The sequence below is a fragment of the Staurois parvus genome, unplaced genomic scaffold (assembly GCF_062004578.1).
Source record: "Staurois parvus isolate SC_StPar_1 unplaced genomic scaffold, SC_StPar_1.0 ptg001327l, whole genome shotgun sequence".
NCBI lineage: Eukaryota > Metazoa > Chordata > Amphibia > Anura > Ranidae > Staurois > Staurois parvus.
In genome coordinates, this window is record NW_028319123.1 from 1 (window position 1) to 144,179 (window position 144,179).

Here is a 144,179-nt window from a genome sequence, read left to right on the forward strand (position 1 = left end):
GGAGCGCACACCGCCGAGACGGGGGAGAAGGGAACAGAGAATGGTGTATGGAGCGCACACCGCCGAGACGGGGGAGAAGGAAACAGAGATGGTGTATGGAGCGCACACCGCCGAGACGGGGGAGAAGGAAACAGAGGATGGTGTATGGAGCGCACACCGCCGAGACGGGGGAGAAGGAAACAGAGGATGGTGTATGGAGCGCACACCGCCGAGACGGGGGAGAAGGAAACAGAGGATGGTGTATGGAGCGCACACCGCCGAGACGGGGGAGAAGGAAACAGAGGATGGTGTATGGAGCGCACACCGCCGAGACGGGGGAGAAGGAAACAGAGGATGGTGTATGGAGCGCACACCGCCGAGACGGGGGAGAAGGAAACAGAGGATGGTGTATGGAGCGCACACCGCCGAGACGGGGGAGAAGGAAACAGAGGATGGTGTATGGAGCGCACACCGCCGAGACGGGGGAGAAGGAAACAGAGGATGGTGTATGGAGCGCACACCGCCGAGACGGGGGAGAAGGAAACAGAGGATGGTGTATGGAGCGCACACTGCCGAGACGGGGGGCTATGGCACAAAGTGTGGGGGGGAGAAGGGGGGCTACGGCACAAAGTGTGGGGGGGGGAGAAGGGGGGCTACGGCACAAAGTGTGGGGGGGGAGAAGGGGGGCTACGGCACAAAGTGTGGGGGGGGGAGAAGGGGGGCTACGGCACAAAGTGTGGGGGGAGAAGGGGGGGCTACGGCACAAAGTGTTGGGGGGAGAAGGGGGCTACGGCACAAAGTGTGGGGGGGGAGAAGGGGGGCTTCGGCACAAAGTGTGGGGGGGGGGGGTTAAAGGAGGATTCTGACCCCGAGCCGAAACACAGACCTTAGCCGGATTGAAGTTGACATTCTTGGCACTGCCGTGTTCATCTCCGGAGACGGCCGGCTGGTTGTTGAATCCTTGCTTCACATTCAGAGCCGTCAGCTCGTCCTGACAACACACATGTCACCGTTACACAGAATGACACCCCAATCAAGGGTCACCCCAATACCTGCACCCCCCACCGCCCATCAACCCAATACCTGCACCCCCCACCGCCCATCACCCCAATACCTGCACCCCCCACCGCCCATCACCCAATACCTGCACCCCCCACCGCCCATCACCCCAATACCTGCACCCCCCACCGCCCATCAACCCAATACCTGCACCCCCCCACCGCCCATCACCCCAATACCTTCACCCCCCACCGCCCATCACCCCAATACCTGCACCCCCCACCCGCCCATCAACCCAATACCTGTACCCCCCACCCCCCCAGCACCCAAATACCTGCACACCCCCACCTCAGATCACCCCAATACCTGCACACCCCCACCTCAGATCACCCCAATACCTGCACACCCACCGCCCATCAACCCCAAAAGCCTGCACCCCCCCATCACCCCATTACCTGCACCCCCCCATCACCCCAATACCTGCACCCCCCCACCTCAGATCACCCCAATACCTGCACACCCCACCGCCCATCACCCCAAAAGCTGCACCCCCCATCACCCCAATACCTGCACCCCCCCATCACCCCAATACCTGCACCCCCCCCACCTCAGATCACCCCAATACCTGCACCCCCCCCACCTCAGATCACCCCAATACCTGCACCCCCCCACCTCAGATCACCCCAATACCTGCACCCCCCACCGCCCATCACCCCAATACCTGCACCCCCCCACCTCAGATCACCCCAATACCTGCACCCCCCCCCACCGCCCCATCACCCCAATACCTGCACCCCCCCCATCACCCCAATACCTGCACCCCCCACCTCAGATCACCCCAATACCTGCACCCCCCACCGCCCATCACCCCAATACCTGCACCCCCCCATCAACCCAATACCTGCACCCTCTACCCCCCATTACCTGCAAACCCCCCTCATCACCCCAATACCTGCACCCCCCCACCGCCCATCACCCCAATACCTGCACCCCCCATCACCCCAATACCTGCACCCCCCCATCACCCCCATACCTGCACCCCCCAGTGCCCATCAACCCAATACCTGCACCCTCTACCCCCCATTACCTGCACCCCCCCATCACCCCAATACCAGCACACCCCCACCTCAGATCACCCCAATACCTGCAACCCCCACCCCCCATTACCTGCACCCCCCAATGTCTGCACCCCCCCACCCCTGAACTCAGATCACCCTAATACCTGCACCCCCCATAAACCCAATACCTGCAACCCCCACCCCCCCATTACCTGCACCCCCCAATGTCTGCACCCCCCCCCACCCCTGAACTCAGATCAACCCTAATACCTGCACCCCCCATAAACCCATACCTGCAAACACCACCCCCCATTACATGCACCCCCCATCACACCAATGCCTGCACCCCCCCCCCCCAACCCCAGATAACCCCAATACCACCACCTCCAATACCACCACCTCCACCCCAAAAGTTACAATGTACAGTCTGATCACTGGGGGAGGAGACTGAGGAAATGACTCCTCCTCCTTCTACAAAGTTACAATGTACAGTCTGATCACAGGGGGAGGGGAGACTGAGGAAAATGACTCCTCCTCCTTCTACAAAGTTACAATGTACAGTCTGATCACTGGGGGAGGAGACTGAGGAAATGACTCCTCCTCCTCCTACAAAGTTACAATGTACAGTCTGATCACTGGGGGAGGGGAGACTGAGGAAAATGACTCCTCCTCCTCCTCCTACAAAGTTACAATGTACAGTCTGATCACTGGGGGAGGGGAGACTGAGGAAATGACTCCTCCTCCTTCTACAAAGTTACAATGGTACAGTCTGATCACTGGGGGAGGGGAGACTGAGGAAATGCCTCCTCCTGCCTGCAAGCAGCAGCAGCCTGATGACGTCACCTGAGCCTAGGCACAGCCAATGATTGGCTCCCAGGGAGGGGTGACCCCCTGTATATGGTATATATGGGGACACTGCAGTCCTTGGCTCCTCCCCTCTGATGACAGTTTGTCTTTCTGTGGCCCCCAGCCCCCCTTCCTGTAGTATAATGTGGGGGGGCCATCCTGGGACCCCCCTGCCCTCCCTCCTCCGGGGACCCTCACTCGCCTCCTTCTGTTTGGCGTCCTGCGGGTAGACATCGGGGGGCCCCAGCCGGGGTTTCTTCAGGGGCCTCTGCTCGTAGCTCAGGACACCGAAGGCCGCCATCTTTCCTGCTCCTCCGGGGGGCGCGCACCCGATGACGTCTGAGGAGAAGTCAAGAGCGCGCTATTGACGTCACGGGGTGGGCGGAGAGGCCGCCGGCGCCATGTTGGGTGCGGGCAGAGTTCTGTGGTGGGGACTTCCTATAGAATCTTTATAAATGATAAAGAGGACCTGTCACCTGTGAGAGACAAGAGCCTACCGTCCTAATAACACGGGCCAGTGCCCTCCATGGATCCTGGGAACGGGAATCTGACAACCGGATGGTGGGCTCTTCATGTATGGGGGGCAAAGAGACCCCCACAATGTTCCCCTGTACACCACATTTCCCCTCAATGCCTGTCCATGTGACCCCATTACTGAGATTTCTCCCCACTTCATGTCCTTGTGACCCCATTACTGACATTTCCCCTCATTTCCTGTCCTTGTGACCCCCATTACGGAGATTTCTCCTCACTTCCTGTCCCTGTGACCCCATGACCCCATTACTGAGATTTCCCCTCACTTCCTGTCCCTGTGACCCCCATTACTGAGATTTCTCCTCACTTCCTGTCCCTGTGACCCCATTACTGAGATTTCCCCTCACATCCTGTCTCTGTGACCCCCATTACTGAGATTTCTCCTCACTTCCTGTCCTTGTGATCCCCCATTACTGAGATTCCTCGCTTCCTGTCCCTGTGACCCCCATTACTGAGATTTTTCCCTCACTTCCTTTCCTTCTGACCCCATTACTGACATTTCCCCTCACTTCCTGTCCCTGTGACCCCTATTATTGAGATTTCCCCTCATTTCCTGTCCATGTGAAACCCAATACTGAGATTTCCTCTCACTTCCTGCCTCTGTGACCCCATTACTGAGATTTCCCCTCATTTCCTGTCCCTGTGACCCCCATTACTGAGATTTCCCCTCACTTCCTGTCCCTGTGACCCCCATTACTGAGATTTCCCCTGAGAGTTCTGTGGTGGGGACTTCCTATAGAACCTTTATAAATGATAAAGAGGACCTGTCACCTGTGAGAGACAACAGCCTACCGTCCTAATAACACGGGCCAGTGCCCTCCATGGATCCTCGAACGGGAATCTGACAACCAGATGGTGGGCTCTTCATGTATGGGGGGCAAAGAGACCCCCACAATGTTCTCCTGTACACCACATTTCCCCTCAATGCCTATCCCTGTGACCCCATTACTGAGATTTCTCCCCACTTCATGTCCTTGTGACCCTATTACTGACATTTCCCCTCATTTCCTTTCCTTGTGACCCCCATGACTGAGATTTCTCCTCATTTCCTGTCCCTGTGACCCCATTACTGAGATTTCCCCTCACTTCCTGTCCCTGTGACCCCAATTACTGACATTTCTCCTCACTTCCTGTCCCTGTGACCCCATTACTGAGATTTCCCCTCACTTCCTGTCCCTGTGACCCCCATTACTGACATTTCCCCTCATTTCCTGTCCTTGTGACCCCCATTACTGAGATTTCTCCTCACTTCCTGTCCCTGTGACCCCCATTACTGAGATTTCTCCTCACTTCCTGTCCCTGTGACCCCATTACTGAGATTTCCCCTCACATCCTGTCCCTGTGACCCCCATTACTGAGATTTCTCCTCACTTCCTGTCCTTGTGACCCCCCATTACTGAGATTTCTCCTCACTTCCTGTCCTTGTGACCCCATTACTGAGATTTCCCCTCACTTCCTGCCCCTGTGACCCCATTATTGAGATTTCCCCTCACATCCTGTTTCTGTGACCCCCATTACTGAGATTTCTCCTCACTTCCTGTCCTTGTGATCCCCCATTACTGAGATTTCTCCTCGCTTCCTGTCCCTGTGACCCCCATTACTGAGATTTTCCCTCACTTCCTGTCCTTCTGACCCCATTACTGACATCTCCCCTCACATCCTGTCCCTGTGACCCCTATTATTGAGATTTCCCCTCATTTCCTGTCCATGTGAAACCCAATACTGAGATTTCCCCTCACTTCCTGCCTCTGTGACCCCATTACTGAGATTTCCCCTCATTTCCTGTCCCTGTGACCCCCATTACTGAGATTTCCCCTCACTTCCTGTCCCTGTGACCCCCATTACTGAGATTTCCCCTCACGTCCTGTCCCTGTAAACCCCATTATTGAGATTTCCCCTCACTTCCTTTTCCTATGACCCCATTACTGAGATTTCCCCTAATTTCCTGTCCCTGTGACCCCCACTACTGAGATTTCCCCTCACTTCCTGTCCCTGTGACCCCCATTACTTAGATATCTCTCCACTTCCTGTCCTTGTGACCCTCATTACTGAGATTTCCCCTCACGTCCTGTCCTTCTGACCCCACTACTGACGTTTCCCCTCACTTCCTGTTCCTGTGACCCCCTTTACTGAGATTTCCCCTCACTTCCTGTCCCTGTAACCCCCATTACTGAGATTTCCCCTCACTTCCTCTCCCTGTGACCCCATAACTGAGATTTCCCCTCACTTCCTGTCCTTTTGACCCCATTACTGACATTTCCCCTCACTTCCTGTCCCTGTGACCCCCAATTACTGATATTTTTCCTCACTTCCTGTCCCTGTGACCCCATTACGGAGATTTCCCCTCACTTCCTGTCCCTGTGACCCCCATTACTGAGATTTCCCTTCACTTCCTGTCCCTGTGACCCCCATTACTGCGATTTTTCCTTAGATCCTGTCCTTCTGACCCCCATTACTGAGATTTTTCCTCAGATCCTGTCCCTGTGACCCCCATTACTGAGATTTTTCCTTAGATCCTGTTCCTGTGACCCCTATTACTGAGATTTCCCCTAAACTTCCTGTCCCTTTGACCCCCATTACTGAGATTTTTCCTCACTACCTGTCCCTGTGACCCCCCCCCCCGCATTACTGAGATTTTTCCTCATTTCCTTTCCCTGTGACCCCCATTAATGAGATTTCTCCTCACATCTTGTCTCTGTGACCCCATTACTGAGATTTCCCCTCACTTCCTGTCCCTGTGACACCCCATTACTTAGATTTCCCCTCACTTCCTGTCCCTGTGACCCCCATTACTGAGATTTCTCCTCACTTCCTGTCTTTGTGACCCCCCATTACTGAGATTTCTCCTCACTTCCTGTCCTTGTGACCCCATTACTGAGATTTCCCCTCACTTCCTGCCCCTGTGACCCCATTATTGAGATTTCCCCTCACATCCTGTTTCTGTGACCCCCATTACTGAGATTTCTCCTCACTTCCTGTCCTTGTGATCCCCCATTACTGAGATTTCTCCTCGCTTCCTGTCCCTGTGACCCCCATTACTGAGATTTTCCCTCACTTCCTGTCCTTCTGACCCCATTACTGACATCTCCCCTCACTTCCTGTCCCTGTGACCCCTATTATTGAGATTTCCCCTCATTTCCTGTCCATGTGAAACCCAATACTGAGATTTCCCCTCACTTCCTGCCTCTGTGACCCCATTACTGAGATTTCCCCTCATTTCCTGTCCCTGTGACCCCCATTACTGAGATTTCCCCTCACTTCCTGTCCCTGTGACCCCCATTACTGAGATTTCCCCTCACGTCCTGTCCCTGTAAACCCCATTATTGAGATTTCCCCTCACTTCCTTTTCCTGTGACCCCATTACTGAGATTTCCCCTAATTTCCTGTCCCTGTGACCCCCACTACTGAGATTTCCCCTCACTTCCTGTCCCTGTGACCCCCATTACTTAGATATCTCTCCACTTCCTGTCCTTGTGACCCTCATTACTGAGATTTCCCCTCACGTCCTGTCCTTCTGACCCCACTACTGACGTTTCCCCTCACTTCCTGTTCCTGTGACCCCCTTTACTGAGATTTCCCCTCACTTCCTGTCCCTGTAACCCCCATTACTGAGATTTCCCCTCACTTCCTCTCCCTGTGACCCCATAACTGAGATTTCCCCTCACTTCCTGTCCTTTTGACCCCATTACTGACATTTCCCCTCACTTCCTGTCCCTGTGACCCCCAATTACTGATATTTTTCCTCACTTCCTGTCCCTGTGACCCCATTACTGAGATATCCCCTCACTTCCTGTCCCTGTGACCCCTATAACTGAGATTTCCCCTCACTTCCTGTCCCTGTGACCCCCAATTACTGATATTTTTCCTCACTTCCTGTCCCTGTGACCCCATTACGGAGATTTCCCCTCACTTCCTGTCCCTGTGACCCCCATTACTGAGATTTCCCTTCACTTCCTGTCCCTGTGACCCCCATTACTGCGATTTTTCCTTAGATCCTGTCCTTCTGACCCCCATTACTGAGATTTTTCCTCAGATCCTGTCCCTGTGACCCCCATTACTGAGATTTTTCCTTAGATCCTGTTCCTGTGACCCCTATTACTGAGATTTCCCCTAAACTTCCTGTCCCTTTGACCCCCATTACTGAGATTTTTCCTCACTGCCTGTCCCTGTGACACCCCCCCCCCCCCCCGCATTACTGAGATTTTTCCTCATTTCCTTTCCCTGTGACCCCCATTAATGAGATTTCTCCTCACATCTTGTCTCTGTGACCCCATTACTGAGATTTCCCCTCACTTCCTGTCCCTGTGACACCCCATTACTTAGATTTCCCCTCACTTCCTTTCCCTGTGACCCCCCATTACTGAGATTTTCCCTCACTTCCTTTCCCTGTGACCCCCATTACTGAGATTTTCCCTCACTTCCTTTCCCTGTGACCCCTATTACTGAGATTTCACCTTGTTTCCTGTCCCTGTAACCCCCATTACTGAGATTTACCCTCACTTCCTTTCCCTGTGACCCCTATTACTGAGATTTCCCCTCACTTCCTGTCCCCGTGACCCCCATTACTGAGATTTCCCCTCACTTCCTGTCCCTGTGACCTCATTACTGAGATTTCCCCTCACTTCCTGTCCCTGTGACCTCATTACTAAGATTTCTCATAACTTCCAGCCCCTGTGACCTCATTACTGAGATTTCCCCTCACTTCCTGTCCCTGTGACATCATTACTGAGATTTATTATCACTTCCGGCTTCCTGTGACACCCCCCCACAGAATTGTTGTGAGATAATTCAATGAGTACAATTGTACCCCTCCAGATCCTCCATAATTCCATATGTGGTCTTCCTGGATCCTCTGTGCCATGGTCCTCCCGGATCCTCCATTCCATGGTCCTCCCTGATCCTCCATTCCATGGTCCTCCCTGATCCTCCATTCCATGGTCCTCCCTGATCCTCCATTCCATGGTCCTCCCTGATCCTCCATTCCATGGTCCTCCCGGATCCTCCATTCCATGGTCCTCCCTGATCCTCCATTCCATGGTCCTCCCTGATCCTCCATTCCATGGTCCTCCCTGATCCTCCATTCCATGGTCCTCCCCGATCCTCCATTCCATAGTCCTCCCCGATCCTCCATTCCATGGTTCTCCCTGATCCTCCGTGCCATGGTCCTCCCCGATCCTCCATTCCATGGTCCTCCCCGATCCTCCATTCCATGGTCCTCACTGTTCCTCCATTCCATGGTCCTCCCTGATCCTCCATTCCATGGTCCTCCCTGATCCTCCATTCCATGGTCCTCCCTGATCCTCCATTTCATGGTCCTCCCTGATCCTCCATTTCATGGTCCTCCCTGATCCTCCATTCCATGGTCCTCCCTGATCCTCCATTCCATGGTCCTCCCTGATCCTCCATTCCATAGTCCTCCCCGATCCTCCATTCCATGGTTCTCCCTGATCCTCCGTGCCATGGTCCTCCCTGATCCTCCATTCCATAGTCCTCCCCGATCCTCCATTCCATAGTCCTCCCCGATCCTTCATTCCATGGTCCTCCCCGATCCTCCATTCCATGGTCCTCCCCGATCCTCCATTCCATGGTCCTCACTGTTCCTCCATTCCATGGTCCTCCCTGATCCTCCATTCCATGGTCCTCCCTGATCCTCCATTTCATGGTCCTCCCTGATCCTCCATTTCATGGTCCTCCCTGATCCTCCATTCCATGGTCCTCCCGGATCCTCCATTCCATGGTCCTCCCGGATCCTCCATTCCATGGTCCTCACTGATCCTCCATTCCATGGTCCTCCCTGATCCTCCGTTCCATGGTCCTCCCGGATCCTCTATTCCATGGTCCTCCTGGATCCTCCATTCCATGGTCCTCACTGATCCTCCATTCCATGGTCCTCCCTGATCCTTTATTCCATGGTCCTCCTGGATCCTCCATGCCATGGTCCTCCATGATCCTCCATTCCATAGTCCTCCCCGATCCTCCATTCCATAGTCCTCCCCGATCCTCCATTCCATAGTCCTCCATGATCCTCCATTCCATAGTCCTCCCCGATCCTCCATTCCATAGTCCTCCCGGATCCTCCATTCCATGGTCCTCCCTGATCCTCCATTCCATAGTCCTCCCCGATCCTCCATTCCATAGTCCTCCCCGATCCTTCATTCCATGGTCCTCCCCGATCCTCCATTCCATGGTCCTCACTGTTCCTCCATTCCATGGTCCTCCCTGATCCTCCATTCCATGGTCCTCCCTGATCCTCCATTTCATGGTCCTCCCTGATCCTCCATTTCATGGTCCTCCCTGATCCTCCATTCCATGGTCCTCCCCGGATCCTCCATTCCATGGTCCTCCCGGATCCTCCATTCCATGGTCCTCACTGATCCTCCATTCCATGGTCCTCCCTGATCCTCCGTTCCATGGTCCTCCCGGATCCTCCATTCCATGGTCCTCCTGGATCCTCCATTCCATGGTCCTCACTGATCCTCCATTCCATGGTCCTCCCTGATCCTTTATTCCATGGTCCTCCTGGATCCTCCATGCCATGGTCCTCCATGATCCTCCATTCCATGGTCCTCCCGGATCCTCCATTCCATGGTCCTCGCTGATCCTCCATTCCATGGTCCTCGCTGATCCTCTATTCCATGGTCCTCCCGGCTCCTCCGTGCCATGGTCCTCCCGGCTCCTCCTTTCCATGGTCCTCCCGGATCCTCTATTCCATGGTCCTCACTGATCCTCCATGCCATGGTCCTCCCTGATCCTCCATTCCATGGTCCTTCCTGATCCTCTATTTCATGGTCCTCCTGGATCCTCCATTCCATGGTCTTCCCGGATCCTCCATTCCATGGTCCTCCCGGATCCTCCATTCCATGGTCCTCCTGGATCCTCCGTGCCATGGTCCTCCCTGATCCTCCATTCCATGGTCCTCCCGGATCCTCCATTCCATGGTCCTCCCTGATCCTCCATTTCATGGTCCTCCCTGATCCTCCATTCCATGGTTCTCCCTGATCCTCCATTCCATGGTCCTCCCGGATCCTCTATTCCATGGTCCTTCTGGATCCTCCATTCCATGGTCCTCCCTGATCCTCTATTCCATGGTCCTCACTGTTCCTCCATTCCATGGTCCTCCTGGATCCTCAATTCCATGGTCCTTCTGGATCCTCCATTCCATGGTCCTCCCTGATCCTCTATTCCATGGTCCTCACTGATCCTCCATGCCATGGTCCTCCCTGATCCTCGGTTCCATGGTCCTCCTGGATCCTCTATTCCATGGTCCTCCTGGATCCTCCATTCCATGGTCCTCACTGATCCTCCATTCCATGGTCCTCCCTGATCCTTTATTCCATGGTCCTCCCGGATCCTCCATGCCATGGTCCTCCCTGATCCTCCATTCCATGGTCCTCCCAGATCCTCCATTCCATGGTCCTCCCAGATCCTCCATTCCATGGTCCTCCCTGATCTTCTATTCCATGGTCCTCCCGGCTCCTCCGTGCCATGGTCCTCCCTGATCCTCCATTCCATGGTCCTCCCTGATCCTCTATTCCATGGTCCTCCCTGATCCTCTATTCCATGGTCCTCCATGATCCTCCATTCCATGATCCTTCCTGATCCTCCATTCCATGGTCCTCCTGGATCCTCCATTCCATGGTCCTCACTGTTCCTCCTTTTCATGGTCCTCACTGATCCTCCATTCCATGGTCCTCTCTGATCCTCCATTCCATGGTCCTCCTGGATCCTCCATTCCATGGTCCTCACTGTTCCTCCAGTTCATGGTCCTCACTGATCCTCCATTCCATAGTCCCCCCTGATCCTCTATTTCATGGTCCTCCTGGATCCTCCGTTCCATGGTCCTCCTGGATCCTCCATTCCATGGTCATCCTGGATCCTCCATTCCATGGTCCTCCCTGATCTTCCATTCTATGGTCCTCCCTGATCCTTTGTTCCATGGTCCTCACTGTTCCTCCATTCCATGGTCCTCCTGGATCCTCCATTCCATGGTCCTCACTGATCCTCCATTCCATGGTCTTCCCAGATCCTTTATTCCATGGTCCTCCTGGATCCTCCATGCCATGGTCCTCCCTGATCCTCCATTCCATGGTCCTCTCGGATCCTCCATTCCATGGTCCTCACTGATCCTCCATTCCATGGTCCTCCCTGATCCTCCATTCCATGGTCCTCCTGGATCCTCCATGCCATGGTCCTCCCTGATCCTCCATTCCATGGACCTCCTGGATCCTCCATTCCATGGTCCTCCCTGATCCTCCATTCCATGGTCCTCCATGATTCTCCATTCCATGGTCCTTCCTGATCCTCCATTCCATGGTCCTCCTGGATCCTCCATTCCATGGTCCTCCTGGATGCTCCATTCCATGGTCCTCACTGATCCTCCATTCCATGGTCCTCCCTGAACCTCCATTCCATGGTCCTCCTTGATCCTCCATTCCATGGTCCTCCTGGATCCTCCATTCCATGGTCCTCCCTGATCCTCTATTTCACGGTCCTCCTGGATCCTCCATTCCATGGTCCTCCTGGATCCTCCATTCCATGGTCATCCTGGATCCTCCATTCCATGGTCCTCCCTGATCCTCCATTCCATGATCCTTCTGGATCCTTCATGCCATGGTTCTTCCAGATCCTTTATTCCATGGTCCTCACAAGTCCTTTGTGCCATGGTCTTCTTGGATCCTCCTTTTCATGGTCCTCCTGGATTTTCCATTCCATGGTCTTCCCGGATCCTCCATTCCATGGTCTTCCCCTGTCCTCCATTCCATGGTCTTCCAGGATCATTCGTTCCATGGTTTACCTGGATCCTCCATTGTCTGATTCCTCCAGATCCTCCACCATTCCATGCGTTGTCTTCCCAGATTCTCTGTTCCGTTGTCTTCCTGGATCCTCCTTCATCTGATCCCTCCAGGTCCTCCACTATTCCATGCGTGGTCTTCCTGGATCCTCCTTCATCTGATCCCTCCAGGTCCTCCACTATTCCATGCGTGGTCTTCCCAGATCCTCCATTGTCTGATAATTCCAGGTCCTCCACCATTCCATGCGTGGTCTTCCCGGATCCTCCATTGTCTGATCCCTCCAGGTCCTCCACCATTCCATGCGTGGTCTTCCCGGATCCTCCATTGTCTGATCCCTCCAGGTCCTCCACCATTCCATGCGTGGTCTTCCCGGATCCTCCATTGTCTGATCCCTCCAGGTCCTCCACCATTTCATGCGTGGTCTTCCCGGATCCTCCATTGTCTGATCCCTCCAGGTCCTCCACCATTCCATGCGTGGTCTTCCTGGATCCTCCTTCATCTGATCCCTCCAGGTCCTCCACTATTCCATGCGTGGTCTTCCCAGATCCTCCATTGTCTGATCCCTCCAGGTCCTCCACCATTCCATGCGTGGTCTTCCCGGATCCTCCATTGTCTGATCCCTCCAGGTCCTCCACCATTCCATGCGTGGTCTTCCCGGATCCTCCATTGTCTGATCCCTCCAGGTCCTCCACCATTTCATGCGTGGTCTTCCCGGATCCTCCATTGTCTGATCCCTCCAGGTCCTCCACCATTCCATACGTGGTCTTCCCGGATCCTCCTTCATCTGATCCCTCCAGGTCCTCCACTATTCCATGCGTGGTCTTCCCAGATCCTCCATTGTCTGATAATTCCAGGTCCTCCACCATTCCATGCGTGGTCTTCCCGGATCCTCCATTGTCTGATCCCTCCAGGTCCTCCACCATTCCATGCGTGGTCTTCCCGGATCCTCCATTGTCTGATCCCTCCAGGTCCTCCACCATTCCATGCGTGGTCTTCCCGGATCCTCCATTGTCTGATCCCTCCAGGTCCTCCACCATTTCATGCGTGGTCTTCCCGGATCCTCCATTGTCTGATCCCTCCAGGTCCTCCACCATTCCATGCGTGGTCTTCCCGGATCCTCCATTGTCTGATCCCTCCAGGTCCTCCACCATTCCATGCGTGGTCTTCCCGGATCCTCCATTGTCTGATCCCTCCAGGTCCTCCACCATTCCATGCGTGGTCTTCCCGGATCCTCCATTGTCTGATCCCTCCAGGTCCTCCACCATTCCATGCGTGGTCTTCCCGGATCCTCCATTGTCTGATCCCTCCAGGTCCTCCACCATTCCATGCGTGGTCTTCCCGGATCCTCCATTGTCTGATCCCTCCAGGTCCTCCACCATTCCATGCGTGGTCTTCCCGGATCTTCCATTATCTGATTCCTCCAGATCCTCCACCATTCCATGCGTGGTCTTCCCACATCCTCCATTGTCTGATCCCTCTGGTTCCTCCATCATTCATCCTTTGGTCTTCCTGCAGTCCTGATCCCACCAGATCCTCCATCATCCTGTGTATGGCCTCCCTGAGATTACCGAGGCTGTGCTGTGCGTCCAGGGATTGTGGCACGGACCTGGTCCTCCCCTCCCCCACCTATCATGTGGTGTGTGGGTGCAGCGCTGCCCTGGGGCTCCTGGGCCTGGCCTTCTGCTACCATCCAACCAACGTCCGGACTCAGAGGACGGGGAGGCGAGTGGTGCTGGCCGGGGGTCTGCTCAGCGCAGGTTCCATCTCCTATTTTTATCGTTTTATCAGATGTGATTGTACAGAAATCTCGCCGTGTTATCATGTATGTGTCCCCCTCCCCGTGTGGTCTGTGGGGCTCATTCACTCTAGCGGGGGGGCAGTAAAACATGTTTGAGCTGCATTTTACCACCCCCCAATGTTACCCCTTTAGTCATGGGTGCACATCCCACATGCTGAGCTCCGTGGCAGGAATTCTACCCCCCCCCCCCCGTCACTTTCGATGGGCGTACCGCCTGCTGAGTGCGACCCATTTCAGCAGGCGGGGCCACCCTGCCAGCATCGCGGTGCAGCCGGTTGTGGCGCTCTGGATTGGGGATTCGATGAGTAAACGCTGGCGGTAAGAAAGCGAAACGACGCGTATCTGAAGAGCCGCCTGAATGTGGATCACTCTTCGAGAACAAGGCGCATGGGCCCTTGGTGGCTATTGTCTCGCAAAAGTGATTTCGGGGTTCTTTAATGCAAATTTTTTTTTTTTTTTTTCCTAAAAACAAAACTAAAAAAAAAAAACTGCAATTTTTTTTATCGACTAAAATCAAAACAAAACTAAAAAAAAAAACTGCAATTTTTTTTGTAATCGACTAAAATCAAAACAAAACTAAAAAAAAAAAACTGCAATTTTTTTTTATCGACTAAAATCAAAACAAAACTAAAAAAAAAAACTGCAATTTTTTTTGTAATCGACTAAAATCAAAACAAAACTAAAAAAAAAAACTGCAATTTTTTTTATCGACTAAAAACAAAACTAAAAAAAAAATTGCAGATTTTTTTTGTTTTGTTTTGATTTTAGTCGATTACAAAAAAAATTGCAGTTTTTTTTTTTAGTTTTGTGTTGATTTTAGTCGATAAAAAAAATTGCAGATATATTTTTAATCTACTAAAAACAAAACTAAAAAAAAAACTATTTTTTTTTTAATCGACTAAAATCCAAACAAAAGAAAAAAAAATTGCAGATTTTTTTTTTTTTTTTTAGTTCTGTGTCGATTTTAGTCAACTACAAAAAAAAATTGCAGTTTTTTTTTTTTTAGTTTTGTTTTGATTTTAGTCGATTAAAAAAAAATAGTTTGCAGATTTTTTTTTAGTTTTGATTTCAATCAATAAAAATAAATTGCACATTTTATTTTTAGATTTGTTTTGATTTTAGTTTTGATCCTGCGGGTGGACGTCATGTCCCAGCCATTGATGTCTGAAGACGCATCACTTCCTGTTCACTTCCGAAGAAAACAAAAAGGTTGACTTTTATCTCCGGGAACTTTTATTTGTTCATTTTTAGAATAGCCGATCTATAAGAAAAAAAAAAAACAAAAGAAAAAATTGCAGATTTTTTTTTTAGTTTTGGGTTTGATTTTAGTTGATTAAAAAAAATTGCTGATTTTTTTTTTTATTGACTAAAATCAAAACTAAAAAAAAAAAAGCTGCAATTTTTTTTCTTTTTGCTTTTGTTTTTTCTTTTTTGATCGGCTATTCTAAAAATGAATAAATAAAAGTTCCCGGAGATAAAAGTCGACCTTTTTGTTTTCTTCGGAAGTGAACAGGAAGTGAGGCGTCTTTAAAAATCAATGGCTGGGACTTGACGTCCACCTGCAGGATCAAAACTAAAACTAAAAAAATCTGCAATTTTTTTTTTTTTATCGACTACAATCAAAACAAAACTAAAAAAAAAATTGCATCATTTTTTTTTTTTTTAGTTCTGTGTCGATTTTAGTCAATTACAAAAACAAATTGCAGTTTTTTTTTTTTTTAGTTTTGTTTTGATTTTAGTCGATAAAAAAAAATTGCATTTTTTTTTATCCACTAAAATCAAAACAAAACTTAAAAAAAAAAAAAAAAAAAAAGATGCAATTATTTTTTTAGTTTTGTTTTGATTTTAGTCGATAAAAAAACAAAAAATTGCAGATTTTTTTAGTTTTAGTTTTGATCCCTGGGTGGACGTCAAGTCCCAGCCATTGCTTTTTAAAGACGCCTCACTTCCTGTTCACTTCCGAAGAAAACAAAAAGGTCGACTTTTATCTCCGGGAACTTTTATTTATTCATTTTTAGAATAGCCGATCAAAAAAGAAAAATAAAGAAAAAATTGCATTTTTTTTTTTTTTTGTTTTGATTTTAGGCAATTGATTTTAGTCGATAAAAAAATGTCAGATTTTTTTTTTTTAATCGCCTAAAATCAATCAAAACTAAAAAAAAAAAAAGCTGCAATTTTTTCTTTTTTCTTTATTTTTCTTTTTTGATCGGCTATTCTAAAAATGAATAAATAAAAGTTCCCGGAGATAAAAATCGACCTTTTTGTTTTCTTCGGAAGTGAACAGGAAGTGAGGCGTCTTCAAAAATCAATGGCTGGGACTTAACGTCCACCCGCAGGATCAAAACAAAACTAAAAAAATCATTGCATCTTTTTTTTTTTTTTTTTTTTTTTTTTTAGTTTTGTTTTGATTTTAGTGGATAAAAAAATGCAATTTTTTTTGTAATTGACTAAAATCGAAACAGAACTAAAAAAAAAAAAAAAAAAATGATGCAATTTTTTTTCAGTTTTGTTTTGATTTTAGTCGATAAAAAAAAAACAAAAAATTGCAGCTTTTTTTTTTTTTTGTTTTTAGTTTTGATTTTAGTCGATAGTCGATTAAAAAAAATTGCTGATTTTTTTTTTTTATCGACTAAAATCAAACCCAAAACTAAAAAAAAAATCTGCAATTTTTTCTTTTGTTATTTTTTTTTTTTCTTTTTTGATCGGCTATTCTAAAAATGAACAAATAAAAGTTCCTGGAGATAAAAGTCAACCTTTTTGTTTTCTTCGGAAGTGAACAGGAAGTGATGCGTCTTCAGACATCAATACCTGGGACATGACGTCCACCCGCAGGATCAAAACTAAAATCAAAACAAAACTAAAAAAAATCTGCAATTTTTTTTTTTTTTTTGAATTTATGCGATAAAAAAAAAATTGCAAATTTTGGTTTTGTTTTGATTTTAGTTTTGATCCTGCGGGTGGATGTCATGTCCCAGGTATTGATGTCTGAAGACGCATCACTTCCTGTTCACTTCCGAAGAAAACAAAAAGGTCGACAGATTTGCAGATTTTATTTTTTTTTTAGTTTTTGTTTTGATTTTAGTCGATAAAAAAAAGCAGATTTTTTTTTTTTTAATCTACTAAAATCCAAACAAAACTTAAAAAAAAAATCTGCAATTTTTTTTTTTTTTTTTTCCTTTTTTGTTCGGCTATTCTAAAAATGAATAAATAAAAGTGCCCGGAGATCAAAGTTGACCTTTTTGTTTTCTTCGGAAGTGAACAGGAAGTGATGCGTCTTCAGACAGCAATGGCTGGGACGTGATGTCCATCCGCAGGATCAAAACTAAAATCAAAAAGATTTTTTTTTAGTTTTGTTTTGATTTTAGTTGATAAAAAAAATCTGCAATTTTTTTTTTTATCGACTAAAAACAAAACTAAACAAAAATCTGCAATTTTTTTATCGACAAAAATCTAAACAAAACTAAAAAAAAAATTGCAGATTTTTTTAGTTTAGTTTTCAGTCAATTAAAAAAAAATTGCACATTTTATTTTTTTTAGTTTTAATTTTAGTTGATTAAAAAAACAAATTGCAGATTTTTTTTTTTTTTTAGTTTTGTTTTGATTTTAGTTGATAAACAAAATTGCAGATAAAAAATCTACTAAAAACAAAACTAAACAAAAATCTGCAATTTTTTTTTTTATCGACAAAAATCAAAACTAAAAAAAAAAATTGCACATTTTATTTTTTTTAGTTTTGATTTTAGTCGATTAAAAAGAAATTGCAGATTTTATTTTTTTTTTGTTTTGATTTTAGTTGATAAAAAAATAGCAGCTTTTTTAATCTACTAAAAACAAAACTAAAAAAAAAATCTGCAATTTTTTTTTTTTTTTTTTGATCGGCTATTCTAAAAATTAATAAATATAAGTTCCCGTAGATAAAAGTCGACCTTTTCGTCTTCAGAAGTGAAGAGGAAGTGATGCGTCTTCAGACATCAATGGCTGGGACATGACGTCCACCCGCAGGATCAGGGAGGAAAGGGTTACTGAGGGTGGCCTGGGGAGTGGGGAGAGGAAAACCAATCCTCAATTATATCAATTAGGGGGCCCAAAGCCGGCCCATAGGGCCCCAATCACACCTCTGATTATGGGGTGGGAGGGATCGCAGTGATTGGCTGTGGGCTGCAAGCCATGGAGGGATTACCTGGGAATGATCGACCCCAGACACAGACAGTCTGCATCCAGAGCCGACCAATCACAGCCAGTCTCTCCATCATCAATCACATGTGAGAGGCTGCGATCACCAATCAGAAAGTATTGTGTGTCTGCAGAGCAACCAACATCACCACTGACTGTCAGAGACTGTGGACATAGTACAGGAGATGACCAGAGACTGCGGACATAGTACAGGAGACGACCAGAGACTGCGGACACAGTACAGGAGATGACCAGAGACTGCGGACACAGTACAGGGATGACCAGAGACTGCGGACACAGTACAGGAGATGACCAGAGACTGCGGACACAGTACAGGGATGACCAGAGACTGCAGACACAGTACAGGAGATGACCAGAGACTGCGGACATAGTACAGGAGATGACCAGAGACTGCGGACATAGTACAGGAGATGACCAGAGACTGCGGACACAGTACAGGAGATGACCAGAGACTGCGGACACAGTACAGGAGATGACCAGAGACTGCGGACATAGTACAGGAGATGACCAGAGACTGCGGACATAGTACAGGAGATGACCAGAGACTGCGGACACAGTACAGGAGATGACCAGAGACTGCGGACACAGTACAGGAGATGACCAGAGACTGCGGACACAGTACAGGAGACGACCAGAGACTGCGGACATAGTACAGGGGATGACCAGAGACTGCAGACATAGTACAGGAGAGGACCAGAGACTGCGGACACAGTACAGGAGATGACCAGAGACTGCGGACACAGTACAGGAGATGACCAGAGACTGCGGACACAGTACAGGAGATGACCAGAGACTGCGGACACAGTACAGGAGATGACCAGAGACTGCGGACACAGTACAGGAGATGACCGGAGACTGCGGACACAGTACAGGAGATGACCAGAGACTGCGGACACAGTACAGGAGATGACCGGAGACTGCGGACACAGTACAGGAGATGACCGGAGACTGCGGACAGTACAGGAGACGACCGGAGACTGCGGACACAGTACAGGAGACGGTCGGAGACTGCGGACACAGTACAGGAGACGACCAGAGACTGCGGACACAGTACAGGAGACGACCAGAGACTGCGGACACAGTACAGGAGACGACCAGAGACTGCGGACACAGTACAGGAGACGACCAGAGACTGCGGACACAGTACAGGAGATGACCAGAGACTGCGGACAGTACAGAGATGACCAGAGACTGCGGACACAGTACAGGAGATGACCAGAGACTGCGGACACAGTACAGGAGATGACCAGAGACTGCGGACACAGTACAGGGATGACCAGAGACTGCGGACATAGTACAGGAGATGACCAGAGACTGCGGACACAGTACAGGAGATGACCAGAGACTGCGGACACAGTACAGGGGATGACCAGAGACTGCGGACACAGTACAGGAGACGACCAGAGACTGCGGACACAGTACAGGAGACGGTCAGAGACTGCGGACACAGTAAAGGAGACGACCAGAGACTGCGGACACAGTACAGGAGACGACCAGAGACTGCGGACAGTACAGAGATGACCAGAGACTGCGGACACAGTACAGGAGATGACCAGAGACTGCGGACACAGTACAGGAGATGACCAGAGACTGCGGACAGTACAGAGATGACCAGAGACTGCGGACACAGTACAGGAGATGACCAGAGACTGCGGACACAGTACAGGAGATGACCAGAGACTGCGGACATAGTACAGGGGATGACCAGAGACTGCGGACACAGTACAGGGGATGACCAGAGACTGCGGACACAGTACAGGGGATGACCAGAGACTGCGGACACAGTACAGGAGATGACCAGAGACTGCGGACACAGTACAGGAGATGACCAGAGACTGCGGACATAGTGCAGGAGATGACCAGAGACTGCGGACACAGTACAGGAGATGGTCAGAGACTGCGGACACAGTACAGGAGATGACCAGAGACTGCGGACAGTACAGAGATGACCAGAGACTGCGGACACAGTACAGGAGATGACCAGAGACTGCGGACACAGTACAGGAGATGACCAGAGACTGCGGACACAGTACAGGGATGACCAGAGACTGCGGACATAGTACAGGAGATGACCAGAGACTGCGGACACAGTACAGGAGATGACCAGAGACTGCGGACACAGTACAGGGGATGACCAGAGACTGCGGACACAGTACAGGAGACGACCAGAGACTGCGGACACAGTACAGGAGACGGTCAGAGACTGCGGACACAGTAAAGGAGACGACCAGAGACTGCGGACACAGTACAGGAGACGGTCAGAGACTGCGGACACAGTAAAGGAGACGACCAGAGACTGCGGACACAGTACAGGAGACGACCAGAGACTGCGGACAGTACAGAGATGACCAGAGACTGCGGACACAGTACAGGAGATGACCAGAGACTGCGGACACAGTACAGGAGATGACCAGAGACTGCGGACACAGTACAGGAGATGACCAGAGACTGCGGACAGTACAGAGATGACCAGAGACTGCGGACACAGTACAGGAGATGACCAGAGACTGCGGACACAGTACAGGAGATGACCAGAGACTGCGGACATAGTACAGGGGATGACCAGAGACTGCGGACACAGTACAGGGGATGACCAGAGACTGCGGACACAGTACAGGAGATGACCAGAGACTGCAGACACAGTACAGGAGATGACCAGAGACTGCGGACATAGTGCAGGAGATGACCAGAGACTGCGGACACAGTACAGGAGATGGTCAGAGACTGCGGACACAGTACAGGAGATGACCAGAGACTGCGGACACAGTACAGGGGATGACCAGAGACTGCGGACACAGTACAGGAGATGACCAGAGACTGCAGACACAGTACAGGAGATGACCAGAGACTGCGGACATAGTGCAGGAGATGACCAGAGACTGCGGACACAGTACAGGAGATGACCAGAGACTGCGGACACAGTACAGGAGATGACCAGAGACTGCGGACAGTACAGAGATGACCAGAGACTGCGGACACAGTACAGGAGATGACTAGAGACTGCGGACATAGTACAGGAGATGACCAGAGACTGCGGACACAGTACAGGAGATGACTAGAGACTGCGGACATAGTACAGGAGATGATGATCACAATAAGTGGAGGGGGTCAGAGTTGGGTAGTCGGGGAGGGGGGGGGGGGATGCTCAGTCTCTCCTGCGGATTGTTCGATCTCTGATCCCATTGGTGGATGTCGGAGGTGATGATTGATGTTTGTGTGGCTCTCTGATCTCTGTTCTCCTCTCTCAGGATTCTTGGTACATTCCATCCTCTGGCTGAGTCTTCCCGGGTTCCTCTCTGATCAGCACTATTGGCCGTCCCGCCTCCTCTGTATCCTCCTCTCGGTGAGTTGTATTCAGTGATCCCTCCAATCTCCTCCATTCGGGGGCGCAGTTCTGTACAACCAATCAGAGGCTTCCGTTTCGAGGCTTCGGGGATATCACACACGCCACAGACACAATATAGCAATTATTGGACCTCCGTATCAGACCTCAGTACCAGTACCAGACCTCAGTACCAGTACCGGACCTCAGTACCGGACCTCAGTACCAGACCTCAGTACCAGACCTCAGTACCAGTATCAGACCTCAGTACCAGACCTCAGTACCAGTAACAGACCTCAGGACCTCCGTACCGGACTTCCGTACCGGACTTCCGTACCGGACCTCAGTACCGGACCTCAGTACCGGACCTCAGTACCGGACCTCAGTACCGGACCTCAGTACCGGACCTCAGTACCAGACCTCAGTACCAGTATCGGACCTCAGTATCGGACCTCAGTAACGGACCTCAGTATCGGACCTCAGTATCAGTACCAGACCTCAGTATCGGACCTCAGTACCGAACCTCAGTATCGGACCTCAGTACCGAACCTCAGTATCGGACCTCAGTACCAGACCTCAGTACCAGACCTCAGTACCAGTATCAGACCTCAGTACCAGACCTCAGTACCAGTATCAGACCTCAGTAACAGACCTCAGTACCAGTAACAGACCTCAGTACCAGTATCAGACCTCAGTACCGGACCTCAGTATCGGACCTCAGTATCGGACCTCAGTACCGGACCTCAGTACCGGACCTCAGTACCGGACCTCAGTACCAGTACCGGACCTCAGTACCAGACCTCAGTAACAGACCTCAGTACCAGACCTCAGTACCAGTATCGGACCTCAGTACCAGACCTCAGTACCAGTACCGGACCTCAGTATCAGACCTCAGTAACGGACCTCAGTACCAGTACCGGACCTCAGTACCAGTACCGGACCTCAGTACCAGTACCGGACCTCAGTACCGGACCTCAGTACCGGACCTCAGTACCGGACCTCAGTACCGGACCTCAGTACCGGACCTCAGTACCAGTACCAGACCTCAGTACCAGTACCGGACCTCAGTACCGGACCTCAGTACCGGACCTCAGTACCGGACCTCAGTACCGGACCTCAGTACCAGACCTCAGTACCAGACCTCAGTACCAGTACCAGACCTCAGTACCAGACCTCAGTACCAGACCTCAGTACCAGACCTCAGTACCAGACCTCAGTACCAGTATCAGACCTCAGTAACAGACCTCAGTACCAGTAACAGACCTCAGGACCTCCGTACCGGACTTCCGTACCGGACCTCAGTACCGGACCTCAGTACCGGACCTCAGTACCGGACCTCAGTACCGGACCTCAGTACCAGACCTCAGTACCAGTACCGGACCTCAGTATCGGACCTCAGTATCGGACCTCAGTAACGGACCTCAGTATCGGACCTCAGTACCAGTACCAGACCTCAGTACCAGACCTCAGTACCAGACCTCAGTACCAGACCTCAGTACCAGACCTCAGTACCAGTATCAGACCTCAGTAACAGACCTCAGTACCAGTAACAGACCTCAGGACCTCCGTACCGGACTTCCGTACCGGACCTCAGTACCGGACCTCAGTACCGGACCTCAGTACCGGACCTCAGTACCGGACCTCAGTACCAGACCTCAGTACCAGTACCGGACCTCAGTATCGGACCTCAGTATCGGACCTCAGTAACGGACCTCAGTATCGGACCTCAGTATCAGTACCAGACCTCAGTATCGGACCTCAGTACCGAACCTCAGTACCGGACCTCAGTACCGAACCTCAGTATCGGACCTCAGTACCAGACCTCAGTACCAGACCTCAGTACCAGTATCAGACGTCAGTACCAGACCTCAGTACCAGTAACAGGCCTCAGTACCAGTATCAGACCTCAGTACCAGTACCGGACCTCAGTACCGGACCTCAGTACCGGACCTCAGTACCGGACCTCAGTACCGGACCTCAGTACCGGACCTCAGTACCAGTATCAGACCTCAGTACCAGACCTCAGTACCAGTATCGGACCTCAGTACCAGACCTCAGTACCAGTACCGGACCTCAGTATCAGACCTCAGTAACGGACCTCAGTACCAGTACCGGACCTCAGTACCAGTACCGGACCTCAGTACCAGTACCGGACCTCAGTACCGGACCTCAGTACCGGACCTCAGTACCGGACCTCAGTACCGGACCTCAGTACCGGACCTCAGTACCAGACCTCAGTACCAGTACCGGACCTCAGTACCGGACCTCAGTACCAGACCTCAGTACCAGACCTCAGTACCAGTACCAGACCTCAGTACCAGACCTCAGTACCAGACCTCAGTACCAGTATCAGACCTCAGTACCGGACCTCAGTATCAGACCTCAGTAACGGACCTCAGTACCAGTACCGGACCTCAGTACCAGTACCGGACCTCAGTACCGGACCTCAGTACCGGACCTCAGTACCGGACCTCAGTACCGGACCTCAGTACCGGACCTCAGTACCGGACCTCAGTACCGGACCTCAGTATCAGTACCAGACCTCAGTATCGGACCTCAGTACCAGTATCGGACCTCAGTATCGGACCTCGGTATCGGACCTCAGTATCGGACCTCGGTACCGGACCTCGGTACCGGACCTCAGAATCGGACCTCGGTACCAGACACTAATCCTTCCTCTCTGTCCTCAGACGTGGATCCATTACTTCTCCTGTCTGCTGTTTTGGGCCTTTTTCTGCTCGTCCCTGGAGGTCGCTCAGCTGCTCAGTCCCAGCCCCCCCGGGAGGTGAGGTTCCTCTGAATACAGGTTATGATTTCTGTGTATCGCTCTTCATAGGAAGGTTATAGAATATAAATGTATAATGGACCGTTAGGCCTTGACATGGACACTATTGTTCTCTCTGGCGGTCCCCCGAGAACGTGGCTGGATGGTCGGCCTGAGCCAGCGTCCGTCCGAGAAAATGTGATTATTAAAGTAGAATTCCAACCTACACCTAACATGTCCGAACAACGCCCCTCCCCCGCCCCTCCGATCACCTCCGCTCTATATGTAACTCCGGTCTGGTCACATGATTCGGCCCCCTGGTGTCAATAAGCAGCTGCAGGGGAGAGGAGGGAGCAGGGGCGGACTGACAACTCATGGGGCCCCCCGGGCAATAGGGGATCATGGGGCCCCTGTGTCCTTGCCCAAACTCAAAATAGCCTATGAAAATGGTACCAGGGGCATCTCATGGGGCCCCCTACTGACCCCGGGCCCTCGAGCAGTGCCCAAGTTTCCAAATGGTCAGTCCGCGTCTGGGAGGGAGCACCGGCGACGGTAGAGGGGGGAGCACCGGCGACGGTAGAGGGGGGAGCACCGACGACGGAGAGGGAAGGGCACCGACGACGGAGGAGGAGGGAGCACCTCCTCATCGGTGCTCCCCCCCTCTCCGTCGTCGGTGCTCCCCCCCTCTCCGTCGCCTGTGCTCCCCCCTCTCCGTCGTCTGTGCTCCCTCCTTTTCGTCATCGGTGCTCCCTTCTCTTCGTCGTGGGAGCTCCAAAAGCAGAGAGGGGAGTACCAATAATGGAGAAAAGGGAGCACCGACGATGGGAGAGGGGGGAGCACAGGCGACGGAGAGGGGGGAGCACAGACGACGGAGAGGGGGGAGCACCGACGATGGTACAGGAGGGAGCACCAACAAAGGGTGTGGCTATGAGTGATGTCACCACCCCAGGCTTTAGCGGTGGTTGAGGGAACTCTCCCCTGCAGCTGCCGCTGGCTGACATGACGAGGATTTTGGCCACCCGGGGTACAGACGTATCAGACAATCTCAGGTCGGTGTGTAATGTGAGGGTCTCCATCACTGGATATACACTGGAAGGGGGGGGGGGGAGGGGGTACAGGAAGTTGCCTATCCCGACTCATCTAGAACCTTTCCCTACCTCTAGTCACTCTCCCTGCACTGACCTCTCCCAGAATCCACACCGAGCCTCGGAGCCAGGGGCTTAGATAGACTCTGCCTGACCCAAGATGGCCACCAGAGTCACATGGGGCAGAAATGTCCAACCAGATTGTTTCCCCGGAGATAACATATGATGTACGAGTCTGGAGCTCCTCCACCCCAATGACAATGTAATATCTGACAGATGTGTGAGTCCGGAGCTCCTCCACTCCAATGAAAATGTAATATCTGATGTACGAATTCGGAGCTCCTCCACTCCAATGACAATGTAATATCTGATGTACGAGTCCGGAGCTCCTCCACTCCAATGACAATGTAATATCTGATGTACGAATCCGGAGCTCCTCCACCCCAATGACAATGTAATATCTGATGTACGAATCCGGAGCTCCTCCACTCCAATGAAAATGTAATATCTGTACGAGTCCGGAGCTCCTCCAACCTAATGACAATGTAATATCTGTACGAGTACGGAACTCCTCCACTCCAATGACAATGTAATACCTGATGTACGATTCCGGAGCTCCTCCACCCCAATGACAATGTAATATCTGATGTACGAGTCCGGAGCTCCTCCACCCCAATGACAATATAATATCTGATGTACGAATCACGAGCTCCTCCACCCCAATGACAATGTAATATCTGATGTACGAGTCTGGAGCTCCTCCACCCCAATGACAATGTAATATCTGATGTACGAGTCTGGAGCTCCTCCACCCCAATGACAATGTAATATCTGATATACGAGTCCGGAGCTCCTCCACCCCAATGACAATGTAATATCTGATGTACAAGTCCGGAGCTCCTCCACTCCAATGACAATGTAATATCTGATGTACGAGTCCGGAGCTCCTCCACTCCAATGACAATATAATATCTTGTATACGAGTCCGGAGCTCCTCCACCCCAATGACAATGTAATATCTTGTATACGAGTCCGGAGCTCCTCCACCCCAATGACAATGTAATATTTGATGGACGAGTCCGGAGCTCCTCCACCCCAATGACAATGTAATATCTGATTTACGAGTCCGGAGCTCCTTCACCCTAATGACAATGTAATACCTGATGTACGATTCCGGAGCTCCTCCACCCCAATGACAATATCTGATGTACGAGTCCGGAGCTCCTCCACTCCAATGACAATGTAATATCTGATAGATGTACAATTCCGGAGCTCCTCCAACCCAATGACAATGTAATATATGATGTACGAGTCCGGAGCTCCTCCACTCCAATGACAATGTAATATCTAAAGTACGAGTCCGGAGCTCCTCCACTCCAATGACAATGTAATATCTGATGTACGAGTCCGGAGCTCCTCCACCCCAATGTCAATGTAATATCTGATGTACGATACTGGAGCTCCTCCACCCCAATGACAATGTAATATCTGTACGAGTCCGGAGCTCCTCCACCCCAATGACAATGAAATATCAGATGTACTATTCCGGATCTCCTCCACCCCAATAACAATGTAGTATCTGAAGTACAAGTCTCCGGAGCTCCTCCACCCAAATGACAATGTAATATGTGATGTACGAGTCCGGAGCTCCTCCACCCCAATGACAATGTAATATCTGTACGAGTCCGGAGCTCCTCCACCCAATGACAATGTAATATCTGATGTACGAGTCCGGAGCTCCTCCACCCAATGACAATGTAATATCTGATGTACGATTCCGGAGCTCCTTCACCCCATTGAAAATGGAATATCTGATGTACGAGTCCGGAGCTCCTCCACCCCAATGACAATGTAATATCTGTACCAGTCCGGAGCTCCTCCACCCCAATGACAATGTAATATCTGATGTACGATTCCGGAGCTCCTCCACCCCAATGACAACGTAATATCTGTACCAGTCCGGAGCTCCTCCACCCCGATATAAATGTAATATCTGATGTACGAATCCGGAGCTCCTCCACCCCAATGACAATGTAATATCTGTACCAGTCCGGAGCTCCTCCACCCCAATGACAATGTAATATCTGATGTACGATTCTGGAGCTCCTCCACCCCAATGACAATGGAATATCTGATGTACGAGTCCGGAGCTCCTCCACAGCAAAGACAATGTAATACCTGATGTACGAGTCCGGAGCTCCTCCACCCCAATGACAATGTAATATCTGATGTACGAGTCCGGAGCTCCTCCACCCCAATGAAAATGTAATATCTGATGTACGAGTCCGGAGCTCCTCCACCCCAATGACAATGTAATAACTGATGTACGAGTCCGGAGCTCCACCACCCCAATGTCAATGTAATATCTGATGTACGAGTCCGGAGCTCCTCCACCCGAATGACAATGTGATATCAGTACGATTCCGGAGCTCCTCCACCCCAGTGACAATGTAATATCAGATGTACGAGTCCGGAGCTCCTCCACCCCAATGACAATGTAATATCTGATGTACGAGTCCGGAGCTCCTCCACCCCAATGACAATGTAATATCTGATGTACGAGTCCGGAGTTCCTCCACCCCAATAAAAATGTAATATCTGATGTACCAGTCCGGAGCTCCTCCACCCCAATGACAATGTGATATCTGTACGATTCCGGAGCTCCTCCATCCCAATGACAATGTAATATCTGATGTACGAGTCCGGAGCTCCTCCACCCCAATAACAATGTAATATCTGATTTACGAGTCCGGAGCTCCTCCACCCCAATAACCATGTAATATCTGATTTACGAGTCCGGAGCTCCTCCACCCCAAAAACAATGTAATATCTGATTTACGAGTCCGGAGCTCCTCCACCCCAATAACAATGTAATATCTGATGTACGAGTCCGGAGCTCCTCCACCCCAATGACAATGTAATATCTGATGCACGATTCCGGAGCTCCTCCACCCCAATGGCAATGTAATATCTGATGCACGATTCCGGAGCTTCTCCACCCCAATGACAATGTAATATCTGATGCAAGAGTCCAGAGCTCCTCCACCCCAATGACAATGTAATATCTGATGTACGAGTCCGGAGCTCCTCCACCCCAATGACAGTGTAATATCTGATGTACGAGTCCGGAGCTCCTCCAACCCAATGACAATGTAATATCTGATAGATGTACGATTCCGGAGCTCCTCCACCCCAATGACAATGTAATATCTGATGTAAGATTCCGGAGCTCCTCCACCCCAATGACAATGTAATATCTGATGCACGAGTCCGGAGCTCCTCCACCCCAATGTCAATGTAATATCTGATGCACGAGTCCGGAGCTCCTCCACCTCAATGACAATGTAATATCTATACTAGTCCGGAGCTCCTCCACCCCAATGACAATGTAATATCTGTACAAGTCAGGAGCTCCTCCACCCCAATGACAATGTAATATCTGACAGATGTGTGAGTCCGGAGCTCCTCCACCCAATGACAATGTAATACCTGATGTACGAGCCTGGAGCTCCTCCACCCCAATGACAATATAATATTTGATGTACGAGTCCGGAGCTCCTCCACGCCAATGACAATGTAATATCTTATGTACGAGTCCGGAGCTCCTCCACCCCAATGACAATATAATATCTGATAATGCACGAGTCCGGAGCTCCTCCACCCCAATGACAATGTAATATCAGATGTACGAGTCCGGAGCTCCTCCACCCCAATGACAATGTGATATCTGATGTACGAGTCCGGAGCTCCTCCACCCCAATGACAATGTAATATCTGATTTACAAGTCCAGAGCTCCTCCTTCCCAATGACAATGTAATATCTGATGTACGATTCTGGAGCTCCTCCACCCCAATGACAATGTAATATCTGATGTACGAGTCCGGAGCTCCTCCACCCCAATGTCAATGTAATATCTGATGTACCAGTCCGGAGCTCCTCCACCCCAATGACAATGTAATATCTGATGTACCAGTCCGGAGCTCCACCACCCCAATGTCAATGTAATATCTGATGTACGAGTCCGGAGCTCCTCCACCCCAATGACAATGTAATATCTGATGTACGAGTCCGGAGTTCCTCCACCCCAATGACAATGGAATATCTGATGTATGAGTCCGGAGCTCCTCCACCCCAATGACAATGTAATATCCGATATACGAGTGCGGAGCTCCTCCACCCCAATGACAATGTAATATCCGATATACGAGTCCGGAGCTACTCCACCCCAATGACAATGTAATATCTGATGTACGAGTCCGGAGCTTCTCCACCCCAATGACGACAATGTAATATCTGATGTACGAGTCCGGAGCTCCTCCACCCCAATGACAATGTAATATCAGATGTACGAGTCCGGAGCTCCTCCACCCCAATGACAATGTAATATCTGATGTACGAGTCCGGAGCTCCTCCACCCCAATAACAATGTAATATCTGATTTACGAGTCCGGAGCTCCTCCACCCCAATAACAATGTAATATCTGATGTACGAGTCCGGAGCTCCTCCACCCCAATGACAATGTAATATCTGATGCACGATTCCGGAGCTCCTCCACCCCAATGGCAATGTAATATCTGATGCACGATTCCGGAGCTCCTCCACCCCAATGACAGTGTAATATCTGATGTACGAGTCCGGAGCTCCTCCAACCCAATGACAATGTAATATCTGATAGATGTACGATTCCGGAGCTCCTCCACCCCAATGACAATGTAATATCTGATGTAAGATTCCGGAGCTCCTCCACCCCAATGACAATGTAATATCTGATGCACGAGTCCGGAGCTCCTCCACCCCAATGTCAATGTAATATCTGATGCACGAGTCCGGAGCTCCTCCACCTCAATGACAATGTAATATCTATACTAGTCCGGAGCTCCTCCACCCCAATGACAATGTAATATCTGTACAAGTCAGGAGCTACTCCACCCCAATGACAATGTAATATCTGACAGATGTGTGAGTCCGGAGCTCCTCCACCCAATGACAATGTAATACCTGATGTACGAGCCTGGAGCTCCTCCACCCCAATGACAATGTAATATCTTATGTACGAGTCCGGAGCTCCTCCACCCCAATGACAATATAATATCTGATAATGCACGAGTCCGGAGCTCCTCCACCCCAATGACAATGTAATATCAGATGTACGAGTCCGGAGCTCCTCCACCCCAATGACAATGTGATATCTGATGTACGAGTCCGGAGCTCCTCCACCCCAATGACAATGTAATATCAGTACGATTCCGGAGCTCCTCCACCCCAGTGACAATGTAATATCTGATGTACGAGTCCGGAGCTCCTCCACCCCAATGACAATGTAATATCTGATTTACAAGTCCAGAGCTCCTCCTTCCCAATGACAATGTAATATCTGATGTACGATTCTGGAGCTCCTCCACCCCAATGACAATGTAATATCTGATGTACGAGTCCGGAGCTCCTCCACCCCAATGTCAATGTAATATCTGATGTACCAGTCCGGAGCTCCTCCACCCCAATGACAATGTAATATCTGATGTACCAGTCCGGAGCTCCACCACCCCAATGTCAATGTAATATCTGATGTACGAGTCCGGAGCTCCTCCACCCCAATGACAATGTAATATCTGATGTACGAGTCCGGAGTTCCTCCACCCCAATGACAATGGAATATCTGATGTATGAGTCCGGAGCTCCTCCACCCCAATGACAATGTAATATCCGATATACGAGTGCGGAGCTCCTCCACCCCAATGACAATGTAATATCCGATATACGAGTCCGGAGCTACTCCACCCCAATGACAATGTAATATCTGATGTACGAGTCCGGAGCTTCTCCACCCCAATGACGACAATGTAATATCTGATGTACGAGTCCGGAGCTCCTCCACCCCAATGACAATGTAATATCAGATGTACGAGTCCGGAGCTCCTCCACCCCAATGACAATGTAATATCTGATGTACGAGTCCGGAGCTCCTCCACCCCAATAACAATGTAATATCTGATTTACGAGTCCGGAGCTCCTCCACCCCAATAACAATGTAATATCTGATGTACGAGTCCGGAGCTCCTCCACCCCAATGACAATGTAATATCTGATGCACGATTCCGGAGCTCCTCCACCCCAATGGCAATGTAATATCTGATGCACGATTCCGGAGCTCCTCCACCCCAATGACAGTGTAATATCTGATGTACGAGTCCGGAGCTCCTCCAACCCAATGACAATGTAATATCTGATAGATGTACGATTCCGGAGCTCCTCCACCCCAATGACAATGTAATATCTGATGTAAGATTCCGGAGCTCCTCCACCCCAATGACAATGTAATATCTGATGCACGAGTCCGGAGCTCCTCCACCCCAATGTCAATGTAATATCTGATGCACGAGTCCGGAGCTCCTCCACCTCAATGACAATGTAATATCTATACTAGTCCGGAGCTCCTCCACCCCAATGACAATGTAATATCTGTACAAGTCAGGAGCTACTCCACCCCAATGACAATGTAATATCTGACAGATGTGTGAGTCCGGAGCTCCTCCACCCAATGACAATGTAATACCTGATGTACGAGCCTGGAGCTCCTCCACCCCAATGACAATGTAATATCTTATGTACGAGTCCGGAGCTCCTCCACCCCAATGACAATATAATATCTGATAATGCACGAGTCCGGAGCTCCTCCACCCCAATGACAATGTAATATCAGATGTACGAGTCCGGAGCTCCTCCACCCCAATGACAATGTGATATCTGATGTACGAGTCCGGAGCTCCTCCACCCCAATGACAATGTAATATCTGATTTACAAGTCCAGAGCTCCTCCTTCCCAATGACAATGTAATATCTGATGTACGATTCTGGAGCTCCTCAACCCCAATGACAATGTAATATCTTATGTACGATTCTGGAGCTCCTCCACCCCAATGACAATGTAATATCTGATGTACGAGTCCGGAGCTCCTCCACCCCAATAACAATGTAATATCTGATAGATGTACCAGTCCGGAGCTCCTCCACCCCAATGACAATGTAATATCTGATGTACGATTCTGGAGCTCCTCCACCCCAATGACAATGTAATATCTGATGTACGATTCCGGAGCTCCTCCACCCCAATGACAATGTAATATCTGATGTACGAGTCCGGAGCTCCTCCACCCCAATGACAATGTAATATCTGATGTACGAGTCCGGAGCTCCTCCTTCCCAATGACAATGTAATATCTGATGTACGAGTCCGGAGCTCCTCCACCCCAATGACAATGTAATATCTGATAGATGTACGAGTCCGGAGCTCCTCCATCACAATGACAATGTAATATCTGATGTACGAGTCCGGAGCTCCTCCACCCCAATGACAATATCTGATGTACGAGTCCGGAGCTCCTCCACTCCAATGACAATGTAATATCTGATAGATGTACGATTCCGGAGCTCCTCCAACCCAATGACAATGTAATATATGATGTACGAGTCCGGAGCTCCTCCACCCCAATGTCAATGTAATATCTGATGTACGATACTGGAGCTCCTCCACCCCAATGACAATGAAATATCAGATGTACTATTCCGGATCTCCTCCACCCCAATAACAATGTAGTATCTGAAGTACAAGTCCGGAGCTCCTCCACCACAATGACAATGTAATATCTGATGTACGAGTCCGGAGCTCCTCCACCACAATGACAATGTAATATCTGATGTACGATTCTGGAGCTCCTCCACCCCAATGACAATGTAATATCTTATGTACGATTCTGGAGCTCCTCCACCCCAATGACAATGTAATATCAGATGTACTATTCCGGATCTCCTCCACCCCAATAACAATGTAATATCTGATAGATGTACGAGTCCAGCGCTCCTCCATCCCAATGTCAATGTAATATCTGATGTACGAGTCTGGAGCTCCTCCACCCAAATGACAATATCTGATGTACGAGTCCGGAGCTCCTCCACTCCAATGACAATGTAATATCTGTACGAGTCCGGAGCTCCTCCACCCCAATGACAATGTAATATCTGTACGAGTCCGGAGCTCCTCCACCCCAATGACAATGAAATATCAGATGTACGAGTCCGGATCTCCTCCACCCCAATGTCAATGTAATATCTGATGTACGATTCCGGAGCTCCTTCACCCCATTGAAAATGGAATATCTGATGTACGAGTCCGGAGCTCCTCCACCCCAATGACAATGTAATATCTGATAGATGTACGATTCCGGAGCTCCTCCCCCCCCCCCCCCCCAAATAAATGTAATATCTGATGTACGAGTCCGGAGCTCCTCCACCCCAATGTCAATGTAATATCTGTACCAGTCCGGAGCTCCTCCACCCCAATGACAATGTAATATCTGATAGATGAATGATTCCGGAGCTCCTCCACCCAATGACAATGTAATATCTGTACGAGTCCGGAGCTCCTCCACCCAATGACAATGTAATCTGATGTACGAGTCCGGAGCTCCTCCACCCCAATGACAATGTAATATCTGATGTACGAGTCCGGAGCTCCTCCACCCCAATGACAATGTAATATCTGATGTAAGATTCCGGAGCTCCTCCACCCCAATGACAATGTAATATCTGATGTACGAGTCCGGAGCTCCTCCACCCCAATGTCAATGTAATATCTGATGTACCAGTCCGGAGCTCCACCACCCCAATGTCAATGTAATATCTGATGTACGAGTCCGGAGCTCCTCCACCCCAATGACAATGTAATATCTAAAGTACGAGTCCGGAGCTCCTCCACCCCAATGACAATGGAATATCTGATGTTCGAGTCTGGAGCTCCTCCACCCCAATGACAATGTAATATCCGATATACGAGTGCGGAGCTCCTCCACCCCAATGACAATGTAATATCCGATATACGAGTCCGGAGCTACTCCACCCCAATGACAATGTAATATCTGATGTAAGATTCCGGAGCTCCTCCACCCCAATGACAATGTAATATCTGATGTACGAGTCCGGAGCTCCTCCACCCCAATGTCAATGTAATATCTGATGTACCAGTCCGGAGCTCCTCCACCCCAATGACAATGTAATATCTGATGTACCAGTCCGGAGCTCCACCACCCCAATGTCAATGTAATATCTGATGTACGAGTCCGGAGCTCCTCCACCCCAATGACAATGTAATATCTGATGTACGAGTCCGGAGTTCCTCCACCCCAATGACAATGGAATATCTGATGTATGAGTCCGGAGCTCCTCCACCCCAATGACAATGTAATATCCGATATACGAGTGCGGAGCTCCTCCACCCCAATGACAATGTAATATCCTTATACGAGTCCGGAGCTACTCCACCCCAATGACAATGTAATATCTGATGTACGAGTCCGGAGCTTCTCCACCCCAATGACGACAATGTAATATCTGATGTACGAGTCCGGAGCTCCTCCACCCCAATGACAATGTAATATCAGATGTACGAGTCCGGAGCTCCTCCACCCCAATGACAATGTAATATCTGATGTACGAGTCCGGAGCTCCTCCACCCCAATAACAATGTAATATCTGATTTACGAGTCCGGAGCTCCTCCACCCCAACAACCATGTAATATCTGATTTACGAGTCCGGAGCTCCTCCACCCCAATAACAATGTAATATCTGATGTACGAGTCCGGAGCTCCTCCACCCCAATGACAATGTAATATCTGATGCACGATTCCGGAGCTCCTCCACCCCAATGGCAATGTAATATCTGATGCACGATTCCGGAGCTTCTCCACCCCAATGACAATGTAATATCTGATGTACGAGTCCGGAGCTCCTCCACCCCAATGACAGTGTAATATCTGATGTACGAGTCCGGAGCTCCTCCAACCCAATGACAATGTAATATCTGATAGATGTACGATTCCGGAGCTCCTCCACCCCAATGACAATGTAATATCTGATGTAAGATTCCGGAGCTCCTCCACCCCAATGACAATGTAATATCTGATGCACGAGTCCGGAGCTCCTCCACCCCAATGTCAATGTAATATCTGATGCACGAGTCCGGAGCTCCTCCACCTCAATGACAATGTAATATCTATACTAGTCCGGAGCTCCTCCACCCCAATGACAATGTAATATCTGTACAAGTCAGGAGCTCCTCCACCCCAATGACAATGTAATATCTGACAGATGTGTGAGTCCGGAGCTCCTCCACCCAATGACAATGTAATACCTGATGTACGAGCCTGGAGCTCCTCCACCCCAATGACAATATAATATTTGATGTACGAGTCCGGAGCTCCTCCACGCCAATGACAATGTAATATCTTATGTACGAGTCCGGAGCTCCTCCACCCCAATGACAATATAATATCTGATAATGCACGAGTCCGGAGCTCCTCCACCCCAATGACAATGTAATATCAGATGTACGAGTCCGGAGCTCCTCCACCCCAATGACAATGTGATATCTGATGTACGAGTCCGGAGCTCCTCCACCCCAATGACAATGTAATATCTGATTTACAAGTCCAGAGCTCCTCCTTCCCAATGACAATGTAATATCTGATGTACGATTCTGGAGCTCCTCAACCCCAATGACAATGTAATATCTTATGTACGATTCTGGAGCTCCTCCACCCCAATGACAATGTAATATCAGATGTACGAGTCTGGAGCTCCTCCACCCCAATAACAATGTAATATCTGATAGATGTACCAGTCCGGAGCTCCTCCACCCCAATGACAATGTAATATCTGATGTACGATTCTGGAGCTCCTCCACCCCAATGACAATGTAATATCTGATGTACGATTCCGGAGCTCCTCCACCCCAATGACAATGTAATATCTGATGTACGAGTCCGGAGCTCCTCCACCCCAATGACAATGTAATATCTGATGTACGAGTCCGGAGCTCCTCCTTCCCAATGACAATGTAATATCTGATGTACGAGTCCGGAGCTCCTCCACCCCAATGACAATGTAATATCTGATAGATGTACGAGTCCGGAGCTCCTCCATCACAATGACAATGTAATATCTGATGTACGAGTCCGGAGCTCCTCCACCCCAATGACAATATCTGATGTACGAGTCCGGAGCTCCTCCACTCCAATGACAATGTAATATCTGATAGATGTACGATTCCGGAGCTCCTCCAACCCAATGACAATGTAATATATGATGTACGAGTCCGGAGCTCCTCCACCCCAATGTCAATGTAATATCTGATGTACGATACTGGAGCTCCTCCACCCCAATGACAATGAAATATCAGATGTACTATTCCGGATCTCCTCCACCCCAATAACAATGTAGTATCTGAAGTACAAGTCCGGAGCTCCTCCACCCCAATGACAATGTAATATCTGATGTACGAGTCCGGAGCTCCTCCACCACAATGACAATGTAATATCTTATGTACGATTCTGGAGCTCCTCCACCCCAATGACAATGTAATATCAGATGTACTATTCCGGATCTCCTCCACCCCAATAACAATGTAATATCTGATAGATGTACGAGTCCAGAGCTCCTCCATCCCAATGTCAATGTAATATCTGATGTACGAGTCTGGAGCTCCTCCACCCAAATGACAATATCTGATGTACGAGTCCGGAGCTCCTCCACTCCAATGACAATGTAATATCTGTACGAGTCCGGAGCTCCTCCACCCCAATGACAATGAAATATCAGATGTACGAGTCCGGATCTCCTCCACCCCAATGTCAATGTAATATCTGATGTACGATTCCGGAGCTCCTTCACCCCATTGAAAATGGAATATCTGATGTACGAGTCCGGAGCTCCTCCACCCCAATGACAATGTAATATCTGATAGATGTACGATTCCGGAGCTCCTCCCCCCCCCCCCCCCCAAATAAATGTAATATCTGATGTACGAGTCCGGAGCTCCTCCACCCCAATGTCAATGTAATATCTGTACCAGTCCGGAGCTCCTCCACCCCAATGACAATGTAATATCTGATAGATGAATGATTCCGGAGCTCCTCCACCCAATGACAATGTAATATCTGTACGAGTCCGGAGCTCCTCCACCCAATGACAATGTAATCTGATGTACGAGTCCGGAGCTCCTCCACCCCAATGACAATGTAATATCTGATGTACGAGTCCGGAGCTCCTCCACCCCAATGACAATGTAATATCTGATGTAAGATTCCGGAGCTCCTCCACCCCAATGACAATGTAATATCTGATGTACCAGTCCGGAGCTCCACCACCCCAATGTCAATGTAATATCTGATGTACGAGTCCGGAGCTCCTCCACCCCAATGACAATGTAATATCTAAAGTACGAGTCCGGAGCTCCTCCACCCCAATGACAATGGAATATCTGATGTTCGAGTCCGGAGCTCCTCCACCCCAATGACAATGTAATATCCGATATACGAGTGCGGAGCTCCTCCACCCCAATGACAATGTAATATCCGATATACGAGTCCGGAGCTACTCCACCCCAATGACAATGTAATATCTGATGTAAGATTCCGGAGCTCCTCCACCCCAATGTCAATGTAATATCTGATGTACCAGTCCGGAGCTCCTCCACCCCAATGACAATGTAATATCTGATGTACAAGTCCGGAGCTCCACCACCCCAATGTCAATGTAATATCCTATATACGAGTCCGGAGCTCCTCCACCCCAATGACAATGTAATATCTGATGTAAGATTCCGGAGCTCCTCCACCCCAATGTCAATGTAATATCTGATGTACCAGTCCGGAGCTCCTCCACCCCAATGACAATGTAATATCTGATGTACAAGTCCGGAGCTCCACCACCCCAATGACAATGGAATATCTGATGTATGAGTCCGGAGCTCTTCCACCCCAATGACAATGTAATATCCGATATACGAGTGCGGAGCTCCTCCACCCCAATGACAATGTAATATCCGATATACGAGTCCGGAGCTACTCCACCCCAATGACAATGTAATATCTGATGTACGAGTCCGGAGCTTCTCCACCCCAATGACGACAATGTAATATCTGATGTACGAGTCCGGAGCTCCTCCACCCCAATGACAATGTAATATCTGATGTACGAGTCCGGAGCTCCTCCACCCCAATGACAATGTAATATCTGATGTACGAGTATGGAGCTCCTCCACCCCAATGACAATGTAATATCTTTACCAGTCCGGAGCTACTCCACCCCAATGACAATGTAATATCTGATGTACGAGTCCGGAGCTCCTCCACACCAATGACAATGTAATATCTGATGTACGAGTCCGGAGCTCCTCCACCCCAATGACAATGTAGTATCTGATGTACGTGTCCGGAGCTCCTCCACCCCAATGACAATGAAGTATCTGATGTACGAGTCCGGAGCTCCTCCACCCCAATGACAATGTAATATCTGATGTACGAGTCCGGAGCTCCTCCATCCCAATGACAATGTAATATCTGATGTACGAGTCCGGAGCTCCTCCACCCGAATGAGAATGCAATATCTGTACGAGTCCGGAGCTCCTCCACCCCAATGACAATGTAATATCTGATGTGCGAGTCCGGAGCTCCTCCACCCCAATGACAATGTAATGCCTGATAGATGTACTAGTCCGGAGCTCCTCCACCCCAATGACAATATAATAACTGTTGTACGAGTCCGGAGCGCCTCCACCACAACCACAATGTAATATCTGATAGATGTACGAGTCCGGAGTTCCTCCACCCCAATGACAATGTAATATCTGATGTACGAGTCCGGAGCTCCTCCACCCCAATGACAGTGTAATAACTGATGTACGAGTCTGGAGCTCCTCCACCCCAATGACAGTGTAATATCTGATGTACGAGTCCGGAGCTCCTCCACCCCAATGACAGTGTAATATCTGATGTATGAGTCCGGAGCTCCTCCACCCCAATGACAATGTAATATCTGATGTACGAGTCCGGAGTTCCTCCACCACAACGACTATGTAATATCTGATGTACGAGTCCGGAGCTCCTCCACCACAACGACTATGTAATATCTGATGTACGAGTCCGGAGTTCCTCCACCACAACGACTATGTAATATCTGATGTACGAGTCCGGAGCTCCTCCACCACAACGACTATGTAATATCTGATGTACGAGTCCGGAGTTCCTCCACCCCAATGACAATGTAATCCCTCACCCCTCAACAGCTGTAATGTGGACAATTCCATCAAATCTTTGGGCAGCTCCCTGTTTTATACAACTTATGTCCAAGGAGGGGAACATGGATGGAAGAGGTTCCACCACCACACTCCTATATCATGCGTGTCCTCCAGCTTGCCTAGAAAGAAATGTTGAAGTTATTGTCATGTGTTCAGATCTGACCGGAATGTTGTTCTATGTCCCGTGTCCCCATTATGTGTAGATGTTGTTGTGTCTTCTCTGCTCAGGTTTGGAAGACTGTTGACGTTCTTGTGTTGGGGAGCTTCTAGCCTCATGGTCCTCCATGGCCTCCTCATGATGATCCCATCTGAACAAAGGTAAGTAGGATCTCTAGAGCAGCCCTTCTCAGCCAATGGTTCCATGGAGTTCCTCCAGAGTTTGTAGGGGTTCCCAGAGCAATGAGCCATTTTAGCCACTCAGGTTCCCACTGACACTATGGATCTTTGAAGCTAAGGGGGTTCTGAATTGTGAGTTGTAGAGTTAGTCCTTTTAGTGGGGGGTTCTCTGAACCCTGAAAGTTATTTCAAGGGTTCCTCCATGGTAGGAAGGTCGGGGAAGGCTGCTCTAGTCATTAATATGTATTGCTTTTTTATGAAGGCACCAAATTGAAAGTTCTTTCTATAGACGGCAATACTGTACTAACATGCGTGTTCTTGTGGACACATGCCTGATGAAGGGTTCCTGCTGGGGTCACATGCCTGATGAAGGGGTCCTGCAGGGGTCACATGGCTGATGAAGGGGTCCTGCGGGGGTCACATGCCTGATGAAGGGGTCCTGCGGGGGTCACATGGCTGATGAAGGGGTTTTGCGAGACTCCAAAGCGTTGCCTTGCTGTAACTATCTGATCATTAAACCTTTTGGACCCATACTGGGGATCCTCGGCATGCCGGTGACATTCTCCCTTCTTGTGAATCTGAGAATAACAGGGGTCTCCAAACTATGGTCTTCCAGGTGTTGAACTGCAAGTCCCATGAGGCCTTCAAGACTCTGATAGCCACAGGCAAGGCTCACAGGCATGATGGGACTTGTAGTACCTCAAAAGCTTGAAGGCCATAGTTTGAAGACCCCAGACTTAAAGCATAGCTACCTGATTTTGAGGAACTGTCCCTGCTGTTGAACAAAGTCCCTCTGTCCTTATTTGTCCTTCGTTTGGTCTGATCTATAAAACACATTTTTTATCTTTCAAAAAGCGTTTCTCAGCGATAGACTGAGAAGACAGATGCCATAGACTAGAAGATGGACAAAGTAGAAGACAGACGCCATGGTCTAGAAGATGGACAAAGGAGAAGACAGACGCCATGGTCTAGAAGATGGACAAAGGAGAAGACAGACGCCATGGTCTAGAAGATGGACAAAGGAGAAGACAGACGCCATGGTCTACTCTAGAAGATGGACAAAGGAGTAGAAGATGGACAAAGGAGAAGACAGACGCCATGATCTATGAGATGGACAAAGGAGAAGACAGACCCCATGGTCTATGAGATGGACAGACCCCGTGGTCTATGAGATGGACAGACCCCGTGGTCTATGAGATGGACAGACCCCGTGGTCTATGAGATGGACAGACCCCGTGGTCTATGAGATGGACAGACCCCGTGGTCTAAGAGATGGACAAAGGAGAAGACAGGCTCCATGGTCTAGAAGATGGACAAAGGAGAAGACAGACACCATGGTCTAGAAGATGGACAAAGGAGAAGACAGGCTCCATGGTCTAGAAGATGGACAAAGGAGAAGACAGGCTCCATGGTCTAGAAGATGGACAAAGGAGAAGACAGACACCATGGTCTAGAAGATGGACAAAGGAGAAGACAGGCTCCATGGTCTAGAAGATGGACAAAGGAGAAGACAGGCTCCATGGTCTAGAAGATGGACAAAGGAGAAGACAGACACCATGGTCTAGAAGATGGACAAAGGAGAAGACAGGCTCCATGGTCTAGAAGATGGACAAAGGAGAAGACAGGCTCCATGGTCTAGAACAGGGGTCTCCAAATTATGGTCTTCCAGGTGTTGAGGAACTGCAAGTCCCATGAGGCCTTCAAGACTCTGATAGCCACAGGCAAGACTCACAGAGGCATGATGGGACTTGTAGTACTTCAACAGCTGGGGGGCCATAGTTTGGAGACCCCTGATTTAAAGCATAGGTCTCTGATCTTTAAGGGGGTGTGTCTTATGCCTACGTACTTTTGGTAATAGGTGTCCCTCGTTCCCTCCCAGAAGTTGTCCGGTGTGCTGAAAGTAGAAGTAAAGGGGTGGAGTGGGGAGGGATTAGACACCCCTGTCAGGTGTTTAGTGCCTCCAATAGGGAGATTCCCCCTCTCTATTATGGACTTTGGGTTGTCCCCAGAACAGGAATCTTCCAATGGGGACACTAGTTCTGGGATTCTTGCACTCTGGAGGGATTTCCTTCCACTTCCTGTTTTGGCTATGAGACAGGAGGTGAAGGGAAATCTCCCCAATGGGGACACAGATGGCAAACAACCTTTTAAAGGGTTTATAAACCGCCCCCCACCACCACCACCCCAAAATGGGGGCAAACGTTCAGCTCTACTCTGACTGGTAATATAAAAGGGGTGCAGAGTCAGAGATTTTCAGTATAGTAAGCAGGGGCAGACTGACAACTCATGGGGGCCCCCGGGCAATAGGGGATCATGGGGCCCCTGTGTCCTTGCCCAAACTTAAAAAAAGTCTGTGAAAAAGGTACCAGGGGCATCTCATGGGGTCCCCTACTGACCCTGGGCCCTTGGGCAGTGCCTGAGTTTCCAAATGGTCAGTCTGCCCCTGGTAGTAAGCTGTATTTTTGTGGTGCGTCACATGTCCCCCCCCCCCCCCCCAAAAAATAAAATATTTTCTGTAGAAAACACACTATAGACTGTTTGTTCAAGTGATCAAAAGTGTTGTGGACACGAGGGGGGATCTCTGTGCGCTCTGTATGACGTCTCCGCCCTGACTCGGATTTCGTACATAAAGAATGGCAGTTGGTGGTAGAAAATGTCAGTCGGAGCCTCTAACTATCATTGGTAAGACAAGCGGGAGGTGAATGTATATCTCGTGGGTGGGTGACATGGAGTGTCAGATGGAGGCAGTCACATCTCCTTGGTCAGTAGGGGGCAGTATAGGAATAGAATGATGAGGAATGCGGGGAATCGATCCCGGAGAACGCAGGGAAGATCGATACAACGTATGGCCAAATGTACATTGTATGAGAAGATGGGGCTCAGGTGTCTCTGTGATGTGCGGACGCAGCGCCCCCTCCAGGTTACTGCCTTCGTTCTCTGTACAATGTATGGGACTGCGGTGTGAACTCTCCGTGATTTCTGGATCGTCCTCGTCTCCGGAGTGAACGCTCCTGTGTGGATGTTTCAGCTGTTGAAGCGACCTGGAAATCTAAGTTCAGCCTTTTGGCGGCATGTGTGTATCAGTGGTGTCAGTGGACGCAATAACCCCCAGCATTGGTATCAGTGGACGCAATAATAACCCCCAACATTGGTATCAGTGGACGCAATAATAACCCCCAACATTGGTGTCAGTGGAGGCAATAATAACCCCCAGCATTGGTATCAGTGGACGCAATAATAACCCCCAACATTGGTGTCAGTGGAGGCAATAATAACCCCCAGCATTGGTGTCAGTGGATGCAATAATAACCCCCAGCATTGGTGTCAGTGGATGCAATAATAACCCCCAGCATTGGTGTCAGTGGATGCAATAATAACCCCCAGCATTGGTGTCAGTGGATGCAATAATAACCCCCAACATTGGTGTCAGTGAAGGCAATAATAACCCCCAGCATTGGTGTCAGTGGATGCCTTAACCCCAAACATTGGTGTCAGTGGAGGCAATAATAACCCCCAACATTGGTGTCAGTGGAGGCAATAATAACCCCCAGCTTTGGTGTCAGTGGCAGTATTATGTCCCCTCTCTCCCTATTGGGGGTCAGTGGCGGTATTGTGTCCCCTCCCTCCATATTGGGGGTCAGTGGCGGTATTGTGTCCCCTCCCTCCCTATTGGGGGTCAGTGGCGGTATTATGTCCCCTCTCTCCCTATTGGGGGTCAGTGGCGGTATTGTGTCCCCTCCCTCCATATTGGGGGTCAGTGGCGGTATTGTGTCCCCTCCCTCCCTATTGGGGGTCAGTGGCGGTATTGTGTCCCCTCCCTCCCTATTGGGGGTCAGTGGCGGTATTGTGTCCCCTCCCTATTGGGGGTCAGTGGTGGTATTATGTCCCCTCCCTCCCTATTGGGGGTCAGTGGCGGTATTGTGTCCCCTCCCTATTGGGGGTCAGTGGCGGTATTGTGTCCCCTCCCTATTGGGGGTCAGTGGCGGTATTATGGGTCAGTGGCGGTATTGTGTCCCCTCCCTATTGGGGGTCAGTGGTGGTATTATGTCCCCTCCCTCCACATTGGGGGTCAGTGGCGGTATTATGTCCCCTCCCTCCACATTGGGGGTCAGTGGCGGTATTAGGTCCCCTCCCTCCATATTGGGGGTCAGTGGCGGTATTGTGTCCCCTCCCTCCATATTGGGGGGTCAGTGGCGGTATTGTGTCTCCTCCCTCCATATTGGGGGTCAGTGTCAGTATTAATGCCTGAGATGAAATGTCGGGTGTGCCCCCTCCCCCACTTCTCCATATAACAGACAGTGCAATCTGCGCCTGCTGAACACACACAACCCCGTGTCTGTCTTCTGTAATATCTGTAAAGGAGGAGGAATCTGTGCGATGTGCCGGATCTGGCAGGAGACATGACTGGGACTTTGTATGTGATTAGTTGTGGAACGTGAGCCCATATCCGCTCAGCTCTCAGCAGCCCCATCCATCCATCCCGATGGAGCGGCTCAGGCCGGGGGGCGGGGCTCTCCTAGCATGTCCTGGCAGCCTCTGAGAAGCAGGGAAACTCCAACGGAACCGCCTCCGGAGTCACGGAACAAATGACTCGCTGGACGTTTGCTGCAATAATCACCTTCAATCCAGAGGTATTCCCCTGCAACATTCTTTTCTGCCACTAGATGTCCTCAGTCTGATGGCCGCCATTGTTCAATCCACATCCTCTGAGCCCAGGTCATCCTGGACCCGCCCCCAGCCTGTGACTGTGAGGTGAAAGGTGAAGCAGGTCCTCGCTCTCACTCTGCTCTCTCCTCCTGTCTGCGTGCTGCTAATTAACCCATCTCCCTATTGTCACCTGTCCCATTTGTATGTTCTATGTATTGATGAGCTGTATTATATATTGATGAGCTGTATTATATATTGATGAGCTGTGGGATGTATTGATGAGCTGTATTATATATTGATGAGCTGTGGCATATATTGATGAGCTGTGGTATGTATTGATGAGCTGTATTATATATTGATGAGCTGTATTATATATTGATGAGCTGTATTATATATTGATGAGCTGTGGGATGTATTGATGAGCTGTGGTATGTATTGATGAGCTGTGGTATGTATTGATGAGCTGTGGTATGTATTGATGAGCTGTATTATATATTGATGAGCTGTGGTATGTATTGATGAGCTGTATTATATATTGATGAGCTGTGGTATGTATTGATGAGCTGTATTATATATTGATGAGCTGTGGTATGTATTGATGAGCTGTATTATATATTGATGAGCTGTATTATATATTGATGAGCTGTATTATATATTGATGAGCTATATTGATGAGCTGTGGTATATATTGATGAGCTGTATTATATATTGATGAGCTGTGGCATATATTGATGAGCTGTGGCATATATTGATGAGCTGTGGTATGTATTGATGAGCTGTATTATATATTGATGAGCTGTGGTATATATTGATGAGCTGTGGCATGTATTGATGTGCTATATTATGTATTGATGAGCTGTATTATGTATTGATGAGCTGTGGTATGTATTGCTGAGCTGTATTATATATTGATGAGCTGTGGGATGTATTGCTGAGCTGTATTATATATTGATGAGCTGTGGGATGTATTGCTGAGCTGTATTATATATTGATGAGCTGTGGGATGTATTGCTGAGCTGTATTATATATTGATGAGCTGTGGGATGTATTGCTGAGCTGTATTCTATATTGATGAGCTGTATTATATATTGATGAGCTGTGGCATATATTGATGAGCTGTGGTATGTATTGATGAGCTGTGGTATGTATTGATGAGCTGTATTATATATTGATGAGCTGTGGTATGTATTGATGAGCTGTATTATATATTGATGAGCTGTGGCATGTATTGATGAGCTGTGGGATGTATTGATGAGCTGTGGTATGTATTGATGAGCTGTATTATATATTGATGAGCTGTGCCTCTGTGAGATGTGTACTGAGCCTGTCTCGTGTTCCCAGGTGTGACTCTACACAAGGCCTTGTGCTGTTCCATGATGTGGCCCTGTACATCCCTCTGCTCCTTGCGCTCCTCGGGAGCCCCGTCCTGCTGAGAAGAGCCGTGGTGAGCGGTAAGAGAGCTCCTCTGTAATGGAGCAGATGTGGAGTGCGGCCCCCGTCCCGGTGTGAGTGCGGCCCCCGTCCCGGTGTGAGTGCAGGCCCCCGTCCCGGTGTGAGTGCAGGCCCCCGTCCCGGTGTGAGTGCAGGCCCCCGTCCCGGTGTGAGTGCAGGCCCCCGTCCCGGTGTGAGTGCAGGCCCCCGTCCCGGTGTGAGTGCAGGCCCCCGTCCCGGTGTGAGTGCAGGCCCCCGTCCGTCCGTCCCTGAATCACACGGACAGTCTGTCCGTCCCTGAATCACACGGACCGCCTGTCCGTCCCTAAATCACACGGACCGCCTGTCCTTTCATAAATCACACGGACCGTCTGTCCGTCCCTGAATCACACGGACCGTCTGTCCGTCCCTGAATCACACGGACCGTCTGTCCGTCCCTGAATCACACGGACCGCCTGTCCGTCCCTGAATCACACGGACCGTCTGTCCGTCCCTAAATCACACGGACCGCCTGTCCTTTCATAAATCACACGGACCGTCTGTCCGTCCCTGAATCACACGGACCGTCTGTCCGTCCCTGAATCACACGGACCGTCTGTCCGTCCCTGAATCACACGGACCGTCTGTCCGTCCCTGAATCACACGGACCGTCTGTCCGTCCCTGAATCACACGGACCGCCTGTCCGTCCCTGAATCACACGGACCGCCTGTCCGTCCCTGAATCACACGGACCGCCTGTCCGTCCCTGAATCACACGGACCGCCTGTCCGTCCCTGAATCACACGGACCTCCTGTCCGTCCCTGAATCACACGGACCGTCTGTCCTTTCATAAATCACACGGACCGTTTGTCCGTCCCTGAATCACACGGACCGTCTGTCCGTCCCTGAATCACACGGACCGTCTGTCCGTCCCTGAATCACACGGACCGTCTGTCCGTCCCTGAATCACACGGACCGTCTGTCTGTCCATAAATCATAAATCACACGGACCGTGTGCCCCCCCCCCCCCCCCACGTTCGACCTACCCTAGGCACAGATCACCTGGAGGGGAGTATGGTTTTGATGGTAATGGGTGGGGTTTATTCTGGTGGGTGTGGCCTGCTTTGAGTCCATGGGTCTATACTGTGGTAGCATGTTCTATGACTGGAGGAGCGCGGGGCATTTCATGGGAAGGGTTGTAATGACCGCCCTTCTGTAGATATGAGCTGATTATTCGTCCTCCATGTCCCCCGCAGTGCCCGCCGTCCTGAAGATGCATTGTGGGATATATACCAGCAGTGAGCGCTTCAGGAAGCACAACCTGTGTAGACGCCTTGTGGGGGTTTATGGGGCCTTCATAGCCTGGTAAGTCCAATACTCCCTGTAGAGCCCGTCTAGCCCCACTGTTTCTCGCCATGGCGAATGAGAATGCATGAGCTGATCTGCAGCCCCACAGCCAGCTGAAGGAGCGCACATGGCGGGCTGACAACGGTGCTGCTCACTGGGAGGCAGAGGCTGAGCGTTGTCGGCCTCCAATAGTAAATGCTGTTGCTGGCGGGATCTCCAGGTAACAGATTCACAAAAAATGATTTGTTCATCTACAGTGAGACTTGATGGGAAGAAGTAGATTTTGGGGTAATGATGCTTTTGGTGGAGGTTGGGGGAAGGGAGGTATAATTAAGGTGTTTGTTGTAATGGACTTCAAATGGCTCCTGAAGGTTGAAGACATTAAACCTTCTCTTAATGGTGGCCCCCGAGCCTTCCCCCAACAATGGCTCTGAGACTTCACCCAAAGGTTCGCCCAACAGTGACTCCAGGCCTTCCCCAAATGGTGGTTCTGAGCCTACGCCCAATGGTGGCTTCGGGCCTTCCTCCAACAATGGCTCTGATCTTTCACCCAAAGGTTCGCCTAACAGTGACTCCAGGCCTTCCCCCAATGGTGGCTCTGAGCCTACACCCAGTGGTTCGCCCAATGGTGGCTTCGGGCCTTCCTCCAACAATGGCTCTGATCTTTCACCCAAAGGTTCGCCTAACAGTGACTCCAGGCCTTCCCCCAATTGGTGGCTCTGAGCCTACACCCAGTGGTTCGCCCAATGGTGGCTTCGGGCCTTCCTCCAACAATGGCTCTGAGACTTCACCCAATGGGTCACCCAACGATGGATCTGGGCCTTCACCTAATGGTTTGCCCAACAGATGGTGGCTCCAGGCTTTCCCCCCAATGGTGTCTCTGAGCCTTCACTCAATGGTTCACCCAATGGTGGCTCTGAGCCTTCCCCCAACAGTGGCTCTGAGCCTTTACCTGATGGTTTGCCCAGTGGTGGCTCCAGGCCTTCCCCAACAGTGGCTCTAAGCCTTTACACAGTGGTTTGCCCAACGGTGGCTCTGAGCATTCCCCCAACGGTGGCTCTGAGCCTTCACAGTGGCTCCAGGCCTTCCCCCAATGGTGTTCACCCAATGGTTCACCTATTGGTGGTCCCAACCCTTACCTCAATGGTGGCTCTGGGCCTAACGGTGGCCCCGAGCCTTCAACCAAAGGTGGCTCTGAGCCTTCACCCAACGGTTCACCCAACAGTGGCTTCAGGCCTTTCCCCAACGGTGGCTTCAGGCCTTTCCCCAACGGTGGCTTCAGGCCTTTCCCCAACGGTGCCTTCAGGCCTTTCCCCAACGGTGCCTTCAGGCCTTTCCCCAACGGTGCCTTCAGGCCTTTCCCCAACGGTGCCTTCAGGCCTTTCCCCAACGGTGCCTTCAGGCCTTTCCCCAACGGTGCCTTCAGGCCTTTCCCCAACGGTGCCTTCAGGCCTTCACCCAACAGTGGCTCCAGGCCTTCCCCCAACGATGGCTCCGAGCCTTCCCCCAACGATGGCTCTCAGCCTTCACCCAATGGTTTGCCTAATGGTGGCCCCGAGCCCCTGCAGCCAACAGTGGCCCCGGGCTGTCCCTCCCCAGCTCTATCCTGACCCTAAAACCAGATTCCTTTGTGTACCTTCCACGCTAATCGAATGATATTTTACCTGCAGCTGGCTTGGGAATGTCCTGTGTGACTTCATGCTGCTTCTGGTGGAGGCGTTGGGGACCTCGCAGGCCCCTCGGCAGATACAAGTCGCGGCACGAACGCTCTTTGTCATTACGGTAAGAACCAATGGAAACAGGAGTAGTCCTCTGATCCGAGCCTGTGGCGGGTCCCCTCATGGGTTTAATAGAATGAGAGCAGAAGCCGGCCTTACATCGATCCAAATGTGTCTGGTTCAGCAGGGACTGGCCGATCTTCGATCCATGCATGGACTAGCTGATTGTAGACAAGTCGATCTATCGATGGACAACCAGCCTGTCACTCAGCACATCTCTGCGATACATACAGCCCCCATGTGTTATCCCAAGTACAGAAAAATACCCGCTACTCTCGTGAGCCCCATAATCCCCTATTGCCTGGGGGCCCCATGAGTTCTCAGTCTGCCCCTGAGCAGAGCAGGACTCATCCCGGGGCTGACAACGCTTGCTGGAATTGTAATGCAGCAGAGGCAGCGTTGTCAGCCCCGGGATGAGTCCTGCTCTGCTCAGGGGCAGACTGAGAACTCATGGGGCCCCCAGGCAATAGGGGATTATGGGGCTCCTGTGTCCTCACCCACACTCAAACCACACCCAAAAAAGCCTATTAAAGGTACTAGGGGCATCTCATGGGGCCCCCTACTGACTCCGGGCCCTCGGGCAGTGCCAGAATGGTCAGTCCGCCCCTGGCTCTGCTGGACTACAAAACACGTCCCTGGACTACAGAACGGCTCCACGCTATAGAGCTGAGGAAAGACTGGCAATGCCAGCAGGTGAGGAGCTCTCTGGATTTTTCGCAGATCATCGGATACTTTTCTGCACTTGCAGCATTCTAATGGGATCAAACATGGCGTCCTGTATATACATCGCGGAGATGTACTGGATATAGCGTGTGTGTATATATATATATACTCCATACTAATCACAAAGGATAGAAATCCACTCCATGTGCACCACATGCCTGTACAAACCCAGATGTTACCTTGTAAGAGTAGCAGTGACATCATCGGACCAATCCCCCTGCACAAGGAGAGGGAGCAGAGCTGTGGGAGGGTTCCAGAAGACTCCGCCCACTGCAGGAGGGGGCGGAGACCAGACCAGTCCTGCACAAGGAGAGGGAGCAGAGCTGTGGGAGGGTTCCAGAAGACTCCACCCACTGCAGGAGGGGGCGGAGACCAGACCAGTCCTCCTGCGGAAAGCGAGGGAGCGGAGCTGTGGGAGGGTTCCAGAAGATTCCACCCACTGCAGGAGGGGGCGGAGATTAGATCAGTCCTGCTCAAGGAGGGGGAGCAGAACTATGGCAGGGTTCCAGAAGACTCCACCCACTGCAGGAGGGGGGCGGAGACCAGACCAGTCCTGCACAAGGAGAGGGAGCAGAGCTGTGGGAGGGTTCCAGAAGACTCCACCCACTGCAGGAGGGGGCGGAGACCAGACCAGTCCTCCTGCGCAAAGCGAGGGAGCTGAGCTGTGGGAGGGTTCCAGAATACTCCACCCACTGCAGAAGGGGGCGGAGACTAGACCAGTCCTGCACAAGGAGGGGGAGCAGAACTGTGACAGGGTTCCAGAAGACTCCACCCACTGCAGGAGGGGGCGGAGCCAGGACCAGTCTCTCTGCTGAAGAAGAGAGAAGCAGTGAGCGGTCTTTATTCCGGGAAGTCTCACACTGGATCGCTGCACAGATATGGAAGAATCCCGCAAATCGCTCTGAGATTCAGGCAGACGTCACATGACCGATGGATTTATTACCCCAGAATTCAGATGTAGGCCTCATTCACACCATTGTACTGTCTTCACCTGTCCGGGATGCACAGGTGGCATGATGCAACCAATGACCGGTTGCTGGCTGCACGGAGCTCCGCCTACTTCCAGAATACACCTCCACACCGGTCTGTCGCACGGATCAGGACCCAATCAGGCGGCATTGTGATCCGCACTCACGCAGGTTCTTGCAGCCGGCGGCCTGTCAGTATATAACAAGTTGCCTGCATGACCCCCTGTGGTCCCGGGCAGGTGAAGACCGTCCTTCCTCCATGCCTATGGATGGCTGCACCTATGTGGATGAGCCCTTGGAGTCCCATCAAGGAGTCCTGTGAAGACGGCTCTATTTCTCGTTGGGTTTTTGGTGTCAGATCCTGTCAGATCCTGTCCTATGTGGAAATGTCTGAACCCTCAGCCTGGATCTCTGAAGGTCTCTCATTACTAACATCCAATTTTCTTTGTTTTTCGCTGTCCTACAACGTGCCGGCTGTGTTGGTGGTTAGGAGATAAGTTACAATGGCCGGCTTTGTGTTCTCAGGGTATTCTGAATCCCGTATTTTGCTGCGTGCATTCTCTGGCTTTTTATGGCTGGAGGAGTTCTGCTCCCAGTGTGAACCAATATGGCGGCATGGCAACAGAAACGCCACCTGTGACCGGTGAGGAGGAGGAGGAGGAAGACGGCGCCGCCGAAGAGGACCATCTGCTGCAAGGTAGACCATCTTCACACGCCTCCGGAAAACTCGTCATTCCCCATATATTACAGCTGATGGATTCCTATTCTTCCATGGGTAAGACCACACTGAGAAAACCGCACTTGGGGTGTGCGTGTATGTATGTATGTGTGCGTGTATGTATGTATGTATGTATGTGTGCGTGTATGTATGTATGTATGTGTGCGTGTATGTATGTATGTATGTGTGCGTGTATGTATGTATGTGTGCGTGTATGTATGTATGTATGTGTGCGTGTATGTATGTATGTATGTATGTATGTATGGGTGTGTGTGCATGTGTGTGTATGTGTGTATGTATGTGTATGTATATGTGTGTATGTATGTATGTATATGTGTGTGTGTATTTGTATGTGTGTGTGTATACAGGGGTGGACTGACCATTTGGAAACTCGGGCACTGCCCCAGGGCCCGGGGTCAGTAAGGGACCCCATGAGATGCCCCTGCTACCTTTTTCCATAGGTTTTTTTGAGTTTGGGCAAGGACACCGGGGCCCCATGATCCCCTATTGCCCGGGGGCCCCATGAGTTGTCCGCCCCTGTGTGTGTATGTCTGTGTGTGTGTATGTATGTATGTATGTATGTATGTATGTATGTATACACACACACACAGACATACACACACACACACACACACACACACACACAGTGAAGGAAATGCGTATTTGATCCCCGGCTGATGTTGAATGTTGGCCCCTCACACAGAAATGATCGGTCTAACAATGGAATGTTCGCCCCTCACACAGAAATGATCGGTCTAACAATGGAATGTTCGCCCCTCACACAGAAATGATCGGTCTAACAATGGAATGGTCGCCCCTCATACAGAAATGATCGGTCTAACAATGGAATGTTCGCCCCTCACACAGAAATGATCGGTCTAACAATGGAATGTTCGCCCCTCACACAGAAACGATCGGTCTAACAATGGAATGTTCGGTGTAACACTGAGAGACAGAATACAACAACAAATTCAGCAGAAATGCGTCTAACAAATGATGACGGATCTGCATGTTCATGAGGGAAAGAAGGATTTGATCCCCTATCATTCAGCAGGATTTCTGGCTCCCAGGTGTCTCTCATACAGGTAACAAGCTGAGATTAGAAGCAGTCTCTTAAAGGGAGTGCTGCTAATCTCATTGTGTTCCCTGTATAAAAGACACCTGTCCACAGGAGCCATCAAACCATCAGATTCCAAACTCTCCACCATGGCAAAGACCAAAGAGCTGTCCAAGGATGTCAGGGACAAGATGGTAGACCTACACAAGGCTGGACTGGGCTACCAAACTATGGCCAAGCAGCTTGGTGAGAAGGTGACAACAGTTGGTGCAATCATTCACAAATGGAAGAAACACAAAACAAGTGTCAGTCTCCCTAGGTCTGGTGCACCATGCAAGATCTCACCTCGTGGAGTGTCAATGATCATGAGAACAGTGAGGAATCATCCCAGAACTACACGTGAGGATCTTGTCAATGATCTCCAGGCAGCTGGGACCACAGTCACCAAGAGAACAATTGGTAACACACTACGCCGACAAGGACTGAAATCCTGCAGTGCCCCCGCACGGTCCCTCTGCTCAAGAAAGCCCATGTCCAGCCCGTCTGAAGTCTGCCACTGAACATCTGAATGATGCCGAGGAGGACTGGTGGGAAGTGTTGTGGTCAGAGGAGACCAAAATCCAGCTCTTTGGCATCAACTCAACTCGCCGTGTTTAGAGGAGGAGGAATGCTGCCTATGACCCCAAGAACACCATCCCAACTGTGAAACATGGTGGTGGAAACATTCTGCTTTGGGGGGTGTTTTTCTGCTAAGGGGACAGGACAACTGCACCGCATCAAAGGGACGATGGATGGGGACCTTCTTCCCTCAGCCACGGCATTGAAAATGGGTGGTGGATGGGTGTTCCAGCATGACAATGACCCAAAACACACGGCCAAGGCAACAAAGGAGCGGCTCAAGAAGAAGCACATTAAGGTCCCGGAGTGGCCTAGCCAGTCTCCAGACCTTCATCCGATTGAAAATCTGTGGAGGAGCTGAAAGTTCGAGTTGCCAAACATCAGCCACCAAACCTTAATGACTTGGAGAGGATCTGCCAAGAGGAGTGGGCCAAAATCCCTCCTGAGATGTGTGCGAACCTGGGGGCCAACTCCAGGAAACGTCTGACCTCTGTGATTGCCAACAAGGGATTGGCCACCAAGTACTAAGTCATGTTTTGTGAAGGAGATCAAATCCTTCTTTCCCTCATGAACATGCAGATCCGTCATCATTTGTTAGACGCATTTCTGCTGAATTTGTTGTTGTATTCTGTCTCTCTGTCTCTCAGACCGATCATTTCTGTGTGAGGGGCGAACATTCCATTGTTAGACCGATCGTTTCTGTGTAAGGGGCGAACATTCCATTGTTAGACCGATCGTTTCTGTGTGAGGGGCGAACATTCCATTGTTAGACCGATCATTTCTGTGTAAGGGGCGAACATTCAGCATCAGTCTGGGAGCGAATACGCATTTCCTGCACTGTATACACACATATATATATATATATATATATATAAATTAAAATATATTATTTATTATTATTTTCTGTATATTTTACAATTATATTTTAATTTTTTTTTTTTTTTCCGAAATGAGTTGTAGGAGCATAGAGCACTCTGGGATAAACTGCTCTTGACGTAGTACTGGCAGCGGCAGCATGCTCCCAGGGAAAGGAACTCTCCTGAGATCCCCAAAAAAACAGAAACAAATTTACCAATAATTCAGAGATTCCTGCACTTGCCAGTGAGAAAAGTGATCAGAAAAAACAATGTTTCATACTGTTGCTTGCTTTGTTCTGATCCCATTTCTCTCTGATGATCGCAGAAACCTCCAGAATTTTTGATAATTTCATTTTTTATAGTTTTTTGGAGGCCAATTTTGTGTATTTTTTATCTTTTTTTCTGTTTTTACGACGTGTGTAATCTCTGAAAGCTGTTAATACCGGCATGCAGTTCCTCAGGTCTTGTTTGCCAGAGACTCCCAAGATTTTTAGGAGTGTGTCGAACCTGAAATTCTAGTTTTGCCCGGACTGACCCTTTAACACTAAAAGGGAAGGTGTTGGGTGCAGCAACTAGATGCCATCCGGCATTTTTGAAGTGCGGGTGAGAAAGTATAAATGCCGGCATCTGGCTTCTCCAGTTGACCCCTCCAGTCTTCCTTTCCTCCAGCTCCGGAAACAACATCATTCATTTATCTTCTTGTAATCTTCTCTGCACCGTATGACAGGTCCTCTTCTTCTGTCCACAGAACTCAGATGTTCTTCTTTGGAAATAAATGCTGTGCATCTCCTGGGGACGAGGGATACAATGGCAGCTCCTCTTGCTGGATCTGAGCTCAAACCACGACACTCCAACATCTGAACCTTGGAGCCCAGCCTGCGGCGTGAGGACCACATTTGTCACCGTTGGTACTTGGTGTGCAGCCCTTGGATCCCAGCAGTCTTTATGGGCATGTGGACATTCATTTGTAGAGGGACAATAGTAGTGATCTTTACCAGCCTCAAGCGCCATATCCCCCATAGCCTCTTAACCTCAAGCGCCGTATCCCCCATAGCCTCTTAACCTCAAGCGCCGTATCCCCCATAGCCTCTTACCTCAAGCGCCATATCCCCCATAACCTCTTACCTCAAGCGCCATATCCCCCATAGCCTCTTAACCTCAAGCGCCATATCCCCCATAGCCTCTTACCTCAAGCGCCGTATCCCCCATAGACTCTTACCTCAAGCGCCGTATCCCCCATAGCCTCTTACCTCAAGCGCCGTATCCCCCATAACCTCTTACCTCAAGCGCCGTATCCCCCATAGACTCTTAACCTCAAGCGCCGTATCCCCCATAGCCTCATAACCTCAAGCTCCAGATCCCCCATAGCCTCATAACCTCAAGCGCCGTATCCCCCATAGACTCTTACCTCAAGCGCCGTATCCCCCATAGACTCTTACCTCAAGCGCCGTATCCCCCGTAGACTCTTACCTCAAGCGCCGTATCCCCCGTAGACTCTTACCTCAAGCGCCGTATCCCCCGTAGCCTCTTACCTCAAGCGCCGTATCCCCCGTAGCCTCTTACCTCAAGCGCCGTATCCCCCATAACCTCTTACCTCAAGCGCCGTATCCCCCATAGACTCTTAACCTCAAGCGCCGTATCCCCCATAGCCTCATAACCTCAAGCTCCAGATCCCCCATAGCCTCATAACCTCAAGCTCCAGATCCCCCATAGCCTCATAACCTCAAGCTCCAGATCCCCCATAGCCTCATAACCTCAAGCGCCGTATCCCCCATAGCCTCTTACCTCAAGCGCCGTATCCCCCATAGCCTCTTACCTCAAGCGCCGTATCCCCCATAGCCTCATAACCTCAAGCGCCGTATCCCCCATAGCCTCTTAACCTCAAGCCCCGTATCCCCCATAGCCTCTAAACCTCTAGCCTGCGGCATGAGGACCACATGTGTCACCTTTTGGTATTTAGTGTGCAGCCCTTGGATCCCAGCAGTCTTTATGGGCATGTGGACATTAATTTGTAAAGGGACAATAGTAGTGATCTTTACCAGCCTCAAGCGCCATATTCCCCATAGCTTCTGAACCTCAAGTGCCATACTCCCCATAGCCTCCTAACCTCAAGTGCCATACTCCCCATAGCCTCCTAACCTCGTTTGCCATACTCCCCATAGCTTCTGAACCTCAAGTGCCATACTCCCCATAGCCTCCTAACCTCAAGTGCCATACTCCCCATAGCCTCCTAACCTCAAGTGCCATACTCCCCATAGCCTCCTAACCTCAAGTGCCATACTCCCCATAGCCTCCTAACCTCAAGTGCCATACTCCCCATAGCCTCCTAACCTCGTTTGCCATACTCCTCATAGCTTCTGAACCTCAAGTGCCATACTCCCCATAGCCTCCTAACCTCGTTGCCATACTCCCCATAGCCTCCTAACCTCGTTGCCATACTCCCCGTAGCCTCCTAACCTCGTTTGCCATACTCCCCGTAGCCTCCTAACCTCGTTTGCCATACTCCCCGTAGCCTCCTAACCTCGTTTTTTGAGTTTGGGCAAGGACACAGGGGCCCCATGATCCCCTATTGCCCGGGGGCCCCATGAGTTGTCAGTCCGCCCCTGTATTTGCCCTTCTCCTTTTGGTTCTGTCCGCAGGCCGGGGTGACCTCATCCTTCCGGTGCGATCTCGGGGAACACTAAATCGCGGTGAGAAGGCGATCCTACGCTGTGCTATAGCGCCTCCTCACACCTCTTTGAGGGATCGCCATTCCTCGGGATCTTATTGGCTGGGTATCACTTCCGCATTATGGCGTTTTGGGGGGGGGAGGGGGAGTGTTTTTAATGTTTTCTCCCCTACAGTTTTGTTTTTTTTAACATTTAGGTTAATATGTTTCCACGGGGGAGGGGAGGGGCCACGCTGGAGAAGCCGACCTTTCATGGAGTACAAGGTCCACTTTAATAAAACCATTCCAACTAATAATAAACAGCAACGAGTCTTTGTGAGGAGATCAGATCTTGATATTCTCTTATCATGAGCACAAACAAGAGGATTGTAGGAGTCTGCATTTCAAATATTGGCTCTCGGGGCTCCGACCACTTCAAATATTGGCTCTAGGGGCCACAAATCGTCTTCTATATAACTTAACAATGGCGGTGGTGCGGGGTGATTACAGATGCAATCTGAAACACAAAGAGGAACTCCGACACAGAAGAAGTCTCATTAAATATTGTTGTTTGAAGCATGAACAGAGCTGTTGGTCTTTATTGGGTCGTGCACGAGATACACTTTTTTTTTTTTCCCCAGCTTGTCCACTTAAGGCCATCACACCCCAGCCGTCCTGAGCATTGTATACATATTCATTCCCCCACCACTTCGCTCAGCACAGGGACCTTAGAGAAATGGATGGTACTGCCAGGCAGGGTGGGCCATGGGACAGCGGTAGGACAATTAGTGTTACGTAGACCATATGACAAAGGAGTCCATAGATTGTGTAGGCCATGTGATAGGGGACTCCGCAGACTGTGTAGGCCACATGACATGGGAGTTTGTAGACCGTGTAGGCCATGTGAGATCAATGTCACACGGTCTATACTATCTACAGACTTTTATCTCACATGGCCTACACGGTCTACAAACTCCCATGTCATGTGGCCTACACGGTCTATGGACTCCCATGAGACATGGCCTACACTAGCCACAGACTCCAATGTCACGTGGTCTATACTATCTACAGACTTTTATCTCACATGGCCTACACAGTCTACAAACTCCCATGTCTTGTGGCCTACACGGTCTACGGACTCCCATGAGACATGACCTATACTAGCCACAGACTCCAATGTCACACGGTCTATACTATCTACAGACTTTTATCTCACATGGCCTACACGGTCTACAAACTCCCATGTCATGTGGCCTACACGGTCTACGGACTCCCATGAGACATGACCTATACTAGCCACAGACTCCAATGTCACACGGTCTATACTATCTACAGACTTTTATCTCACATGGCCTACACGGTCTACAAACTCCCATGTCGTGTGGCCTACACTGTCTACGGACTCCCATGTCATGTGGCCTACGCAGTCTATGGACTCCCATGAGACATGGCCTACACTAGCCACAGACTCCAATGTCACATGGTCTATACTATCTACAGACTTTTATCTCACATGGCCTACACGGTCTACAAACTCCCATGTCATGTGGCCTACACGGTCTACGGACTCCCATGAGCCATGGCCTATACTAGCCACAGACTCCAATGTCACATGGTCTATACTATCTACAGACTTTTATCTGACATGGCCTACACGGTCTACAAACTCCCATGTCATGTGGCCTACATGGTCTATAGACTCCCATGAGACATGGCCTATACTAGCCACAGACTCCAATGTCACAGTCTATACTATCTACAGACTTTTATCTCACATGGCCTACACGGTCTACAAACTCCCATGTCATGTGGCCTACACAGTCTACGGACTCCCATGAGACATGGCCTATACTAGCCACAGACTCCAATGTCACACGGTCTATACTATCTACAGACTTTTATCTCACATGGCCTACACGGTCTACAAACTCCCATGTCATGTGGCCTACACGGGAGTCTGTAGGCCACACACCATGGAAGCCATAGACAGTGCAGGCTACGTGACAGGGGAAGCCATATCCGTTGTAGGCTATAACTTCATCATCCTGAGCTTTCACAGGATTTTCCTTTAACTCCCACTAGCACAGTGTTTCTCAACTCCAGTCCTCATGGACCCCCAACAGGTCATGTTTTCAGGATTTCCATTATTTTGCACAGGTGATTTGATCAGTTTCACTGCCTTAGTAATTACCACAGCTGTTTCATCTGAGGGAAATCCTGAAAACATGACCTGTTGGGGGTCCATGAGGACTGGAGTTGAGAAACACTGCACTAGCAGGACTTGGTGGATGAGGGTAAAGGAAAGATAAGTGTGTGCGGTGGGGGAGGGGGCATAAATGTGAATTTGGTTTGCCCTGTGCAGGCTCACTTTGAATACTGGTACTGCTCCTATTGTATGTCCTGCCTGTCCATGTCATGGAAGCCTGAGCAGACCCCTCCAACCCTGGCCTCCAGATGGGCAGGAGTTCCCTCACAATAACACCGGCCTGAACTGGATATTAGACTTGGAAGAACGATGATGGATTCCTTCGACTCCTCTCCTGCCCTACATATGGGCACTGCCCAGGACTATGTACCAGAGGGAAGAAGCCTGGACCTTCCCTGCCCAGAGCTAGAGGAAACGAGGCTCTATATTGGGCCTGTTGGGGTTCTCCACAAACAGTATATCCAGGCGTCTACATCTGCTGGTGAATACAACTCCTCGTCTGCACTTTGCACCTCCGCTGACTCCACACCAATGGAATCCACTCGTTTCTACAATAGAATGTAATCTTTCCTCTGTGGCCCACTCCCTTCCACCTTCTCCCCGGCCTCGTTATCACCGGGCTGTGATTGGTCTATCAGCCCTCGCCAATAGATGTCCAATTAATGAACTAAATGTGTTTTCAAACACGGCCATTACAAACCGATTATTTTACTCGAGTGTGCGTCCAACCAGCTGACCTATGAGACGGATAGTCCAGGTGTTGGTCACCTACGTAGGATTGTGGGCCGGAGAGCAGAAATCCTTCAGATTGAACATTGCCAGACATGGAAACCATGAATGGTAAGCATGGAGCCCCTGAAGGACTCCAGCCTAAACCTATCCAATCCCAAAACTGTCCCCTCCCCCTCCTTACACCTCTGCTGACTAACCTGTGTGAGAAAGATCTATGTACTTACCTATTTGCAGCCCGCTCAGGTCCAGTCCAGGGGCGGACTGACAACTCATGGGGCCCCTGGGCAATTGGGGCATTTTACGGGACCCACTACTGATCCCGGGGCCTCGCAGTGCCCGAGTGCTCGAATGGTCAGTCCGCCCCTGGTTCAGTCATGTCAGGCTGCAGGGGAAAGGAGAGAGCACTTGACAAGGGGTGGTAATGCCTGGGAGCTGTGATGTCACCCATAGACTCCTTTGGCCCCTCCGTTGTCACTGCTCCCTCCTCTCCCCTGCAGCAGCCGCTGGCGTTATCACCAATGATGGCGTCCGTGTATTTATTAAAAAAAAAAAAAAAATCAAACATATGCAAAAGTAACTGGTGCCTGATTTCTGCCTTTGATGAGCCCTGGTGCAGCAGAATTAGGGGAGGGGCATAATTTCTGGGCCAATCAGCTGTGCAGCATTCACATGTAACACACTGATGGGAGGAGAGAGCAAAGAGATGACTTTATTGGTCTGTTGCTGCTCCTTGATTGTCCAGTCACAGGCTGGGGGCGGGGAGGTGACTCAGCTGAGCTGCTTAACTGCAGCAGAGGAAAGTCAGGTCAGCAGCCTGGCTGTGCTGTGTGGTAGGGCTGTGTAAATCCCAGGACTGGATGAAATCCGAGGACCTCTTCTGGATATATGTGATGGAGGAGTTCCCTCTTCTCCATTCTGTACAAAACCATTTACTTAAAGTGTTCACCTTTACATGGTGACCTAACACTGTACACCCCCACCCCCAGCACAGGAGGTGCTCTGCTATCAGGAGTGCCCAGGCAGGGAGGTGAGCTGCTATCAGGAGTGCCCAGGCACAGGAAGTGATCTGCTATCAGGAGTGCCGAGGCACAGGAGGTGCGCTGCTATCAGGAGTGCCCAGGCACAGGAGGTGATCTGCTAGCAGGAGTGCCCAGGCACAGGAAGTGATCTGCTATCAGGAGTGCCGAGGCACAGGAGGCGCTCTGCTATCAGGAGTGCCCAGGCAGGGAGGTGCCCTGCTATCAGGAGTGCCCAGGCAGGGAGGTGAGCTGCTATCAGGAGTGCCCAGGCACAGGAGGTGCCCTGCTATCAGGAGTGCCAGGCACAGGAGGCGCTTTGCTATCAGGAGTGCCCAGGCAGGGAGGTGAGCTGCTATCAGGAGTGCCCAGGCATAAGAGGCGCTCTGCTATCAGGAGTGCCCAGGCACAGGAGGTGATCTGCTATCAGGAGTGCCCAGGCACAGGAGGCGCTCTGCTATCAGGAGTGCCCAGGCACAGGAGGTGATCTGCTAGCAGGAGTGCCCAGGCACAGGAAGTGATCTGCTATCAGGAGTGCCGAGGCACAGGAAGCGCTCTGCTATCAGGAGTGCCCAGGCACAGGAGGTGAGCTGCTATCAGGAGTGCCCAGGCACAGGAGATGATCTGCTATCAGGAGTGCCCAGGCACAGGAGGCGATCTGCTATCAGGAGTGCCCAGGCACAGGAGGCGATCTGCTATCAGGAGTGCCCAGGCACAGGAGGCGCTCTGCTATCAGGAGTGCCCAGGCACAGGAGGCGCTCTGCTATCAGGAGTGCCCAGGCACAGGAGGCTCTCTGCTATCAGGAGTGCCCAGGCACAGGAGGTGATCTGCTATCAGGAGTGCCCAGGCACAGGAGGCGCTCTGCTATCAGGAGTGCCCAAGCACAGGAGGCGCTCTGCTATCAGGAGTGCCCAGGCACAGGAGGTGATCTGCTATCAGGAGTGCCCAGGCACAGGAGGCGATCTGCTATCAGGAGTGCCCAGGCACAGGAGGCGATCTGCTATCAGGAGTGCCCAGGCACAGGAGGTGAGCTGCTATCAGGAGTGCCCAGGCACAGGAGGCGCTCTGCTATCAGGAGTGCCCAGGCACAGGAGGTGATTTGCTATCAGGAGTGCCCAGGCACAGGAGGTGATCTGCTATCAGGAGTGCCCAGGCACAGGAGGCGATCTGCTATCAGGAGTGCCCAGGCACAGGAGGTGAGCTGCTATCAGGAGTGCCCAGGCACAGGAGGCGCTCTGCTATCAGGAGTGCCCAGGCACAGGAGGCGATCTCCTATCAGGAGTGCCCAGGCACAGGAGGTGAGCTGCTATCAGGAGTGCCCAGGCACAGGAGGCTCTCTGCTATCAGGAGTGCCCAGGCACAGGAGGCGCTCTGCTTTCAGGAGTGCCCAGGCACAGGAAGCGCTCTGCTATCAGGAGTGCCCAGGCACAGGAGGCGCTCTGCTATCAGTAGTGCCCAGGCACAGGAGGCGCTCTGCTATCAGGAGTGCCCAGGCACAGGAGGCGCTCTGCTATCAGGAGTGCCCAGGCACAGGAGGCGATCTGCTATCAGGAGTGCCCGGGTACAGGAGGCGAGCTGCTATCAGGAGTGCCCAGGCACAGGAGGCGCTCTGCTATCAGGAGTGCCCGGGCACAGGAGGCGCTCTGCTATCAGGAGTGCCCGGGCACAGGAGGCGCTCTGCTATCAGGAGTGCCCGGGCACAGGAGGCGCTCTGCTATCAGGAGTGCCCGGGCACAGGAGGCGCTCTGCTATCAGGAGTGCCCGGGCACAGGAGGCGATCTGCTATCAGGAGTGCCCGGGCACAGGAGGCGCTCTGCTATCAGGAGTGCCCGGGCACAGGAGGCGCTCTGCTATCAGGAGTGCCCGGGCACAGGAGGCGCTCTGCTATCAGGAGTGCCCGGGCACAGGAGGCGCTCTGCTATCAGGAGTGCCCGGGCACAGGAGGCGCTCTGCTATCAGGAGTGCCCGGGCACAGGAGGCGATCTGCTATCAGGAGTGCCCGGGCACAGGAGGCGCTCTGCTATCAGGAGTGCCCGGGCACAGGAGGCGCTCTGCTATCAGGAGTGCCCGGGCACAGGAGGCGATCTGCTATCAGGAGTGCCCGGGCACAGGAGGCGCTCTGCTATCAGGAGTGCCCAAGTACAGGAAGTGTGCTAATATGGAGTTCCCAGGCACAGGAAGTGAGCTGCTATTTTTCAAGAGGAATTCTAGGCAAAAATTTCTCAGAGACGTCTCTGGGCTCGGGATCAGTTCTAGATGTTCCCTAGAACACGATTTGGGTTCATCTGCATTGACATATTATTGCCTCTTCCGCAGTCTAGTGAATGGTGTATTAGAACACCCTCAGAACGTTCCTCCTCCCAACAACAACGTGTGCCGATCGTCCCGAGACAACAACGTGTGCAGATCGTCCCGAGACAACAACGTGTGCCGATCGTCCCGAGACAACAACGTGTGCCGATCGTCCCGAGACAACAACGTGTGCCGATCGTCCCGAGACAACAACGTGTGCCGATCGTCCCGAGACAACAACGTGTGCCGATCGTCCCGAGACAACAACGTGTGCCTATCGTCCCGAGACAACGTGTGCCGATCGTCCCGAGACAACGTGTGCCGATCGTCCCGAGACAAGAACGCATGCCGATTGTCCCGAGACAAGAACGTTGTCCCAATCAGCACACGTTATTTCAGGACAATCGGCAAACGTTATCTCGGGACGATCGGCACACATTATCTCGGGATGATCGGCACATGTTGTTTTCTCGGGACAATCGGCAAACGTTGCTGTCTCGGGACGATCGGCACACGTTATCTCGGGACGATCGGCACATGTTTTCTCGGGGCGATCGGCACACGTTGTCTCGGGACGATCGGCACACGTTGCTGTCTCGGGACGATCGGCACACCTCCTTATCTCAGGACGATTGGCACACCTCCTTATCTCGGGAAGATCGGCACATGTCGTTGTCTTGGAACAATCGGCACATGTTGCTGTCTCGGGACGATCGGCACACCTCCTTATCTCGGGAAGATCGGCACACGTCGTTATCTCGGGACGATTGGCACACGCCATTCTCTCGGGACGATTGGCACACGTCGTCGTCTCGGGACGATCGGCACACCTCCTTATCTTGGGACAATCGGCACACTTCGTCGTCTCGGGACGATCGGCACACGTCGTCCTCTCGGGACGATCGGCACACGTCGTCCTCTCGGGACGATTGGCACACGTCGTCATCTCGGGACGATCGGCACACGTCGTTCTCTCGGGACGATCGGCACACGTCGTTCTCTCGGGACGATCGGCACACGTCGTTCTGTCGGGACGATCGGCACACGTCGTTATCTCGGCATAATCGGCACACGTCGTTCTCTCGGGACGATCGGCACACGTCGTTCTCTCGGGACGATCGGCACACGTCGTTCTGTCGGGACGATCGGCACACGTCGTTCTCTCGGGACGATCGGCACACGTCGTTCTGTCGGGACGATCGGCACACGTCGTTATCTCGGCACAATCGGCACACGTCGTTCTCTCGGGACGATCGGCACACGTCGTTCTCTCGGGACGATCGGCACACGTCGTTATCTCGGCACAATCGGCACACGTCGTTCTCTCGGGACGATCGGCACACGTCCTTGTCTCGTGACGATCGGCACACGTCCTTCTCTCGGGACGATCGGCACACGTCCTTGTCTCGGGATGATCGGCACACGTCCTTGTCTCGTGACGATCGGCACACGTCCTTCTCTCGGGACGATCGGCACACGTCCTTGTCTCGGGATGATCGGCACACGTCCTTGTCTCGTGACGATCGGCACAAGTCCTTGTCTCGTGACGATCGGCACACGTCCTTCTCTCGGGACGATCGGCACACGTCGTTATCTCGGCACAATCGGCACACACACTGATATGGCAGCCTTGACCAATTCACCTTCCAAGCCATGAAATGAGCCGTGTGTTATCAGAGCTCCTCCATTCCCAAATACTCCACACCCTCCTCCGCTCCTGACACCCATCCCTCCTCCGCTCCTGACACCCTGCCGTGGCCGTCACCCTCCCCTCTCCTATTATCCACCATTCCTCATATCACATGTAGGGATCAGTGGGCACCACATCCCTGGTCACACCCTCTGTGTCACTGGATGGCGCTGCGTCACGCGGACAGGAGGGAGATTTGTGACTAATCTGTCAGGATGGGAGTGTCCTCGTCTGATCAATGATGGGGGAGGGGAAGGGGGGTTATTATATCTGGGTCACATATATGAGGTGTGACCCACAAATGGGCGACATTTACTTTGCTCTGAGCTCTGGAAACCATAAATAATTTTTCATAAAATCCAGATTTCCCATTTTATTCGTCTTTTGTCCCATCTCAGGGATCTCCTGCAGCCTCTTTGTAGCCATTTCCTGTCTCCAGACCCTCCATGGCATTTTGGGTTCCTGATGGTGACACCAGAGGAGCGTGTCTGTGTCATGTGTGCTTGTACTCTCCATGGGAAGCCCATGTGACCGGGTGACAACACAGGAGGACAATTGGGAGGCAGGGACAGAGCGTTGTCACCCTATACCAGGAAGTGACCTCCATGGCGGGATCACTGGGGGCAATTTTAATCAACTTTGCAAACAACATTATCATATATTTTGTGTATAAAATGCCTCATGTTCAGCTTTAATGACCTCATTCCTTCGTTTTCAAACTGTTCGCTTAGCATCTTCCAGCCACAGACACACAGTGGGCCCATGTACCCCGAAGGTGTCATTGGAGAGGCATTCTGTGCCTCGTGCCTCCCTTCCAGCCACAGACACACAGTGGGCCCATGTACCCCGAAGGTGTCATTGGAGAGGCATTCTGAGCCTCGTGCCTCCCTTCCAGCCAGACACACAGTGGGCCCATGTACCCCGAAGGTGTCATTGGAGAGGCATTCTGTGCCTCGTGCCTCCCTTCCAGCCACAGACACACAGTGGGCCCATGTACCCCGAAGGTGTCATTGGAGAGGCATTCTGAGCCTCGTGCCTCCCTTCCAGTCACAGACACACAGTGGGCCCATGTACCCCGAAGGTGTCATTGGAGAGGCATTCTGTGCCTCGTGCCTCCCTTCCAGCCACAGACACACAGTGGGCCCATGTACCCCGAAGGTGTCATTGGAGAGGCATTCTGTGCCTCATGCCTCCCTTCCAGATAGAGTCCAGCTGTGCCCATCCACCACGTCCTGGAGGACGAATAAATCCTGGACCCGGTCCATACAGTGCTGACATCATCCGCATACTACATAGGTGGAGCCATTACAGAAACTCAGTCTGTATACTTGAGGATTATATCCTTCCATCCATCTCTCCATCCATCCATCCATCTCTCCATCCATCTCTCCATCCATCCATCCATCTCTCCTTCCATCCATCCATCTCTCCATCCATCTCTCCCTCCATCCATCTCTCCATCCATCCATCCATCCATCTCTCCATCCATCTCTCCATCCATCTCTCCCTCCATCCATCTCCCCATCCATCCATCCATCTCTCCATCCATCTCTCCTTCCATCCATCCATCTCTCCATCCATCTCTCCTTCCATCCATCCATCCATCTCTCCATCCATCTCTCCATCCATCCATCCATCCATCTCTCCATCCTTCTCTCTATCCATCCATCTCTCCTTCCATCCATCCATCTCTCCTTCCTTCCATCCATCCATCCATCTCTCCATCCTTCTCTCCATCCATCCATCCATCTCTCCATCCATCTCTCCTTCCATCCATCCATCTCTCCATCCATCTCTCCATCCATCTCTCCTTCCATCCATCCATCCATCTCTCCTTCCATCCATCCATCTCTCCATCCATCTCTCCATCCATCTCTCCATCCATCTCTCCCTCCATCCATCTCTCCATCCATCCATCCATCTCTCCATCCCATCTCTCCATCCATCCATCCATCTCTCCATCCATCTCTCCATCCATCTCTCCATCCTTCTCTCCATCCATCCATCTCTCCTTCCATCCTTCCATCTCTCCTTCCATCCATCCATCCATCCATCCATCTCTCCTTCCATCCATCCATCTCTCCATCCATCTCTCCTTCCATCCATCCATCTCTCCATCCATCCATCTCTCCTTCCATCCATCCATCCATCTCTCCATCCTTCTCTCCATCCATCCATCTCTCCTTCCATCCATCCATCTCTCCTTCCATCCATCTCTCCATCCATCTCTCCTTCCATCCATCCATCTCTCCATCCATCCATCCATCCATCCATCCATCCATCCATCCATCTCTCCTTCCATCCATCCATCCATCTCTCCATCCTTCTCTCCATCCATCCATCTCTCCTTCCATCCATCCATCTCTCCTTCCATCCATCCATCCATCCATCCATCTCTCCTTCCATCCATCCATCTCTCCATCCATCTCTCCATCCATCCATGTCTCCTTCCATCCATCCATCTCTCCATCCATCCATCCATCCATCTCTCCATCCATCTCTCCATCCATCCATCCATCCATCCATCCATCTCTCCATCCATCTCTCCATCCATCCATCTCTCCATCCATCCATCCATCCATCCATCCATCTATCCATGTTTCCATCCATCCATCCATCCATCCATGTCTCCATCCATCTCTCCATCCATCTCTCCATCCATCCATCTCTCCTTCCATCCATCCATCCATCCATCTATCTATGTTTCCATCCATCTCTCCATCCATCTCTACGTCCATCCATCTGTCTGTCCATCATCCATCCATCCATCCATCCATCCATCTCTCCATCCATCCCTCCATCCTTCTCTCCATCCATCCATCCATCTCTCCATCCATCTCTCCATCCATCCATCCAGCCATCTCTCCATCCATCCATCCATCCATCTCTCCTTCCATCCATCCATCCATCCATCTCTCCATCCATCTCCCATCATCCATTTTCCATCCAATCCATCTTCCATCCATCCATCCATCTCTCCATCCATCCATCTGTCCATCCATCCATCTCTCCATCCATCCATCTCTCCATCCATCTCTACGTCCATCCATCCATCTCTCCTTCCATCCATCTCTCCATCCATCTCTCCCTCCATCCATCTCTCCATCCATCCATCCATCCATCTCTCCATCATCTCTCCATCCACCCATCTCTCCTTCATCCATCCATCTCTCCATCCATCCATCTCTCCATCCATCCATCCATCTCTCCATCCATCTCTCCCTCCATCCATCTCTCCATCCATCCATCCATCCATCTCTCCATCCATCTCTCCATCCATCTCTCCCTTCCATCCATCTCCCAATCCATCCATCCATCTCTCCATCCATCTCTCCCATCCATCTCTCCATCCATCTCTCCTTCCACTCTCCATCCATCTCTCCATCCATCTCTCCATCCATCTCTCCCTCCATCCATCTCCCCATCCATCCATCCATCTCTCCATCCATCTCTCCATCCATCTCCATCCATCCATCCATCTCTCCATCCTTCTCTCCATCCATCCATCTCATCCATCCATCCATCTCTTCTCTCCATCCATCCATCCATCCATCCATCCATCCATCCATCTCTCCTTCCATCCATCCATCTCTCCATCCATCTCTCCTTCCATCCATCCATCTCTCCATCCATCATCCATCCATCTCTCCTTCCATCCATCCATCCATCTCTCCATCCTTCTCTCCATCCATCCATCTCTCCTTCCATCCAGCCATCCATCCATCCATCCATCCATCCATCTCTCCTTCCATCCATCTATGTCCATCCATCTCTCCTTCCATCCATCCATCTCTCCTTCCATCCATCTCTCCATCCATCTCTCCTTCCTCCATCTCTCCATCCATCCATCTCTCCATCCATCCATGTCTCCTTCCATCCATCCATCCATCCATCTCTCCATCCATCCATCCATCTCTCCATCCATCTCTCCATCCATCCATCCATCCATCTCTCCATCATCTCCTCCATCCATCCATCTCTCCCATCCATCCATCCATCCATCTCTCATCCATCCATCCATCCATCCATCCATCCATCTCTCCTTCCATCCATCCATCTCTCCATCCATCCATCCATCCATCTATCCATGTTTCCATCCATCCATCCATGTCTCCATCCATCTCTCCATCCATCCATCTCTCCTTCCATCCATCCATCTCTCCTTTCATCCATCCATCCATCCATCCATCCATCCATCTATCTATGTTTCCATCCATCCATGTCTCCATCCATCTCTCCATCCATCTCTACGTCCATCCATCTGTCTGCCATCCATCCATCCATCCATCCATCCATCCATCTCTCCATCCATCCCTCCATCCTTCTCCCCATCCATCCATCCATCTCTCCATCCATCTCTCCATCCATCCATCCAGCCATCTCTCCATCCATCCATCCATCTCTCCTTCCATCCATCCATCCATCCATCTCTCCATCCATCTCTCCATCCATCCATCTCTCCATCCATCTTTCCATCCATCCATCCATCTCTCCATCCATCTTTCCATCCATCCATCCATCTCTCCATCCATCCATTTCTCCGTCCATCCATCCATCTCTACGTCCATCCATCCATCTCCCATCCATCCATCTCTCCATCCATCTCTCCTTCCATCCATCCATCTCTCCATCCATCCATCTGTCCATCCATCCATCTCTCCATCCATCTCTCCTTCCATCCATCCATCTCTCCATCCATCCATTTCTCCGTCCATCCATCCATCTCCCATCCATCCATCTGTCCATCCATCCATCTCTCCATCCATCTCTATGTCCATCCATCTCCCATCCATCCATTTGTCCATCCATCCATCTCTCCATCCATCTCTACGTCCATCCATCCATCCATCTCTCCATCCATATACATTGTATTATTATTATTATTATTATTATTATACAGGATTTATATACATTGTGTTATTATTATTATTATTATTATTATTCAGGATTTATATACATTGTATTATTATTATTATTATTATACAGTATTTATATACATTGTATTATTATTATTATTATTATAATACAGGATTTATATACATTGTGTTATTATTATTATTATTATTATTATACAGGATTTATATACATTGTATTATTATTATTATTATACAGTATTTATATACATTGTATTATTATTATTATTATTATACAGGATTTATATACATTGTATTATTATTATTATTATACAGGATTTATATACATTGTATTATTATTATTATTATTATAATACAGGATTTATATACATTGTATTATTATTAATATTATTATTATACAGGATTTATATACATTGTATTATTATTATTATTATACAGGATTTATATACATTGTATTATTATTATTATTATTATACAGGATTTATATACATTGTATTATTATTATTATTATTATACAGGATTTATATACATTGTATTATTATTATTATTATTATACAGGATTTATATACATTGTATTATTATTAATATTATTATTATACAGGATTTATATACATTGTATTATTATTATTATTATACAGGATTTATATACATTGTATTATTATTATTATTATTATTATTATTATACAGGATTTATATACATTGTATTATTATTATTATTATACAGTATTTATATACATTGTATTATTATTATTATTATTATACAGGATTTATATACATTGTATTATTATTATTATTATACAGGATTTATATACATTGTATTATTATTATTATTATTATACAGGATTTATATACATTGTATTATTATTAATATTATTATTATACAGGATTTATATACATTGTATTATTATTATTATTATACAGGATTTATATACATTGTATTATTATTATTATTATTATACAGGATTTATATACATTGTATTATTATTATTATTATTATACAGGATTTATATACATTGTATTATTATTATTATTATACAGGATTTATATACATTGTATTATTATTATTATTATTATACAGGATTTATATACATTGTGTTATTATTATTATTATTATACAGGATTTATACACATTGTATTATTATTATTATTATTATACGGTATTTATATACATTGTATTTTTATTATGATTATTATACAGGATTTATATACATTGTATTATTATTATTATTATTATACAGGATTTATATACATTGTATTATTATTATTATTATTATTATACAGGATTTATATACATTGTATTATTATTATTATTATACAGGATTTATATAGCGCCACCAATTTGCTCAGTGCTGTACATTACAGTTACAATACAATTCCATACAAGAGGAATCAGAGTGCACTGATCCTAAGAGCTTACAATCTAAAAATCAAATACTGATCGATGGATTTATGGTGATTATATTTTGTGTGTAATGGAGGAAAATGCAGAAATCCAGGACTGTGCACCTTTGTACCCCCCCCCCCCCCCCATGTGTGGTAAGTGGGAAGAGGGTGAAGTCCAGGATTCCGATAGACTGTTAATATGTGCTAAACCCCCCCACCCCCCTCCCCTCCAATCATCCACCTCACCCTTCTATTGTCCAATCTAATCCTGCAAACAGACAGACAGATAAGAACATTGATTGGACCCTGAGAAGATTTTATTATACACTCTGCACATATCATCCCCCCCATCCCGACTCCGGGGGCACACCCAGACCCCAAAATTGCTCCATAGTAGATGTGACCCACAATCACTACAACCTCATAAAAGCCTTACAGGGTGTATGGGGATGTACGAGGATGTAGGGGATGTACGAGGATGTACAGGGATGTACGGGGTTTACGGGATGTACGGGGATGTACAGGGTTTACGGGATGTACGGGGTGTACGGGATGTAGGGGATGTACGAGGATGTACGGGGATGTACGGGGTTTACGGGATGTACGGGGATGTACAGGGTTTACGGGATGTATGGGGTGTACGGGATGTAGGGGATGTACGGGGGTGTACGGGATGTACGGGGGTGTACGGGGTGTACGGGGTGTATGGGATGTACGGGATGTACGGGGGTGTACGGGGATGTACGGGGTGTATGGGATGTACGGGATGTACCGGGTGTACGGGATGTATTGGATGTACAGGGTGTATGGGATGTATGGGGTGTATGGGATGTACGGGGTGTATGGGATGTACGGGGTGTACGGGATGTACGGGGTGTATGGGATGTACGGGGTGTACAGGATGTATGGGGTGTACGTTATTTCGGGGTGTAGGGGATGTACGGGATGTACGGGGTGTAGGGGATGTACGGGGTGTAGGGGATGTATGGGGGTGTACAGGATGTATGGGGTGTACGGGATGTATGGGGTGTACGGGATGTAGGGGATGTATGGAGGTGTACGGGATGTATGGGGTGTAGGGGATGTACGGGGTGTAGGGGATGTACGGGGTGTAGGGGATGTACGGGATGTAGGGGATGTACGGGGTGTAGGGGATGTACGGGGTGTAGGGGATGTAGGGGATGTACGGGGGTGTACGGGGATGTATTGGATGTACGGGGGTGTACGAGGTGTGCGGGGTGTAGGGGATGTACGGGGTGTAGGGGATGTACGGGATTACGAGGTGTTCAGGGTGTAGGGGATGTATGGGATGTACGGGGTGTAGGGGATGTATGGGGTGTAGGGGATGTACAGGATTATGGGGTGTTCAGGGTGTAGGGGATGTACGGGGTGTAGGGGATGTATGGGGTGTACGGGATTATGGGGTGTTCAGGGTGTAGGGGATGTACGGGGTGTAGGGGATGTATGGGGTGTTTGGGATTATGGGGTGTTCAGGGTGTACAGGATGTACGGGATGTATGGGGTGTATAGGGTGTTCGGAATGTACGGGATGTATGGGGTGTAGGGGATGTACGGGATGTATGGGGTGTAGGGGATGTACGGAATGTATGGGGGTGTACAGAATGTATGGGGGTGTAGGGGATGTACAGGATATATGGGGTGTAGGGGATGTATGGGGTGTAGGGGATGTACGGGATGTATGGGGTGTAGGGGATGTACGGGATGTATGGGGGTATACGGAATGTATGGGGGTGTAGGGGATTACGGGGTGTATGGGATGTATGGGGTGTACGGGATGTAGGGGATGTATGGAGGTGTACGGGATGTAGGGGATGTATGGGGTGTAGGGGGTGTACGGGGTGTAGGGGATGTACGGGATGTAGGGGATGTACGGGGTGTAGGGGATGTACGGGGGTGTACGGGGATGTATGGGATGTACAGGGGTGTACGAGGTGTGTGGGGTGAAGGGGATGTACGGGGTGTAGGGGATGTACGGGATTATGAGGTGTTCAGGGTGTAGGGGATGTATGGGATGTACGGGGTGTAGGGGATGTATGGGGTGTAGGGGATGTATGGGGTGTACGGGATTACGGGGTGTTCAGGGTGTAGGGGATGTACGGGGTGTAGGGGATTATGGGGTGTTCAGGGTGTACAGGATGTACGGGATGTATGGGGTGTTCGGAATGTACGGGATGTATGGGGTGTAGGGGATGTACGGTATTACAGGGTGTACAGGGTGTTCAGGGTGTAGGGGATGTATGGGGTGTACGGGATTACGGGGTGTTCAGGGTGTAGGGGATGTATGGGATGTACGGGGTGTAGGGGATGTACGGGATGCATGGGGGTGTATGGAATGTATGGGGGTGTAGGGGATTACGGGGTGTAGGGGATGTACAGGATGTATGGGGGTGTACGGGATGTATGGGGGTGTAGGGGATGTACGGGATGTATGGGGGTGTACGGAATGTATGGGGGTGTAGGGGATTACGGGGTGTATGGGATGTATGGGGTGTACGGGATGTAGGGGATGTATGGGGTGTAGGGGATGTACGGGGTGTAGGGGATGTACGGGGTGTAGGGGATGTACGGGGGTGTACGGGGATGTATGGGATGTACGGGGGTGTACGAGGTGTGCGGGGTGTAGGGGATGTACGGGGTGTAGGGGATGTACGGGATTATGAGGTGTTCAGGGTGTAGGGGATGTATGGGATGTACGGGGTGTAGGGGATGTATGGGGTGTAGGGGATGTACAGGATTATGGGGTGTTCAGGGTGTAGGGGATGTATGGGGTGTACGGGATTACGGGGTGTTCAGGGTGTAGGGGATGTACGGGGTGTAGGGGATTATGGGGTGTTCAGGGTGTACAGGATGTACGGGATGTATGGGGTGTATAGGGTGTTCGGAATGTACGGGATGTATGGGGTGTAGGGGATGTACGGTATTACAGGGTGTTCAGGATGTACAGGGATGTACGGGGTTTACGGGATGTACGGGGATGTACAGGGTTTACGGGATGTACGGGGTGTACGGGATGTAGGGGATGTACGAGGATGTACGGGGATGTACGGGGTTTACGGGATGTACGGGGATGTACAGGGTTTACGGATGTACGGGGTGTACGGGATGTAGGGGATGTACGGGGGTGTACGGGATGTACGGGGGTGTACGGGGTGTACGGGGTGTATGGGATGTACGGGATGTACGGGGGTGTACGGGGATGTACGGGGTGTATGGGATGTACGGGATGTACCGGGTGTACGGGATGTATTGGATGTACAGGGTGTATGGGATGTACGGGGTGTATGGGATGTATGGGGTGTATGGGATGTACGGGGTGTATGGGATGTACGGGGTGTACGGGATGTACGGGGTGTATGGGATGTACGGGGTGTACAGGATGTATGGGGTGTACGTTATTTCGGGGTGTAGGGGATGTACGGGATGTACGGGGTGTAGGGGATGTACGGGGTGTAGGGGATGTATGGGGGTGTACAGGATGTATGGGGTGTACGGGATGTATGGGGTGTACGGGATGTAGGGGATGTATGGAGGTGTACGGGATGTATGGGGTGTAGGGGATGTACGGGGTGTAGGGGATGTACGGGGTGTAGGGGATGTACGGGATGTAGGGGATGTACGGGGTGTAGGGGATGTACGGGGTGTAGGGGATGTAGGGGATGTACGGGGGTGTACGGGGATGTATTGGATGTACGGGGGTGTACGAGGTGTGCGGGGTGTAGGGGATGTACGGGGTGTAGGGGATGTACGGGATTACGAGGTGTTCAGGGTGTAGGGGATGTATGGGATGTACGGGGTGTAGGGGATGTATGGGGTGTAGGGGATGTACAGGATTATGGGGTGTTCAGGGTGTAGGGGATGTACGGGGTGTAGGGGATGTATGGGGTGTACGGGATTATGGGGTGTTCAGGGTGTAGGGGATGTACGGGGTGTAGGGGATGTATGGGGTGTTTGGGATTATGGGGTGTTCAGGGTGTACAGGATGTACGGGATGTATGGGGTGTATAGGGTGTTCGGAATGTACGGGATGTATGGGGTGTAGGGGATGTACGGGATGTATGGGGTGTAGGGGATGTACGGGATGTATGGGGTGTAGGGGATGTACGGAATGTATGGGGGTGTACAGAATGTATGGGGGTGTAGGGGGATGTACAGGATATATGGGGTGTAGGGGATGTATGGGGTGTAGGGGATGTACGGGATGTATGGGGTGTAGGGGATGTACGGGATGTATGGGGGTATACGGAATGTATGGGGGTGTAGGGGATTACGGGGTGTATGGGATGTATGGGGTGTACGGGATGTAGGGGATGTATGGAGGTGTACGGGATGTAGGGGATGTATGGGGTGTAGGGGGTGTACGGGGTGTAGGGGATGTACGGGATGTAGGGGATGTACGGGGTGTAGGGGATGTACGGGATTATGAGGTGTTCAGGGTGTAGGGGATGTATGGGATGTACGGGGTGTAGGGGATGTATGGGGTGTAGGGGATGTACAGGATTATGGGGTGTTCAGGGTGTAGGGGATGTACGGGGTGTAGGGGATGTATGGGGTGTACGGGATTACGGGGTGTTCAGGGTGTAGGGGATGTACGGGGTGTAGGGGATTATGGGGTGTTCAGGGTGTACAGGATGTACGGGATGTATGGGGTGTTCGGAATGTACGGGATGTATGGGGTGTAGGGGATGTACGGTATTACAGGGTGTTCAGGGTGTAGGGGATGTATGGGGTGTACGGGATTACGGGGTGTTCAGGGTGTAGGGGATGTATGGGATGTACGGGGTGTAGGGGATGTACGGGATGCATGGGGGTGTATGGAATGTATGGGGGTGTAGGGGATTACGGGGTGTAGGGGATGTACAGGATGTATGGGGGTGTACGGGATGTATGGGGGTGTAGGGGATGTACGGGATGTATGGGGGTGTACGGAATGTATGGGGGTGTAGGGGATTACGGGGTGTATGGGATGTATGGGGTGTACGGGATGTAGGGGATGTATGGGGTGTAGGGGATGTACGGGGTGTACGGGATGTACGGGGTGTAGGGGATGTACGGGGTGTAAGGGATGTACGGGGGTGTACGGGGATGTATGGGATGTACGGGGGTGTACGAGGTGTGCGGGGTGTAGGGGATGTACGGGGTGTAGGGGATGTACGGGATTATGAGGTGTTCAGGGTGTAGGGGATGTATGGGATGTACGGGGTGTAGGGGATGTATGGGGTGTAGGGGATGTACAGGATTATGGGGTGTTCAGGGTGTAGGGGATGTATGGGGTGTACGGGATTACGGGGTGTTCAGGGTGTAGGGGATGTACGGGTGTAGGGGATTATGGGGTGTTCAGGGTGTACAGGATGTACGGGATGTATGGGGTGTAGGGGATGTACGGTATTACAGGGTGTTCAGGGTGTAGGGGATGTATGGGGTGTACGGGATTACGGGGTGTTCAGGGAGTAGGGGATGTACGGGATGTAGGGGATGTACGGGATGTATGGGGTGTAGGGGATGTACGGGATGTATGGGGGTGTACGGAATGTATGGGGGTGTAGGGGATTACGGGGTGTAGGGGATGTACGGGATGTATGGGGGTGTACGGAATGTATGGGGGTGTAGGGGATTACGGGGTGTAGGGGATGTACAGGATGTATGGGGGTGTAGGGGATGTACAGGGTGTAGGGGATGTACGGTATTACAGGGTGTTCAGGGTGTAGGGGATGTATGGGGTGTACGGGATTACGGGGTGTTCAGGGTGTAGGGGATGTACGGGATGTACGGGGTGTAGGGGATGTACGGGATGTATGGGGTATAGGGGATGTACGGGATGTATGGGGGTGTACGGAATGTATGGGGGTGTAGGGGATTACGGGGTGTAGGGGATGTACGGGATGTATGGGGGTGTAGGGGATTACGGGGTGTAGGGGATGTACAGGATGTATGGTGGTGTAGGGGATGTACGGGGTGTAGGGGATGTACAGGGTGTAGGGGATGTACGGTATTACAGGGTGTTCAGGGTGTAGGGGATGTACGGGATGTATGGGGGTGTACGGGATGTATGGGGGTGTAGGGGATTACGGGGTATAGGGGATGTACGAGATGTATGGGGGTGTAGGGGATTATGGGGTGTAGGGGATGTACAAGATGTATGGGGGTGTAGGCGATGTACGAGGTGTAGGGAATGTACGGTATTACAGGGTGTTCAGGGTGTAGGGGATGTATGGGGTGTACGAGATTACGGGGTGTTCAGGGTGTAGGGGATGTACGGGGTGTAGGGGATGTACGGGATGTATGGGGGTGTACGGAATGTATGGGGGTGTAGGGGATTACGGGGTGTAGGGGATGTACGGGATGTATGGGGGTGTAGGGGATGTACGGGGTGTAGGGGATGTACGGGATGTATGGGGGTGTACGGAATGTATGGGGGTGTAGGGGATTACGGGGTGTAGGGGATGTACGGGATGTATGGGGGTGTAGGGGATGTACGGGGTGTAGGGGATTATGGGATGTATGGGGGTGTAGGGGATGTACGGGGTGTAGGGGATTACGGGGTGTAGGGGATTTACAGGATGTATGGGGGTGTAGGGGATGTACGGGGTGTAGGGGATTTACAGAATGTATGGGGGATGTATGGGGTGTAGGGGATGTACGGGGTGTAGGGGATGTACGGGGTGTAGGGGATTTACAGGATGTGTGGGGGATGTACGGGGTGTAGGGGATGTACGGGATGTATGAGGGATGTATGGGGTATAGGGGATGTACGGGGTGTAGGGGATGTACGGGGTGTAGGGGATGTACGGGGTGTACGGGGTGTAGGGGATTTACAGGATGTATGGGGGATGTACGGGGTGTAGGGGATGTACGGGATGTATGGGGGTGTAGGGGATTACGGGGTGTAGGGGATGTATGGGGTGTATGGGATGTATGGGGTGTATGGGATGTAGGGGATGTACGGGGTGTACGGGATGTACGGGGTGTAGGGGATGTACGGGATGTAGGGGATGTACGGGGGTGTACGGGGATTTATGGGATGTACGGGGGTGTACGAGGTGTGTGCGGTGTAGGGGATGTAGGGGATGTACGGGATTATGAGGTGTTCAGGGTGTAGGGGATGTATGGGATGTACGGGGTGTAGGGGATGTATGGGGTGTAGGGGATGTACAGGATTATGGGGTGTTCAGGGTGTAGGGGATGTACGGGGTGTAGGGGACGTATGGGGTGTACGGGATTACGGGGTGTACAGGGTGTAGGGGATGTACGGGGTGTAGGGGATTATGGGGTGTTCAGGGTGTACAGGATGTACGGGATGTATGGGGTGTATAGGGTGTTCGGAATGTACGGGATGTATGGGGTGTAGGGGATGTACGGTATTACAGGGTGTTCAGGGTGTAGGGGATGTATGGGGTGTACGGGATTACGGGGTGTTCAGAGTGTAGGGGATGTACGGGTTGTACGGGGTGTAGGGGATGTACGGGATGTATGGGGTGTAGGGGATGTACGGGGTGCATGGGGGTGTATGGAATGTATGGGGGTGTAGGGGATTACGGGGTGTAGGGGATGTACAGGATGTATGGGGGTGTACGGGATGTATGGGGGTGTAGGGGATGTACGGGATGTATGGGGGTGTACGGAGTGTATGGGGGTGTAGGGGATTATGGGGTGTAGGGGATGTACGGGATGTATGGGGGTGTACGGGTTGTATGGGGGTGTAGGGGATGTACGGGATGTATGGGGGTGTACGGAATGTATGGGGGTGTAGGGGATTACGGGGTGTAGGGGATGTACAGGATGTATGGGGGTGTAGGGGATGTACGGGGTGTAGGGGATGTACGGTATTACAGGGTGTTCAGGGTGTAGGGGATGTATGGGGTGTACGGGATTACGGGGTGTTCAGGGTGTAGGGGATGTACGGGATGTACGGGGTGTAGGGGATGTACGGGATGTATGGGGGTGTACGGAATGTATGGGGGTGTAGGGGATTACGGGGTGTAGGGGATGTACGGGATGTATGGGGGTGTAGGGGATTACGGGGTGTAGGGGATGTATGGGGGTGTAGGGGATTATGGGGTGTAGGGGATGTACAGGATGTATGGGGGTGTAGGCGATGTACGAGGTGTAGGGGATGTACGGTATTACAGGGTGTTCAGGGTGTAGGGGATGTATGGGGTGTACGGGATTACGGGGTGTTCAGGGTGTAGGGGATGTACGGGGTGTAGGGGATGTACGGGATGTATGGGAGTATACGGAATGTATGGGGGTGTAGGGGATTACGGGGTGTAGGGGATGTGCGGGATGTATGGGGGTGTAGGGGATTACGGGGTGTAGGGGATGTGCGGGATGTATGGGGGTGTAGGGGATTACGGGGTGTAGGGGATGTGCGGGATGTATGGGGGTGTAGGGGATTACGGGGTGTAGGGGATGTGCGGGATGTATGGGGGTGTAGGGGATGTATGGGGTGTAGGGGATTACGGGATGTATGGGGGTGTAGGGGATGTACGGGGTGTAGGGGATTACGGGGTGTAGGGGATGTACAGGATGTATGGGGGTGTAGGGGATGTACGGGGTGTAGGGGATTATGGGATGTATGGGGGTGTAGGGGATGTACGGGGTGTAGGGGATTATGGGATGTATGGGGGTGTAGGGGATGTACGGGGTGTAGGGGATTACGGGGTGTAGGGGATGTACAGGATGTATGGGGGTGTAGGGGATGTACGGGGTGTAGGGGATGTACAGGATGTATGGGGGTGTAGGGGATGTACGGGGTGTAGGGGATGTACGGGGTGTAGGGGATGTACGGGGTGTAGGGGATGTACAGGATGTATGGGGGTGTAGGGGATGTACGGGGTGTAGGGGATTACGGGATGTACAGGGTGTTCAGGGTGTAAGGGATTATGGGGTGTAGGGGATTACGGGATGTATGGGGGTGTAGGGGATGTATGGGGGATGTACGGGGTGTAGGGGATGTACGGGATGTATGGGGGATGTATGGGGTGTAGGGGATGTACGGGATGTATGGGGGATGTATGGGGTGTAGGGGATGTACGGGGTGTAGGGGATGTACGGGATGTATGGGGGATGTATGGGGTGTAGGGGATGTACGGGGTGTAGGGGATGTACGGGATGTATGGGGGATGTATGGGGTGTAGGGGATGTACGGGGTGTAGGGGATGTACGGGATGTATGGGGGATGTATGGGGTGTAGAGGATTACGGGGTGTACAGGGTGCAGTCATAACCTGCATATGGGTGTAACATATTATGAAAGGTGAACTTCTCCTTTAAGTACTGTAAATTGGGAGGCGGGGCCTCCATGGATTGGACTTGTTTATCCAGCACATCCCAGAGATGCTCGATTGGATTGAGATCTGGGGAATTTGGAGGCCAAGTCAACACCTCAAACTGATTGTGTTCATGAGACCAGGTCACCTTCCTCCATGGCTCCGTGGTCCAGTTCTGATCTCACGTGCCCATTGTAAGCGGTTCTGGCTGAGGACACGGGTCAGCATGGACACCCTGACCGCTCTGCAGCTACACCGCCCCATACACAGCCAACTGCCAGCAACTTCAGGGACAACATGTTCACTTCCTGCCTCATATATCCCGCCCACTTCCAGGTGTCCTAATATATCCCGCCCACTTCCAGGTGTCCTAATATATCCCGCCCACTTCCAGGTGTCCTAATATATCCCGCCCACTTCCAGGTGTCCTAATATACCCCGCCCACTTCCAAGTGTCCTAATATATCCCGCCTACTTCCAGGTGTCCTAATATATCCCGCCCACTTCCAGGTGTCCTAATATATCCCGCCCACTTCCAAGTGTCCTAATATATCCCGCCCACTTCCAAGTGTCCTAATATATCCCGCCCACTTCCAGGTGTCCTAATATATCCCGCCCACTTCCAAGTGTCCTAATATATCCCGCCCACTTCCAAGTGTCATTGCAACCAGACCATCCATGGTATTCCCTTCACCTGTCAGTGGTCATAATGTTATGGCTGATCGATGTATATAGAGGGGGAGGGGCCTGTGTATATATATATATATGTACTATATTGGGGGATACCGCTAGAAGATGGAAATCACTGTAGTAGATACTGTTACTACATCCCTACTACACAGCTACTACACTTTTACTACACTGCTACTATACCCACACTTTTCTGCTACTGCATCGCTACTACACCATACTACACCCCCACTACACCGCTACTACACCCCCACTACACCGCTACTACACCGCTACTACACCCCCACTACACCCCCACTACACCCCCACTACACCGCTACTACACCCCCACTACACCGCTACTACACCCCCACTACACCCCTACTACACTGCTACTATACCCCCACTACACCTGTACTACACCGCTACTACAGCCCCACTGCACTGCTACTACACCCCTACTACACCGCTACTATACCCCCACTACACCTGTACTACACCGCTACTACAGCCCCACTGCACTGCTACTACACCCCTACTACACGCCTACTACATCACTACTACATCTTCACTGCACTGCTACTATACCTCCACTACACTGCTACTACACCGCTACTAAACCCCCACTACACCCCTACTACAGCCCCACTACACTGCTACTACACCTCTACTACACCCCTACTACACCTCCACTACACCTCTACTACAGCCCCAATACCCTGCTACTACACCACTACTACACTGCTACTACACTTTTACTATGCTGCTACTATACCTCCACTTCTCTGCTACTACACCGCTACTACACCATACTACACCCCCACTACACCGCTACTTCACCCCCACTACACCCCTACTACACCGCTACTATACCCCCACTACACCCCTACTACACCGCTACTACAGCTCCACTGCACTGCTACTACACGCCTACTACATCACTACTACATCTTCGCTACACTGCTACTATACCTCCATTACACTGCTACTAAACCCCCACTACACCCCTACTACACCCCTACTACAGCCCCACTACACTGCTACTACACCACTACTACACCGCTACTACACCTCTACTACAGCCCCACTACACTGCTACTACACCACTACTACACCGCTACTACAGCCCCACTACACAGTAAACTACACCATACTACACCCCTACTACACCATACTACACCCCCACTACACTGCTACTACACCCCCACTACACTGCTACTACACCCCTACTACACCCCCACTGCACCCCTACTACACCCCTACTACACCTCTACTACACCATACTACACCATAAAACACCCCTACTACACCATACTACACCCCCTCTACACTGCTACTACACACCTACTACACCCCCACTATACCGCTACTACAGCCCCACTACACTGCTACTACACCCCTACTATACCATACTACACCACTACTACACCCCCACTACACCATACTACACCCCTAATACACTGCTACTACACCATAATACACCCCCACTACACCATACTACACCCCCTCTACACTGCTACTACACCCCTACTACACCATACTACACTCCCACTACACCCCTACTACACCATACTACACTCCCACTACACTGCTACTACACCCCTACTACACCATATTACACCCCTACTACACCCCTACTACACCATACTACACCCCCACTACACCATATTACACCCCCTCTATCCCCCACTACACCATACTACACCCCATCTACACTGCTACTACACCCCTACTACACCATACTACACCCCCACTACACTGCTACTACACCCCTACTACACCATACTACACCCCCACTACACTGCTACTACACCCCTACTACACCATACTACACCCCTACTACTCTTCTACTACACCCCCACTACACCCCATTGTACTGTTACTACACCCCTACTACACCATACTACCCCCCTACTACACTGCTACTACACCCCCATTACACTGTTACTACACCCCTACTACACCCTACTACACCCCTACTACACCATACTACCCCCCTACTACACCGCTACTACACCCCTACTACACCATACTACCCCCTACTACACCGCTACTACACCCCTACTACACCATACTACCCCCCTACTACACCCCCACTACACTGCTACTACACCATACTACACCCCTACTACACCATACTACACCCCTACATCATACTACACCCCTACTACACCATACTACACCCTTACATCATACTACACCCCCACTACACCCCTACTACACCATACTACACCCTTACATCATACTACACCCCCACTACACCCCTACTACACCATACTACCCCCCTACTACACCGCTACTACAAGGCTATTCCAATGATTTGTACTAGCTCCTAGATGCCATGCTGAGTGTCTGCTCTGCTGCATTGTGAACACCGGGGGCCGGCCGCTCGGACATGGGCGAATGAATGACTTTTTCTGAGTGAATGCAAAGCATTTTCTGATTGGATGAGGGGGGAGGGGTCGGGATGCATTTTCTGATTGGATGGGAGGGGTCGGGATGCATTTTCTGATTGGATGAGGGGGGGGGTCAGGATGCATTTTTTGCCTGCGCTCCAACTGCCTAGACCCCCCAAATCCCGGCTCTCCTAGGGGAGGGGCATCGTTCACACTACTGCAGCGCAGAATAAGTCCAGCAAGCTGCATTTTTCTGCCAGAAACGCACGGAAATGCTGGTAAATGCGCCTCCACGCAGCACAGAGCACTAGAACGCCCAGAGGAGACGGAAGCCTGGGTCCAGAGCCTGCGCATGCGTGTCCAAATGCTGCTCATGTGTGCGTCACTGCGGTGAATGCGCAGTTTCTGGTGTGAATGGGCCTGGCTGAGATCTCTGTGTATCGGGAGCGAGCGCAGAACCGTGCGTTTCCCAACCTGCGCAGGAATGCGTTGCTCTTCAGTTGATGCGTTGGGATGCCATTAACTCTTCACGGTGCCCATGAGCAGCGGTGAAATCATGCGTTTTCATGCACACCAAGTCGCATGGTACTCATGTTTTCATGCACTCCAAGTCGCATGGTACTCATGTTTTCATGCACTCCAAGTCGCATGGTACTCATGTTTTCATGCACTCCAAGTCGCATGGTGCACGCATTTTCATACACGCCAAGTCACATGGTGCACGCATTTTCATACACGCTGAGTTGCATAGTGCACGCGTTTTCATACACGCCAAGCTGCAAGGTGCACACGTTTTCATGCACGCCAAGTCGCATGGTGCACATGTTTTCATACACGCCAAGTCGCATAGTGCACGCGTTTTCATACATGCCAAGCTGCAAGGTGCACGCGTTTTCATACACGCCAAGTCGCATAGTGCACGCGTTTTCATACACGCCAAGTCGCATAGTGCACGCGTTTTCATACACGCCAAGTCGCATGGTACCCACGTTTTCATGCGCGCCAAGTCGCATGGTGCACGCAATTTCATACACGCTGAGTTGCATAGTGCACGCGTTTTCATACACGCCAAGCTGCAAGGTGCACACGTTTTCATGCACGCCAAGTCGCATGGTGCACACGTTTTCATACACGCTAAGTCGCATAGTGCACGCGTTTTCATACATGCCAAGCTGCAAGGTGCACACGTTTTCATGCACGCCAAGTCGCATGGTGCACACGTTTTCATACACGCTAAGTCGCATAGTGCACGCGTTTTCATGCACGCCAAGTTGCATGGTGCACACGTTTTCATACATGCCAAGTCACATGGTGCACACATTTTCATACACGCTGAGTCACATCGTGCAAGCGTTTTCATGCACGCCAAGTTGCATGGTGCACTTGTTTTCATACATGCTGAGTCGCACGGTGCACGTGTTTTCATACACACCAAGTAGCACGGTACATGCGTTTTCATGCACGCCGAGTCGCACGGTGCACGTGTTTTCATACACGCCAAGTAGCACGGTACACGCGTTTTCATGCACGCCGAGTCGCACGGTGCTACAGCGTCATGCAGTTTGGTGCTGGTGACATTTTTTTGGAAAGGGTCGGGGACTTCTTTGCCTGCGTTCCTCACAGGTAGGGCAGCCCATTGAAACGTCCTCCATGCAGCCGGCAGATCTGAGCCTGGCCCTGACATGGTGAGCACGGATCTATGGTGGGTTCTGTTGGAATAATTCGATGTCGGCTCCTCGATATTTCTCGGGTTCTCCTCCAGGTCTATGCGCCTTTATATTGGGAATTGAGCCGCCATCATCAGCAATCCCAGCCTGGCACTGCCCATACTCCTGATGTCAGAGAATGCTGGAGATCTAATCTCCGGGGAAGGTGGACATCCGCCATGGGTTGTCTCGTATGGATCGGTGACACACAAGTCACGCCTGTTTTCCTCACTGAGTACACAGGGATCAGATAACCCGATGCCCCCCCATGATTGGATTAATTATCAGCCAAGGGTATAAAGGTCCCGGGATAAATGCAGAGTCAGGACCAGAGGAAGCAAACTTTGTAGAGCTGCCTTCAGGTGCCCCTGTGAGCCCCGGACTTCAGGACCACCCAAGCTCCACAATTCAGGTAAGATTGGTGGACCTCCTCAACTTCTCTGGATTTTCTGGGGAGGGATCATGGCTGCCAAAGCTGCACGGCATGTGATGTGTATTGAATTGTTCGGATGAATTTGTTACGCCAACCAGTGTCACGGGCACTTGGCATCGATGCCAAATCCTTCGCCCAACATCCGCTCCGGGAGCTAAAGCCAAGTCACTGTCCCACCCGTCCCATGGAAGGAAAAGGGGGGACTGACCACCCGGGGGACATAGCACTGAGCCAGCAAACACAAGGATGGATGGAGGGAGCTCATTAGAATATGTCCCATCAGGGGAAAAAGACGCATTGTGACTGTCCGGTGGGCGGAAGTCTGAGCAGAGTGAATGGTACGTGTTACCGAGAACGAGAAAGAAGGCATTGTGTGCAGTCAGAGCAGAAAGACAGTGTGACAGAGAGAGAGAGCGGAGAAAATGTGACCGCCAGGAAGGGACAGCTAGAGACACAGACATCCAAGTGTGGCTGAGCAAAAGAATGACTGTCTGTAGGTGAGAGACCATAAAATAATTGTCCGGGAAGAGGAATGTGAGAGATTGTCCAGGAAATCTCAAGGAAAAGTGGTCAGAGGGGAGACGTCATCTGGAGGTAGCTGAAAGCTTCTGAGATACCTACTGAGGAGGAGGAGGTGACCAGAGGAACCATAAGGACCAGGTACTGGGACATCAACATCTCATGAGCATGTGTTAGGGTCTGTACCCCCATCCCTGCCATACCTTCCTCTAAAGTCCCCAGAATCTTTCCAGGTACTGGGACATCAACATCTCATGAGCATGTGTTAGGGTCTGGACCCCCATCCCTACCTCTGAAGTCCCCAGAATCTTTCCAGGTACTGGGACATCAACATCTCATGAGCATGTGTTAGAGTCTGTACCCCCACCCCTGCCATACCTACCTCTAAAGTCCCCAGAATCTTTCCAGGTATTGGAGCTTCAACAAATCATGAGCATGGGATTCATGAACTTTGTTTCCCTCTTGGGGGCTGTACCCCCATCCTCACCATTCTTACTTCTAAAGTCCCCAAAAACTTCATTTTAGGTATTATTTGGCCATCAACAGATCATGAGCATAGGATTTATGGACATTGTCTCCATCTCAGGGTCTATACCTCCATCCCCACCATATATGGTGCTATGTTTCCATAGCCACATATATGGACCTATAAAGTCCCCTACAACTTCTTTCCAGGTATTGGGGCTTCAACAGATCATGAACATGGGATTCCTGGACAGTACCCTCCCCTCTCGGGGTTTGTAACCCCATCCCCACCATACATAGGGTTATGTTTCCATGGTCATATATGGACCACTGAATTCCCCTACAACTTCTTTCCAGGTATAGGGGCCTCAACAGATCATGAACATGGGATTCATGGACAGTGCCCCCCATCTTGGGGACATTACCCCCATCCCCACCATAGATAGGGTTATGTTTCCATGGTCATATATGGACCACTGAAGCCCCCTACATCTTCTTTCCAGGTCTAGGGGCATCAACAGATCATGAACATAAGATTCATGGACCGTGCCCCCCACCTTGGGGTCTGTACCCTCTCATATATGGACCTCTAAAGTCATCTACATCTTCTTTCCAGGTCAAGGGGCATCAACAGATCATGAACATGGGATTCATAGACAGTGCCCCCCCCATCTCGGGGTCTGTACCCTCATATATGGACCTCTAAAGTCCTCTACATCTTCTTTCCAGGTATAGAGGCCTCAAGAGATCATGGGATTCATAGACAGTGCCCCCCCATCTCGGGGTCTATACCCTCATATATGGACCTCTAAAGTCCTCTACATCTTCTTTCCAGGTCTAGGGGCATCAATGGATCATGAACATGGGATTCATGGACAGTGCCCCCCACCTCGGGGTCTGTACCCTCATATATGGACCTCTAAAGTCCTCTACATCTTCTTTCCAGGTCTAGGGGCATCAACGGATCATGAACATGGGATTCATAGACAGTGCCCCCCCATCTTGGGGTCTGTACCCTCATATATGGACCTCTAAAGTCCTCTACATCTTCTTTCCAGGTCTAGGGGCATCAACGGATCATGAGACTCATGGACCGTGCCCCCCCATCTTGGGGTCTGTACCCTTATATATGGACCTCTAAAGTCCTCTACATCTTCTTTCCAGGTCTAGGGGCATCAACGGATCATGAACATGGGATTCATGGACAGTGCCCCCCACCTCGGGGTCTGTACCCTCATATATGGACCTCTAAAGTCCCCAGGTATTGGGGCAGACAGAGCCACGTGTCAATGATGGGGAAGGATAGTCTTGCGAGGTCGGTTCCGACTCTACAAACGTTAGGCTGGTGTTAATATTTTGTGTTCATATTGTTTACAATATCTGATTTTCTATCTTTCCTACAGTAGATATAACCATAGCCGGGTGCTCACAATTGCCATGGTTACTAAAATCCTTCTTTTCCGCTTTTTACAACCTTACATCTCAGAGCTGCGGATCTCCTGCAGCCTTTTTCCAGCCACTTCATGTCTCCATACACTCCAGTGAGGGCTGCATGGCATTCCTCAGGGCGGGTCTCCTGATGGTGACACCAGAAGACCGTGTTTGTGCCACTTACAGTCATCAATAGGGGAGCATGTGACTGGGTGACAACACAGGAGCACAATTTGGAGACAGAGACAGAGCGTTGTCACCCTACAACAGGAAGTGCCTGAACAAGGACCTCGGTGGCTGGATTATTTTAATAAAAGCTGTGACTGGACTGGCGTCACATGAGATTGCATGGACTGGCTTTCCATTGACGTCCACATGGTTGAGTCAACGCCTTCCCATTCAGTTGGTGACATTTTACACAATTCACACCAAACCTGAGAGTCTTCATTCTTGTGGTTGTGGGGTGGGGGGGGGGAGGGGGATGCGTGGGGAGGGGAAGGTCAATAAATAAACATTTTTCAAGTGAAAATGCTTAAACCGACGTAGAATGCGTTGGGATGTCGGGCAGGTTCCGGGGGGTCGGGGCAGTGCGGGGACATTTCGGAGTCACAATGATGGTGAATTCTGCTCCCCGTCTATGGAATGTGATCGGGGGACGAGGAGGCTGCACATCAAATATTCCTTAGTATGGCCAAAAGTTGTGGGACTGGAAGGAGACAAGGCGGCAGTCATCACTACGCCAGGAAGGTAGGTCGTCAGCTGAACCAACCGTCATCAGATCGATATTAGTCCACATGATCGGTCCCAGCAGAAGCTGCCCATACACTATACCACTTCCCTGTTCAATCTCCTGTAGATTTACCTTCCACTACGTAGAGCAAGAACCCGCCTGATTGGACACAAACTGAAATTGTTGACGTTTCACCTCGTCTTGTATGGTTTTCGGTTACTCTGAAGGAAGATTGTACCAGAAAATTGTATGATGTATGGCCAGCTTAGATTTCTGTCTGAAATAGAAAAATGGAAACATTGTATCAGAGTGAACAGAGACATTACAGGGGTTCCTTCTACTTGTTGGATATTGTTTGATGGGTGGTTAGGAGGGACTGTGTCTTTTTAGGACCAAATCCCTCTTTTATTACTAAATCACTCTGGCCCTGTCCTCCGTTGTCCCACTGTCCTCCTCAGTTGTCCATCTTTCTTTCTCCGTTGTCCCCATCTTCCTCAGTTGTCCCCCTGTCCTCCTCTGTTCTCCCCCTGTCCTCCTTAATTGTCCCTCTTTCCTCCTTGATTATCCCTCTTTCTTTCTCAGTTGTCCCCCAGCCCTCCTCAGTTGTCTATCTTTCTTTCTCCGTTGTCCCCATCTTCCTCAGTTGTCCCTCTGTTCTCCTCATTTGTCCCTCTTTCTTTCTCAGTTCTCCCCCTGTCCTCCTCAGTTGTCCCTCTTTCCTCCTCAGTTGTCCCCCCTGTCCTCCTCAGTTGTCCCTCTTTCCTCCTCAGTTTCCCCCCCTGTCCTCCTCAGTTGTCCCTGAGTCCTCCTCAGTTGTCCCCTTGTTCTCCTCAGTTGTCCCCCTGTCCTCCTCAATTGTCCCTCTTTCCTCCTCAGTTGTCTCCTTGTTCTCCTCAGTTGTCCCCCTGTCCTCGCAGTTGTCCCTCTTTCCTTCTCAGCTGTCCCCCCTGTTCTCCTCAGTTGTCCCTGAGTTCTCCTCAGTTGTACTCTTGTTCTCAGTTTCCCCCCTGTCCTCCTCAATTGTCCCTATTTCCTCCTCAGTTTTCCCCCTGTCCTCAGTTGTCCCTCTTTCCTTTTCAGTTGTCCTCCTGTCCTCCTAAGTTGTCACCCTGTCCTTCTAGATTGTCCATCTGTCCTCCTGGGTCCACTTCAGTTGTCCCTCTTTCCTCCTCACTTGTCCCTCTTTCCCTCTCAGTTGTCCCTCTTTCCTTCTCAGTTGTCCCCCTGTCCTCCTCAGTTGTCCCCCTGTCCTCCTAAGTTTTACCACTCTTCTTCTAGATTGTTCATCTGTCCTCCTGGGTCCTCTTCAGTTGTCCCCCTGTCCTCCTCAGTTGTCCCTCTTTCCTCCTCAGCTGTCCCCCCTGTTCTCCTCAGTTGTCCCTGAGTTCTCCTCAGTTGTACTCTTGTTCTCAGTTTCCCCCCTGTCCTCCTCAATTGTCCCTATTTCCTCCTCAGTTTTCCCCCTGTCCTCAGTTGTCCCTCTTTCCTTTTCAGTTGTCCTCCTGTCCTCCTAAGTTGTCACCCTGTCCTTCTAGATTGTCCATCTGTCCTCCTGGGTCCACTTCAGTTGTCCCTCTTTCCTCCTCACTTGTCCCTCTTTCCCTCTCAGTTGTCCCTCTTTCCTTCTCAGTTGTCCCCCTGTCCTCCTCAGTTGTCCCCCTGTCCTCCTAAGTTTTACCACTCTTCTTCTAGATTGTTCATCTGTCCTCCTGGGTCCTCTTCAGTTGTCCCCCTGTCCTCCTCAGTTGTCCCTCTTTCCTCCTCAGTTGTCCCCCGGTACTCTTAAGTTGTACCCAGGGGCGGAATGACAACTCATGGGGCCCCTGGGCAATAGGGGATCATGGGGCCCCCGTGTCCTTGCCCAAACTCAAAAAAGCCTATGAAAAAGGTACCAGGGGCATCTCATGGAGCCTCCTACTGACCCCAGGCCCTCGGGCAGTGCCCGAGTTTCCAAATGGTCAGTCCGCCCCTGGTTGTACCCCTTTCCTTCTTGATTGTCCATCTGTCCTCCTGGGTCCTCTTCAGTTGTCCCGCTTTCCCCCTCAGGTGTCCCTCTGTTTTCCTTAGTTGTCCCCTGTCTTTCTAGGATGTCCTCAGTTGTCACTCTGTCCCCCCTGGTGGTCCCCGTCCTCCTCAGTTGTCCCTCTGTCCCCCCTGGTGGTCCCCGTCCTCAGTTGTCCCTCTGTCCCCCCTGGTGGTCCCTGTCCTCCTCAGTTGTCCCTCTGTCCCCCCTGGTGGTCCCTCTGTCCCCCCCAGTTGTCCCTCTGTCCCCCTTGGTGGTCCCTGTCCTCAGTTGTCCCTCTGTCCCCCTTGGTGGTCCCCGTCCTCCTCAGTTGTCCCTCTGTCCCTCTTGGTAGTCCCCATCCTCAGTTGTCCCTCTGTCCCCCTTGGTGGTCTCCGTCCTCCTCAGTTGTCCCTCTGTCCCCCTTGGTGGTCCCCGTCCTCAGTTGTCCCTCTGTCCCCCTTGGTGGTCCCCCTGTCCTCCTCAGTTGTCCCTCTGCCCCCCCCCCCCCCCTCCCAGTTGTCCCTTTTTTTGCTCATGAACTGTGTAACTGTGGGCGTGGCAGGGGGTGTGTCCTGTACCGACACACTTTGCGATTCAAAGGCGTCCCGCTCTCGTCTGGGGACGTCGGGAGGTTGGTGACCTCCTGCGGATTCCTCGCAGACAGAAACGTTTATTTTCCATCGATATATTCTCCATCGTTGGATAAAAAAAACGTTATTTCATCTCAATTCGCCGACATCCAACCGAACGACGCTTCTCGTCCCGACTAATGACGTCACAATGTAGCTGGCGATACCCATGGATGATAGAGAAATGAATGCGCTACAGTATATGGCGGTGAGATCCCGCGACTGTGAGACCCGCCCATAATGAGTACGAGTCGCGGGATTCGGGGGACATTCATTCTTCTGCTAATGGAAAATCGCAGTTCTAGATAGAGATCTCTATTGTATTCTCCATTCAAGGGGGGGGGGGGGACGAGGGGGGGAGGGGTTGTGTATTTAGATCAATTTATTGTATTTATTGCATTCTTAGTTTTTTTTTTTGGGGGGGGGGAGGGTATTGGTTATTTTTTACCGTCACTTTAAATGTTTAATTTTCATTTTTTTTACTTTTGTATCATTTTGTTGTCTTTTGTTTCTTTTGGTTTACAATACATTTACTGTAGAATGACTTGTTTACTTCAGAGATACAATAAAAGTCAATGAAAAGGAAGACACGGGTTAGTTAGCTGGTTAGTTAGCTGGTTGGTTAGCTGGTTGGTTAGCTGGTTGGTTAGTTTTCCCATGCTGAGTGGTGCGCGCGGTGCAGGTACATACCCAGGACAGCAGTGCAGTGGATGGGATACGGACAGCTGGCCACACGGTTACTAATCCCCCCCCCCCCCCCCCCCATAGGATAACATGGGATTCTTATGATCGAGAGAACAGAATTTTAAAGGGTCACTCCACCCAAAACTGGTTTTACTGATGGTGACTACCAGGGGCGGACTGACCATTTGGAAACTCGGGCACTGCCCGAGGGCCCGGGGTCAGTAGGGGACCCCATGAGATGCCCCTGGTACCTTTTTCATAGGCTTTTTTGAGTTTGGGCAAGGACACAGAGGCCCCATGATCCCCTATTGCCCGGGGGCCCCATGAGTTGTCGGTCCGCCCCAGGTGACTACAGTGAACCATGTCTACGTAATGTTTGCTTTACTAGCTACTTGTGGTCCCCCTATAAAAGGAAGTGTCTGAGCAAGGACCTCCGTGGCAGGACCACCAGGGATTATTTTAATCATTGCAGATGTAGAAATGTTGAAAATGAAACATGGATCTCCTGCGGCCTCTTTGCAGCCACTTCCTGTCTCTATACACTCCAGTGACGGCTGCATGGCATTTATCAGTGCGATTTCCTGATGGTGACACCAGAGGACCATGTCTGTGTCATGTGTGTTGACATGGCTGCTTGTAGTCTTCATTGGAAGCCCATGTGACAGGGTGACAACGCAGGAGGACAGCTGGGAGACAGAGAAAGAAGGTTGTCACCCTATAAAAGGAAGTGACCTCCATGGCAATCTCCATTGAAAGCCCATGTGATGGGGTGACAACACAGGAGGACAGATGGGAGACAGGGACAGAAGGTTGTCACCCTATAAAAGTTTAGGTGTCAGTATTATATATGGGGTCGGTTTAGGTGTAGGATATTATATATGGGGTCAGTTTAGGTGTCTGGGATTATATATGAGGACAGTTTAGGTGTCTGGGATTATATATGAGGACAGTTTAGGTGTCGGGTATTACATATGGGGTCAGTTTAGGCGTCTGGGATTATATATGAGGACAGTTTAGGTGTCGGGTATTATATATGGGGTCAGTTTTTGTTCAGGGATTATATATGGGGTCAGTTTAGGTGTCGGGTATTATATATGGGGTCAGTTTTTGTTCGGGGATTATATTTGGGGTCAGTTTAGGTGTCGGGTATTATATTTGGGGTCAGTTTAGGCGTCGGGTATTATATATGGGGTCAGTTTAGGTGTCGGGTATTATATATGAGGTCGGTTTAGGCGTCTGGTATTATATATATGGGGTCAGTTTAGGCGTCTGGTATTATATATGGGGTCAGTTTAGGCGTCTGGTATTATATATGGGGTCGGTTTAGGCGTCTGGTATTATATATGGGGTCAGTTTAGGTGTCGGGTATTATATATATGGGGTCAGTTTAGGCGTCTGGTATTATATATGTGGTCAGTTTAGGTGTCGGGTATTATATATGGGGTCGGTTTAGGTGTCGGGTATTATATATGGGGTCAGTTTAGGTGTCTGGTATTATATATGGGGTCAGTTTAGGTGTCGGGTATTATATATGGGGTCGGTTTAGGTGTCGGGTATTATATATGGGGTCGGTTTAGGTGTCGGGTATTATATATGGGGTCGGTTTAGGCGTCTGGTATTATATATGGGGTCAGTTTAGGCGTCGGGTATTATATATGGGGTCGGTTTAGGCGTCTGGTATTATATATATGGGGTCAGTTTAGGCGTCTGGTATTATATATGGGTCAGTTTAGGTGTCGGGTATTATATATGGGGTCGGTTTAGGTGTCGGGGATTATATATGGGGTCAGTTTAGGCGTCGGGTATGATATATGGGGTCGGTTTAGGCGTCTGGTATTATATATATGGGGTCAGTTTAGGCGTCTGGTATTATATATGGGTCAGTTTAGGTGTCGGGTATTATATATGGGGACGGTTTAGGTGTCGGGTATTATATATGGGGTCAGTTTAGGTGTCGGGTATTATATATGGGGTCGGTTTAGGTGTCAGGGATTATATATGGGGTCAGTTTAGGTGTCGGGTATTATATATGAGGTCAGTTTAGGCGTCTGGTATTATATATGGGGTCAGTTTAGGTGTCGGGTATTATATATGAGGTCAGTTTAGGCGTCAGTATTATATATGGGGTCAGTTTAGGTGTCGGGTATTATATATGGGTCAGTTTAGGTGTCGGGTATTATATATGGGGTCGGTATAGGTGTCGGGTATTATATATGGGGTCGGTTTAGGCGTCTGGTATTATATATGAGGTCAGTTTAGGTGTCGGGTATTATATATGGGGTCGGTTTAGGTGTCGGGGATTATATATGGGGTCAGTTTAGGCGTCTGGTATTATATATGGGTCAGTTTAGGTGTCGGGTATTATATATGGGGTCGGTTTAGGTGTCGGGTATTATATATGGGGTCGGTTTAGGTGTCGGGTATTATATATGGGGTCAGTTTAGGTGTCGGGGATTATATATGGGGTCGGTTTAGGCGTCTGGTATTATATATGGGGTCGGTTTAGTTGTCGGGGATTATATATGGGGTCAGTTTAGGCGTCTGGTATTATATATGGGGTCAGTTTAGGCGTCTGGTATTATATATGGGGTCAGTTTAGGCGTCTGGTATTATATATATGGGGTCAGTTTAGGCGTCTGGTATTATATATGGGGTCAGTTTAGGCATCAGTATTATATATATGGGGTCAGTTTAGGCGTCTGGTATTATATATATGGGGTCAGTTTAGGCGTCTGGTATTATATATATGGGGTCAGTTTAGGCGTCTGGTATTATATATGGGGTCAGTTTAGGTGTCGGGTATTATATATGGGGTCGATTTAGGCGTCTGGTATTATATATGGGGTCAGTTTAGGTGTCGGGTATTATATATGAGGTCAGTTTAGGCGTCTGGTATTATATATATGGGGTCAGTTTAGGCGTCTGGTATTATATATATGGGGTCAGTTTAGGCGTCTGGTATTATATATATGGGGTCAGTTTAGGCGTCTGGTATTATATATGGGGTCGGTTTAGGCGTCTGGTATTATATATATGGGGTCAGTTTAGGCGTCTGGTATTATATATGGGGTCAGTTTAGGCGTCTGGTATTATATATGGGGTCGGTTTAGGTGTCGGGTATTATATATGGGGTCGGTTTAGGTGTCGGGTATTATATATGGGGTCAGTTTAGGTGTCGGGTATTATATATGGGGTCGGTTTAGGTGTCGGGTATTATATATGGGGTCGGTTTAGGCGTCTGGTATTATATATGATGTCAGTTTAGGTGTCGGGTATTATATATGGGGTCGGTTTAGGTGTCGGGGATTATATATGGGGTCAGTTTAGGCGTCAGTATTATATATGGGGTCGGTTTAGGCGTCTGGTATTATATATGGGGTCGGTTTAGGCGTCTGGTATTATATATGGTGTCAGTTTAGGCGTCGGGTATTATATATGAGGTCAGTTTAGGCGTCTGGTATTATATATGGGGTCGGTTTAGGCGTCTGGTATTATATATATGGGGTCAGTTTAGGCGTCTGGTATTATATATGTGGGGTCAGTTTAGGTGTCGGGTATTATATATGGGGTCGGTTTAGGTGTCGGGGATTATATATGGGGTCGGTTTAGGCGTCTGGTATTATATATATGGGGTCAGTTTAGGCGTCTGGTATTATATATATGGGGTCGGTTTAGGTGTCGGGTATTATATATGGGGTCAGTTTAGGTGTCGGGTATTATATATGGGGTCGGTTTAGGCGTCGGGTATTATATATGGGGTCGGTTTAGGTGTCGGGTATTATATATGGGGTCAGTTTAGGTGTCGGGGATTATATACGGGGTCAGTTTAGGTGTCGGGTATTATATATGGGGTCGGTTTAGGCGTCGGGGATTATATATGGGGTCGGTTTAGGTGTCGGGTATTATATATGGGGTCGGTTTAGGTGTTGGGTATTATATATGGGGTCGGTTTAGGTGTCAGGGATTATATATGGGGTCAGTTTAGGCGTCGGGTATTATATATGGGGTCAGTTTAGGCGTCGGGTATTATATATGAGGTCAGTTTAGGCGTCTGGTATTATATATGGGGTCGGTTTAGGCGTCTGGTATTATATATATGGGGTCAGTTTAGGCGTCTGGTATTATATATGTGGGGTCAGTTTAGGTGTCGGGTATTATATATGGGGTCGGTTTAGGTGTCGGGTATTATATATGGGGTCAGTTTAGGTGTCGGGTATTATATATGGGGTCAGTTTAGGCGTCTGGTATTATATATGGGGTCGGTTTAGGTGTCGGGTATTATATATGGGGTCGGTTTAGGCGTCGGGTATTATATATGGGGTCGGTTTAGGTGTCGGGTATTATATATGGGGTCAGTTTAGGTGTCGGGGATTATATACGGGGTCAGTTTAGGTGTCGGGTATTATATATGGGGTCGGTTTAGGCGTCGGGGATTATATATGGGGTCGGTTTAGGTGTCGGGTATTATATATGGGGTCAGTTTAGGTGTCGGGGATTATATACGGGGTCAGTTTAGGTGTCGGGTATTATATATGGGGTCGGTTTAGGCGTCGGGGATTATATATGGGGTCGGTTTAGGTGTCGGGTATTATATATGGGGTCGGTTTAGGTGTCGGGTATTATATATGGGGTCAGTTTAGGTGTCGGAGATTATATATGGATACGTGACTTTTTTCTGTTTCGTTCCACACAGCTGATCCAGGATGAATTGGGCCGGATTTTACTCCATTCTGAGCGGTGTGAACCGCCATTCGACGGGCATCGGCCGCATATGGCTCTCGGTGGTCTTCATCTTCCGTATCATGGTGCTGGTGGTGGCCGCAGAGAGTGTATGGGGGGACGAGAAGTCCGCCTTCACCTGCAACACCCAACAGCCCGGATGTAACAGCGTCTGCTACGACCATTTCTTCCCCATCTCCCACATCCGTCTGTGGGCCCTGCAGCTCATCATCGTCTCCACGCCGGCCCTCCTCGTGGCCATGCACGTGGCCCACCTACAGCACCAGGAGAAGAAACTCTTACGAGTCACTGGCCACGACGACCCGAAGGAGCTGGCGGAGGTGAAAAAGCAGAAGATCCGTATCTCCGGCACCCTGTGGTGGACCTACACGTTGAGCGTGATCTTCAGGATCATCTTCGAGGTGGCCTTCATGTACCTCTTCTACCACATCTACCCCGGGTACGCCATGATACGGCTGGTCAAGTGCGGGGAATACCCTTGCCCCAACACCGTGGACTGCTTCGTGTCTCGTCCCACAGAGAAGACCATCTTTACTATCTTCATGCTGGCCACCTCTGGGATCTGCATCGTCCTGAACGTGTCTGAGCTCTTCTTCCTCATCGGGAAGGCTTGCACCCGTAGGCGGCTCCGACACGAAGACTCGTACCGAGGCCACGAGAGCCGGCAGAACGAGATGAACACGCTGCTCACCGTAGACAGTATCAAAAAGGCCTCGGCAGGCCAAGAGAAAGGAGAGCATTGTGCCACATCCTAGAGACCTTCCCCCCCCTATGACCACCGATACGTGGGACTGTGGCCATTCCAGGAGATGGACTGGAGTTATGGGCTTCATGAGGGCCCTCAATAGGGACAAGAACATTTACGGCAATATTTGCACATGAGGCGGCGACACGTCCTACTTGTCAGGATGACAATGGCGAGCGGCGAGGGTTTCCTCGCGCTCCGGCGCCCCTTTATGTCGCGCTCACCCGTTGCCGGCGGTCCACCATTCACAGGTGCTTCATGCAGTATTTTTTGGGTAACACTGGAGGGGGAGGGGCTCCATTTTTTTCTGCAGGGATTTGGGGTGGATTTTTACTGTTATAATGTTTTAATATTGATGTGATTTGAAATTTAAAAATTAAATAATTAAAACCGCCTGTCCGGATTTTGGGTGCATTTTCTCAAAAAACATCTCGTAAAGCGGAATTCCGGGTGGATACGAACGCAACAACCCAGGTATGAGGTCACTGAAAATCCCTCAACGTGGCACGGATGAGACCTGGTGTCAGCCCCCTCAATCCCCTGTACAGCAGAGCTCAGACTGGGAAGGGGGAGGACTGGGAGCCAATCAGGTGTGTGTTGACAATGGACGCTGACAGGAGGAGAGAGCAGAGCGAGCAGAGGGATGGCCTGCTGCTCCTTCACTGGGGTGGGGAGAGGACACCACTGTATTTCTTAGCTGTGTCATCCACCTGGCAGAGCTGTGTAAAGCGCAGGACTGGATGGACAGAAATACAAAGCAGGTAAAACATCCGTTATATATGAAGTTTATATGAATGTTTAGCTGTTTGGTCAGCTTTAGGCCTTTGTGTGTTCAGTTACTACACCTCCCCCCCCCACCATACTCTGACCATACATATATATCCTGTATACCTTCTATCTGAGGGTCCTGTGGCCCCCCTGTCATGTTACAGGTTCTTCCTTTGTTCCCGCACTAATCGCCCACATAATGACATAGCTGCTGTGATGACACTCCCCCAGGGGGCGGGGACAAAGCGTTGTCACCGTATAACAGGAAGTGCCTGAACCAGGACCTCCATGGCGGGATAACTGAGGTGACAACATATGTGGACCATAGGGAGACAGGGACAGAGCGTTGTCACCCTATAACAGGAAGTGCCTGAACCAGGACCTCCATGGCGGGATCACTGAGGTGACAACATATGAGGACCATAGGGAGACAGGGACAGAGCGTTGTCACCCTATAACAGGAAGTGCTTGAACCAGGACTTCCATGGCGGGATCAGTGAGGTGACAACATATGAGGACCATCGGGAGACAGGGACAGAGCGTTGTCACCCTATAACAGGAAGTGCCTGAACCAGGACCTCCATGGTGGGATCACCGGGGATTAGTATAAAGTAAGATGAAGATTTAAAGGGATTAAACATGAAAATAATGACTTTTATTGATAACATATGATTGAAAGGTTTTGGAGGTTGGGTCTCCATTCTGTATCTCTATGTGGGAGGTTGGGTCTCCATTCTGTATCTGTATGTGGGAGGTTGGGTCTCCATTCTGTATCTCTATCTGGGAGGTTGGGTCTCCCTTCTGTATCTGTGTGGGAGGTTTGGTCTCCATTCTGTATCTATGTGGGAGGTTGGGTCTCCATTCTGTATCTCTACGTGGGAGGTTGGGTCTCCATTCTGTATCTCTATGTGGTAGGTTGGGTCTCCCTTCTGTATCTATGTGGGAGGTTGGGTCTACATTCTGTATCTCTATGTTGGAGGTTGGATCTCCATTCTGTATCTCTATCTGGGAGGTTGGGTCTCCCTTCTGTATCTATGTTGGAGGTTGGATCTCCATTCTGTATCTCTATGTTGGAGGTTGGATCTCCATTCTGTATCTCTATCTGGGAGGTTGGGTCTCCCTTCTGTATCTGTGTGGGAGGTTTGGTCTCCATTCTGTATCTATGTGGGAGGTTGGGTCTCCATTCTGTATCTCTACGTGGGAGGTTGGGTCTCCATTCTGTATCTCTATGTGGTAGGTTGGGTCTCCCTTCTGTATCTATGTGGGAGGTTGGGTCTCCATTTTGTATCTCTATGTGGGAGGTTGGGTCTCCATTCTGTATCCCTATGTGGGAGGTTGGGTCTCCCATCTGTATCTATGTGGGAGGTTGGGTCTCCATTCTGTGTCTCTATGTAGGAGGTTGGGTCTCCATTCTGTATCTCTATGTTGGAGGTTGGGTCTCCATTCTGTATCCCTATGTGGGAGGTTGGGTCTCCATTCTGTATCCCTATGTGGGAGGTTGGGTCTCCATTCTGTATCTATGTGGGAGGTTGGGTCTCCATTCTGTATCCCTATGTGGGAGGTTGGGTCTCCATTCTGTATCCCTATGTGGTAGGTTTGGTCTCCTTTCTGTATCTCTATGTGGGAGGTTGGGTCTCCATTCTGTATCCCTATGTGGGAGGTTGGGTCTCCCTTCTGTATCTATGTGGGAGGTTGGGTGTCCCTATGTGGGAGGTTGGGTCTATCTTCAGTATCTCTATGTGGGAGGTTGGGTCACCATTTTGTATCTCTATGTGGGAGGTTGGGTCTCCATTCTGTATCTCTATATGGGAGGTTGGGTGTCCCTTCTGTATCCCTATGTGGGAGGTTGGGTCTCCATTCTGTATCCCTATGTGGGAGGTTGGGTCTCCATTCTGTATCCCTATGTGGGAGGTTGGGTCTCCATTCTGTATCCCTATGTGGGAGGTTGGGTCTCCATTCTGTATCTGTATGTGGGAGGTTGGGTCTCCATTCTGTATCTCTATGTGGGAGGTTGGGTCTCCATTCTGTATCTCTATGTTGGAGGTTGGGTCTCCATTTTGTATCTCTATGTGGGAGGTTGGGTCTCCATTCTGTATCTCTATGTGGAAGGTTGGGTCTCCATTTTGTATCTCTATGTGGGAGGTTGGGTCTCCATTCTGTATCTCTATGTGGGAGGTTGGGTCTCCATTCTGTATCTCTATTTGCGAGGTGGGGTCTCCCTTCTGTATCTCTATGTTGGAGGTTGGATCTCCATTCTGTATCTCTATGTTGGAGGTTGGGTCTCCATTCTGTATCTCTATCTGGGAGGTTGGGTCTCCCTTCTGTATCTGTGTGGGAGGTTTGGTCTCCATTCTGTATCTATGTGGGAGGTTGGGTCTCCATTCTGTATCTCTACGTGGGAGGTTGGGTCTCCCTTCTGTATCTGTGTGTCGAAGGTTTGGTCTCCATTCTGTATCTATGTGGGAGGTTGGGTCTCCATTCTGTATCTCTACGTGGGAGGTTGGGTCTCCATTCTGTATCTCTATGTGGTAGGTTGGGTCTCCCTTCTGTATCTATGTGGGAGGTTGGGTCTCCATTTTGTATCTCTATGTGGGAGGTTGGGTCTCCATTCTGTATCCCTATGTGGGAGGTTGGGTCTCCCATCTGTATCTATGTGGGAGGTTGGGTCTCCACTCTGTGTCTCTATGTAGGAGGTTGGGTCTCCATTCTGTATCTCTATGTTGGAGGTTGGGTCTCCATTCTGTATCCCTATGTGGGAGGTTGGGTCTCCATTCTGTATCCCTATGTGGGAGGTTGGGTCTCCATTCTGTATCTATGTGGGAGGTTGGGTCTCCATTCTGTATCCCTATGTGGGAGGTTGGGTCTCCATTCTGTATCCCTATGTGGTAGGTTTGGTCTCCTTTCTGTATCTCTATGTGGGAGGTTGGGTCTCCATTCTGTATCCCTATGTGGGAGGTTGGGTCTCCCTTCTGTATCTATGTGGGAGGTTGGGTGTCCCTATGTGGGAGGTTGGGTCTATCTTCGGTATCTCTATGTGGGAGGTTGGGTCTCCATTTTGTATCTCTATGTGGGAGGTTGGGTCTCCATTCTGTATCTCTATGTGGGAGGTTGGGTCTCCATTCTGTATCTCTATATGGGAGGTTGGGTCTCCCTTCTGTATCCCTATGTGGGAGGTTGGGTCTCCATTCTGTATCCCTATGTGGGAGGTTGGGTCTCCATTCTGTATCCCTATGTGGGAGGTTGGGTCTCCATTCTGTATCCCTATGTGGGAGGTTGGGTCTCCATTCTGTATCTGTATGTGGGAGGTTGGGTCTCCATTCTGTATCTCTATGTGGGAGGTTGGGTCTCCATTCTGTATCTCTATGTTGGAGGTTGGGTCTCCATTTTGTATCTCTATGTGGGAGGTTGGGTCTCCATTCTGTATCTCTATGTGGGAGGTTGGGTCTCCATTCTGTATCTCTATGTGGGAGGTTGGGTCTCCATTCTGTATCTCTATGTGGGAGGTTGGGTCTCCCTTCTGTATCCCTATGTGGGAGGTTGGGTCTCCATTCTGTATCTCTATGTGGGAGGTTGGGTCTCCATTCTGTATCTCTATGTGGGAGGTTGGGTCTCCATTCTGTATCTCTATGTGGGAGGTTGGGTCTCCATTCTGTATCTCTATGTGGGAGGTTGGGTCTCCATTCTGTATCTCTATGTGGGAGGTTGGGTCTCCATTCTGTATCTCTATGTTGGAGGTTGGGTCTTCCTTCTGTATCTCTATGTGGGAGGTTGGGTCTCCATTCTGTATCTCTATCTGGGAGGTTGGGTCTCCATTCTGTATCTCTATGTTGGAGGTTGGGTCTTCCTTCTGTATCTCTATGTGGGAGGTTGGGTCTCCATTCTGTATCTCTATCTGGGAGGTTGGGTCTCCATTCTGTATCTCTATGTTGGAGGTTGGGTCTCCATTCTGTATCTCTATGTTGGAGGTTGGGTCTCCATTCTGTATCTCTATGTTGGAGGTTGGGTCTCCATTCTGTATCCCTATGTTGGAGGTTGGGTCTCCATTCTGTATCCCTATGTGGGAGGTTGGGTCTCCATTCTGTATCCCTATGTGGGAGGTTGGGTCTCCATTCTGTATCCCTATGTGGGAGGTTTGGTCTCCTTTCTGTATTTCTATGTGGGAGGTTGGGTCTCCATTCTGTATCCCTATGTGGGAGGTTGGGTCTCCCTTCTGTATCTATGTGGGAGGTTGGGTCTCCATTCTGTATCTCTATGTGGGAGGTTGGGTCTCCTTTCTGTATCTATGTGGGAGGTTGGGTCTCCCTTCTGTATCTATGTGGGAGGTTGGGTGTCCCTATGTGGGAGGTTGGGTCTATCTTCGGTATCTCTATGTGGGAGGTTGGGTCTCTATGTGGGAGGTTGGGTCTCCCTATGTGGGAGGTTGGGTCTCCCTTCTGTATCCCTGTGTGGGAGGTTGGGTCTCCCTTCTCTATCCCTGTGTGGGAGGTGGGGTGTTCCTATGTGGGAGGTGGGCTGTTCCTATTTGGGAGGTGGGGTGTCCCTGTGTGGGAGGTGGGGTGTCCCTATGTGGGAGGTGGGGTGTCTCTATGTGGCAGGTTGGGTCTCCCTGTGTGGGAGGTTGGGTCTCTGTGTGGGAGGTTGGGTCTCTATGTTGGAGGTTGGGTCTCTATGTGGGAGGTTGGGTCTCTATGTGGGAGGTTGGGCCTGTATGTTGGAGGTTGGGCCTCTATGTGGGAGATTGGGCCTCTATGTGGGAGGTTTGGTCTCTCTGTGGGAGGTTGGGCCTCTGTGTGGGAGGTTGGGCCTCTATGTGGGAGGTTGGGTCTCTATGTGGGAGGCTGGGTCTCCATATGTGGGAGGTTGGGTCTCTATGTGGGATTTGGGTCTCCCTTTTGTATCTATGTTGGAGGTTGGGTCTCTATGTGGGAGGTTGGGCTTCTATGTGGGAGGCTGGGTCTCTGTGTGGGAAGTTTGGTCTCTGTGTGGGAGGTTGGGCCTCTGTGTGGGAGGTTGGGTCTCTATGTTGGAGGTTGCGCCTCTATGTGGGAGGTTGGGTCTCTATGTTGGAGGTTGGATCTCTGTGGGAGGTTGGGTCTCTATGTGGGAGGTTGGGTCTCTATGTTGGAGGTTGGGTCTCTATGTGGGAGGTTGGGTCTCTATGTGGGAGGTTGGGTCTCTATGTGGGAGGTTGGGCCTCTATGGAGGTTGGGTCTCCATTCTGTATCTCTATGTGGGAGGTTGGGTCTCCCTTCTGTATCTATGTGGGAGGATGGGTCTCCATTTTGTATCTCTATGTGGGATGTTGGGTCTCCATTCTGTATCCCTATGTTGGGACTCCCTTCTGTATCTATGTGGGAGGTTGGGTCTCCATTCTGTGTCTCTATGTAGGAGGTTGGGTCTCCATTCTGTGTCTCTATGTGGGAGGTTGGGTCTCCATTCTGTATCCCTATGTGGGAGGTTAAGTCTCCATTCCGTATCTCTATGTGGGAGGTTGGGTCTCCATTCCGTATTTCTATGTGGGAGGTTGGGTCTCCATTCTGTGTCTCTATGTGGGAGGTTGGGTCTCCATTCTGTATCCCTATGTGGGAGGTTGGGTCTCCATTCTGTATCCCTATGTGGGAGGTTGGGTCTCCATTCTGTATCTGTATGTGGGAGGTTGGGTCTCCATTCTGTATTTCTATGTGGGAGGTTGGGTCTCCGTTCTGTATCTGTATGTGGGAGGTTGGGTCTCCATTCTGTATCTCTATGTGGGAGGTTAGGTCTCCATTCTGTATCTCTATGTGGGAGGTTGGGTCTCCATTCTGTATCTCTATGTTGGAGGTTGGGTCTCCATTTTGTATCTCTATGTGGGAGGTTGGGTCTCCATTCTGTATCTCTATGTGGGAGGTTGGGTCTCCATTCTGTATCTCTATGTGGGAGGTTGGGTCTCCCTTCTGTATCCCTATGTGGGAGGTTGGGTCTCCATTCTGTATCTCTATGTGGGAGGTTGGGTCTCCATTCTGTATCTCTATGTGGGAGGTTGGGTCTCCATTCTGTATCCCTATGTGGGAGGTTGGGTCTCCCTTCTGTATCTATGTGGGAGGTTGGGTGTCCCTATGTGGGAGGTTGGGTCTATCTTCGGTATCTCTATGTGGGAGGTTGGGTCTCCATTCTGTATCTCTATATGGGAGGTTGGGTCTCCCTTCTGTATCCCTATGTGGGAGGTTGGGTCTCCATTCTGTATCCCTATGTGGGAGGTTGGGTCTCCATTCTGTATCCCTATGTGGGAGGTTGGGTCTCCATTCTGTATCCCTATGTGGGAGGTTGGGTCTCCATTCTGTATCTGTATGTGGGAGGTTGGGTCTCCATTCTGTATCTCTATGTGGGAGGTTGGGTCTCCATTCTGTATCTCTATGTGGGAGGTTGGGTCTCCATTCTGTATCTCTATGTTGGAGGTTGGGTCTCCATTTTGTATCTCTATGTGGGAGGTTGGGTCTCCATTCTGTATCTCTATGTGGGAGGTTGGGTCTCCATTCTGTATCTCTATGTGGGAGGTTGGGTCTCCATTCTGTATCTCTATGTGGGAGGTTGGGTCTCCCTTCTGTATCCCTATGTGGGAGGTTGGGTCTCCATTCTGTATCTCTATGTGGGAGGTTGGGTCTCCCTTCTGTATCTATGTGGGAGGTTGGGTCTCCCTTCTGTATCTATGTGGGAGGTTGGGTGTCCCTATGTGGGAGGTTGGGTCTATCTTTGGTATCTCTATGTGGGAGGTTGGGTCTCTATGTGGGAGGTTGGGTCTCCCTATGTGGGAGGTTGGGTCTCCCTTCTGTATCCCTGTGTGGGAGGTTGGGTCTCCCTTCTCTATCCCTGTGTGGGAGGTGGGGTGTTCCTATGTGGGAGGTGGGCTGTTCCTATTTGGGAGGTGGGGTGTCCCTGTGTGGGAGGTGGGGTGTCTCTATGTGGGAGGTGGGGTGTCCCTGTGTGGGAGGTGGGGTGTCCCTATGTGGGAGGTGGGGTGTCTCTATGTGGGAGGTGGGGTCTCCCTATGTGGCAGGTTGGGTCTCCCTGTGTGGGAGGTTGGGTCTCTGTGTGGGAGGTTGGGTCTCTATGTTGGAGGTTGGGTCTCTATGTGGGAGGTTGGGTCTCTATGTGGGAGGTTGGGCCTGTATGTTGGAGGTTGGGCCTCTATGTGGGAGATTGGGCCTCTATGTGGGAGGTTTGGTCTCTCTGTGGGAGGTTGGGCCTCTGTGTGGGAGGTTGGGCCTCTATGTGGGAGGTTGGGTCTCTATGTGGGAGGCTGGGTCTCCATATGTGGGAGGTTGGGTCTCTATGTGGGATTTGGGTCTCCCTTTTGTATCTATGTTGGAGGTTGGGTCTCTATGTGGGAGGTTGGGCCTCTATGTGGGAGGTTGGGCTTCTATGTGGGAGGCTGGGTCTCTGTGTGGGAAGTTTGGTCTCTGTGTGGGAGGTTGGGCCTCTGTGTGGGAGGTTGGGTCTCTATGTTGGAGGTTGGGCCTCTATGTGGGAGGTTGGGTCTCTATGTTGGAGGTTGGATCTCTGTGGGAGGTTGGGTCTCTATGTGGGAGGTTGGGTCTCTATGTGGGATTTGGGTCTCCCTTTTGTATCTATGTTGGAGGTTGAGTCTCTATGTGGGAGGTTGGGTCTCTATGTGGGAGGCTGGGTCTCCATATGTGGGAGGTTGGGTCTCTATGTGGGATTTGGGTCTCCCTTTTGTATCTATGTTGGAGGTTGGGTCTCTATGTGGGAGGCTGGGCTTCTATGTGGGAGGCTGGGTCTCTGTGTGGGAAGTTTGGTCTCTGTGTGGGAGGTTGGGCCTCTGTGTGGGAGGTTGGGTCTCTATGTTGGAGGTTGGGCCTCTATGTGGGAGGTTGGGTCTCTATGTTGGAGGTTGGATCTCTATGTGGGAGGTTGGGTCTCTATGTGGGAGGTTGGGTCTCTATGTGGGAGGTTGGGCCTCTATGGAGGTTGGGTCTCAATTCTGTATCTCTATGTGGGAGGTTGGGTCTCCCTTCTGTATCTATGTGGGAGGATGGGTCTCCATTTTGTATCTCTATGTGGGAGGTTGGGTCTCCATTCTGTATCCCTATGTTGGGACTCCCTTCTGTATCTATGTGGGAGGTTGGGTCTCCATTCTGTGTCTCTATGTAGGAGGTTGGGTCTCCATTCTGTATCTCTATGTTGGAGGTTGGGTCTCCATTCTGTATCCCTATGTGGGAGGTTAAGTCTCCATTCCGTATCTCTATGTGGGAGGTTGGGTCTCCATTCCGTATTTCTATGTGGGAGGTTGGGTCTCCATTCTGTGTCTCTATGTGGGAGGTTGGGTCTCCATTCTGTATCCCTATGTGGGAGGTTGGGTCTCCATTCTGTATCCCTATGTGGGAGGTTGGGTCTCCATTCTGTATCTGTATGTGGGAGGTTGGGTCTCCATTCTGTATTTCTATGTGGGAGGTTGGGTCTCCGTTCTGTATCTGTATGTGGGAGGTTGGGTCTCCATTCTGTATCTCTATGTGGGAGGTTGGGTCACCATTCTGTATCTCTATGTGGGAGGTTGGGTCTCCATTCTGTATCTCTATGTTGGAGGTTGGGTCTCCATTTTGTATCTCTATGTGGGAGGTTGGGTCTCCATTCTGTATCTCTATGTGGGAGGTTGGGTCTCCATTCTGTATCTCTATGTGGGAGGTTGGGTCTCCCTTCTATATCCCTATGTGGGAGGTTGGGTCTCCATTCTGTATCTCTATGTGGGAGGTTGGGTCTCCATTCTGTATCTCTATGTGGGAGGTTGGGTCTCCATTCTGTATCTCTATGTTGGAGGTTGGGTCTCCATTCTGTATCTCTATGTTGGAGGTTGGGTCTTCCTTCTGTATCTCTATGTGGGAGGTTGGGTCTCCATTCTGTATCTCTATCTGGGAGGTTGGGTCTCCATTCTGTATCTCTATGTTGGAGGTTGGGTCTCCATTCTGTATCTCTATGTTGGAGGTTGGGTCTCCATTCTGTATCTCTATGTTGGAGGTTGGGTCTCCATTCTGTATCTCTATGTTGGAGGTTGGGTCTCCGTTCTGTATCCCTATGTGGGAGGTTGGGTCTCCATTCTGTATCCCTATGTGGGAGGTTGGGTCTCCATTCTGTATCTATGTGGGAGGTTGGGTCTCCATTCTGTATCCCTATGTGGGAGGTTGGGTCTCCATTCTGTATCTATGTTGGAGGTTGGGTCTCCATTCTGTATCCCTATGTGGGAGGTTGGGTCTCCCTTCTGTATCTATGTGGGAGGTTGGGTCTCCATTCTGTATCTCTATGTGGGAGGTTGGGTCTCCCTTCTGTATCTATGTGGGAGGTTGGGTGTCCCTATGTGGGAGGTTGGGTCTATCTTCGGTATCTCTATGTGGGAGGTTGGGTCTCCCTTCTGTATCCCTGTGTGGGAGGTTGGGTCTCCCTTCTCTATCCCTGTGTGGGAGGTGGGGTGTTCCTATGTGGGAGGTGGGGTGTCCCTGTGTGGGAGGTGGGGTGTCCCTATGTGGGAGGTGGGGTGTCTCTATGTGGGAGGTGGGGTGTCCCTGTGTGGGAGGTGGGGTGTCTCTATGTGGGAGGTTGGGTCTCCCTATGTGGCAGGTTGGGTCTCCCTGTGTGGGAGGTTGGGTCTCTGTGTGGGAGGTTGGGTCTCTATGTTGGAGGTTGGGTCTCTATGTGGGAGGTTGGGTCTCTATGTGGGAGGTTGGGCCTGTATGTTGGAGGTTGGGCCTCTATGTGGGAGATTGGGCCTCTATGTGGGAGGTTTGGTCTCTCTGTGGGAGGTTGGGCCTCTGTGTGGGAGGTTGGGCCTCTATGTGGGAGGTTGGGTCTCTATGTGGGAGGCTGGGTCTCCATATGTGGGAGGTTGGGTCTCTATGTGGGATTTGGGTCTCCCTTTTGTATCTATGTTGGAGGTTGGGTCTCTATGTGGGAGGTTGGGCCTCTATGTGGGAGGTTGGGCTTCTATGTGGGAGGCTGGGTCTCTGTGTGGGAAGTTTGGTCTCTGTGTGGGAGGTTGGGCCTCTGTGTGGGAGGTTGGGTCTCTATGTTGGAGGTTGGGCCTCTATGTGGGAGGTTGGGTCTCTATGTTGGAGGTTGGATCTCTGTGGGAGGTTGGGTCTCTATGTGGGAGGTTGGGTCTCTATGTTGGAGGTTGGGTCTCTATGTGGGAGGTTGGGTCTCTATGTGGGAGGTTGGGTCTCTATGTGGGAGGTTGGGCCTCTATGGAGGTTGGGTCTCCATTCTGTATCTCTATGTGGGAGGTTGGGTCTCCCTTCTGTATCTATGTGGGAGGATGGGTCTCCATTGTGTATCTCTATGTGGGAGGTTGGGTCTCCATTCTGTATCCCTATGTTGGGACTCCCTTCTGTATCTATGTGGGAGGTTGGGTCTCCATTCTGTGTCTCTATGTAGGAGGTTGGGTCTCCATTCTGTGTCTCTATGTGGGAGGTTGGGTCTCCATTCTGTATCCCTATGTGGGAGGTTAAGTCTCCATTCCGTATCTCTATGTGGGAGGTTGGGTCTCCATTCTGTATTTCTATGTGGGAGGTTGGGTCTCCATTCTGTGTCTCTATGTGGGAGGTTGGGTCTCCATTCTGTATCCCTATGTGGGAGGTTGGGTCTCCATTCTGTATCCCTATGTGGGAGGTTGGGTCTCCATTCTGTATCTGTATGTGGGAGGTTGGGTCTCCATTCTGTATTTCTATGTGGGAGGTTGGGTCTCCGTTCTGTATCTGTATGTGGGAGGTTGGGTCTCCATTCTGTATCTCTATGTGGGAGGTTGGGTCTCCATTCTGTATCTCTATGTGGGAGGTTGGGTCTCCATTCTGTATTTCTATGTGGGAGGTTGGGTCTCCATTCTGTATCTATGTGGGAGGTTGGGTCTCCTTTTTGTATCTATGTGGGAGGTTGGGTCTCAATTCTGTGTCTCTATGTAGGAGGTTGGGTCTCCATTCTGTATCCCTATGTGGGAGGTTGGGTCTCCATTCTGTATCTGTATGTGGGAGGTTGGGTCTCCATTCTGTATCCCTATGTGGGAGGTTGGGTCTCCATGCTGTATCCCTATGTGGGAGGTTGGGTCTCCATTCTGTATCTCTATGTGGGAGGTTGGGTCTCCATTCTGTATCTCTATGTTGGAGGTTGGGTCTCCATTCTGTATCTCTATGTGGGAGGTTGGGTCTCCATTCTGTATCTCTATGTGGGAGGTTGGGTCTCCATTCTGTATCTCTATGTTGGAGGTTGGGTCTTCCTTCTGTATCTCTATGTGGGAGGTTGGGTCTCCATTCTGTATCTCTATCTGGGAGGTTGGGTCTCCATTCTGTATCTCTATGTTGGAGGTTGGGTCTCCATTCTGTATCTCTATGTTGGAGGTTGGGTCTCCATTCTGTATCTCTATGTTGGAGGTTGGGTCTCCATTCTGTATCCCTATGTGGGAGGTTGGGTCTCCATTCTGTATCTCTATCTGGGAGGTTGGGTCTCCCTTCTGTATCTCTATGTTGGAGGTTGGGTCTCCCTTCTGTATCTCTATGTTGGAGGTTGGGTCTCCATTCTGTATCCCTATGTGGGAGGTTGGGTCTCCATTCTGTATCCCTAAGTGGGAGGTTTGGTCTCCATTCTGTATCTCTATGTGGGAGGTTGGGTCTCCATTCTGTATCTCTATGTGGGAGGTTGGGTCTCCCTTCTGTATCTATGTGGGAGGTTGTGTGTCCCTATGTGGGAGGTTGGGTCTATCTTCGGAATCTCTATGTGGGAGGTTGGGTCTCTATGTGGGAGGTTGGATCTCCCTATGTGGGAGGTTGGGTCTCCCTTCTCTATCCCTATGTGGGAGGTTGGGTCTCCCTTCTCTATCCCTATGTGGGAGGTGGGGTGTCCCTGTGTGGGAGGTGGGGTGTCCCTGTGTGGGAGGTGGGGTGTCCCTATGTGGGAGGTGGGGTGTCTCTATGTGGGAGGTGGGGTGTCCCTGTGTGGGAGGTTGGGTCTCCCTATGTGGCAGGTTGGGTCTCCATATGTGGGAGGTTGGGTCTCTATGTGGGAGGTTGGGTCTCTATGTGGGAGGTTGGGTCTCCCTGTGTGGGAGGTTGGGTCTCTGTGTGTGAGGTTGGGTCTCTATGCTGGAGGTTGGGCCTCTATGTGGGAGGTTGGGTCTCTATGTGGGAGGTTGGGCCTGTATGTTGGAGGTTGGGCCTCTATGTGGGAGGTTGGGCCTCTATGTGGGAGGTTTGGTCTCTCTGTGGGAGGTTGGGCCTCTGTGTGGGAGGTTGGGCCTCTATGTGGGAGGTTGGGTCTCTATGTGGGAGGCTGGGTCTCCATATGTGGGAGGTTGGGTCTCTATGTGGGAGGTTGGGTCTCCCTTTTGTATCTATGTTGGAGGTTGGGTCTCTATGTGGGAGGTTGGGCCTCTATGTGGGAGGTTGGGCCTCTATGTGGGAGGCTGGGTCTCTGTGTGGGAGGTTTGGTCTCTGTGTGGGAGGTTGGGCCTCTGTGTGGGAGGTTGGGTCTCTATGTTGGAGGTTGGGCCTCTATGTGGGAGGTTGGGTCTCTATGTTGGAGGTTGGATCTCTGTGGGAGGTTGGGTCTCTATGTGGGAGGTTGGGTCTCTATGTTGGAGGTTGAGTCTCTATGTGGGAGGTTGGGTCTCTATGTGGGAGGTTGGGTCTCTATGTGGGAGGTTGGGCCTCTATGTGGGTGGTTGGGTCTCTATGTGGGAGGTTGGGCCTCTATGTGGGAGGTTGGGCCTCTATGTGGGAGGTTGGGTCTCTATGTGGGAGGTTGGGTCTCTATGTGGGAGGTTGGGTCTCCATATGTGGGAGGCTGGGTCTCTATGTGGGAGGTTGGGCCTCTATGTGGGAGGTTGGGTCTCCCTTCTGTATCTGTGTGGGAGGTTTGGTCTCCATTCTGTATCTATGTGGGAGGTTGGGTCTCCATTCTGTATCTCTACGTGGGAGGTTGGGTCTCCATTCTGTATCTCTATGTGGTAGGTTGGGTCTCCCTTCTGTATCTATGTGGGAGGTTGGGTCTCCATTTTGTATCTCTATGTGGGAGGTTGGGTCTCCATTCTGTATCCCTATGTGGGAGGTTGGGTCTCCCATCTGTATCTATGTGGGAGGTTGGGTCTCCATTCTGTGTCTCTATGTAGGAGGTTGGGTCTCCATTCTGTATCTCTATGTTGGAGGTTGGGTCTCCATTCTGTATCCCTATGTGGGAGGTTGGGTCTCCATTCTGTATCCCTATGTGGGAGGTTGGGTCTCCATTCTGTATCTATGTGGGAGGTTGGGTCTCCATTCTGTATCCCTATGTGGGAGGTTGGGTCTCCATTCTGTATCCCTATGTGGTAGGTTTGGTCTCCTTTCTGTATCTCTATGTGGGAGGTTGGGTCTCCATTCTGTATCCCTATGTGGGAGGTTGGGTCTCCCTTCTGTATCTATGTGGGAGGTTGGGTGTCCCTATGTGGGAGGTTGGGTCTATCTTCAGTATCTCTATGTGGGAGGTTGGGTCACCATTTTGTATCTCTATGTGGGAGGTTGGGTCTCCATTCTGTATCTCTATATGGGAGGTTGGGTGTCCCTTCTGTATCCCTATGTGGGAGGTTGGGTCTCCATTCTGTATCCCTATGTGGGAGGTTGGGTCTCCATTCTGTATCCCTATGTGGGAGGTTGGGTCTCCATTCTGTATCCCTATGTGGGAGGTTGGGTCTCCATTCTGTATCTGTATGTGGGAGGTTGGGTCTCCATTCTGTATCTCTATGTGGGAGGTTGGGTCTCCATTCTGTATCTCTATGTTGGAGGTTGGGTCTCCATTTTGTATCTCTATGTGGGAGGTTGGGTCTCCATTCTGTATCTCTATGTGGAAGGTTGGGTCTCCATTTTGTATCTCTATGTGGGAGGTTGGGTCTCCATTCTGTATCTCTATGTGGGAGGTTGGGTCTCCATTCTGTATCTCTATTTGCGAGGTGGGGTCTCCCTTCTGTATCTCTATGTTGGAGGTTGGATCTCCATTCTGTATCTCTATGTTGGAGGTTGGGTCTCCATTCTGTATCTCTATCTGGGAGGTTGGGTCTCCCTTCTGTATCTGTGTGGGAGGTTTGGTCTCCATTCTGTATCTATGTGGGAGGTTGGGTCTCCATTCTGTATCTCTACGTGGGAGGTTGGGTCTCCCTTCTGTATCTGTGTGTCGAAGGTTTGGTCTCCATTCTGTATCTATGTGGGAGGTTGGGTCTCCATTCTGTATCTCTACGTGGGAGGTTGGGTCTCCATTCTGTATCTCTATGTGGTAGGTTGGGTCTCCCTTCTGTATCTATGTGGGAGGTTGGGTCTCCATTTTGTATCTCTATGTGGGAGGTTGGGTCTCCATTCTGTATCCCTATGTGGGAGGTTGGGTCTCCCATCTGTATCTATGTGGGAGGTTGGGTCTCCACTCTGTGTCTCTATGTAGGAGGTTGGGTCTCCATTCTGTATCTCTATGTTGGAGGTTGGGTCTCCATTCTGTATCCCTATGTGGGAGGTTGGGTCTCCATTCTGTATCCCTATGTGGGAGGTTGGGTCTCCATTCTGTATCTATGTGGGAGGTTGGGTCTCCATTCTGTATCCCTATGTGGGAGGTTGGGTCTCCATTCTGTATCCCTATGTGGTAGGTTTGGTCTCCTTTCTGTATCTCTATGTGGGAGGTTGGGTCTCCATTCTGTATCCCTATGTGGGAGGTTGGGTCTCCCTTCTGTATCTATGTGGGAGGTTGGGTGTCCCTATGTGGGAGGTTGGGTCTATCTTCGGTATCTCTATGTGGGAGGTTGGGTCTCCATTTTGTATCTCTATGTGGGAGGTTGGGTCTCCATTCTGTATCTCTATGTGGGAGGTTGGGTCTCCATTCTGTATCTCTATATGGGAGGTTGGGTCTCCCTTCTGTATCCCTATGTGGGAGGTTGGGTCTCCATTCTGTATCCCTATGTGGGAGGTTGGGTCTCCATTCTGTATCCCTATGTGGGAGGTTGGGTCTCCATTCTGTATCCCTATGTGGGAGGTTGGGTCTCCATTCTGTATCTGTATGTGGGAGGTTGGGTCTCCATTCTGTATCTCTATGTGGGAGGTTGGGTCTCCATTCTGTATCTCTATGTTGGAGGTTGGGTCTCCATTTTGTATCTCTATGTGGGAGGTTGGGTCTCCATTCTGTATCTCTATGTGGGAGGTTGGGTCTCCATTCTGTATCTCTATGTGGGAGGTTGGGTCTCCATTCTGTATCTCTATGTGGGAGGTTGGGTCTCCCTTCTGTATCCCTATGTGGGAGGTTGGGTCTCCATTCTGTATCTCTATGTGGGAGGTTGGGTCTCCATTCTGTATCTCTATGTGGGAGGTTGGGTCTCCATTCTGTATCTCTATGTGGGAGGTTGGGTCTCCATTCTGTATCTCTATGTGGGAGGTTGGGTCTCCATTCTGTATCTCTATGTGGGAGGTTGGGTCTCCATTCTGTATCTCTATGTTGGAGGTTGGGTCTTCCTTCTGTATCTCTATGTGGGAGGTTGGGTCTCCATTCTGTATCTCTATCTGGGAGGTTGGGTCTCCATTCTGTATCTCTATGTTGGAGGTTGGGTCTTCCTTCTGTATCTCTATGTGGGAGGTTGGGTCTCCATTCTGTATCTCTATCTGGGAGGTTGGGTCTCCATTCTGTATCTCTATGTTGGAGGTTGGGTCTCCATTCTGTATCTCTATGTTGGAGGTTGGGTCTCCATTCTGTATCTCTATGTTGGAGGTTGGGTCTCCATTCTGTATCCCTATGTTGGAGGTTGGGTCTCCATTCTGTATCCCTATGTGGGAGGTTGGGTCTCCATTCTGTATCCCTATGTGGGAGGTTGGGTCTCCATTCTGTATCCCTATGTGGGAGGTTTGGTCTCCTTTCTGTATTTCTATGTGGGAGGTTGGGTCTCCATTCTGTATCCCTATGTGGGAGGTTGGGTCTCCCTTCTGTATCTATGTGGGAGGTTGGGTCTCCATTCTGTATCTCTATGTGGGAGGTTGGGTCTCCTTTCTGTATCTATGTGGGAGGTTGGGTCTCCCTTCTGTATCTATGTGGGAGGTTGGGTGTCCCTATGTGGGAGGTTGGGTCTATCTTCGGTATCTCTATGTGGGAGGTTGGGTCTCTATGTGGGAGGTTGGGTCTCCCTATGTGGGAGGTTGGGTCTCCCTTCTGTATCCCTGTGTGGGAGGTTGGGTCTCCCTTCTCTATCCCTGTGTGGGAGGTGGGGTGTTCCTATGTGGGAGGTGGGCTGTTCCTATTTGGGAGGTGGGGTGTCCCTGTGTGGGAGGTGGGGTGTCCCTATGTGGGAGGTGGGGTGTCTCTATGTGGCAGGTTGGGTCTCCCTGTGTGGGAGGTTGGGTCTCTGTGTGGGAGGTTGGGTCTCTATGTTGGAGGTTGGGTCTCTATGTGGGAGGTTGGGTCTCTATGTGGGAGGTTGGGCCTGTATGTTGGAGGTTGGGCCTCTATGTGGGAGATTGGGCCTCTATGTGGGAGGTTTGGTCTCTCTGTGGGAGGTTGGGCCTCTGTGTGGGAGGTTGGGCCTCTATGTGGGAGGTTGGGTCTCTATGTGGGAGGCTGGGTCTCCATATGTGGGAGGTTGGGTCTCTATGTGGGATTTGGGTCTCCCTTTTGTATCTATGTTGGAGGTTGGGTCTCTATGTGGGAGGTTGGGCTTCTATGTGGGAGGCTGGGTCTCTGTGTGGGAAGTTTGGTCTCTGTGTGGGAGGTTGGGCCTCTGTGTGGGAGGTTGGGTCTCTATGTTGGAGGTTGCGCCTCTATGTGGGAGGTTGGGTCTCTATGTTGGAGGTTGGATCTCTGTGGGAGGTTGGGTCTCTATGTGGGAGGTTGGGTCTCTATGTTGGAGGTTGGGTCTCTATGTGGGAGGTTGGGTCTCTATGTGGGAGGTTGGGTCTCTATGTGGGAGGTTGGGCCTCTATGGAGGTTGGGTCTCCATTCTGTATCTCTATGTGGGAGGTTGGGTCTCCCTTCTGTATCTATGTGGGAGGATGGGTCTCCATTTTGTATCTCTATGTGGGATGTTGGGTCTCCATTCTGTATCCCTATGTTGGGACTCCCTTCTGTATCTATGTGGGAGGTTGGGTCTCCATTCTGTGTCTCTATGTAGGAGGTTGGGTCTCCATTCTGTGTCTCTATGTGGGAGGTTGGGTCTCCATTCTGTATCCCTATGTGGGAGGTTAAGTCTCCATTCCGTATCTCTATGTGGGAGGTTGGGTCTCCATTCCGTATTTCTATGTGGGAGGTTGGGTCTCCATTCTGTGTCTCTATGTGGGAGGTTGGGTCTCCATTCTGTATCCCTATGTGGGAGGTTGGGTCTCCATTCTGTATCCCTATGTGGGAGGTTGGGTCTCCATTCTGTATCTGTATGTGGGAGGTTGGGTCTCCATTCTGTATTTCTATGTGGGAGGTTGGGTCTCCGTTCTGTATCTGTATGTGGGAGGTTGGGTCTCCATTCTGTATCTCTATGTGGGAGGTTAGGTCTCCATTCTGTATCTCTATGTGGGAGGTTGGGTCTCCATTCTGTATCTCTATGTTGGAGGTTGGGTCTCCATTTTGTATCTCTATGTGGGAGGTTGGGTCTCCATTCTGTATCTCTATGTGGGAGGTTGGGTCTCCATTCTGTATCTCTATGTGGGAGGTTGGGTCTCCCTTCTGTATCCCTATGTGGGAGGTTGGGTCTCCATTCTGTATCTCTATGTGGGAGGTTGGGTCTCCATTCTGTATCTCTATGTGGGAGGTTGGGTCTCCATTCTGTATCCCTATGTGGGAGGTTGGGTCTCCCTTCTGTATCTATGTGGGAGGTTGGGTGTCCCTATGTGGGAGGTTGGGTCTATCTTCGGTATCTCTATGTGGGAGGTTGGGTCTCCATTCTGTATCTCTATATGGGAGGTTGGGTCTCCCTTCTGTATCCCTATGTGGGAGGTTGGGTCTCCATTCTGTATCCCTATGTGGGAGGTTGGGTCTCCATTCTGTATCCCTATGTGGGAGGTTGGGTCTCCATTCTGTATCCCTATGTGGGAGGTTGGGTCTCCATTCTGTATCTGTATGTGGGAGGTTGGGTCTCCATTCTGTATCTCTATGTGGGAGGTTGGGTCTCCATTCTGTATCTCTATGTGGGAGGTTGGGTCTCCATTCTGTATCTCTATGTTGGAGGTTGGGTCTCCATTTTGTATCTCTATGTGGGAGGTTGGGTCTCCATTCTGTATCTCTATGTGGGAGGTTGGGTCTCCATTCTGTATCTCTATGTGGGAGGTTGGGTCTCCATTCTGTATCTCTATGTGGGAGGTTGGGTCTCCCTTCTGTATCCCTATGTGGGAGGTTGGGTCTCCATTCTGTATCTCTATGTGGGAGGTTGGGTCTCCCTTCTGTATCTATGTGGGAGGTTGGGTCTCCCTTCTGTATCTATGTGGGAGGTTGGGTGTCCCTATGTGGGAGGTTGGGTCTATCTTTGGTATCTCTATGTGGGAGGTTGGGTCTCTATGTGGGAGGTTGGGTCTCCCTATGTGGGAGGTTGGGTCTCCCTTCTGTATCCCTGTGTGGGAGGTTGGGTCTCCCTTCTCTATCCCTGTGTGGGAGGTGGGGTGTTCCTATGTGGGAGGTGGGCTGTTCCTATTTGGGAGGTGGGGTGTCCCTGTGTGGGAGGTGGGGTGTCTCTATGTGGGAGGTGGGGTGTCCCTGTGTGGGAGGTGGGGTGTCCCTATGTGGGAGGTGGGGTGTCTCTATGTGGGAGGTGGGGTCTCCCTATGTGGCAGGTTGGGTCTCCCTGTGTGGGAGGTTGGGTCTCTGTGTGGGAGGTTGGGTCTCTATGTTGGAGGTTGGGTCTCTATGTGGGAGGTTGGGTCTCTATGTGGGAGGTTGGGCCTGTATGTTGGAGGTTGGGCCTCTATGTGGGAGATTGGGCCTCTATGTGGGAGGTTTGGTCTCTCTGTGGGAGGTTGGGCCTCTGTGTGGGAGGTTGGGCCTCTATGTGGGAGGTTGGGTCTCTATGTGGGAGGCTGGGTCTCCATATGTGGGAGGTTGGGTCTCTATGTGGGATTTGGGTCTCCCTTTTGTATCTATGTTGGAGGTTGGGTCTCTATGTGGGAGGTTGGGCCTCTATGTGGGAGGTTGGGCTTCTATGTGGGAGGCTGGGTCTCTGTGTGGGAAGTTTGGTCTCTGTGTGGGAGGTTGGGCCTCTGTGTGGGAGGTTGGGTCTCTATGTTGGAGGTTGGGCCTCTATGTGGGAGGTTGGGTCTCTATGTTGGAGGTTGGATCTCTGTGGGAGGTTGGGTCTCTATGTGGGAGGTTGGGTCTCTATGTGGGATTTGGGTCTCCCTTTTGTATCTATGTTGGAGGTTGAGTCTCTATGTGGGAGGTTGGGTCTCTATGTGGGAGGCTGGGTCTCCATATGTGGGAGGTTGGGTCTCTATGTGGGATTTGGGTCTCCCTTTTGTATCTATGTTGGAGGTTGGGTCTCTATGTGGGAGGCTGGGCTTCTATGTGGGAGGCTGGGTCTCTGTGTGGGAAGTTTGGTCTCTGTGTGGGAGGTTGGGCCTCTGTGTGGGAGGTTGGGTCTCTATGTTGGAGGTTGGGCCTCTATGTGGGAGGTTGGGTCTCTATGTTGGAGGTTGGATCTCTATGTGGGAGGTTGGGTCTCTATGTGGGAGGTTGGGTCTCTATGTGGGAGGTTGGGCCTCTATGGAGGTTGGGTCTCAATTCTGTATCTCTATGTGGGAGGTTGGGTCTCCCTTCTGTATCTATGTGGGAGGATGGGTCTCCATTTTGTATCTCTATGTGGGAGGTTGGGTCTCCATTCTGTATCCCTATGTTGGGACTCCCTTCTGTATCTATGTGGGAGGTTGGGTCTCCATTCTGTGTCTCTATGTAGGAGGTTGGGTCTCCATTCTGTATCTCTATGTTGGAGGTTGGGTCTCCATTCTGTATCCCTATGTGGGAGGTTAAGTCTCCATTCCGTATCTCTATGTGGGAGGTTGGGTCTCCATTCCGTATTTCTATGTGGGAGGTTGGGTCTCCATTCTGTGTCTCTATGTGGGAGGTTGGGTCTCCATTCTGTATCCCTATGTGGGAGGTTGGGTCTCCATTCTGTATCCCTATGTGGGAGGTTGGGTCTCCATTCTGTATCTGTATGTGGGAGGTTGGGTCTCCATTCTGTATTTCTATGTGGGAGGTTGGGTCTCCGTTCTGTATCTGTATGTGGGAGGTTGGGTCTCCATTCTGTATCTCTATGTGGGAGGTTGGGTCACCATTCTGTATCTCTATGTGGGAGGTTGGGTCTCCATTCTGTATCTCTATGTTGGAGGTTGGGTCTCCATTTTGTATCTCTATGTGGGAGGTTGGGTCTCCATTCTGTATCTCTATGTGGGAGGTTGGGTCTCCATTCTGTATCTCTATGTGGGAGGTTGGGTCTCCCTTCTATATCCCTATGTGGGAGGTTGGGTCTCCATTCTGTATCTCTATGTGGGAGGTTGGGTCTCCATTCTGTATCTCTATGTGGGAGGTTGGGTCTCCATTCTGTATCTCTATGTGGGAGGTTGGGTCTCCATTCTGTATCTCTATGTGGGAGGTTGGGTCTCCATTCTGTATCTCTATGTGGGAGGTTGGGTCTCCATTCTGTATCTCTATGTTGGAGGTTGGGTCTTCCTTCTGTATCTCTATGTGGGAGGTTGGGTCTCCATTCTGTATCTCTATCTGGGAGGTTGGGTCTCCATTCTGTATCTCTATGTTGGAGGTTGGGTCTCCATTCTGTATCTCTATGTTGGAGGTTGGGTCTCCATTCTGTATCTCTATGTTGGAGGTTGGGTCTCCATTCTGTATCTCTATGTTGGAGGTTGGGTCTCCGTTCTGTATCCCTATGTGGGAGGTTGGGTCTCCATTCTGTATCCCTATGTGGGAGGTTGGGTCTCCATTCTGTATCTATGTGGGAGGTTGGGTCTCCATTCTGTATCCCTATGTGGGAGGTTGGGTCTCCATTCTGTATCTATGTTGGAGGTTGGGTCTCCATTCTGTATCCCTATGTGGGAGGTTGGGTCTCCCTTCTGTATCTATGTGGGAGGTTGGGTCTCCATTCTGTATCTCTATGTGGGAGGTTGGGTCTCCCTTCTGTATCTATGTGGGAGGTTGGGTCTCCCTTCTGTATCTATGTGGGAGGTTGGGTGTCCCTATGTGGGAGGTTGGGTCTATCTTCGGTATCTCTATGTGGGAGGTTGGGTCTCCCTTCTGTATCCCTGTGTGGGAGGTTGGGTCTCCCTTCTCTATCCCTGTGTGGGAGGTGGGGTGTTCCTATGTGGGAGGTGGGGTGTCCCTGTGTGGGAGGTGGGGTGTCCCTATGTGGGAGGTGGGGTGTCTCTATGTGGGAGGTGGGGTGTCCCTGTGTGGGAGGTGGGGTGTCTCTATGTGGGAGGTTGGGTCTCCCTATGTGGCAGGTTGGGTCTCCCTGTGTGGGAGGTTGGGTCTCTGTGTGGGAGGTTGGGTCTCTATGTTGGAGGTTGGGTCTCTATGTGGGAGGTTGGGTCTCTATGTGGGAGGTTGGGCCTGTATGTTGGAGGTTGGGCCTCTATGTGGGAGATTGGGCCTCTATGTGGGAGGTTTGGTCTCTCTGTGGGAGGTTGGGCCTCTGTGTGGGAGGTTGGGCCTCTATGTGGGAGGTTGGGTCTCTATGTGGGAGGCTGGGTCTCCATATGTGGGAGGTTGGGTCTCTATGTGGGATTTGGGTCTCCCTTTTGTATCTATGTTGGAGGTTGGGTCTCTATGTGGGAGGTTGGGCCTCTATGTGGGAGGTTGGGCTTCTATGTGGGAGGCTGGGTCTCTGTGTGGGAAGTTTGGTCTCTGTGTGGGAGGTTGGGCCTCTGTGTGGGAGGTTGGGTCTCTATGTTGGAGGTTGGGCCTCTATGTGGGAGGTTGGGTCTCTATGTTGGAGGTTGGATCTCTGTGGGAGGTTGGGTCTCTATGTGGGAGGTTGGGTCTCTATGTTGGAGGTTGGGTCTCTATGTGGGAGGTTGGGTCTCTATGTGGGAGGTTGGGTCTCTATGTGGGAGGTTGGGCCTCTATGGAGGTTGGGTCTCCATTCTGTATCTCTATGTGGGAGGTTGGGTCTCCCTTCTGTATCTATGTGGGAGGATGGGTCTCCATTGTGTATCTCTATGTGGGAGGTTGGGTCTCCATTCTGTATCCCTATGTTGGGACTCCCTTCTGTATCTATGTGGGAGGTTGGGTCTCCATTCTGTGTCTCTATGTAGGAGGTTGGGTCTCCATTCTGTGTCTCTATGTGGGAGGTTGGGTCTCCATTCTGTATCCCTATGTGGGAGGTTAAGTCTCCATTCCGTATCTCTATGTGGGAGGTTGGGTCTCCATTCTGTATTTCTATGTGGGAGGTTGGGTCTCCATTCTGTGTCACTATGTGGGAGGTTGGGTCTCCATTCTGTATCCCTATGTGGGAGGTTGGGTCTCCATTCTGTATCCCTATGTGGGAGGTTGGGTCTCCATTCTGTATCTGTATGTGGGAGGTTGGGTCTCCATTCTGTATTTCTATGTGGGAGGTTGGGTCTCCGTTCTGTATCTGTATGTGGGAGGTTGGGTCTCCATTCTGTATCTCTATGTGGGAGGTTGGGTCTCCATTCTGTATCTCTATGTGGGAGGTTGGGTCTCCATTCTGTATTTCTATGTGGGAGGTTGGGTCTCCATTCTGTATCTATGTGGGAGGTTGGGTCTCCTTTTTGTATCTATGTGGGAGGTTGGGTCTCAATTCTGTGTCTCTATGTAGGAGGTTGGGTCTCCATTCTGTATCCCTATGTGGGAGGTTGGGTCTCCATTCTGTATCTGTATGTGGGAGGTTGGGTCTCCATTCTGTATCCCTATGTTGGAGGTTGGGTCTCCATTCTGTATCTCTATGTGGGAGGTTGGGTCTCCATTCTGTATCTCTATGTTGGAGGTTGGGTCTCCATTCTGTATCTCTATGTGGGAGGTTGGGTCTCCATTCTGTATCTCTATGTGGGAGGTTGGGTCTCCATTCTGTATCTCTATGTTGGAGGTTGGGTCTTCCTTCTGTATCTCTATGTGGGAGGTTGGGTCTCCATTCTGTATCTCTATCTGGGAGGTTGGGTCTCCATTCTGTATCTCTATGTTGGAGGTTGGGTCTCCATTCTGTATCTCTATGTTGGAGGTTGGGTCTCCATTCTGTATCTCTATGTTGGAGGTTGGGTCTCCATTCTGTATCCCTATGTGGGAGGTTGGGTCTCCATTCTGTATCTCTATCTGGGAGGTTGGGTCTCCCTTCTGTATCTCTATGTTGGAGGTTGGGTCTCCCTTCTGTATCTCTATGTTGGAGGTTGGGTCTCCATTCTGTATCCCTATGTGGGAGGTTGGGTCTCCATTCTGTATCCCTAAGTGGGAGGTTTGGTCTCCATTCTGTATCTCTATGTGGGAGGTTGGGTCTCCATTCTGTATCTCTATGTGGGAGGTTGGGTCTCCCTTCTGTATCTATGTGGGAGGTTGTGTGTCCCTATGTGGGAGGTTGGGTCTATCTTCGGAATCTCTATGTGGGAGGTTGGGTCTCTATGTGGGAGGTTGGATCTCCCTATGTGGGAGGTTGGGTCTCCCTTCTCTATCCCTATGTGGGAGGTTGGGTCTCCCTTCTCTATCCCTATGTGGGAGGTGGGGTGTCCCTGTGTGGGAGGTGGGGTGTCCCTGTGTGGGAGGTGGGGTGTCCCTATGTGGGAGGTGGGGTGTCTCTATGTGGGAGGTGGGGTGTCCCTGTGTGGGAGGTTGGGTCTCCCTATGTGGCAGGTTGGGTCTCCATATGTGGGAGGTTGGGTCTCTATGTGGGAGGTTGGGTCTCTATGTGGGAGGTTGGGTCTCCCTGTGTGGGAGGTTGGGTCTCTGTGTGTGAGGTTGGGTCTCTATGCTGGAGGTTGGGCCTCTATGTGGGAGGTTGGGTCTCTATGTGGGAGGTTGGGCCTGTATGTTGGAGGTTGGGCCTCTATGTGGGAGGTTGGGCCTCTATGTGGGAGGTTTGGTCTCTCTGTGGGAGGTTGGGCCTCTGTGTGGGAGGTTGGGCCTCTATGTGGGAGGTTGGGTCTCTATGTGGGAGGCTGGGTCTCCATATGTGGGAGGTTGGGTCTCTATGTGGGAGGTTGGGTCTCCCTTTTGTATCTATGTTGGAGGTTGGGTCTCTATGTGGGAGGTTGGGCCTCTATGTGGGAGGTTGGGCCTCTATGTGGGAGGCTGGGTCTCTGTGTGGGAGGTTTGGTCTCTGTGTGGGAGGTTGGGCCTCTGTGTGGGAGGTTGGGTCTCTATGTTGGAGGTTGGGCCTCTATGTGGGAGGTTGGGTCTCTATGTTGGAGGTTGGATCTCTGTGGGAGGTTGGGTCTCTATGTGGGAGGTTGGGTCTCTATGTTGGAGGTTGAGTCTCTATGTGGGAGGTTGGGTCTCTATGTGGGAGGTTGGGTCTCTATGTGGGAGGTTGGGCCTCTATGTGGGTGGTTGGGTCTCTATGTGGGAGGTTGGGCCTCTATGTGGGAGGTTGGGCCTCTATGTGGGAGGTTGGGTCTCTATGTGGGAGGTTGGGTCTCTATGTGGGAGGTTGGGTCTCCATATGTGGGAGGCTGGGTCTCTATGTGGGAGGTTGGGCCTCTATGTGGGAGGTTGGGTCTCTATGTGTGGGAGGTTGGGTCTCTATGAGGGAGGTTGGGCCTCTATGTGGGAGGTTGGGTCTCTATGTGGGAGGTTGGGTCTCTATGTGGGAGGTTGGGCCTCTATGTGGGAGGTTGGGTCTCTATGTGGGAGGTTGGGCCTCTATGTGGGAGGTTGGGTCTCTGTGTGGGAGGTTGGGTCTCTATGTTGGAGGTTGGGCCTCTATGTGGGAGGTTGGGTCTCTATGTGGGAGGTTGGGCCTGTATGTTGGAGGCTGGGCCTCTATGTGGGAGATTGGGCCTCTATGTGGGAGGTTTGGTCTCTCTGTGGGAGGTTGGGCCTCTGTGTGGGAGGTTGGGCCTCTATGTGGGAGGTTGGGTCTCTATGTGGGAGGCTGGGTCTCCATATGTGGGAGGTTGGGTCTCTATGTGGGAGGTTGGGTCTCCTTTTTGTATCTATGTTGGAGGTTGGGTCTCTATGTGGGAGGTTGGGCCTCTATGTGGGAGGTTGGGCTTTTATGTGGGAGGCTGGGTCTCTGTGTGGGAAGTTTGGTCTCTGTGTGGGAGGTTGGGCCTCTGTGTGGGAGGTTGGGTCTCTATGTTGGAGGGTGGGCCTCTATGTGGGAGGTTGGGTCTCTATGTTGGAGGTTGGATCTCTGTGGGAGGTTGGGTCTCTATGTGGGAGGTTGGGTCTCTATGTTTGAGGTTGGGTCTCTATGTGGGAGGTTGGGTCTCTATGTGGGAGGTTGGGTCTCTATGTGGGAGGTTGGGCCTCTATGGAGGTTGGGTCTCCATTCTGTATCTGTATGTGGGAGGTTGGGTCTCCCTTCTGTATCTATGTGGGAGGTTGGGTCTCCATTCTGTGTCTCTATGTGGGAGGTTGGGTCTCCATTCTGTATCCCTATGTTGGGTCTCCCTTCTGTATCTATGTGGGAGGTTGGGTCTCCATTCTGTGTCTCTATGTAGGAGGTTGGGTCTCCATTCTGTGTCTCTATGTAGGAGGTTGGGTCTCCATTCTGTATCCATATGTGGGAGGTTAAGTCTCCATTCCGTATCTCTATGTGGGAGGTTGGGTCTCCATTCCGTATTTCTATGTGGGAGGTTGGGTCTCCATTCTGTGTCTCTATGTGGGAGGTTGGGTCTCCATTCTGTATCCCTATGTGGGAGGTTGGGTCTCCATTCTGTATCCCTATGTGGGAGGTTGGGTCTCCATTCTGTATCTGTATGTGGGAGGTTGGGTCTCCATTCTGTATTTCTATGTGGGAGGTTGGGTCTCCGTTCTGTATCTGTATGTGGGAGGTTGGGTCTCCATTCTGTATCTCTATGTGGGAGGTTGGGTCTCCATTCTGTATTTCTATGTGGGAGGTTGGGTCTCCATTCTGTATCTCTATGTGGGAGGTTGGGTCTCCATTCTGTATTTCTATGTGGGAGGTTGGGTCTCCATTCTGTATCTATGTGGGAGGTTGGGTCTCCCTTTTGTATCTATGTGGGAGGTTGGGTCTCAATTCTGTGTCTCTATGTAGGAGGTTGGGTCTCCATTCTGTATCCCTATGTGGGAGGTTGGGTCTCCATTCTGTATCTGTATGTGGGAGGTTGGGTCTCCATTCTGTATCCCTATGTGGGAGGTTGGGTCTCCATTCTGTATCCCTATGTGGGAGGTTGGGTCTCCATTCTGTATTTCTATGTGGGAGGTTGGGTCTCCATTCTGTGTCTCTATGTGGGAGGTTGGGTCTCCATTCTGTATCCCTATGTGGGAGGTTGGGTCTCCATTCTGTATCCCTATGTGGGAGGTTGGGTCTCCATTCTGTATCTGTATGTGGGAGGTTGGGTCTCCATTCTGTATTTCTATGTGGGAGGTTGGGTCTCCGTTCTGTATCTGTATGTGGGAGGTTGGGTCTCCATTCTGTATCTGTATGTGGGAGGTTGGGTCTCCATTCTGTATTTCTATGTGGGAGGTTGGGTCTCCATTCTGTATCTGTATGTGGGAGGTTGGGTCTCAATTCTGTGTCTCTATGTAGGAGGTTGGGTCTCCATTCTGTATCCCTATGTGGGAGGTTGGGTCTCCATTCTATGTCTCTATGTGGGAGGTTGGGTCTCCATTCTGTATCCATATGTGGGAGGTTAAGTCTCCATTCCGTATCTCTATGTGGGAGGTTGGGTCTCCATTCCGTATTTCTATGTGGGAGGTTGGGTCTCCATTCTGTGTCTCTATGTGGGAGGTTGGGTCTCCATTCTGTATCCCTATGTGGGAGATTGGGTCTCCATTCTGTATCTGTATGTGGGAGGTTGGGTCTCCATTTTGTATCTCTATGTGGGAGGTTGGGTCTCCATTCTGTATCCCTATGTTGGGTCTCCCTTCTGTATCTATGTGGGAGGTTGGGTCTCCATTCTGTGTCTCTATGTAGGAGGTTGGGTCTCCATTCTGTGTCTCTATGTGGGAGGTTGGGTCTCCATTCTGTGTCTCTATGTGGGAGGTTGGGTCTCCATTCTGTATCTCTATGTTGGAGGTTGGGTCTCCATTCTGTATCCCTATGTGGGAGGTTAAGTCTCCATTCCGTATCTCTATGTGGGAGGTTGGGTCTCCATTCCGTATTTCTATGTGGGAGGTTGGGTCTCCATTCTGTGTCTCTATGTGGGAGGTTGGGTCTCCATTCTGTATCCCTATGTGGGAGGTTGGGTCTCCATTCTGTATCCCTATGTGGGAGGTTGGGTCTCCATTCTGTATCTGTATGTGGGAGGTTGGGTCTCCATTCTGTATCCCTATGTGGGAGGTTGGGTCTCCATTCTGTATCCCTATGTGGGAGGTTGGGTCTCCATTCTGTATCCCTATGTGGGAGGTTGGGTCTCCATTCTGTATCTGTATGTGGGAGGTTGGGTCTCCATTCTGTATCTCTATGTGGGAGGTTGGGTCTCCATTCTGTATCTCTATGTGGGAGGTTGGGTCTCCATTCTGTATCTCTATGTGGGAGGTTGGGTCTCTATGTGGGAGGTTGGGTCTCTATGTGGGAGGTTGGACCTCTATGTAGGAGGTTGGGTCTCTATGTGGGAGGTTGGGCCTCTCTGTGGGAGGTTGGGCCTCTATGTGGGAGGTTGGGCCTCTATGTGGGAGGTTGGATCTCTATGTGTGGGAGGTTGGGTCTCTATGTGGGAGGTTGGGCCTCTATGTGGGAGGTTGGGTCTCTATGTGGGAGGTTGGGCCTCTATGTGGGAGGTTGGGTCTCTATGTGGGAGGTTGGGTCTCCATATGTGGGAGGCTGGGTCTCTATGTGGGAGGTTGGGCCTCTATGTAGGAGGTTGGGTCTCTATGTGGGAGGTTGGGCCTCTCTGTAGGAGGTTGGGTCTCTATGTGGGAGGTTGGGTCTCTATGTGGGAGGTTGGGTCTCTATGTGTGGGAGGTTGGGTCTCTATGTGGGAGGTTGGGCCTCTATGTGGGAGGTTGGGTCTCCATATGTGGGAGGCTGGGTCTCTATGTGGGAGGTTGGGCCTCTATGTAGGAGGTTGGGTCTCTATGTGGGAGGTTGGGCCTCTATGTGGGAGGTTGGGCCTCTATGTGGGAGGTTGGGCCTCTATGTAGGAGGTTGGGCCTCTATGTGGGAGGTTGGGCCTCTATGTAGGAGGTTGGGCCTCTATGTGGGAGGTTGGGCCTCTATGTGGGAGGTTGGGCCTCTATGTGGGAGGTTGGGCCTCCATGTGGGAGGTTGGGCCTCTATGTAGGAGGTTGGGCCTCCATGTGGGAGGCTGGGTGGACATGGTGCTGGACCCATCCAGGGGACACATGAAGACTCTATTTATAAGAGGCTCAGCCATAAAAATAACAATACCGATCCGGGGGTGGGGGGGGGGGGGAGCAGCTGGGAATTCTGCAGTGAAAGGGACCCCCCCCCCCACAGAGGACAACACATCATTATTAAAGGGAATGTCCATCAGAACAAGAGGAGCCCAACATTCCATCCCCCCCCCCAGACACACTGGACATGTGTCATCATGGGGGGGAGGGGAACACCTGTCAGCTCATCATGCTGTATACATGGGGGGGGGGGGCCTGTCAGCTCATCATGCTGTATACATGGGGGGGGGGACCTGTCAGCTCATCATGCTGTATACATGGGGGGGGGACCTGTCAGCTCATCATGCTGTATACATGGGGGGGGGGGGGACCTGTCAGCTCATCATGCTGTATACATGGGGGGGGGGCCTGTCAGCTCATCATGCTGTATACATGGGGGGGGGGCCTGTCAGCTCATCATGCTGTATACATGGGGGGGGACCTGTCAGCTCATCATGCTGTATACATGGGGGGGGGGCTGTCAGCTCATCATGCTGTATACATGGGGGGGGGGACCTGTCAGCTCCTCATGCTGTATACATGGGGGGGGGTGGGGGGCCTGTCAGCTCATCATGCTGTATACATGGGGGGGGGGGGAACATCTGTCAGCTCATCATGCTGTATACATGGGGGGGGGGGGGACCTGTCAGCTCATCATGCTGTATACATGGGGGGGGGGGGACATCTGTCAGCTCATCATGCTGTATACATGGGGGGGGGGACCTGTCAGCTCATCATGCTGTATACATGGGGGGGGGGGACCTGTCAGCTCATCATGCTGTATACATGGGGGGGGGGGGGAACATCTGTCAGCTCATCATGCTGTATACATGGGGGGGGGGGACCTGTCAGCTCATCATGCTGTATACATGGGGGGGGGGGTGACCTGTCAGCTCATCATGCTGTATACATGGAGGGGGGGGGGGACCTGTCAGCTCATCATGCTGTATACATGGGGGGGGGACCTGTCAGCTCATCATGCTGTATACATGGGGGGGGGGGGACCTGTCAGCTCATCATGCTGTATACATGGGGGGGGGGGGGACCTGTCAGCTCATCATGCTGTATACATGGGGGGGGGACCTGTCAGCTCATCATGCTGTATACATGGGGGGGGGGGGGGACCTGTCAGTCACCCTCATACCGGGAAGGTTGTGTCCCATGGAAGGTGAATCATCGTCCCGTTACAGACCTCCAATGTGCCCATCTAACGATGATCTCCGGAACGGGATCTCCGTACTTTCATCCTGCGTTCATTCTGCGATTTCCTCCCATGGATCACAGGGCTTTGTTGGTAAAGACCTGCCAGTGACATAGCTCTGTTTATAAACAAAGCCATGTGATCATATCAGAGCTGGCCCCAGGATCACAGGGCTTTGTTGGTAAAGACCTGACAGTGACATAGCTCTGTTTATAAACAAAGCCATGTGATCATATCAGAGCTGGCCCCAGGATCACAGGGCTTTGTTGGTAAAGACCTGACAGTGACATAGCTCTGTTTATAAACAAAGCCATGTGATCATATCAGAGCTGGCCCCAGGATCACAGGGCTTTGTTGGTATAGACCTGCCAGTGACGTGTCTCTGTTTATAAACAAAGCCATGTGATCATATCAGAGCTGGCCCCAGGATCACAAGCCGGGGTTCCGCCAATAGGAACACTTCGGCATTTGGTGCCGCTTGGCGAAATCAGACGCTAATTTCACAGAACAATAAAGTTGGGTGGGGTCACCGGAAAATCGCTTTGAGGGGCCACGTGACGAGTGGGGGTCTCTCCCCTGGGGTCCCCAGGAAATGTGAGGAGCCATTGGATGATTCTGCTCCATCCGTGTTCGGAGGACGAGTGGCATGGCGGGACTCAGGTTACGATGATCCGGACACTCCGGTGGTGCAGCTGCTGCTTGAGGCGCCATTTTCACTGTCTGCCTCCGACGGGAGGGAAGGCCGATGTCAGACAACGACTTTTGGGATGAAGAATGTGACATTCCAGGTTGTCACCGGATCCGCTTTCTGTTCCATTGGAAGAGCCGCATTCCAGTCACATGACTCGCCTTCAGCTGTCAGAGCGTCGCAAAGAGACAAATGACAGCCAAGTCCTGCCTGAGAGCATCACATGGAGAGGGCAGGGGGTGGGGGGGCAACATCACATACACTGAGTCATGTGTGAAGGGGTGTATAGGGGCATATGGGGGGGGGGTGTAGGGGGCATATGGGGGGATGTAGGGGGCATATGGGGGGATGTAGGGGGCATATGGGGGGTGTAGGGGGCATATGGGGGGGTGTATAGGGGCATATGGGGGGTGTACGGGGCATATGGGGGGGTGTATAGGAGGTGTATGGGGCATATGGGGGGTGTATAGGGGCATATGGGGGGTGTAGGGGGCATATGGGGGGGTGTATAGGAGGTGTATGGGGCATATGGGGGCATATGGGGGGGTGTATAGGGGCAAATGGGGGGTGTATAGGGGCATATGGGGGTGTATAGGGGGCATATGGAAGGTGTATAGGGGGCACATGGGGGGTGTAGGGGGCATATGGGGGGGGTGTATAGGGGCAAATGTGGGGGTGTAGGGGGCATATGAGGGTGTATAGGGGGCACATGGGGGGTGTAGGGGGCATATGGGGGGGTGTATAGGGGCATATGGGGGGTGTATAGGGGGCATATGGGGGTGTATGGGGGGGCAACATCACATACATTATGAAAGGGTGTATAGGGGCATATGGGTGTGTGTGTGTGTAAGGGGCATATGGGGTGTATAGGGGCATACAGGGGGTGTATATGGCATATTGGGGGTGTATAGGAACATTTGGGGGGTGTATAGGGGGCATATAAAGGGGTTGTAGGGTGCGTATGGGGGTGTATAGGGACATATGGAGGGTGTATAGGGGCGTATGGGGGGTGTATAGGGGGAATATGGGGGTGTATAGGGACATATGGAGGGTGTATAGGGGAGTATGGGGGGTGTATAGGGGGCATATGGGGGTGTATAGGGACATATGGAGGGTGTATAGGGGAGTATGGGGGGTGTATAGGGGAGTATGGGGGTGTATAGGGGGCATATGGGGGTGTATAGGGGAGTATGGGGGTGTATAGGGGGCATATGGAGGGTGTATAGGGGGCATATGGGGGTGTATAGGGACATATGGAGGGTGTATAGGGGCGTATGGGGGGTGTATAGGGGAATATGGGGTGTATAGGGACATATGGAGGGTGTATAGGGGAGTATGGGGGGTGTATAGGGGGCATATGGGGGTGTATAGGGACATATGGAGGGTGTATAGGGGAGTATGGGGGGTGTATAGGGGAGTATGGGGGTGTATAGGGGGCATATGGGGGTGTATAGGGGGTGTGTGTAAGAGAGGTGTATAGGGAGGGGGGCATAGGAGAGTTGTGGGGTACTGAGTGTGCCAAGATCTGTAGTCCCCCTCCCCCACCCACTTATCCCTCAACCCATGCTGGGATCTGTAGTCCCCCCACCCACTGATCCCTCACCCATGCTGGGATCTGTAGTCCCCCCACCCACTTATCCCTCACCCATGCTGGGATCTGTAGTCCCCCCCCAGCATTGATTCCTGCCTCACCTGCTCAGTACTCTAGGCCCCCACGGAGGGGCGCTCTTCCCCATTCAGTGCTGAGTGTGTATTAGTGGCAGGACATTCAGTGGACGCAGCGATGGTGTCGGATGATTGGACGGACATTCCTGCCATCGATCGCTCCCTTGTAGGTGGATATCAGTGATGAGATGAACTGCGCTGGGGGGGGGCTGTGGGGGGGGAATCAGGGAACTTGGAGGCCAAACATGAAATCAATAGAAGCCGAATCTGTCCAATTAAACACTTTTCTTTTTTTTCCATAAATGTTTAAAGTGAAACTAATGTCAAACATGACTGGATGGGGGGGGGGGGGGTCCTAATCTGGGGGGGGAGGGGTCCTAATATGGGGGGGTCCTAAACCTGAAGGGAAAAAGTTTCAAAATTGCCAACAAATGACATTTCATCGCTGGCTTCTCTGTCAGTTTTGGTGTCACACATTCGGAGCCTCAGTTTTGGTGTCACACATTCGGAGCCTCAGTTTTGGTGTCACACATATGGCACCTCAGTTTTGGTGTCACACATTCGGAGCCTCAGTTTTGGTGTCACACATTCAGACCCTCAGTTTTGGTGTCACACATTCGGCGCCTCAGTTTAGGTGTCACACATTCGGAGCCTCAGTTTTGGTGTCACACAATCAGAGCCTCAGTTTTGGTGTCACACATTCGGAGCCTCAGTTTTGGTGTCACACATTCGGAGCCTCAGTTTTGGTGTCACACATTCGGAGCCTCAGTTTTGGTGTCACACATTCGGAGCCTCAGTTTAGGTGTCACACATTCGGAGCCTCAGTTTTGGTGTCACACATATGGCACCTCAGTTTTGGTGTCACACATTCGGAGCCTCAGTTTTGGTGTCACACATTCGGACCCTCAGTTTTGGTGTCACACATTCGGCGCCTCAGTTTAGGTGTCACACATTCGGAGCCTCAGTTTTGGTGTCACACAATCAGAGCCTCAGTTTTGGTGTCACACATTCGGAGCCTCAGTTTTGGTGTCACACAATCAGAGCCTCAGTTTTGGTGTCACACATTCGGAGCCTCAGTTTTGGTGTCACACGTATGGAGCCTCAGTTTAGGTGTCACACATTCGGAGCCTCAGTTTTGGTGTCACACATATGGCACCTCAGTTTTGGTGTCACACATTCGGAGCCTCAGTTTTGGTGTCACACATTCGGAGCCTCAGTTTTGGTGTCACACATATGGCACCTCAGTTTTGGTGTCACACATTCGGAGCCTCAGTTTTGGTGTCACACATATGGCACCTCAGTTTTGGTGTCACACATTCGGAGCCTCAGTTTTGGTGTCACACATCCTACAGCAAGAATGGGAAAAAGTCATCAAGTCCCCACTAAACTGCACACCAGACCCTCTGAATCTGCGATTTATTTTATGGTGGAACCTAACACCCCCCCCCCCCAAAAAAAATAAATGAGGTCCCCAAAAAAAAAAATTCAAGGGGGACTCAAAAAAAAAAAAAAAAAAGAAGAAGGGGGGGGGGGGGTACCCCTTATTACCCATACCAGACCCTTGGTTGGCCAAGAAAGCGGGGGACGGGGGGGGGATCATGTGGCCTCCCCTCCCAAACCATACATGGTCACATGTCATCAACATGGGGGGGGCTTCCCCCTGCAATGAGGGGAATGTTAATGAGGACATTTCCTATATATATATATTTCCATTAGCACTGTCATGGTGACAATGGATGTCTGGTCTTCACTGGGAGCTTGCTGTGCGCTGAGATGATATACATTCAGAAAGGACAGAAGGAAAGTTCTCCTCCTGGGATCCGGTTCCAGACATTTCACCTGCTACGACCCATCAATGGCAGCACAGAGGCCGAGGGGTTAGCCTGGCAGCACTGAGGTCCTTGGTACAAATCCTGACCGGGACACAGTCCTGCCTGGAGTTTGCATGTTCTCCCTGTGCCCGCGTGGGTTTCCTCCGGGTACTCCGGTCTCCTCATGTATGGCGCTATCCCTGGCCAGGACTGTCGATGACAACGTCAGGGATAACCGGTGACGTCGTTGATCGACTTCCTGTGAACGATACTTCGTGCCAGAAATGAATCTGGAAGGTTCTGCCATAAACGGCCATCTCCTGAAAATCTCCAAACCTACAAATAATCGACTTCTCCTTCTAAGGCCCCAATATTACTTTGTTTTCTGGATGAAGAGGTCCCACCAATGTTACTTTGTTTTCTGGATGAAGAGTTCCCACCAATGTTACTTTGTTTTCTGGATGAAGAGTTCCCACCAATGTTACTTTGTTTTCTGGATGAAGAGTTCCCACCAATGTTACTTCGTTTTCTGGATGAAGAGTTCCCACCAATGTTACTTCGTTTTCTGGATGAAGAGTTCCCACCAATGTTACTTCGTTTTCTGGATGAAGAGTTCCCACCAATGTTACTTCGTTTTCTGGATGAAGAGTTCCCACCAATGTTACTTCGTTTTCTGGATGAAGAGTTCCCACCAATGTTACTTCGTTTTCTGGATGAAGAGTTCCCACCAATGTTACTTCGTTTTCTGGATGAAGAGTTCCCACCAATGTTACTTCGTTTTCTGGATGAAGAGTTCCCACCAATGTTACTTCGTTTTCTGGATGAAGAGTTCCCACCAATGTTACTTCGTTTTCTGGATGAAGAGTTCCCACCAATGTTACTTCGTTTTCTGGATGAAGAGTTCCCACCAATGTTACTTCGTTTTCTGGATGAAGAGTTCCCACCAATGTTACTTCGTTTTCTGGATGAAGAGGTCCCACCAATGTTACTTCGTTTTCTGGATGAAGAGGTCCCACCAATGTTACTTCGTTTTCTGGATGAAGAGGTCCCACCAATGTTACTTCGTTTTCTGGATGAAGAGGTCCCACCAATGTTACTTCGTTTTCTGGATGAAGAGGTCCCACCAATGTTACTTCGTTTTCTGGATGAAGAGTTCCCACCAATGTTACTTCGTTTTCTGGATGAAGAGTTCCCACCAATGTTACTTCGTTTTCTGGATGAAGAGTTCCCACCAATGTTACTTCGTTTTCTGGATGAAGAGTTCCCACCAATGTTACTTCGTTTTCTGGATGAAGAGTTCCCACCAATGTTACTTCGTTTTCTGGATGAAGAGTTTCCACCAATGTTACTTCGTTTTCTGGATGAAGAGTTTCCACCAATGTTACTTCGTTTTCTGGATGAAGAGTTTCCACCAATGTTACTTCGGTTTCTGGATGAAGAGTTCCCACCAATGTTACTTCGGTTTCTGGATGAAGAGTTCCCACCAATGTTACTTCGGTTTCTGGATGAAGAGTTCCCACCAATGTTACTTCGGTTTCTGGATGAAGAGTTCCCACCAATGTTACTTTGTTTCTGGATGAAGAGTTCCCACCAATGTTACTTTGTTTCTGGATGAAGAGTTCCCACCAATGTTACTTTGTTTCTGGATGAAGAGTTCCCACCAATGTTACTTTGTTTCTGGATGAAGAGTTCCCACCAATGTTACTTTGTTTCTGGATGAAGAGTTCCCACCAATGTTACTTTGTTTCTGGATGAAGAGTTCCCACCAATGTTACTTTGTTTCTGGATGAAGAGTTCCCACCAATGTTACTTCGTTTTCTGGATGAAGAGTTCCCACCAATGTTACTTCGTTTTCTGGATGAAGAGTTTCCACCAATGTTACTTCGTTTTCTGGATGAAGAGTTTCCACCAATGTTACTTCGTTTTCTGGATGAAGAGTTTCCACCAATGTTACTTCGTTTTCTGGATGAAGAGTTTCCACCAATGTTACTTCGTTTTCTGGATGAAGAGTTTCCACCAATGTTACTTCGTTTTCTGGATGAAGAGTTCCCACCAATGTTACTTCGTTTTCTGGATGAAGAGTTTCCACCAATGTTACTTCGTTTTCTGGATGAAGAGTTTCCACCAATGTTACTTCGTTTTCTGGATGAAGAGTTCCCACCAATGTTACTTCGTTTTCTGGATGAAGAGTTCCCATCAATGTTACTTCGTTTTCTGGATGAAGAGTTCCCACCAATGTTACTTCGTTTTCTGGATGAAGAGTTCCCACCAATGTTACTTCGTTTCTGGATGAAGAGTTCCCACCAATGTTACTTCGTTTTCTGGATGAAGAGTTCCCACCAATGTTACTTCGTTTTCTGGATGAAGAGTTCCCACCAATGTTACTTCGTTTCTGGATGAAGAGTTCCCATAAATCCATCAGAAAGACGACGATTCCCATAAAATCTAAACCAATAAAGAGCCACCAAAGTCTCCGAAACCTCAACCAAAAATGAAACGATTTCCAGATTCTACATTGGGGTGATGTATGTCTGGAAGGATGACTTTAATCCAGATTGGAGGAAGAAAATGGAGGGAAAGAAGAAAGAGAAGAAGTGATAGAAGAAGATGGATGTGAAGAGTTATAGACAAATCCAGAATGACATCTGCGGAGGGAACGGACGAGTCCAGAATGATATCTGCAGAGGGAACGGACGAGTCCAGAATGATATCTGCGGAGGGAACGGACGAGTCCAGAATGATATCTGCAGAGGGAACGGACGAATCCAGAATGATATCTGCGGAGGGAACGGACGAGTCCAGAATGACATCTGCAAAGGGAACGGACGAGTCCAGAATGACATCTGCGGAGGGAACGGACGAGTCCAGAATGATATCTGCGGAGGGAACGGACGAGTCCAGAATGACATCTGCGAAGGGAACGGACGAGTCCAGAATGATATCTGCGGAGGGAACGGACGAGTCCAGAATGATATCTGCAGAGGGAACGGACGAGTCCAGAATGATATCTGCGGAGGGAACGGACGAGTCCAGAATGATATCTGCAGAGGGAACGGACGAATCCAGAATGATATCTGCGGAGGGAACGGACGAGTCCAGAATGACATCTGCAAAGGGAACGGACGAGTCCAGAATGACATCTGCGGAGGGAACGGACGAGTCCAGAATGATATCTGCGAAGGGAACGGACGAGTCCAGAATGACATCTGCGAAGGGAACGGACGAGTCCAGAATGATATCTGCGGAGGGAACGGACGAGTCCAGAATGATATCTGCGGAGGGAACGGACGAGTCCAGAATGATATCTGTAAAGGGAACGGATGAGTCCAGAATGATATCTGTGGAGGGAACGGACGAGTCCAGAATGATATCTGTGGAGGGAACGGACGAGTCCAGAATGATATCTGCGGAGGGAACGGACGAGTCCAGAATGATATCTGCGGAGGGAACGGACAAGTCCAGAATGATATCTGTAAAGGGAACGGACGAGTCCAGAATGATATCTGCGGAGGGAACGGACGAGTCCAGAATGATATCTGCGGAGGGAACGGACGAGTCCAGAATGATATCTGCGGAGGGAACGGACGAGTCCAGAATGACATCTGCGAAGGGAACGGACGAGTCCAGAATGATATCTGCGGAGGGAACGGACGAGTCCAGAATGATATCTGCGGAGGGAACGGACGAGTCCAGAATGATATCTGCGGAGGGAACGGACGAGTCCAGAATGATATCTGCGGAGGGAACGGACGACTCCAGAATGATATCTGCGGAGGGAACGGACGAGTCCAGAATGATATCTGCGGAGGGAACGGACGAGTCCAGAATGATATCTGCGGAGGGAACGGACGAGTCCAGAATGATATCTGCGGAGGGAACGGACGAGTCCAGAATGATATCTGCGGAGGGAACGGACGAGTCCAGAATGATATCTGCGGAGGGAACGGACAAGTCCAGAATGATATCTGTAAAGGGAACGGACGAGTCCAGAATGATATCTGCGGAGGGAACGGACGAGTCCAGAATGATATCTGCGGAGGGAACGGACGAGTCCAGAATGATATCTGCGGAGGGAACGGACGAGTCCAGAATGATATCTGCGGAGGGAACGGACGAGTCCAGAATGATATCTGCGGAGGGAACGGACGAGTCCAGAATGATATCTGCGGAGGGAACGGACAAGTCCAGAATGATATCTGCGGAGGGAACGGACAAGTCCAGAATGATATCTGCGGAGGGAACGGACAAGTCCAGAATGATATCTGCGGAGGGAACGGACGAGTCCAGAATGATATCTGCGGAGGGAACGGACGAGTCCAGAATGACATTTGCGAAGGGAACGGACGAGTCCAGAATGACATCTGCGGAGGGAACGGACGAGTCCAGAATGACATCTGCGGAGGGAACGGACGAGTCCAGAATGATATCTGCGGAGGGAACGGACGAGTCCAGAATGATATCTGCGGAGGGAACGGACGAGTCCAGAATGATATCTGCGGAGGGAACGGACGAGTCCAGAATGATATCTGTAAAGGGAACGGACAAGTCCAGAATGATATCTGTAGAGGGAACGGACAAGTCCAGAATGATATCTGCGGAGGGAACGGACAAGTCCAGAATGATATCTGCGGAGGGAACGGACAAGTCCAGAATGATATCTGCGGAGGGAACGGACAAGTCCAGAATGATATCTGCGGCGGGAACGGACAAGTCCAGAATGATATCTGCGGAGGGAACGGACAAGTCCAGAATGATATCTGCGGAGGGAACGGACAAGTCCAGAATGATATCTGCGGAGGGAACGGACAAGTCCAGAATGATATCTGCAGAGGGAACGGACAAGTCCAGAATGATATCTGTGGAGGGAACGGACAAGTCCAGAATGATATCTGTAGAGGGAACGGACAAGTCCAGAATGATATCTGTGGAGGAAACACACAAATCCAGAATGATATCTGCGGAGGGAACGGACAAGTCCAGAATGATAGCTGCGGAGGGAACGGACAAGTCCAGAATGATATCTGCGGAGGGAACGGACAAGTCCAGAATGATATCTGTAGAGGGAACGGACAAGTCCAGAATGATATCTGTGGAGGAAACACACAAATCCAGAATGATATCTGCGGAGGGAACGGACAAGTCCAGAATGATAGCTGCGGAGGGAACGGACAAGTCCAGAATGATATCTGTGGAGGGAACGGACAAGTCCAGAATGATATCTGTGGAGGGAAAGGACGAGTCCAGAATGATATCTGCGGAGGGAACACACGAGTCCAGAATGATATCTGCGGAGGGAACACACAAATCCAGAATGATATCTGCGGAGGGAACGGACAAGTCCAGAATGATATCTGCGGAGGGAACACACAAGTCCAGAATGATATCTGCGGAGGGAACGGACAAGTCCAGAATGATATCTGCGGAGGGAACGGACAAGTCCAGAATGATATCTGCGGAGGGAACGGACAAGTCCAGAATGATATCTGCGGAGGGAACGGACAAGTCCAGAATGATATCTGCGGAGGGAACGGACAAGTCCAGAATGATATCTGCGGAGGGAATGGACAATTCCAGAATGATATCTGCAGAGGGAACGGACAAGTCCAGAATGATATCTGTAGAGGGAACGGACAAGTCCAGAATGATATCTGCGGAGAAGAACGGACAAGTCCAGAATGATATCTGCGGAGGGAACGGACAAGTCCAGAATGATATCTGCGGAGGGAACGGACAAGTCCAGAATGATATCTGCGGAGGGAACGGACAAGTCCAGAATGATATCTGTAGAGGGAACGGACAAGTCCAGAATGATATCTGTGGAGGAAACACACAAATCCAGAATGATATCTGCGGAGGGAACGGACAAGTCCAGAATGATAGCTGCGGAGGGAACGGACAAGTCCAGAATGATATCTGTAGAGGGAACGGACAAGTCCAGAATGATATCTGTGGAGGGAACGGACAAGTCCAGAATGATATCTGCGGAGGGAACGGACAATTCCAGAATGATATCTGCGGAGGGAACGGACAAGTCCAGAATGATATCTGTGGAGGGAACGGACAATTCCAGAATGATATCTGCGGAGGGAACGGGCAATTCCAGAATGATATCTGCAGAGGGAACGGACAAGTCCAGAATGATATCTGCGGAGGGAACAGACAATTCCAGAATGATATCTGCGGAGGGAACGGACAAGTCCAGAATGATATCTGCGGAGGGAACGGACAAGTCCAGAATGATATCTGCGGAGGGAACGGACAAGTCCAGAATGATATCTGCGGAGGGAACGGACAAGTCCAGAATGATATCTGCGGAGGGAACGGACAAGTCCAGAATGATATCTGTAGAGGGAACGGACAAGTCCAGAATGATATCTGCGGAGGGAACGGACAAGTCCAGAATGATATCTGTGGAGGGAACGGACAAGTCCAGAATGATATCTGCGGAGGGAATGGACAAGTCCAGAATGATATCTGCGGAGGGGAACGGACAAGTCCAGAATGATATCTGTAGAGGAAACACACAATTCCAGAATGATATCTGTAGAGGGAATGCTGCGCAGGGCCGGCTATGCTGTCACCGGTGGAGGATCGGAGGGGCTGACCGGCCACCAACACATGGCCACACAACTCTCTTCTTGACAGACGCCGCTCACAACATGCAGCCGACACTTGTGACGTTCTCCGGGGGGAGAGACTCTGGAATTCCAGAGCTCTCTGGATGTATATTTAGAAGAAAAAATACTCTAAAAATAACAAGTAATACACAAGGGGGAGGGGGCTTCACACAGCGGCTATGAGAGGCCGGAGGCTGCGGCACAGGCACAGAGACCCCCAAGACACGGGCCGAGAGGCAGAGGTGACTCTTCAGGGATTACCGGCAAATCTGCAGACATCGGTAAGAGCCACGGAAATCTTCTAGATGATATTTTGTTGATGGTCATTAACTTCTAATGTTCTTCATTTTGCCCTGACTTTTGTTTTTACCCCCCCCCCCCCAGGGTAATATGTGACCGACGCTCAAATGGGAGACTGGCAATTGTTGGGGAAACTTTTGGAAAAGGCGCAGGAACATTCCACGGTGGTGGGCAAAGTCTGGCTGACGGTCCTCTTCATCTTCCGGATCCTGGTCCTGGGGGCGGCGGCGGAGAAGGTCTGGGGGGACGAGCAGTCCGGCTTCACCTGCGACACCAAACAGCCCGGTTGTCAGAATGTGTGCTACGACAGAACGTTCCCCATTTCTCACATCCGTTTCTGGGTGCTGCAGATCATTTTCGTGTCGACCCCGACGCTGATCTACCTGGGCCACATCCTGCACCTCGTGCGCCTGGAGGAGAAGCAGAAGCAGAAGGAGAAGTTACGGCAAAGCAAAGGAGACCCTCAGAACGACAAGCAGCTGCTCCTGGAACGGCCCAAACCCTCCGTCAAGGATGACATGGGCAAGGTCCGGCTTCGCGGGGCCCTCCTGAGGACGTACGTGTTCAATGTCCTCTTCAAGACTTTGTTTGAGGTGGGCTTCATCGTGGCGCAGTACCTTCTGTACGGATTTCAGCTGCACCCGCTGTACACGTGCAGCCGCTGGCCTGCCCCAATACCGTCAACTGTTACATCTCCCGCCCCACGGAGAAGACCATCTTTATTTTATTCATGCTGACCGTGGCCTGCTTGTCTTTGCTGCTTAACCTGATCGAAATCTATTACTTGGGGTTCACCAAATGCAGGCAGGGCCTGACGGGGTCCCAATGTGAACCGGTGCCCAAATTACCGGCCAAGACGGGAACAATCACCCACACTCATATCATACCTCATTATGCTCACTACAGTCCTCCGGACAAAGGGCGGGCTTCAGCACCTCCCTGCCGTTCCCCTCTCCCCCAACAAGAACACAACCTCTGCTCTGGACAGCAGCCAGGCTGCACGGATGCAGAACCGGGAGAACCAAGCCGTGGAACGCAACGGAATCGGGGACCTGAACGTGGCGTCAGACAGCGGCAGTGACTTAGAGCACCCTGAGCGCCAGAGGCTACCGAGCCGGAACAGCAAGCAGAGTAGTACCAGGTCACGGCCTGGGGTTCTCGCGGTGTGATGGGGTGCTGGGGACATGGACAGTAGTACCAGGTTACGGCCTGGGGTTCCCATGGTGTGATGATGGGGTGCTGGGGACATGGACAGTAGTACCAGGTCACGGCCTGGGGTTCTCGCGGTGTGATAGGGTGCTGGGGACATGGACAGAAGTACCGGGTCACGGCCTGGGGTTCCCATGGTGTGATGATGGGGTGCTGGGGACATGGACAGTAGTACCAGGTTACGGCCTGGGGTTCTCGAGGTGTGATGGGGTGCTGGGGACATGGACAGTAGTACCAGGTTACGGCTTGGGGTTCCCATGGTGTGATAGGGGGCTAGGGACATGGACAGTAGTACCAGGTTACGGCCTGGGGTTCCCATGGTGTGATGGGGTGCTGGGGACATGGACAGTAGTACCAGGTTACGGCCTGGGGTTCCCATGGTGTGATGGGGTGCTGGGGACATGGACAGTAGTACCAGGTTACAGCTTGGGGTTCCCATGGTGTGATGGGGTGCTGGGGACATGGACAGTAGTACCAGGTTACAGCCTAGGGTTCCCATGGTGTGATAGGGGGCTAGGGACATGGACAGTAGTACCAAGTTACTGCCTGGGGTTCCCATGATGTGATGGGGTGCTGGGGACATGGACAGTAGTACCAGGTTACAGCCTAGGGTTCCCATGGTGTGATGGGGTGCTGGGGACATGGACAGTAGTACCAGGTTACAGCCTGGGGTTCCCATGGTGTGATGGGGTGCTGGGGAAACGGACAGTAGTACCAGGTTACAGCCTGGGGTTCCCATGGTGTGATGGGGTGCTGGGGAAACGGACAGTAGTACCAGGTTACAGCCTGGGGTTCCCATGGTGTGATGGGGTGCTGGGGACATGGACAGTAGTGCCAGGTTATGGCCTGGGGTTCCCATGGGGTGCTGGGGACGTGGACAGTAGTGCCAGGTTATGGCCTGGGGTTCCCATGGGGTGCTGGGGACATGGACAGTAGTGCCAGGTTATGGCCTGGGGTTCCCATGGGGTGCTGGGGACGTGGACAGCAGTAGCAGGTTATGGCCTGGGGTTCCCATGGGGTGCTGGGGACGTGGACAGTAGTACCAGGTTACGGCCAGGGGTTACCATGGGGTGCTGGGGACATGGACAGCAGTAGCAGGTTATGGCCTGGGGTTCCCATGGTGTGATGGGGACATGGACAGTAGTACCAGTTCCCACAGTGTGACAAGGTGCTGGGGACATGGACAGGGGTAGTAGCACCAGATCATAGTCCAAGGTTCTTGCTGTATGATATGTTGTGGGATATGGGCAGAAGCATCAGATCACGGCCTGGGGTTCTCATGGCATGATGGGGTCCTGGGGACATAGACAGGGCATTATCACTAGATAAGGTGTGATGAGGGGACAAGGGAAGTAGCACCAGATCATTCTTGCTGTGTGATGGGGTGTTGGGGACATGAACAGGGGTAGCAGCACCAGATCATGGTACGCAGTTCTTGATGTGTTATGTGCCGAGGACATGGACAGGGGTAGTAGCACCAGATCATTCTTTCTGTGTGATGGGATGTTGGGGACCTGGGCAGGGGAAGTAGCACCAATTCTTGGACCAGGGTTCTCACTGTGTGATGGGGTGCTGGGGACATGGACAGGGGTAGTAGCACCAGATCATTCTGTGTGATGGGGTGTTGGGGACATGTACAGGGGAAGTAGCACCAGATCATGGTCTGGGGTTCTTGATGTGTTATGTGCTGAGGACGAGGACAGAGGTGGTAGGACCAGATCATGGACCAAGTTTCTTGATGTGTTATGTGCTGAGGACATGGACAGGGGTAGTAGCACCGATCATGGTCTGGGGATCTTTATGTGTTATGGGCTGAGGACATGGACAGGGGTAGCAGAACCAATCATGGTCCAGGGATCTCGATGTGTTATGGGCTGAGGACATGGACAGGGGTAGCAGAACCAATCGTGGTCCGGGGATCTCGATGTGTTATGTGCTGAAGACATGGACAGGGGTAGTAGCACCAGATCATGGTCTGGGGTTCTTCATGTGTTATGGGCTGAGGACATGGACAGGGGTAGTAGCACCAGATCATGACACGGGGAACTTGATGTGTTATGGGCTGAGGACATGGACAGGGGTAGTAGCACCGATCATGGTCTGGGGATCTTTATGTGTTATGGGCTGAGGACATGGACAGTGGTAGTAGCACCAATCATGGTCCAGGGATCTCGATGTGTTATGTGCTTAGGACATGGACAGGGGTAGTAGCACCAATCATGGTCTGGGGATCTTTATGTGTTATGGGCTGAGGACATGGACAGGGGTAGTAGCACCAATCATGCTCCAGGGATCTCGATGTGTTATTGGCTGATGACATGGACAGGGGTAGTAGCACCAATCATGGTCTGGGGATCTCGATGTGTTATGGGCTGATGACATGGACAGGGGTAGTAACACCAATCATGGTCTGGGGATCTCGATGTCTTATGGGCTGATGACATGGACAGGGGTAGTAGCACCAATCATGGTCTGGGGATCTCGATGTGTTATGGGCTGATGACATGGACAGGGGTAGTAGCACCGATCATGGTCTGAGGACATGCACCGATCATGGTCTGGGAATCTTTGTGTGTTATGGGCTGAGGACATGGACAGGGGTAGTAGCACCGATCATGGTCTGGGGATCTTTATGTGTTATGTGCTGGAGACATGGACAGGGGTAGTAGCACCGATCATGGTCTGGGGATCTTTATGATGGGCTGAGGACATGGACAGGGGTAGTAGCACCAATTATGGTTCAGGGATCTCGATGTGTTATGGGCTGATGACATGGACAGGGTAGTAGCACCGATCATGGTCTGGGGAACTTGATGTGTTATGTGCTGAGGACATGGACAGGGGTAGTAGCACCAATCATGGTCTTGGGATCTTATGTGTTATGGGCTGAGGACATGGACAGGGGTAGTAGCACCAATCATGGTCCAGGGATCTCAAGGTGTTATGGGCTGAGGACATGGACAGGGGTAGTAGCACCAGATCATGGTCTGGGGATCTTCATGTGTTATGGGCTGAGGACATGGACAGGGGTAGTAGCACCAGATCATGGTCTGGGGATCTTCATGTGTTATGGGCTGAGGACATGGACAGGGGTAGTAGCACCAATCATGCTCCAGGGATCTCGATGTGTTATTGGCTGATGACATGGACAGGGGTAGTAGCACCAATCATGGTCTTGGGATCTTTATGTGTTATGGGCTGAGGACATGGACAGGGGTAGTAGCACCAATCATGGTCCGGGGATCTCGATGTGTTATGGGCTGATGACATGGACAGGGGTAGTAGCACCAATCATGGTCTGGGGATCTTTATGTGTTATGGCCTGAGGACATGGACAGGGGTAGTAGCACCAATCATGGTCCAGGGATCTCAAGGTGTTATGGGCTGAGGACATGGACAGGGGTAGTAGCACCAATCATGGTCTGGGGATCTTTATGTGTTATGGCCTGAGGACATGGCCAGGGGTAGTAGCACCAGATGCTTCTTGCTGGGGCGGGGGAATTGGGACTGCAGAAATGTTGTGTACTGTATATGCTGTTCAGTTCCTGTCTATAGATGATGGTTGACGTCTGTGAATACAATACCTACCAATGTTCCTGATTTATAAAGCAAAATAAAAATGGCTTACTGATGTCTAATGATAGACCACACCCCCGAGGAACCTTTGTCTTTTATCCTCCACCGCTAAAGGATATGTGTGTTTTAAAAGAAGGTGCATTTGTCTCTTTTGGCCCGCTCCTGCCACCCTCCACCTACCTCAGTTCTGCTCTGTTTACATTCAGCGGTCCCAATCCGCCCTGGCCGGGCCGTGTCAGGGCGTTACACTCCATAGACATCTATGGGGCGGTCGGCTCCGCCTTCTCCAAGTTCTGGGCTGTAATGCTCAGACACGGCCTGGACAGGGTGGACTGGGAGCGCCGAATGTAAACAAACACCGGATGGTGGCAGGAAGTTGGGGAAGAGGGCAGAAAGGTTGAAGTATACTAACAGCCAAACGCCTCTGTGAAGCCGGTAATGACCTCCGCCGGGCCGCCATCTTTGGTCGGGTACACAGAACACGACTTTCAATCATTGCAAAATTCAGCTGCTGATCTGACATTGTAGTATGTTCTCTGCATGAATTCCTCCTGCGGACTACAGAAGCCCTCCCCGCCATGTTATAGGAAGGAGGGGAGGTGTTTTGTAGTCCTGTCCCAAGGT

The 144,179-nt window shown here is 50.7% G+C and overlaps 2 protein-coding genes and 1 pseudogene across 7 annotated transcripts; all 3 read left to right on the forward strand.

Annotated features, from left to right (window-relative positions):
- The first annotated feature begins 13,757 nt into the window (after positions 1–13,757).
- On the forward strand, positions 13,758–54,823 carry LOC149436983 (G protein-coupled receptor 143-like). The gene is made up of 9 exons (XM_089661215.1): positions 13,758–13,965; positions 21,449–21,543; positions 24,213–24,307; positions 39,731–39,820; positions 45,827–45,936; positions 47,153–47,261; positions 48,914–49,025; positions 51,238–51,487; positions 54,711–54,823. The coding sequence occupies exons 1-9, from the start codon at positions 13,758–13,760 to the stop codon at positions 54,821–54,823; spliced, it is 1,182 nt and encodes a 393-aa protein (XP_089517341.1).
- A 30,332-nt stretch (positions 54,824–85,155) lies between these two features.
- On the forward strand, positions 85,156–97,636 carry LOC149436984 (gap junction beta-1 protein-like). Of its 5 annotated transcripts, none has more exons than XM_089661212.1 (2): positions 85,156–85,272; positions 96,450–97,636. In XM_089661212.1, the coding sequence occupies exon 2, from the start codon at positions 96,460–96,462 to the stop codon at positions 97,249–97,251; it is 792 nt and encodes a 263-aa protein (XP_089517338.1). In that variant the 5' UTR covers positions 85,156–85,272; positions 96,450–96,459; the 3' UTR covers positions 97,252–97,636. The 5 variants fall into 5 exon arrangements, with proteins under 5 accessions (XP_089517338.1, XP_089517340.1, XP_089517336.1 ...); XM_089661214.1 differs by lacking the exon at positions 85,156–85,272 and adding an exon at positions 85,452–85,631; XM_089661210.1 differs by lacking the exon at positions 85,156–85,272 and adding an exon at positions 85,641–85,953.
- A 40,868-nt stretch (positions 97,637–138,504) lies between these two features.
- On the forward strand, positions 138,505–143,629 carry LOC149436985 (gap junction alpha-3 protein-like; annotated as a pseudogene). Its single transcript, XR_016308246.1, has 2 exons — positions 138,505–138,751; positions 138,855–143,629. The product of XR_016308246.1 is annotated as a gap junction alpha-3 protein-like (transcript).
- The last annotated feature ends 550 nt before the right edge of the window (positions 143,630–144,179 follow it).

Excerpts from the sequence above, each read along its gene's own strand:
- LOC149436983 (XM_089661215.1), top strand. The coding sequence starts at position 13,758 with ATGGCCTCCCTGAGATTACCGAGGCTGTGCTGTGCGTCCAGGGATTGT. Across the intron at positions 13,966-21,448 it reads CGGGGGTCTGCTCAGCGCAG|GATTCTTGGTACATTCCATC; the intron begins GTTCCATCTCCT and ends CTCCTCTCTCAG. Across the intron at positions 39,821-45,826 it reads ATGATCCCATCTGAACAAAG|GTGTGACTCTACACAAGGCC; the intron begins GTAAGTAGGATC and ends TCGTGTTCCCAG.
- LOC149436984 (XM_089661212.1), top strand. The coding sequence starts at position 96,460 with ATGAATTGGGCCGGATTTTACTCCATTCTGAGCGGTGTGAACCGCCAT.